General features: G+C 42.6%; 4 protein-coding genes across 17 annotated transcripts; 3 read left to right on the top strand and 1 right to left on the bottom strand.

The window, feature by feature from the left end:
• The first annotated feature begins 42551 nt into the window (after positions 1-42551).
• ACSL1 (acyl-CoA synthetase long chain family member 1) lies at positions 42552-85250 on the top strand. Of its 2 annotated transcripts, none has more exons than XM_080376083.1 (21): positions 42552-42692; positions 51846-52073; positions 60598-60712; positions 61110-61174; positions 62434-62535; positions 66334-66433; positions 66591-66769; positions 69637-69669; positions 69839-69890; positions 70611-70684; positions 71731-71808; positions 74190-74324; positions 75934-76068; positions 76836-76931; positions 77946-78018; positions 78727-78815; positions 82027-82143; positions 82509-82652; positions 83159-83260; positions 83341-83412; positions 83613-85250. In XM_080376083.1, exons 2-21 carry the CDS (start codon positions 51879-51881, stop codon positions 83751-83753), a joined length of 2097 nt encoding a protein of 698 aa, XP_080232209.1. In that variant the 5' UTR covers positions 42552-42692; positions 51846-51878; the 3' UTR covers positions 83754-85250. The 2 variants fall into 2 exon arrangements, with proteins under 2 accessions (XP_080232209.1, XP_080232210.1); XM_080376084.1 differs by lacking the exon at positions 42552-42692 and adding an exon at positions 42822-47059.
• Positions 85251-86752: 1502 nt separating this feature from the next.
• On the top strand, positions 86753-100710 carry CENPU (centromere protein U). 3 transcript variants are annotated; one of them, XM_080375535.1, is made up of 12 exons: positions 86753-87172; positions 87531-87676; positions 89297-89414; positions 90824-90929; positions 91811-91901; positions 92993-93065; positions 94126-94243; positions 94665-94743; positions 96309-96356; positions 97688-97749; positions 98975-99131; positions 100246-100710. In XM_080375535.1, the coding sequence occupies exons 2-12, from the start codon at positions 87626-87628 to the stop codon at positions 100381-100383; spliced, it is 1041 nt and encodes a 346-aa protein (XP_080231661.1). In that variant the 5' UTR covers positions 86753-87172; positions 87531-87625; the 3' UTR covers positions 100384-100710. The 3 variants fall into 3 exon arrangements, with proteins under 3 accessions (XP_080231661.1, XP_080231659.1, XP_080231660.1); XM_080375533.1 differs by having other exon boundaries at positions 86756-87172; positions 92990-93065; XM_080375534.1 differs by lacking the exon at positions 86753-87172 and adding an exon at positions 87206-87356 and having other exon boundaries at positions 92990-93065.
• On the bottom strand, positions 100656-118995 carry PRIMPOL (primase and DNA directed polymerase). 8 transcript variants are annotated; one of them, XM_080375422.1, is made up of 15 exons: positions 118842-118995; positions 117711-117804; positions 116037-116109; positions 115303-115487; positions 114122-114213; positions 113072-113213; positions 111445-111592; positions 107543-107830; positions 105768-105930; positions 104416-104513; positions 103952-104038; positions 103760-103868; positions 102546-102628; positions 102415-102461; positions 100656-101349 (listed from the first exon to the last, which is right to left on the bottom strand). In XM_080375422.1, the coding sequence occupies exons 3-15, from the start codon at positions 116101-116103 to the stop codon at positions 101044-101046; spliced, it is 1815 nt and encodes a 604-aa protein (XP_080231548.1). In that variant the 5' UTR covers positions 116104-116109; positions 117711-117804; positions 118842-118995; the 3' UTR covers positions 100656-101043. The 8 variants fall into 8 exon arrangements, with proteins under 8 accessions (XP_080231548.1, XP_080231543.1, XP_080231544.1 ...); XM_080375417.1 differs by having other exon boundaries at positions 102415-102628; positions 117652-117804; XM_080375418.1 differs by having other exon boundaries at positions 102415-102628.
• Positions 118996-119513: 518 nt separating this feature from the next.
• Positions 119514-134382, top strand: CASP3 (caspase 3). 4 transcript variants are annotated; one of them, XM_080375563.1, is made up of 8 exons: positions 119514-119644; positions 124802-124946; positions 126241-126333; positions 128517-128641; positions 129126-129254; positions 131215-131390; positions 131913-132030; positions 132937-134382. In XM_080375563.1, exons 3-8 carry the CDS (start codon positions 126260-126262, stop codon positions 133161-133163), a joined length of 849 nt encoding a protein of 282 aa, XP_080231689.1. In that variant the 5' UTR covers positions 119514-119644; positions 124802-124946; positions 126241-126259; the 3' UTR covers positions 133164-134382. The 4 variants fall into 4 exon arrangements, with proteins under 4 accessions (XP_080231689.1, XP_080231691.1, XP_080231690.1 ...); XM_080375565.1 differs by lacking the exon at positions 119514-119644 and adding an exon at positions 119680-119701; XM_080375564.1 differs by lacking the exon at positions 119514-119644 and adding an exon at positions 119733-119950.
• Positions 134383-134587: the final 205 nt, after the last annotated feature.

The following is a 134587-nucleotide window of genomic DNA, read 5'->3' as shown; positions in this document are numbered from 1 at the left end:
GGGTGGCCAGCAGCAGCAGTGGCTGTGTTACCCATGGGTGGCCAGCAGTAGCCCCTGGCTGTGTTGGCCATGGGTGGCCAGCAGCAGCAGTGTCCGTGTTGCCCATGGGTGGCCAGCAGCAGCCCCTGGCTGTGTTCCCATAGGTGGCCAGCAGCAGCAGTGGCTGTGTTGCCCACGGGTGGCCAGGAGCAGCCCCTGGCTGTGTTGCCCATGGGTGGCCAGCAGCAGCCCCTGGCTGTGTTGCCCATAGGTGGCCAGCAGCAGCAGTGGCTGTGTTGCCCATAGGTGGCCAGCAGCAGCAGTGGCTGTGTTGCCCATGGGTGGCCAGCAGTAGCCCCTGGCTGTGTTGCCCATGGGTGGCCAGCAGCAGCAGTGGCTGTGTTGCCCATGGGTGGCCAGCAGCAGCCCCTGGCTGTGTTGCCCATGGCCGGTTAGCAGCAGCAGTGGCTGTGTTGCCCATAGGTGGCCAGCAGCAGCAGTGGCTGTGTTGCCCATGGGTGGCCAGCAGCAGCAGTGGCTGTGTTGGCCATGGGTGGCCAGCAGCAGCAGTGGCTGTGTTGCCCATGGGTGGCCAGCAGCAGCAGTGGCTGTGTTGCCCATAGGTGGCCAGCAGCAGCAGTGGCTGTGTTGCCCATGGGTGGCCAGCAGCAGCAGTGGCTGTGTTGCCCATAGGTGGCCAGCAGCAGCAGTGGCTGTGTTGCCCATGGGTGGCCAGCAGCAGCAGTGGCTGTGTTGCCCATAGGTGGCTAGCAGCAGCAGTGGCTGTGTTGGCCATGGGTGGCCAGCAGCAGCAGTGGCTGTGTTGCCCATAGGTGGCCAGCAGCAGCAGTGGCTGTGTTGCCCATGGGTGGCCAGCAGCAGCAGTGGCTGTGTTGCCCATGGGTGGCCAGCAGCAGCCCCTGGCTGTGTTGCCCATGGGTGGCCAGCAGCAGCAGTGGCTGTGTTGCCCATAGGTGGCCAGCAGCAGCCCCTGGCTGTGTTGCCCATGGGTGGCCAGCAGCAGCAGTGGCTGTGTTGCCCACGGGTGGCCAGCAGCAGCAGGGCTGGGGACAGCTGAGCAGCCCTGCTGCCGCGTGGCTGCAGTTCCGAGCTCCCAAAGCAGTGGGCGTGATGATCTAACTGGCGTATGTAATAAGCACACATGGAAAGAGTCATCTTTGCTTTTATCCTGGCAGACTGACGGAGTGGTTACAGCTTGGACTTGTTTCCAGCAGCACAACCGAGTGACATGAGAGCACTTATATTCCCCGCAGTTACACAGGCGGCTCCGGGTTTTGGTTCAGGGACACGAGACCATTACACGTGTGAACAGTGCAGCTTGTTCACTATGTCACGCCTTTTGTGTTCTTGCTTCTAGGGCAACGAGCACTGCTTACCGTCATCTTTACGTGCATCTTTGTATTTCTTCACTCCTCAGAGCTGTGTAGGGCAAAGGTTACAAAAGTTCTTGGCATCTGCCATATGATGTAGGAGGAAATCATCAGCAGCAAAGAGTCTCTTGTGTAAGCTGGTGATACTTTGGGGTAACAAACGATTGCTTTATGCACTGATCAGACTGCTTCCTGTGGAGTGAAAACTGCCAGTTGCAGAAAAACGTCTTTGAGGCAACTTTAGAAAATCAAACCTCACAAAGGCATGAGGATAATTTGCAAAGCCTAGATTGTAGTTTCCTTCTAGACTCAGAAGGAAACGTTCTGGAGCAAATAGAAAGCAAATAATTTATCATGAACATGAGATTGTCAGGGGATAGTGATTCACCATTCAGCTGAGGGAACGGGGAGAGCAAAAAAATATGGGTGGAAAAAATGGTGACCTAGGGGAGAGTGTGCTTCAGATCCTGAATCATTTCTGCATAAGCCATGCTGACAGCTACTCTTTTGCGGATTGTTCTGAATTTAACGTCACTTGTCTTGAAATGATCTGGAATGGTCCTAAAAATAGCTTGGTACTGGAGATGCCAATTTTCCAGTTATTTCCCTAAGATGTCAGCAAAATTATTGGCTATGAGAAGCAATGCTCTACCCTCACCTCCATGGGAAGGTGATGTTTGTCTGCTGCAAAACAGTACTTTAGAAAACTGCATCCTCTCAGTTTCGATGCTTTTCAGTGTGTCCTAGATAGCTTTGAAGATAGGTTATCTCTGTTTATGGCTGACGGCTGCAGAGGCAGGGAGGTCTCGTGTCCCCTAACCTGGCAGCCGGGCCATTCAAAGAGGTGAACAGGGATCTCAGCAGGTGATGTGCCAACAGAGCAGATTTTTCCAGGTAATGGGGTAAAGCAGGAACTTTCAGGTAACTTCAGGATCTCGATAATCTGGCTACACCTGAGTCAGGCTATTTTTTCCCCTGGTCTTCTGACAGCCTCCTTCTCCTGCTGCCGCATGGATCTGTGCAGAAAGAACCTGATAAGAGTTTTCCCCACTCTTATCAGAGTCATACTGATACCAGCAAAACCCAGGAATCTGGGAAAACCCTCTTTCCACTAAAATCGGCCCCAGCAATGCCTTTGATACTAGACAGAGAGAAAACTGTTGGGTATCTTTAGGAGTGCAGCATTTGAAATGGGAATCCTGGTCACCTTGGACAAACTGTTGCTCCAGATGCACCAGTCAGCCTGCAGTATGCATGACAGCTCTGAAAGCAACCAGAAAGTCCACAGGAGAATTGTCCCAAATCCTTGGAAACCTAATAAATGGCAGTTCAAGGAAGCAGTAGAGTCTGCTGCTGCCTGTTGCTTCTGTGGAGAAATTTGCAGATTTTTGGCATACAAGTCAAATGTCCGGGACCAACGTAGTGCACTCCAACAGTGTGTGCTGCCACCTGAAACCACACAGTGGAAGGACAGAAAGAATACGTGTCAGGGAACAGCATCTTGGCAGCTTTCTCCAGTGTTATAACTGGCCTCTTCCTCCCTTTGGAGACGGTGATCTGCAAAGCCCCGCGTTTTTTTCAGGCTGTCTTCAGAGAGCCTTTCCTCTGCCCTGCTCCTGGTTGCCAGTGTGCCCACCTGGGAAGAGCGAACCTGAGAATAGTTAACAAGTGGCAAAAATTAATTTACTTTAATCCTTGCGCGTGAATTGTCACGAGTTATCCCTTCTGCCTAGTTGGACAACTGGCAATCCCATGTGAAGAAAGGCGGTGAGGAAGGAGTCCTGTCGGAGCAGATCTGATTTGCAGGGCTGGGCTGGGTTGCACAAGCTCCTGCTTCGCTGCGGAGCTGCCAGCGGCAAACCCCTCGGCTCCGGTGAGCTGCTCCTCTGCTCGGCTGATGGAATAGCGAGGGAGAAGGGTGATGAGAGCTAGAAATTAAAGCCGGGGGAGTAGTTGGTGTTTAAGTAGTGAAAGTTCTTCTCTCTGCCTACCACGCGCTGGGCTGTGCCTGTAAATGGTCGACTTGCCGCTCTGCCTGGTGGGTGCTAGCTGGTTGCCAGCTTCTCTTAGCACAGCGTCCCAGCCCAAGGAAACTACCAGAACACTGAAGATCAGCAAAGAGGAAAGACTGCATTTTATTAACAAAGCATCCAGGGAAATTTTGACAACCATTTTATACTGATGGAGTAAATCATATGCAGCACTGTTCACAGATACATGGGGTACCCCGTGGCAGCTGTAAAAGGTTAAGAGGTAGACTGGGAAAGGAAGATCATCAAGATTCCCAAGACGACTATTTTCCCAGCATCTTTCTGCTATTTTCTGTTCCCTTTCTGTCCTGTCTTTTGTACTTTGGAATACCTCCTTCCTCCACTTTTTCATGCTTTTACCCGTGGCTGGGATGTACACAAGCAGCCTCCTGCATATTGCTGTTTCCCTCACTAGTGTTTTCATGGAGGTGGAAGTCACAACCCCCTGTTTGTGCTGGACCTGTGATCTATGATAAACCTATAGTAAACACATATTCACTTGACGATTAGAGATGCAGGCTCTCCAAAGATGCTATTGTAGAAATAGGTGGTTAAAAGGTGCAAAATGCACCTTTGCAGGTTGTTTTTACTTAGAGTGTGCCTGTCTGAGAAGAATTTGGTTTGAAATCATAGTGGCAAAACACGTGGCTGTCTGTTGTGCTGGCACAGGACAGTGAATGCACAGTGAAGAGCGCTGGCAGGCAGCACAGACGGTGCTGTGAGAGGTGCATTTCAGTGCACTTGCTGTGTAAGGCAGGAGCACTGCTTGTGGATTCAATTCTGCTCTTAATCCCCATGCCTCAGTATAAAGTCAGCTGCAAAATAAACAGAATTTGACAGAACATCAGAAGGAGCATGTCGACATGTTTTTCCTTTTTGAGATATTTCTGTAGCATGTGTCAGCTGATTTTTCTCATAACACTTCAGCTGAAAGCTAAAAGCATTAATGAAAGTGTAAGTGAAACGAGGAGAGTGCAGGGCTTTTTCCCCCCTTTTGGTGCATCCATCTGTAAGAAAAGTATCTTTATTTAAATTGTCATGTTAGCCAGATGACCTTGCTCTGCAGGATGGGAAGAAGACCGTCAAGAAATATGTTAATAGATTGATGAACACTAACGTGCTATGAAACAGGATTAAATACCTAGGATATTAATTTTATATTACCGTCAAGGAAAAAATATGTGCTGTCCTCTTGACCTTGTGACAGGAGAAGTGGGCCCAGGATGTACATGAGAGGCTGGACGGACACGACTGTGCCTGACAGCACCTGGAATGGGGTTGTTTAATTCTAAATGACAACTGTGCGTTTTTTATTAAGCAGCGACTTTCATCCACAGTGTTGTAAGTCCCTGCATTGTAAGCTCTATTACTTGGATGCTTACCTAGTCTTGGCCCGTGGATATTTCCCTTCTTACATAATAACCACAAATTCCAGCTTTCCCTTGCACCACACGTGTAGACTAAATATACAAACCCCGTCATTCTACTACCCAGGTTGGCACTGCAGCCCTTAGGGGTACCCTGATCATGGCTGAGAGACGTCCTTTACTGTGATCAGCCGTGTCGGCTATTGAAAAGATATTTACTGGGTACCTTTCCAGAAGTACAGACTGGTTCAATACGCATTATGTGCTAGTTTTTATTGGTGGGGGTGACCCTGGTGTTGTCTTTTCAGGCGGGCTTTCTGGTTCTTGATGGTCTTTGTCACTCTTTCTGCATGAGCTGGCGTTGTCACCGCTTGCCTTTCTTTGGGTGCTTCTCAAACTGTTACATATCTGCTATTAGTTAGAATTAATTAACCACATTTGATCAGGAATATAGAGTTATAAGAAATATTTTAGTGGAGCGTGTGTTTGCATAGCAACCGACAGCTACTATGAAATCCTTTGTACAGCCCCGTACCAAGGCTGAAAGAATAGGTCAGAATCACCCTAGTAGGAATGATTAGAACTTAGATAACAGACTTAAGATTCAAGATGATTGGATACAGTGTTTACGTGTAGACTAGGAGAATGCACTGAGATGTCAAAATGCAGAATTAATGGGAACTGGGGAGAGTCGACTGGAACAACTCGTAGTTACCTGCCAAGAAACAAGTAAATGTAGGTAAAAGGTAATTCTGGCAGGGGGTAGTGTGACCACTGACTCATGTACCACCTACCCGAATAATACCCCAGACCCATTTCTAGACCTTTCTAACCTTTACTGCTCAGAATTGGATATGGGAGGAGAGTATGTTAATGATTTTCGGGCAATACTATGTTTATGCATGAATACTTAATGAATATGTAGGGTAAGTCCTATATAAGGTGTATGATTTTGAAACTTAGTGTGCGTGGATCGTGAGATGACTCACTCGCATACCCGGCCGTTAATAAAGAAGTGTCTGCTTATCTGCATCACATTGGTGTTGATAAGTTCTTTATTCTGAGATTTTGGTAACAAAACCGTCCCCAGTCTGTTGCAGAGGTGGTCTTGGGAATCACCCCAGCCATGGCATTCACTTTTATGATATAAATATGTGTGTATATTATTATAATTTTATCATTTTAGAATTTCTCTGAGTGGGGCTGTTGCCTGGGTGCCCCTCTGCTGTCTACAGAGGAGTACCAGGGCTCGGCAGCTGATAGTGCAGGTGCTGACGCAGGGGTGTGGGTGCTGCATGTGCAGGGCAGCGAGCAGGAGGAGGAAAGGGGCCATGGCTGCTGTCACTCTTCATCCTGGGTGGTCTCTTTCAGGGCAAAATTAATATTATTTCACAATCATTCTGCCTTTTAACTCCAAAACAGTCCATGTGAATCTGTTGGAGTCATTCCATTAGCACCAGAGGGCATTAAGTTACATCTCTGATGGCACTGACAGCCTTTGTTTTCACTTGTTGGCAGTTTCAGCCTATTTAATGTTTTTTTTTTACATTTGCATGTTTCGTCTTCCTGATTTTCTAAACCTGGAGTTCAAACACTGAAGTGTCAGCGCAAACTTTGTTAATCGTGATACTGATTTTTGCATTGAATAAATATTTATTTCCAGGAAAAAGGTAACCGTATTTTTTAAGGCAGCTAATGTCTGGAGAAGGCTGTGGGTTTCCAGACACATGTGGAATCAACAGGTTAAATTCACCTCTGCTGTGTTGCTTCAGAACTGAGTGAGTTTACATTAGGGATAAATTTGATCAGATATTTCTGGGCAGCTGTCCATCTGTTCTGGTCTTTAACCTCAGTGTTGCAAAAGCTCTAAAATTGGTCTTGGGGATCTGTTTGGTAACAGAGAGAGATTTCTTTCTTGTTCACAGCTACTAAGTACATAAAAGACTGCTTGAGCTGCAAAAATATCTTCTAATGCCGATGTTCAAGCACAAGCAGTTGCCAGAGAGGTGCCAGAAGGAGAAAGATCCCGAAAGGCTGGGAATGTATGCCATGCAGCAGGGCACGGTGCGGGGAGCCCAGGGCTACACCAGCTGGGATACGTTCTCTGCAGTACCCTACGGAGGTACCAGCTGGTGTCTGGGAAGCTGCAAAGCCTGGTAGCCAGGTTGGGTGTCTTGGTGTCAGGCTATGTGGCACGTTTGGGACACTCTGGGAACACTTAACATGGTGCCACTCGGGGGACAGCAATGCGGAATACCAGCTTGCACTCTTTTGGAGGTGTTATTGCAAATATCCAACTTCTTTTTTTTGGTTTTTGCAAAGCTATGGGAGTCCAGGAAAGAAAAAGAAGCAGCTTTAGTTCGTGACTTCTATACAGACTTTCTTCACTGGAAGTTGTCTCGTTTACCAAACCATGGGACATACCTTCTTTTTCATTCAAACCACTTTTTTATGTGCCCCTGTTGTGATATCAGGCAGTTGGAGAGGGAGCTAAGTGCAGCCCCAGGCAAAACAGGTGAAGGGAGAAGGAGGGAAACATTAAAAGAAAAAAATTTAGGAAGAAAATCAAACTGCATTAGCAGGGTAATTTTTAAACACCCTGAGCAGAAAGCTCAAGGGAGCACTGTAGGGAATTGGCCAACCCTGCTAAAAGGGAGAAGTAAATTGCTTAATAAGCAATTCTCCATTTGTAATCCTTATTAAATTTCACCCTAATCACTGAGCACTAACAGCAGTGGCTGTGGTAACAGAAGTCATACATGCTTTCAGGTCAGACAGTTCTCCCTCTTTTTCTGAGAAATTAATTTTCCAGTACTGTTTTGGGAGTTCGGGTGCCTTTATTTAGCAGTGTAAATTTTAGACTCCAGACACACTGGAGTGTGTTTTGTAATAAGCTTGCCAAAGGCAAGTTGCAGACACCCTGTATCCATGAGACGTATTGTCAGAAAGTTTAAGATTTTTAGAAATTTAAAACCAGATAAGCTCAGGTACTTGTCAAGTGTTTGGCTAAGTAAGACTGCATTTAAGACTGTTTCTTTTCCAGTGGAATTTGTACTTTTGAATCAGTGTGAAAGGTTTCCCAGTGAAGTGCTTAACTTGATAAGCAAATAGCCGGAACAGCTAAATAAGCTGTTACTGAGGGGGGTTTGTTTTCCTGTGGTTCTCGGAAAGAAAAACAAAGTGCATGGAAGGTGATACAATCTGACCTCTAAACATGCCGTGAAGATGAGTAAACAATCCAGGGTATCTCTCCCAAAATGAGAAAAGCTCTCCCAACAGATACAGGCTTGTTGCAGCAATGCTAGGTTTAGCACAAACAGTAGATTTGGGGTTTTCTAGTATTTGGCCTAATTTTTACTGTCTTTTTGGTAGAAAATCATGTTTTCTCTTTTTGGTATTTGTGGGCTGCATTTGAAAGGGAGCTTTGAGCCCCACCCCGGGCGTCCCCCTGGAGAAGCAGAGTCCTGACCCTTCAGTTAATCACAGGGATGCCCTGCACAGTGCTTGAGGTAACTTAACATTCCTCAAAATGGGATGGAGGGTCAAGCTACTTGTAGGCAGCCCTACAACACAGGAGACAGTGGCCACCTTCCATCTGACACGGTGCCTGCTTCCCTTTGGGTAGCTTTTGCTGTGTGTTTCTTTTGTTTTCTTTGCTGGATACATTTGCTTCTACAGCTCCATCAGTGTTGCGTTCCAGCTGAGGCATTTCATCGAGGTTTTTAAAGTTCTGCACCATTGCCACTCATCTTTTCTAATGGACCATCCTAGCAATTAGCCTCCTGGTGCCTTCAGTTGAAACCTGGTTTAATTCTGAGAGTTCTTCTTTAGACCCATAATAAGGCCCCGAAAGGTGCTGGCCAGACCATCCCATGCTGGGAGATTTGATGGCTTTCTTCAAGGTTTGGTTGAGAGCAGTTCATCTGTCAGCTGCAGGTCACCGTCCGTCAGAGACCAGGCAGGCTGGGACTGACATGCCAGCTCACCTCTGGACTTTGCCCTTCACCCGTCTTTCGTTCTGTGTGTTATGGAAGTTTGTGGTCTAAATCACAAACCATCTCTTTGGGGATTAAAAAAGCCGACATTTTTCAAGAATGGGGCGAGAGGGAGGCCCTTTTGGCAAGTTTGACACGCAAAGAGCACCACAATGCTGACATGTGAAGTACAGAAAGAAACTTGGCATTGACCCTCCTTCCAGAATATTCTGATTTCTTGTGGACTTTAGCACTGCTTTCCTTCATGCCTCTCTGATTCACGTCTACATTCATCTGCTACTTTAAATTCTCCTCTGTGTTCACAGTATCAGAGTGCTGCCCTTTGCTGTAAAATTGCTGCGTTAGTGTGATGGGTGTGCCAGCCTTGCTTTGCTTTGTCCCAATTTCATTCTGAATCTGAATTCTAGATGTCTTCGTGTCCCAGATCTGAACTATGTCTCTTGTTAGAGGTTCCCCAAGCTTCTCAAAGGTAGCTCCTTACCTCCCACCAGTCAGAGAGCCTCTTGCTGGTTTCGCTTTCTTTTTGTACTTAACCCCACGCTGCTAACAGGATCTCAATTTTATGAGACACTTTACTCTTCGGTTTTTTGTATAACATTTCTCAGTCGGCTTCATCTGCCTTGGTTAACTGAAAGTTCCTACAAAGTGCTTTTGAGCTGCCTGTTACCAGAAATTAGGCTGATTTCTGATTGTCTTCCTTCTTGCTGGGGCTTGTAGGTAAAACATAGGTTGTCTTCTCCAAGGTGATTCTCCTGGTTTTTTTTCCTGGGTTCAGTAAACACTAAGGGTCCGGGTCTGACAGAGTCTGCATCCTTTGGTGCCTGAGCTCTGCCTGCACAGGACTAGGACCAGTTTTACCGCAGCCTAATACTAACCCAAAATACAGCATAAATGTCTTAGGAATCACTTGAGGTGGGATGCCTAAAAGTACTGCCATTCCTGAATTTTCTGCAGGTGTTTCTTTTGATCTATGCCTTGCCACTAGAGACTCTCCTGGTACGAAAGGGGTGGTGATCTTTACATCCCTTTGTTTGCTTGCCTTTTAAAGTAGCTTTTAATCTAAGAACTTAGCCCTCTGCTGTTACTCAAGAAGCTCTGTCATTGAAATCAGGAGTTTTGGCTGAATACCTATTACCATGATTGAGTCAGTCTGTACTTTGTGGTTTTAGATAAAATAGAAGCATTTTAACCTGAAATTTTCACTAAAAGAATCTCTAAATGTAACAAGGGATTTTAAGAACAAATTGGTATTTTTAAACCTTAAGTGTGCTTAGGAAATAATTGTTTTAAAATGCCATCATGATATAGCACTAGAACAGCTTCAGGGCACCTCTGCCTGCGTACCCTCCTGCAAACGTGTGAGTCTGTTTAATGTGGAATCACAACATTGTTCACAGATTTTTTACAAATAATGTAATACAAATAAGCTTTACAAACAGTAGACCTGGTGTGTGAGATGTATTTCAAGGGGATAACCGAGTCTAAATTGTACAAAGTGATGTGATGGGCATGGTTCTCCTCAGTGGCCCATTGAGAACATTTTGTGGCTGCAGATAAGGGCTGTTAGAAGGGTTCCAGTGGGACCAAAGAGCCACTTCAGCTGCCAGACAGCTGCGGTGCCTCTGACTGCCTTGTGTAAACCCAACCTGATCTGGTTAGTCTTTAGATATACAGGCCCACCTACAAAATATGATATGTATAATTATATTTATGTGGGCCCTGGGCCAGCAGTGAGAAGCATGGGTGAGTGAGTTAGTATGTTGAAATGTGCAGATGTGACAATCAATATGCAAGCAGATTAAGGTTTGTGTGTTTTTAATTAAAAACTGTGCTTGCTGTATTCCCTGGGGGGACCTGAGGCCTTTGTTTGGGGGGGGGGGTGTGTTTTTTGCACGTAGAATCACTTTAAAGGGCTTCCTGCAGCAGGTTGTACCATTATTGTGAAAATGAGAGTCGCTTTTGTAGCCTCCTCCCTTCTTTATTAGGTTATCTCTTGCCTCAGTGATCCTCTCCCCAATAACCTCTAATTATCTGTGCCAATGGCAGCAGAGCAATCCTATTCTGTCCCCTTGGGCCACCTCAGCCCTGAATGGTTAACTCTTTGTGAATGGTTAACTCTGATCTCAGATAACTGGTTGGGTTCTTGCGGGAAGCCCAAGCCGATGACATTATTTTAACCTTTTACCTATATAACTTTGCCCGTAACAGCTACGGTGGTTCCCTCTGCTCTACCTCCCTCGCACGTGGAGCGAAAGGTTGAGGTGTCATCCCAGCAAAAAAAATAACGCTTGCTACATGCAAAGGACATATACCTGTTACCTGCAAAACTCTGCCTTCCCTGACGCATCATTCTGCAGTCTTTGCTGCTTAGGACGCAGCAGAGACAACCGCTTTAAGTAGTTTTGCAGTTTATGGATGGGTACATGTTGCTCCAACATGCGGTGTCACAACGGGGTTGGCAAAGACAGCCTGAAAGAGAGTATGGGCCCGAATTGCTACAGCAGTCTGACGAAATGCTGTGGAAAAAGCAATGTTGCAAGTCAGGCAGAGGTGAGCCGCAGGCACGGAGCTGGGAGCGTGGAGAGGATGAGTCCCCAGACCCCAGGAAACTCAATTTGCCGGAGCCTTAGAGGGCATGAAGGTCGGAACATCTACCTGCAGTGTGGGAAGCCATGCCCTGCCACTCCTGCCCATGGTGCTGGTGACCCCGAGAAAGGAGCCCAGCTCAGCCTAGCTGGGCAGATTTAATGTGATCTGCAAGGTCGGGATGCCCCTTTGATGTCTTTTGCCTGTCAGTGGGTTTAAAATACAACTTGAGCCCACGCCAGGCTTGATGGACCTGACCTCATCTGCTCACAGAAACTATAAGACCTGGTGGATGGTTGTGGGAAGGGCACCTGGAATATCTTGGCTGCTGCACACATAGGCCATAGGGATGTGACCGTTGGGTTTGCAGGGTTTTCCAGGTGGTTTGCAGGCACAGCTTTGTGCAGGAGGGGGTTTTGGGCACATAGCTCAAGCCTGTGCTTTGGTGGAGCGCTGTGCAGCGCACCAAGCTGTGCTTGGAGAGGTGTAGGGCATGAAAAGGTGAAGGGCCATCAGATGGCCCTCAGGAAGCTGCAGTAGGGTTCCTGTGGCAACGGCTCCAGTTGTATTGGTGGAAAAACGATGTTGAAGTCTATCCATTTTTTTGTGGCACTGGAAAGCAAGAGAAGGTGATGTACTGTCCAAGCTAAGGCAGTTGCTTGCAGACTACAGTTGTGCTAATAACATTTTTGGGGGTTGGTGAGAATGGGAAGAAAATGGGAGAGATGGAAGTAATTTTGGCTTCAGGTTTTCTTCTGCAACAGAGATCCCACAAATCCACACTGGCTTGAAAAAAACACTCCTTTTTGCTTTAGGTCTATTTAAAAATTACGTTTCATATAGAAGAGTAGTTTGAAATGACAGGCTGAACTGTGTTGAAAATGTCAAAAGGAAAAAAGAAAACGTAGTGGTGAGTAAATAGTGAGGTGGAGGCCTGAAACTGTTGAAATTGATGCAAATTTATGACTAGTTTTACTGAGCTGCAGGAAAAAACCACAATGACCTACAGATCACGGGTTTGAAATCTCTGTGTACGCCGCCAGGAATTAAAACGGTAATTGTTCAGACAAAATTATTTTCAGCATGAAGGCTGCTGCCTTCAAGGAATACTGCCACTCTGCTTATCCATCTTAAGATTTCCTCTCACTCAGCCTGAGGGCCAGCAAGACAATTGGGTAAAAGGGACACTTAAAAACAAAATAGGAAGGAAATGTCTCCTTATGTAAAGCAGTCAGGCTGTGAAATGTTCTGCCACAGGTGACTGATTTGTTGTTATTAATTAATGTAGCACCTGGAAGGTTGCTCTTGGACCAGAGGTGCTAATAGGTTCTGAGCAAACAAATGTTCCCCCTCTAAGGAGCTCGTTCTGGGTTAAAGGCTTTGGCAGGGTAGAAGGAAACTGAGAAGCTGTAGTACAGCTTGAGAGATGGTGGCCCCAGCAGACCTTTTCTAAAGGTCTTTCTGAAGGCTTTCTTCGTGTAGCAGTGCATTAAGAAAGCGTGGAGATGGAAGGAAGCAGGAAAATACAGAAGCGTCTCAGGAAGGCAGTGACTGAGTGTGGTTGTCAGCAGCTGGGAGAGCCTTTTAGGTCTGCGCTGGGAAGGGAGAGTGGCAGGTTGAGGACCAGGGTGAGGGGATGGGGGCAGGTGTGAGCTACATCTGTCACTCAGGTGGGACAGGGTCATCAGTGCAAGTGAAGAGCTGAGAAAAGAGCAGTGTGGCAGGGAGCAAAGGCTTTTAAGGATGTAGGGGAGCAGCTGGTCCCGTACCAAACAGGTGCTGGGAGTGAGCCCAGGAGCATGATGCCCAGTTGATATAGTGGGCCCCAGTGCAGGAGGAGCAGGTGGGGTTTGAGGCTCCTCTCAGGACTGTTTGCTTGCCCAAGGAAGGGCCCTGCAGGACAGTGGTGTCTGTTTCCCTCTGGATTCTTTTGAGGGAAGTACTGGTGCTTGCTCTGAAAGGATGCTGAGGTATTTTGTTCAGCGATATGAATGCTGTCTTTCCTCTCTTGTTCATGGAATGAGCTTTGGCTGACAGATTTTGTTTGCTTGGTTTTGGGGGGGGTGGTGGTATTGTGATTTTTGTTGTTGTGTTGTAGTAGTGGTGGCGCTTGTCCTAGGCTGGAAGCAAGATCAGCCCCTGTGAAAATGAATGCATTCTGATCTGGTGGCATGGGAGGATAAAAGGAGAGTTGTGGGGAAATGAATATGGTAAAATTTCCTTGGATGAAATCAGCAACTTCTTGTGCAAAGAGAAGTGGTGGAAAGGTGTGATGTTAGAGTCAGGGGCCAAACTGGGGGAAATAGTGTCTCTGGAAGAGAATGCTGTTGTGATAAGGAAGACCATCCTTGCTGCAGGATTTCTCAGAGATGATCTGTAGCATCAATTCAGGAGACAGGTGTTGATGAACTCGTAGGACTGGGCTAGGTGGAGAGAAGTTGAAATGGGAGGGAAAAGGAAAGGAATCAAAAGCAGAATAGGATACAGAACGGTGAGAAATAGCACCATGCTAATGGATAAGAGAAAGTGAAGCCAAGGAGCAAGGTCCAAAGTGTAATTACTGCTTGCAAACCAGATCAGGTCACAGGCTAAAGCAGTGTCAGGAAAAAGCTTAGGGAGCTGGTGGCCAGAAAGCAGCTATACATTAGATCAGGAACTGGAGAGAAACTGTTTGCAAAGGGCATCCTAACTCAACACATTTGGTCTGAATAGGAAAAAAAGGGCTGTGAACTGAATGAAGTTGTGATGACGATAAAACACACAGCTGAAGGATAAGGTGGTTCCTCAAGCAGAAAATGGAATTGCTGTGGATGAGTGTGTCAAATTGAGAGGACAGAGGAAGAAAAGTCATGAATATGAAGGCTGGTGGGAAAGAGCCAGGTGAAGTTCAGATAACACAGCAGAGAAGAGACTGTACCGGGCTACATGAGGACGATGGAGATAGTGGGGATTGCAAGCAGCAGCAATACAGCAGAGATGAACCACCTCCTTAAGTCTGTCCTCCTCCCTTTCTTGGGTTTGATCCAAGATGAGGAGTGTGAGAAAAATTAGATACTGCACTGGATTTTCAGGTCAGGATATATTTGTCTTTGTAAATCTAGCTGCAGTGCTTGAAGGCAGAAGCCTTGAGCGTAATTAAGCATCCTTTTCTTGACTCATTTTCAAATACAGCGATCCTCTTTCAGCCGAAGTGGGTTGGGTTTTTAGCATAGTTTGGAATCACTTCAGATTTAACTGCAAACAAAACAATGTCTGGTTTCTGTTTAGACCTCATGGTCCATAGTGTAGTTTTACTCACTCTCAAGTTTTCCCTGCTGGCTTGTGACTCCTAAACAGAACAGATATTTTCCCTTTGTCTCTCTGAAACCATTCTGTCACGGCTGTCTGGGGAATAAAATAAACATGTAGATGCCACCTGTGAGATAAAATATACCTGTGGGGACATGTGAAAAAGCCTGAGTGTTGAGGATGCATACACTGACATGTTACACTTGGCCTTCTTTGGAACCGAAGTAAACAAATAGGATTATGCAGTGAATTAGAATTAGTTTTGCAAGAATAGCCGTATAACCATTCCATAAACCAACTTAAGAATGCAAAAAAGATGCAGAGAATGATAACAACTTAATACTCCCTTCCCCTTCTCTTTCCCAACCTCTCTTGAGATGAAATCTGATTTAATAAAATAGTATCTGCTAATATATGACAGCTCAACAACCAAATTCCTTTGTGTGAATACTCTGCTATAGGTGTATGATGTCATGCCAGCCTAAGTATTCTTAAATATTTTTACTAATACCCACATAGGAGGGTTGTACAGATTTATCAAATGAAACCAATTTGAAAGCTATTCTAATAAATTTGATTTCTTTGTGGAGACAAACTTTCTGTTTTCATGCAGCGACACATCTGTTTGCACCGTACTATGTTAACATGCTTTGAGGGTGGTAAGTACAAACACGTGTAAACATAAAATTAATGTCATACCCAATCAGCTACAAAGTGAATTAATAAATGGGGAAAGGCGATCCCTTTTGAAGACCAGTGTAAATACACGGTATTTCTGTGGACTCTGGTAAACTGGTAACAGAGTACCTCATCGCTGTTAGGTAGTACCAACCCAGTGGTCTGCAAAGAAGAACTCGGTTGGTACTTGATTTTAGAGAAGAGGAAAATTGAAACCGAGCGTCTTGGTCAGGAGCCCTGAGAGAACCCTGGGTCTAAAGGTCATACCAGAATTTCTGTCCCTTTATAGTATGTTAAACTATCTGGTAGTATCTAAACCTGGCATGAGATGCAAGCAAAGCTGACAGTTGCCCAAGGGTAGACAGACATTGGTGGCAAAATGATGTCCTGAAGAAAGAGCGGGGGGGGGACATAACACACCAAGCTGTTTTTCCCTTCTCTCTTTGCCCCCGGTCAGCAGCAGCACCATGTGTGCGTGTTGTGCAGGTGACGAGGAGGGGAACAAGAGCAGGCTGAATGCTGTAGGCATTTCTGCATGCAAAGAGCTGAGCTGAACTGTTGCCTCCCGCTCCTGGGCTCAGGAAGCTCACTTAGCTGTTGTCAGAGTCCTCCTGCTACCGCTCTTCAGCCGAATTGTGACCCTTCCAAAGGGGAGAGCAAAGCGTGTCGTTCCGCTTCACCCTCAGCGCAAGCGCAGTCCAGCTGTGCCTGGCCTGCCGAGCCGTGCGAGCGCTCGGGGCCACCCCACTGCGACTGGTACAACGGGGCTGCCAGAGCAAAGTCGAATTTCTGCGTCGGTGTAAGAAGGAATCAGAAACCACTCGACTTGCAGTGCTGGACCGGAGCACTGGACGGAGGGGTCACAGGCTACAGGCCCAGGCAGGCAGAAAACCCATGGCTTGGGCAACCTTAGATAGCGGAGCTGGGATTACACCAAGCAATCTTTTAATGAAGTAAATGTTCTAGAACACATGGCTATTACAACACTTGTGGGGAAAGAGTGGCTTACTTGAAATTCAGAGCTAAGGCCCGGTTTAAATTGTCGGCGGTTCCGCGGGAGGCAGAAAGGGAGAGAGGGCCGGATGGGGTGTGAGACAGGCTTGATCGGATTTGGATTCACATCAGAGAGTGGTGGTGGAGCCCCGGTGGCAGTGCCCTGTGTCAGTGACCACGGCTTTCCACGGGGATATTGGGAAGGCACGTGGACCAGTTCAGCGTGGCTGGAGCAGACCAGCGCTGCTGTGCCAGTAACAGCAGAGCACAGATCAGCCCAGGACATGCAGCCACACTTCCATCAGTGCGCTGGAGCAGCTGCCGTGGAGTTCACGGCATCTGTGCGCTCTGGTGCCAGTGTGAAAGAGAAGGGGACAGCATCTAAGCCAGCCCTACATGACAGCGTTAACTTGGCACAGCTTCTTACAGAAATTTTGACTTAGCAAACCTTAAGCTGCCACCATCTGATGCAACGTAATTTTTGATAAAATAGCAGGAGTTGTGAAACTAGATTTATTGTGAAAGCACAATATCTATATAGCCTAATACCTAGGGTGGTGACAAGCTGGTGTTATGAAAACCTTTTAAACGCTTTGTATGGAAATGAAGATGGGATCAGTGCAGAGCAAGTGTTCTTGCAGCTGCTGGAGCTGCTCCTCCACTGCATCCAGCCCTTGCTGGGCACAAAGGGTGGATGCCCAGCTACGTGCAGGCTTGGGTAGGGATGGAAGGTGCTCCTTCGGTGTCCTGGGTGAAGCAAAGCCAGCCAAACACTCTGCTTCAGGGAGTGTTTCACAGCTGTGCAGGCTCTGCTTTTTAATTGCCTATGATTTCCAGGCTTCGAGCCTGGACTGTGTTCTTGCTGACCTCAGTGAGAGCTAACTGCAATGATTCACCAGCAACAGCAGCCCTGGAGAGCTCCCTGTATTATGGCCACAAGAGCAGTACAGCTCTATACGTCATCTGCATCTTAAATATGTATCTGTGCTGTACCGACTGTCCAGAAACCTAGGTGTCCGGTAAGGGTACGTGATGCCTGAAATGCAAGTGCAGATTAAGGCTGCGGTGCATGCACACAGAGGAAAAAGCAGGTGGTAGAGCCTCTTTGTAACACCTGAACTTTGCCTTGAGGAGCCGGAAGGTTTGAATTACATCTGATACAGGCAAATAACTTAATTTTAAAGGATAGTCACCTCTATGACCTGGATTATGTGAGCAAAGCACAGCTCACTTCAGTGGCAAATCAACAGTATAATTTTGCATTAAATGTTGAGTGGCTTTATAAAAAATGAATTCCAAAAGCATGTAAGAGGCACGGAGTATGTGCTATGTGTGGGGTGCACTTGCATGTGTGGGGGTGCCTGTGCTGGGGAGGGAAAGGGGAGCAAGGAGCAGGGAGGGGCAGGCTTGATTGGATGTGAATAATGGGCTTGATTTCCAAGCTTTTCATCACGAAGCCTCTTCCAGACTGAAAACTTTCCTGTTCTTCCTGTCTAAAAGCAGATTTCATGGCAAAACAATTCCAAGACTTTGGCTGTCATCCAAACATACTTGGAGCTGTAGTATTTTAGCTGATCAGCAGGCTCCTTTCATTTTTCTGTCATGCAGCCAAGATCTTGCTGTATAAAGATAATCCCCAGTTCAGCTTTCCCATCTGAAATTACTTTTCCTTAGGAAGGAGTGCTGTAGGAAAAATAGTGTTTGGCCTTAGTGAATCTGGGATTTCTGTAGACTGCTAATGGATATTACAGAAAAGTCTGAATTTATGTTATTTTATGTTATGTTTATGTTTTGTTTTTTTGTTATGTTTATTTTATGTTATTGTTATTTTATGTTATGTTTAAATTATGTTATGTTATTTTTATCAAATTCATGATTGTTCATTAATTATAAATATATAAATAAATGTCAGCTATATATACATGACTTTTAATAGGAGTTCAAAAAGCTGATAATAAGTAAGTTCTGCCTAAAACCAGTGGGTGACTGATATTTGCATGAACTTCTGTTTAGGGAGCCTCTTCCTTGTAAAGGATCAAGTAATTTAAAATCAAATCTTAATTATTATACACCTTCATTGTAGGGAATAATATTGTGGGTTTGTGGGAAGAAAAGTCATGTGATGGCAAGCCATGTGAAATGAAGTTGCACACTGTACTGTCACTACATCACCTTTTTGGTCTAGGCTGCATGTGTCTTGCATTTTTTTCTGTTTAAGGGAAGGATCCAGAAACTCATTCATACAAGTAACCTGACTGTGGGCAACAGGATTGTCTGCAAGGGCAGGATGCACATACCCTGAAATTAAAACAGATTAGTTGGATGGTAATGTATTAGAAAGTACATTTTGAATTTATTTGGGTTATTTGTTTTTTGTTTCATTGAGCTCAGCTCCCTTGTTCTTCATCATTAAAAGCTGGGGAGGAGACAGCATGGTGAGCCCAGCCTTGCAGGGCTGAGTCCTGGGGGCTGCACCTCTGTGCTGTACAGGCTTAGACCAGAAGAATTGCTTCTGCTACTACATCCTGATGGTGCTGGGCAGATGTTACACGCTTGCAGTGAAAACAGAAAATTTCCAGTTGTTTTTTTTCTTTTTTTTTTTGCATGGATGGTGGCAGGAGGGGAGCTCATGTCACTAAAACAAACAATAGTCTAAAAGGATTTGACATCACTTTATGCATGACTTTTTCTGCATGTGGATTTTACCCCCTCCTCTAACTACACCGCTCAGAATCTCAGTCAGCTTTCGTGTCCGATTTGCTTACTGATTATTTTGCAAGACCATGGCCTTTCATTCTCAATGCGTGTTGCTTCCAGAAAGCAATAATAACTGAACAGTTGCAGTGGTCTGGATTACAGGCATCTACAGTAGTCGTCAACACAAGCTAATGCAATGTATGAGTTCCTGTATAGTGTCTGTCCTATTCAATGACTCTGTGGGGATACTGCTTTGCCTTCAACAGGGCAGCGTTATTTTCTGCAAAGAAGAGAAGTTAAAATGTGTCCATGTCCCGAATTCCTTTGCGCTATCGTTTTTATAATCCAAGGATTATTGTATGCTTGCACTAGAGTCTCCTGATAGATTGTACCAAAATGGCCTTATCGGTGACATTCAGAAGATACAGGGGTCCCCATCCCCCCCCCCCCCCCCCCCCCCTTCTGGCCGTGACTGGATCACATTCACAAGAGGATTGCTGGCTTTCCAGTGACAGCAAGGTTCCCTCTGTGCACACTTACCTGGGTGACATTTCTGCACTTAACTTTTAAGCAGTGTTATCACTTTGCAGATTTTTGTAAACAGTAAATATAAAGTACGTGAGGAACCGCCAACAGCTTCATGTAGTAACATGGAGGGATTTTTACCATCCCCCAAAGGATACAGATTTTCAATTCATGATCTTCTCTTGATTCAGTAGGCAGTTTGTGTGTTTTTTAGAAACATAATATTTCCATTCAAATTGGACATGACTCCTATTCTGCTTGTGAGAAAACCAGCTCAGGAAGCAGCGCTGTGTGTATAAACTAACTTTACATTTACTTACTTTTACTTCACATCCTGTAAGGCTGTATTTGGTTTTCTTCCCACTTTTCTGCGTACCCTCCCCCCATATTTTTCGGATAAATCTCAAATCTGACACGTTTTCCCCAGGGTCCTGTTGTTCCTGTGGTGATCCCTGCTGCTCTTCCTGTCTGCAGCCTAATAATAGCTCAAGCTTGCTCCAGCAGTGGGACAACTGTCCAGGGAATGCCATGTAAAAGTCTGGAGAACCTCTCATCACACAGGTGATACCCAAGTTTTTGCCCAAATCTTGCATCTAGTCCTTTTACTACTGTTTCACCTGGGCTTTATATGGTCTCCACTGCATCCTCTTGCAACGCTGTGTTATTTGTAGTGGTTTTTTTTTTAATTAAAGGAAAGTGATGCTGCTTGTTTAAGTCTGCCTCCTTCTGTAATTTACTTGTCCTGAAGCTCCAGAAAGTCTTTGTGCTGACCAAGAGGTTTGTCCATGGTGGATCAGTGTAGGAGGGAGGCTTTACCCAGGAAAAAGACTAATTTGAACAAGTTTCCAGTATGTCTCAGGGTGTTCAAGGGAGCTTAAATTTACTTTAAAAAAGAAAAACTAAAATCAGCACAAGTGGCACCCCTCACCCCCAAGTTTACAAAAAGAAATAATTTATGAAGGACAGAAAATACACGTCACCACCGGAACTCCAGATTTCTGTTCATTGGTTTGAAAAGAGAATAATTCCTGGACCTTGGTGCTGTTACCCTGAGATTTTGTAGTCACTAGTGGGAATCTGAGTCTGAATTCCAAAATTTCATCTCATCCCTCGATGATCATTAAGTCTGGAGAGTTTTTCTGGGTTTATGCCAGTGTATCTGACAGATCCTAACACCAGTTCTTGTTTTTACAATGTGAAGGAGCCGCTGGTCTTCTCTTCCCCGGCGCTGTGCAAAGAGCAGAAAAGAGAGCCCGTCCCCTGCTCAGATGCACTTTGACCTAATTTTGACTGATTCCAGGAAGAGCAAGTGCTGCTGAAAGCTGCTGGGGAGCTTTGAGAGGAAGAGGACACAGAGGAGCTCTGTGTGACAGTCTGCCATAAGTCAAAGCTTAGTCACGTATTAGCTCAACACTGATGACATCGACCGCTCTACATTCAGCTGTAGCTTTGTTCCTTCAGATGCATTATTGTTAGGGAGGGTTTTTTTTGGATGGAGAAAGATCAGCTAAAACATCAGCTTCAACACCTCATTCTGCTTAAAGTAACAAAAAAATCCCCAGAGCACAAACTCCTATCCCAGTCTTCGCTTGCACATGGATACTGTAGACCTTTTTCTTGAGAAAAAAGAGAATCTTTTTTGCTTCCTTTTGTTGTGATCGCATACAGAGGTGAACGAGCACATTTTGTGCTCTGGTTCCAATTGTGCTGTAGGAATCCTGAAAGGTTATGGAGGGCAGAAAGGTCCAAGTATCACTTTAGAAATAAGAGGTCTCAGTGCTGATGCCTTAGTAAGGAGGGAAAGGCCAAGGGTTATGTTGATGACTTTGCCGTGAACTTGACTGTGAGACCTGCTAGCTTAGATGCTGGTTCATCAGTGTGATTCAAGCTATGGTGTCCCTACATCACTTCCAGGAATGTCTGCAAGAAAAGAAATTCAGGAGTTTGTAAATATGTGAGCAATAAGAGAGTAAAAAAAAAAAAAAAAAAATCAGTGTTATGGCTGCAACAGGAAGACTAGGTTTTATTGACTCCTATTGCAAGAATCTTATACATGAGTAATTATACAATGGAAACGGCCAGAGCTGACAAAGTAAACTGGAGTACTGACCTTATTCTGGTTTCAAAATTTTTACCACTTCTTGCGTGAAGCAATATTCTTGCTCTTGGGAAGCGTGTAAAAAAGAATGCACAATGAATGGGTGGTGGAGATTTTTTGGTTTTGTTTTGGTTTTTTTTTTAGCTAGTACTCAAGAAGTGACTTTAGTACTAACGGGAGTTACAAAAATACCAGCTACAGTGGTCTACTGGTGAGTGGAGCAGCACAGCCAGGTATGGGGAAGGACTGTTTTGCCAGGGCACTTACTAACCAGTGCAGACATGGCAAGGCTCCTTATTTTTCTGGGTGAAATAAGCCATGCCAGCTCTTTCAAGTGTTGTTATGTTGACGCTAAGGACCCTTGGCAAACTGTTGATATGGGATTATATCTTTTTCCACCTTTCCCTGAATTACATCAGGGAAGTTTTGCAATGTAGATCTGAACTGTTTAGTTCAAAATAGAAGTAAAGATCCTTGGGTTTTCAGGCTAATTCTCTAATGAGTAGGCACTGGAGTAACAGAACAAATGCATACTTTTATCTTGCCACTTCTCATTGAAATCTTAGTAGTAGGCATAGAGGCAGAAACATTTTGGGATTTTGTTCTTATTTGTGGTATTCGTTTTGCTGTGTGGGCAAATCAGTGCACTTCTCTTTGCCCTTCTTTCTCAATCCGTGACATGGAGACAGCCCTGCTCTGAGATTTGGGATGGCTGGGCAGTGCCACTGCGGGTTAAATCCCAGGGTAGTTTCAGAAATCTAAAAGGGTCAGCATCACTGTGACTTAGTTGGGAACAGTCCTGGTCTGAGTATGCATCAGCAGAAAAATTTACCTCAGGAGGGTAAGTGTGAAACTGCAACTTTTCTGCTAGTGATGATAGCCCTGAAATATGAGGAAAGATCTGCGTTGCCGAAGGAGATGCGCTTTTGATGTAATCAAAGATGCAAAGATGTTGTGGTTGGTTCTGTGGTAGCTGTAGATCTGGAAGGAAATTAGGAAATGTGGTTGTGAAAGAAAAGATGATGTTGACCAGAGCACTAGGAGACGATGACCCTCTTTTCTGTAGGAAAACAGGGATTGACTGTTTTCTTGAATGATTAGAAATAAGATATATTCAACTTCAAAGGGACTTCTTGAAAGGCTGGCTGAGTTATACCGAACACACCAACCTCCCCCCTCCGCAGCCACACTCCAGCTTGCCCTCTGGGCAGCCCTGTGACTGTTGCTCTCGGCTGGTTTGCTGCCCCATCACCTCCCATCTAAGACTCAGAGGAGATGCTGGAAAGATAGCTGTGTCTGCAGGCGGTACTTGCACTGTGGGGAATTGTGTTTCTGTGAGAACAGAGGCTTTCAGGCTCTCCTACTCTTGCTCTCATTCCTCTCTGCTTTGAAGGGAACAAAGTGCATGTGAATGACTCCACTGCAGGTTATATGCAGATTGTATCTTTTTGCAGAACTACCCTGACAGCAAGGAGATATCAGACAAAATCTCTGCAGAAGAGATATAACACGCTGTAGGGCTTTGGTCTAACGTGACGTGACATGTTACCTGAAAAGTGAAATCTCAGAGAGCATTTATTGGAGTGATAGGAGACTGGTGTCCTCGCAAGTGCTAGTTTTTAGCCCTCCGTTCCCCATGCAAGCCCTGCAAGGACTCCGTGCCAGGGCTTTCGCTGCGCAGCTGCTGGCTGGCATAGCTGATATACTCCGTTTCTTTCTGAATGGTGCTTGGGGTAGGAAGGGGTCATCAGACAGCTGATGCATGCAAGGAGTGAAATGACAACTGAAAATTTCCTCCTTTCAGTTTTAAGTCATTGGGATTTGCAGGCTGCCATTGACCACAGCTGGCTGGCCGCGCAGCCCCGGGAAGTTTCTTAACATACGAGAAACTTGTGCTGACACAGAGTGGGTCAGGACTTCCTCTTCTCTCTTGCTGCATCACATGTGTAAGAGGCTGATGATCCGTTGCACCATGCGGTGGAAGCAGGTGGCTTCTGGCAGCTGCTGCTGCTGCACCTCTGTCTCCAGAAGTTAGTCCCAGCGTTGCTCCCGGGTTTTGCCTCTGTGCTGGCCAGAGCTTGCTTTGGTGCAGAGCAGTATGGGCCAGAGCCCATCCCTGTACCTCTCTGACAAGGGGGGAGCAGGAGATGTAACCCTGCAGATGTAAGTCATAGCACAAAGGTGAATTGGCTCCAGGAACGTGCTGCAAGGAGTGTCACGCAGGTGCTCCCACTGTGGCTTCTCCCCACGATGTCCTCAGGGCTTTGACTGGGACATGCTCAGTCCCTGCAAAGCAGAGCCCGGAGCTGCTGCTGGAGAAGTGCATCACATTGATGTTGCCCTTGCTCCCAGAAGTCTGCTGTTCAAATTCTGATCTGAAGAGGGAAGGGAATTAAGGATATTTCTCTTGGGTGTTTATTCTCCCCTCTGTATGTCTGGACTGCTGCTTAGAGCAGGGGGAGAAAGGGCGAGGGCACGTTTGTGGGTCGTCTTCTTGAACCTGGGGTGTGTAAACCGTGCTGATGTTGTGCTTAGGAGGAGAGCTGGGCATGGGAAAGGAGGTTAGGGTACGTGCTGGGGTTAGGTGACTGGAATTTTAGAGGGAGAGCAGGCAGGAAAACTGCTGCCAGGAGAGAGGAAGGGTATGCCTTGGGAATAAAGAACAAGGAAGACGGAACGCTTGCCAAAAGAGGGAGACTGTAACAGGGTGTAGAGATGAAATCTGTGATCACTGATACAACATAGCACCTGGAAGTAAGGGGGCGAAAGACTCTCTGGTGATGGAGAGCCTGCCTGGAAAGACATGTGCAGGCTCAACAGCCTGTGGTTTGTGCTCACAGCCGTGGTGGGTCTGAGGGAAAAGCCAGACTGTTTCTCCGCTGCTGTCTGACCATTGGCCTTACCACGTATTTAAACCAAATAATCAGTTAAGTCAGCAACCAAGTTTTATAGCCTGGGTTTGTGCAGGGGTCTGGTACTGCCCCATCTCCCCGATTCCCGATTGCTGTATTGGGTGTTATTTCTGTTCCTGTTTCAGACCTGTGATCAATACTTTAAGACACAGAGTCTGTGCACTTGTTTTTTCAGGTGTGTCCAAACTGTTCTGACCTTACTGCAGCACATAGGTGCCTTTTGCTTCTTACTCTGTTTGTCTGTCTTTGATGGCATTGGAAGCTTTCTCCCTTCCTCCCACAATTAGCTGAATTTATCTGAGTGCTTGAAGCCTGGGCAGAGCTGTTTGGTTTCAGGATTGCTGTAGCACAACTTGATCCAGTCAGACCTCAGACCCCCGCCTTGCACCACAAGAGCTCTCTGAAGCAGAAGTTCCTCCTTAAAGGCAGTTGCAGTATTAGGATATCTTTGTACCACAGAGGACAGCTCAGGACTCCTTGTTTCTTTGACAAATCCTTGAAGAAACGTGCTGGTGCATGCAGAAACCCGAACACTCTTTCTCCTGCACTTCCGCAGGGAGCGTGGATGAACGTGTGGCTCAAGCCCTCGCTGTATCAGACTGCTCTGGCATGAAGTGCCTCCCAGCAGCATGGCTGTAAAGTGGCAAAGCTATGAAACATCACTGCAGAGCGAGGTAGTGAATTCAGAACTCAGCAGCTTCATCCTTTCTCAAGAGGTGTCAGCTCTACAAACAAACATTTCAGCACTAAGTTCCTCTCTCTGGCCAGGAAAGGCAGGGAATAGCCCACCTGGAAACAGATGTACCCTAAGCCCTCTTCTGCATCCCAACTCACTGACATATAAAATCCTTGAACTGACCCCAGGGCAGATTTTTTTTTTTTTACCCAGAAGAGAGGGCAGGTGCCAAGGGTTCAGTGGACTTTTACCACTGTTGTTGAATTTACGCAGAAATGGTCTGGTTTTGACGGCTGCTATCCGCAGTGCAGAAATGTGAGAGCTGCCTTCGGATGTGTGGGGTTTAGAGCTGGGGGCTAAATCTCTGTCCCTATCGCTATGTGCACCTGTGTTAGGAGAAAGGCAGCAAGAGGTATGTCATTGCCGTACAGTTACAATTAAAAATGGAAAATGATTTCCAACCCATCATCTTTAAATTAATTTGCAAGCCTTGCAGGTTCCCCGGTCCGCTGTCTGTAGGCACCGTGCCTGTGTGATGTGGATGTGAGTGGGTAACCATACAAATTAAACAATCCACACTGAATAAGCTGATAAAGCTATTCCAGGGGAGTAGGAGCTACTTGAATACCTGTCTTTCAATGTATCGCTGTAGCTGGCATTTTGTCTGGGTAGTCACGGAGTTTTTCCTCCTCGCTGGGCTAGTCAGGAGGTAAAAGATGGACTACTGTGTACAGACCCATGTGAGAGGGTAGGTCAGAGCTGTGGTTGCTACCTATAGAGACTAAGTGCTTGCTTGGAGACGTAGTTATGACTGACTTCACTGTCATGCTCTCCTCTCCTGTTGTGCTCTGGCCAACTGCGTGTGAAGGACTGTCACAGCTCTTAAAACATTGCTGCCCATCTCCTTGTGGGTATCCCCTCTCATTTGTTATGGTTCTGAAGAGCTGTGTCCCCAAAGGGATAGTGATGGAGTGCCCTGCCACTGTTGAAATGCAGCTGAAAAGCAGCCTTGCTTTTTACCTTTATCTCACCCAAGCCCCAGGTGCTCTTCTTCCCCTGTGCTTGAGATTTTTGGTTTGTTTTGTTTAAAGTGATAAAGGCTTCATAATAAAATCCAGGCTTGTATTTTAACCCCTTAGCACCTGCCATAGAAAGGAGATCCTACCTAAAAAAAGAAGATAGTTGATGGTTTACTTCACTGTAACACTATCAGGACAGCCCTTTCTATCCGTCCGAAGGTATCTGGGTATCTATCCGTCCGAAGGTATCATGCGCAGCTTAGCACTATATTACCGACTCGTGTCTCGCTGAGGGTTTATAACTGATGCTTGTAAAGTGCTTTGATGGTAAAAGACTGTCTATGTTTGAGATATGGATATCAAAATTATACTCAGAATTCATCCATCACCTATCTGTAGATGCTTTGCATTGCTTATTTCCTAATGAAAATGGAAATGCATTTCCTGGAAAAGGGTAGCATAACTGGTAGAGGAGTAGAAGAGGAATACAGAAGCTTGCCAGCAAGCCTTGTGAGTCCAGGGGTGGTTGAGCCTTGTGTTGTATAATGGAAGTCGATGCTGGTGTTGGATGTGTGACTGAACGTGACCTTCCACAAACAGATGTGAGGAACATAAGGTAGCAAAATATAAATACTCAGATGAGCTAATATTGCAGCATTCCCATCAAAAGAACACTCAGACACTTGGTCTTTCAACAGGTGGTGCGTGCAAGTGGCACATCATGCTTGTGCATGTATGAGGCTTCAAAAATTAAGCTGCTGTGTAAGTGAAGCTAGGTAGGGGGCCAGGGAAGAGTAGTTTGTTACAGCAAAGGGTCAATGTGATTTCATATGACTTTGGAGGCCTGGGGGTGACTGAGCTTCGCTTTGGGCTCAACTCATTATGTAGAACTATGTGTAGAGATCAATTATTGATCCTAATTTCTTCCAGAACGTAAAGGTTAAAGGAGAAGTTTAGTCTGTCTTCACATAAATGAAACTTGCAAGCTTTTTAAGAAGAACACTGCATACTTTCTTGAAGGAACTGGGGAGGAGTCAGATGCACTGACATACAGTATTTGGCATTTGATTATGCCTGAAGGTACTACAAGGTGTGGGATGCTCCAGTGGGTAGACAATGTTGGAAGAATTCCCTGGAGTTGGAGACACCTCTGCTTTTCCCTTCCTGCAGGACAGTAGGGGTAGCACTAATCAACCTCCCACCTTCTAATGGCCACAAATGATAAGAAGAGACCTCTACATCTGTGCAGTGATGCTGCCTTGGAGCCCAAAGCAAAGGCAAGTCTTTGCTCAGTGGCTCATCTGCTGGTCTTCCCTTGCACGTGATCCACACGGAGTCCTGCACAGCCTGGTGTGGAGTCCTAGATCTGCTGTATTGGAGGGCAATAAAGCTAAAGCACAATCTGGGTCTGAAGAGCTGCACCATGCTGTGCTTTGCTGTGATAAGGAGGTAAACAGCCACCAAAGGCTGAGCCTCTCCAGCTCCTAGTGACTGCAGAGAGAGAGCTGTGTTCGTTGCGCTTCTCAGGTCATGCTCCTTCTTTGCAACGATGCTGGATAATCAGCTATTCAAAGCCATCTGAGCTTGTTTGTCTATGTAGAGTATCAGCTCTGGGCTAATCTTGCCCCTTATCTAATCGTCTTGTACCGCTGACAGCACTAGCGCAGCGATGCCTCTGTAGCTCTTAGTCATTTGGGTGGCAGTTTGTACATATGCTTCCTTTATTTTGCTGCACTATGTGAAGATGCACGTGAGCTGCCTGCAGGGCCTGGGCAAACTGGGTGGAAGAGCTCTGGAAGGCTTCACTGGGTTGGGGTTTTGCACCCAAGGTGCAGGGTGAAGGCTTTGTCATGAGAATGATGATTTTCCCCTAGCTTCTGGAAAGGTCCTTGGTTTTCTTTCCTTATAACCTTGCTTAACCCAGCAGCTACTCGTGAGGGTTTTAATTTTTGATTTATCTCTCCTGGCTTGCAGCCATGCTCCTGAGAGCCAAACTGGGAGTGATTCCCAGTCCAGATGTGACAGTAGCTCTCTGGGAGACCCTGCTGCCGAGAGAGAAGTGGAGTATGTGGATGGTTTTAAGTAACCCGATAATGTTGGTCTCCAAAGTCCTTGCTAGCTTGCTCTTTTTATTCGGCCTAGAATTTGGATTACCCAGCAGTGCATCTGTCAGCTCAACCCTGTTACTGGTTACATACCATAGTCCCCTATAGGAGCCTCAGATAAATGTTTTTTGAAACATTGCATCTTTCAACTTGGTCCACAGTTTACCAATATGATATGCAACCTGTGTAAGACCAATAATTTCTAATACTATAGAATAAATGTTCATGCCAAGACTGGCTCGTTGTCCTGGTGTGGGAGATGTGGAAAAACCGTGCTGGGGTAGCAGTGTAGCAGAGGAAAGGGCTCCTGGAAAATGCGGTCATGGTGTGACAACAGCATGCAGACTGTCAATGCACAGGCTCTTGCTGGAACAGAAAAACAAGTTAGGAAGTAATGATTAAGATATTAAAACAAATTTTCATCCAGTAGTGGGTTTACCTTGATAATATCTGCTTCCTATCCACAATCCAAAGATTTTGCTGTTGCTATTGACTTTACCTGGAAAGCACTATGGATATTATCAGGACGTGTAGCCTGATGAAATTTAGGATGAATATAGCATTAGATACCTGGTGCTTTAGTTATGATGTTAAAATACTGATAAGCTGTGTAGTCACTACATCCTGTACTTATTTGGAAGCACATTCAGTCAAAGATACCAATTGCATGCTTCTCAGTTGTGCAGAGATCTTTTGATTAAACATCTCTCCATAATCTTTCTGAATTTCATTCGCACTATGTACTTTCAGGTGCTGTACATATAAGTGAGAATATTCCCCCCTTTGTCAGTCTCTTGACAAACCTGGATGTTGGTTGAACATTTTTTTTTTCTTTCCATTCAACCCAAGTATTCTCGTTCACTTGTGAAGTTTGTAGCAAATCTAATATTATTAAGTACATGTAGTTTTCTGAATAAGTCTACTTCAAATGTATGCACACAAACTGCATATGAATAAAACAGATAAAGAAAAATTAATGCCTACAAGACAGCTTCATGCTGAAAAAGAATGTTCCATAACCATCCTGAAACACAGCATATGAGTTCAAGATTTATTTCGAATACTTGCAAACAGGAAACAGAATTACTAATCCTGACTAATCTACCCCAGGAAAGTGCTCTTCTATGGCCTGAAGGACTGAAATAAAATCCATTTGTTTGTTTGCTTTGGAAATAATCGGGTTTTCTGCGTGGAAGGAAGCAGGGCAGAAATGTGGCTCCTGGGGAAGAAAGGGGAATTTAACCGGGCTGCAAATCCCCCTAGTTCTCCCCAGTGACCACATCTTCTCACTCTTGGCCCTCTTCCCACTTTGCAAGAAAAAAAGGATCCTAATACAAGGTTTTGTAAAAAAAACCCACACTTTCCCTAGCTGAGAAGCTGGAACACTTTTGTGCCAGAAAGTTGCTGAAAGACGGAGCAAATGTACATTGAGCTGAGCAAGGGTGTCTGAGGAAGAACAATGAACTCTTTCTTTTTTTATTTATTAGGGATTTAGGTCTGGATTTGGAGTTGCTGATTCAAAGAGGAAACATGAAGCAAATTGGAGCTGGCCTTCTTTTTAGCAGACCTTACCGTGTGAAAAGCTAGGGGAATCTTGTCCTGGATTATCAGTGGAAGTAGGGCTGAGAGAGTCAGAATAACCTCAGAGTCCCTCAGCACCAAAAGTTAACTTGTTTCTGTTGGACTGGGAGTCATTTGTCAAGAATTTTGATGCCCAAAAATAATTACATAAATCTTAAAATTGGAATGTTATCTGAAAGACACAGTTTCCTATAAATTTGCAACAGTATTTTTGACCTTTCACTTTGAATTTGTTTCATGGTTTTATTTCTTAAGGGTAATCAGCTAATTACTTTTACAGTTGTGGTCTCAAATGAGTGAAAAACAAGACTCTCCATCCAAAAAAACCCGTATCTAGAGTTCTGCTTCCCAAGATTTAGACTGCTCTTCTTCTATCAGGGGTGCTACGCAGTTGCAATTTGGTGAGGAGGCCTTTTTGTATTTGCAGGGAAGTCCCTGCTTGGCAGGAGGGTGCTGCTGCTCTGCCAATGTCCCACATGCTCCATCAGTGGAAATTGGATGGGGTTTTTCTCAAGAATTTTTTTTAATATCATGAAGAGTTCGGATACTCAAAATTTTTGAAATAGTCAGAGACACTTTGGTCAAACCCATTTGCTTTGGTACTGTGAAACTCTGTGGGAAACCTTTATGGATGCTGAAGGGGATGTTTTACTAGCTGGAGAACTTGCATTTGAAGGCATACACATTCTTGAGTTATATGTGTATTTAAAATCTGATCGTACCAAGGGTGGATATGAGCGTGGAAAACCAGTGCCATCTTACTGTAGATAAAAACTCACTAAGCAGCAACAGATCTTCTAGGCAGTACACTGCACCTGCTGTGAATTATTAATATCCTAACCTAGATTCTGTTGAAACTAAGGGAAAGATTTTCATCAACTCCAGAAAAGGCTGAATGAGGCTGTTAGCTGGCCCCAGTGTTCATGTGCGTACGTAATCACACTAAAGGACTGCTAAAAATTGAGTGCTGGCTTATTAATTGCTATAGTGATAAGGTGGAGACCTTCCTGTATATGGCCTGTTTGAACTGGTTGAAAAAGGACTATTTCTGCATTTCCCCCTACCCCTTTGTATTTCCATTTCACAGTTCTTATCAAATTAACCTGTCAGAAATGTCCTTGTCGTTTGCCACCCTATGCTACAGTAGGCGATAACAAATTTCAGGAAACATCTGTTGCCATGCTTTAGCTGGGGAGATTTTCCTGAAGTTTAGGATAATGTAGCTTTTACTTTGTGTTCTGAATGACTGCGTGATGCTGCTGGATGCCGGCACGTTTTTGTGGCATTCTAGGCAAGCTCAGACTGCCTTCTCATGGGAGGGAAAACTCCTGCACGGGACAAAACTGTGCCCTCCGCTGCTTTCTGGGAACATGATAAAGGTGCTTTCATCCCTGTGAAAGCAGGACATCCCATAACTCAGTGTAGTTTGTGACTGTGGCTGCTCCAGGGTTTATAGCCTGGGCTTTGAAAGGGTTTTTCTCCAGTGCTTAGCAGGGTAGGTAACCATCAAGACGAAGCTGCATCCGACCAGCCTTTGAAGGCAAAAAGAGAATATTAAGTGTACTGAAAGAAAATGAATAAACTCATATTTTTACAAAGCTAAAAGATGCCTTTCAGCTTCAGCCCTTACCACAAATGGTTTGGGATGAGTCGGTATTCGGTAAGAGGCACTTGCTGCAGGATGCACCTGGTGTAAAGTTGCTTTCTGCCCAAAGGCAGTGCAGAACATGGGGACCATCTGTGCTCGCCCGCGGGACGCCCTGCAGCCCTGGCCCAGGAGGTCACGGGCCAGCTGAAGGCAAAGCAGAGCCATGCCATTACAGAGGATAAAGCAGTTGCTACGAGAAGAAAAATATCCCGCTTTCTGGGAAGGTTACTAGCTCTTGGATTTTTTTTTTTCCTTTATTTTTTGTGAACAGCTAATTTTAAATTTCAAAATGTACTGATTTGTTACCAGCTGATCTTTAAATTGTTGCCTAAGGGTTACCTCTACTATATATCGCCTGTTAAGGTGCCTTAGTCAAAGAGACCAGAGGGAAGTTTGCATTTGCACTCTTGTAATGTGAAAGAGCCTACACAAGCTGCGCATTTGCAGTGTTGTTGTTTTTTTAATGTCAAAACCTGAAGGGGAAGTATAGGATGCCAAACTTTTTACCACATTTGAAATTTGTTATGCAATTGTGAAGTTCGTGGTTTCGCTCTAAGACTTTGTGGGTTTAGCGAAAAGAGCAGCACCTGTATTTAAGCTTGGAGGTGTGCAGTTAATAACTTAAGCACAAAAATAAGTAAGCGAAAACTTCCTTGTCTGGGCTTATTAGATAATTTTCAGCTTGTCATTAACTCAGTCAAGTCAAGATATCTGTGGCATTGCTCAAGGATTTGTGCAAAATCGTATGTTTTAACCCTTAGTAATTTCAGCTGGAAGTCTATTTTAATCTTGCTTTTTTAAAAAAAAAAAAAAAATGAACTCGACACTAATACCCCTGGGTCCTCATTCTCCATGTAAACTTCAGGCAAATAAAAGTTAAAAAAAAAAACCAAACCTGCCCTAAATATGTGGGGAGTTTCAGTTGTGTTAGCAAACCATTATGTAATGGAAATGGCATGTGTAACTAGAGCGGTACTGGCTGCCACGCAGGTGAGATGGGAATGCGAATGCAGTTTTCATTCTCCGGCCACCGCTGCAGCGGGGAAGCATGGACTCTTCCGTGGCTTTGGGGTGACCATGACCACCTGTTGCCCTTTTTACACAAAAGCAGCCTGTGCCAGCCAGCAAAGGCAAGTGCTGGCATCTCCAGAGAGAACAAACAGAGCCCAGGAGAGCAGCGAAGCACCCTGGCACGGTAGCCTGGTTTAGAGTACATGGAACGCTTGCAGCTGGCACAAGAACCCTGGGCTTCACACGTTGTCACCGAGTGACTCCTTAGTAGTGCCCACTGATGTGCAACCTCCTGTCTCATGTAGGGTAGGAGAAAGGAAGCAACCTTCCATGTGCCTCTGGGCGGGAGCTGGAACACTGGCTAAGGGAGGACAGCTTGCAAGGACAAACGTGCTCCTCTATCCGGCAGATGCTCCTGCGTCCCGTGCCAGGGATCGCTCTGTTCCAGCTAGGCTGTGGTGCTGCGCAAGGTGATGGAGGGTGGCACTCATGGCAGGCCGTGGCTGGAGCCAGAGAAGATCAGGGGTATGATAAAGTGAGGTCTCTGTGGTGGGTAACTGGGGCAGTAGGTGTCCTAAGCATGGTGGTGGGACAGGCTGGGGAAGCACCGGGTCAGAAGTGATGGCTCGACCAGCTTGCGCTGTTCAGGAATGGGATAGGGGACCTTCAGTTCCAAGAAGTACTTGTTGTCCCAACCGTAAAGCTTGCTCGGGTCCCTGCATGACGGCAGAGTGCATGCTAGCCAGTGCAACGGGCAGGGGAAGGGTGCCAACACCCTGTAGCGATTTTGTGTAGACAAATGGACATACGCTCAACATGTAAATTGATAAATGGTGGTTCTCGATAACAGAGATGTGTCCAAAAAATGCTTATTGTCCACTGATTATCGCCACTTTACCAAAGAGAGGCCTGCTCAGCCTGTTTTTCCTGTCTATTCCCGATAAACACAAGTTTGCGCAGGAAGGTTTGTTATTCCCAAGCCAAACCTATTTGTTTTCCTGTGCAGCAACAGCTGAGTGAATCACCCCATCACAGTAGGGAGAGTGGAATTGTTTCCACCCATTTCCAGAGACAATACGGGTGATTTATGATGAAGGGCTTTGACAAGTTGTTCTCTTAATCCCTGGATTGGCTTTTATCCCAAAATGAAGATGTAGTTCACTGACTACCTTGTTGTGGAATACTTTGATGGGGTGTATGTTGGCCACCCTGATGTTATCCAAGTCCTACAAGTCTTTTATTAAAAATATTCCCAGGGCTCATCTTTCCCCACGACATTAACCTGTATGTTGGCTCTAGTTCTCACCCTGTCTAAACACAGCCTTGCACTGAAGCATGAGGGAGTGGGCAACCTCAGTTTTGTAGCCAAGAAGGAGCATTAACCAAAGCCTGAGCTACTCTGGCTGCCAACCTGAACTCCCTGCACTCATCTCCCTTTCCCACAGGAGCCAAGCACTAGCCAAGCACTGGAGCAGGGCTTGCAACACGTGGGTATCCTAATTCCAGAAGCCTGTGCTGCTTCAGTGTCTTTTTTGTGCTCAGTGGCTTACACGGGTGGCTCCTGTGGATCTTCTCCCTCTGTTGAAGCTAGGCAGCTGATAACCTCCAGGGCTGGGTCACCCATCATCTTGGACTGGCATCTGTAGCCTTGCCTTGTTTGGTACTTGATGGGCTTGGGCAGATGAGATGGGGGGCCGTCCTACCAAAAGCAGAGCTCTGCTTACACACATGGTTTAAGTGTTGTGACGTTAGGTGTTATATGAAAATGCAAATGACAGAATGGATGTACGTGTCCCAGTATGCAGATGTGTTTTGTAAGAAATGAGATTCATTGAGGCTTTTTTGAACGCTAGGCACTAATTTAAAGTCAGAGCATTAAAATCACTCTGTACAAGCTCTTTGGCTTTTGGAAAGGGTTGGGTTTTCATTAATTCTTTCTGCGTTCCCTTTCTGACCCCTGTAGGCACTGACATCGAGTTGGAGGAGCCCAAATAAATCCTCACAGTGGTGGAGCATGTTTTTTAGCTGGCAGGTTTGGGGAGGTAAGCATGCTCAACTTAAGGTATCCTTTAAAAGCAGATGTCACCTGCCATGACATCTGGGCTGCTCCTGGGGCTGAATTTGTGCTCGTGCACCACTGCTCGTTAGAAATAGTTGTTAGGAGATGTGGGTATGTGAAGAGTGTGAAAACATTCTGTGCATTTGGAATTCGTGGCGGTTGAGGGATGTTCAGTGTGCTGTAGTCTGGCACCACTTGGGACTCTGCTGTTCAGTTCTGTGTTAAACATGTGCTGGTGAACAGTAAACTCTACCAAATAAAACAACTTACTCCTTTTGTCAGCCAGAAAAATTGTGCTTGGGGTACGTTCCGGCAGAAGAGATGGTATTTTATTTTTTGACCCAGATACTTTGTTTCTTTGTTGGAGTTTAAACATGATAAATATTTAACTACTGAGCTTTCTTGCTCTGATTATCTCGGTGTAATATTTTACTTAATATTCAGTTAAGCAGATGGAACATCATTGTTAGTTTATGTATTTCTGTAATATAGCTTTATACCTTGCAGCTTCTGTTCTCGAGTAGATTTAAGAAGTAAAGCATGTAAACTTTATATTTTTTGTGTGATGCCTTTGACCCTCAAAAAGATAGATATACAGAGGAATGGCGATTGGGGAAAATATTTTACAAGAGGAAAAGTGAACAAGTTGGCTTGTTTGTACTGCACTTGCAGAAACAACCAGCAGAACATCCTAAGTTTGTGGTTTTACTTAAATAACTCTCAGATTTGAAAAGCTTTATGTTCACTGTTTGCGTGAAGCAAGTAGTAAATCTGCTAGTAAACTTGTGCATACATACAGCTTGGAGGAGGAAGGATGCAACCTGTGAATCGAAGTTCAGAGAAAGGAAACGGACTTGTGGCAAATTAACTGGCTTTAGCACAATTTAATCTGTTGTTGTTTTATGCTGGCTTTTCCAGTCCTGTGTCATTACATAGGTACCTTGCCATCGGAGGAAATAACACTTTTGCTAGCCTAACATAAGCAAACTGTATCAGTTGTGGCCAGGTTGTCGTCTTTTTCTGAACAGAATACTATTTCCGTAGGACTTCTTTACCTCCTTCATATCTTCTGGGGTTCAAACTGACTCCCCAGTGCTGTGGGAAGGGCAGTTCCTAGGTGCTGAGGGTGAACTAAACAGAGACTTTGTCAGTTCGTACAGCCGTTGGTCATCAGAAGATCCCAAGCCATAAGCTACATATTTACGTTCAATGGGGTAGAGAGCAGAAGGAGAAATATTTGATAAACAGAGACAGTAACAGAAAGTGAAAGGAATAGTAAGCGAAGCTGAAAAATCCTTCCTGTGTTTTAAAAAACCCACAAAATCCTCAAAACTGAACAAAGTAATTACATGTTTAAAAACATTCGCCTTTTAAGTTCAGGCTAACTAAAATAGGTTGCTTTTAAGTTGGCTTTCTAGTTTTGTTTCTATTTTTTTCCTGAAAAGTCTCCCTATATATTTGTGTATGTATGTGTATATGTATGTCTCCCTTCTGGCATGCAATAGAAGTTTTGCAATTATTTTTTTTCCCTGTGCATTTATACAGAGGATTTCTTAAACATTTTGTTTTCCTGGTTGGTTACCTCAGCGTTCAGAAGACTAATATTTTGTGGAACTCGGTACATTTGTGACTTCCTTACTTCTGTCATTCTAAGTTGAAGAACTATTTAAAGTAACATAATGAGCATGACAGAAGCATGGTTTAGGTTGGCTCTGCGCAGACCTTTATCCAGCTCATACATCAGTATGTTTGAGCTTGTGTTCATTCATGTGTAAGGAAGACAGATGACTGTGGTCTTCAGGAATCTCCCCAAATATATTTTTCTCTCTCACCTAGAGCAGAGTTTCTTACTTCTGGTAGGCTCTTACGTTTGGGGTATTTGCTGTTGTGCCCAATACGATGTATTTCTTAGGTGAAAACGCACCCATATGGGGATAAAAATGGCATAGAAATGACCAGCTTCAGTTGACTTCAACAAACCAGTTCATCTGTTGGAATCCTACAATACCTTATGCTAGTCTCTTCTTCACACAGTACCTTCTTGTCCCAGCTCTAGCTGCCATTTAAGCTCAAGTCCCTCACTTCAAGAGGGATGTAGAGGTGTTGGAGCATGTCCAGAGAAGGGCAACGAAACTGGTGAAGGGTCTGGAGCACAAGTCTTATGAGGAGTGGCTGAGGGAACTGGGGTGGTTTAGTCTGGAGAAGGGGAGACTCAGTGGGGATCCTATCGCTCTCTACAACTAACTGAAAGGAGGCTGTAGGCAGGTGGGGGTGGGTCTCTTCTCCCAGATAACAAGTGACAGGACAAGAGAAAGCAGCCTCAAGTTGCACCAAGAGAGGTTTAGATTGGATATTAGGAATTTTTTTTTCACTGAAATAGTGGTGAAGCACTGGAACAGGCTGCCCAGGGAGGTGGTGGAATCACCGTCCCTGGAGGTATTTAAAAAACACGTAGATGCGGTGCTTGGTTACATGGTTTAGTGATGGACTTGGCAGTCCTGGGTTAAATATGGACTTGATGACCTCAAAGGTCTTTTCCAACCTAAATGACTCTATGATTCTATGAAAGAAACTTAGGTCCCAATGTCGCCACTGTCTTTCATTGTGTGGCAGGAATGTGTGCACTCACATCCCAGAAAGACAACCATACCCTGGGCTGATTCAAAAAAAGTGTGGCCAGCAGGCAGAGGGAGGTGATTCTACCCTCTGCTCCATGCTGGTGAGACCCCACCTGGAGCACTGCGTCCAGTTCTGGAGTCCCCAGCACAGGAAAGACATGGACCTGTTGGAGCAGGTCCAGAGGAGTGCCACAGGAATGATCAGAGGGCTGGAACACCTCTCCTGTGAAGAAAGATTCAGAGAGTTGGAGCTGTTCAGCCTGGAGAAGAGAAGGCTCCAGGGAGACCTTATTGTGGCCTTTCAACACTTAAAAGGAGTCTTACAAGAAAGATGGGGACAGGCTTTTAGCAGAGCCTGTTGCGATAGGACAAGGGGTGATGGTTTTGAACTAAAAGCAGGTAGATTCAGACTAGGTACAAGGAAGAAATTTTTTACAATGAGGGTGGTGAAACACTGGCAGAGGTTGCCCAGAGAGGTGGCAGATGCCCCATCCCTGGGAACGTTCAAGGTCAGTTTGGATGGGGCTCTGAGCAACGTGATCAAGTTGAAGATGTCCCTGCTCATTGCAAGGTAGTTGGACTAGATGGCCTTTCAGTGTCCCTTCCAACCCAGACTCTACAATTCTAGGAATACCCCAGGTGACACGCAACCAGACACATGCCATATATTTCTGTGAGAGTGGGGCCCACTGGTGTCACCTGCCAGGGCCCTGGGGACACCTGTAGACCTTAATGAATGCGGAATGTGGATTCAGACCTGCTGAACGGCAGAGCTCAGAGGGCCGTGATCAGGGGCGCAGAGCCCAGCTGGGGGCCTGTAGCCAGCGGTGCTCCCCAGGGTCAGTGCTGGGTCCAGTCCTGGTCAGCCTGTTCATCAGGGACCTGGATGAAGGGACGGAGTGTCCCCTTAGCCAGTTTGCTGATGATACCAAACTGGGAGGAGCGTCCAGTTCAGCAGAAGGCTGCGCTGCCCTTCAGCGAGCCCTGGACAGGCTGGAGAGCTGGGCAGGGAGGAACCTCGTGAAGTTCAACCAAGGCAAGTGTAAGGCCCTGCACCGAGGGAGGCACAACCCCAGGCACCAGCACAGGCTGGGGCTGACCTGCTGGGGGGCAGCTCTGCGGAGAAGGACCTGGGAGTCCTGGGGGACAGCAGGTTGCCCATGAGCCAGCAGTGTGCCCTGGTGGCCGAGAAGGCCAATGGTACCATCCTGGGGTGCATTTGGAGAGGCATGGCCAGCAGGTCGAGGGAGGGGATCCTCCCCTTCTACTCTGCCCTGGGGAGGTCACACCTGGAGTGCTGTGTCCAGTTCTGGGTTCCCCAGTTCAAGAGAGACAGGGAACTGCTGGAGAGGGGCCAGAGGATGGCTACGAAGGTGATGAGGGGCCTGGAGCTTCTCCCTTATGAGGAGGGGCTGAGAGAGCTGGGCCTGTTTAGCCTGGAGAGGACTGAGAGGGGATCTTACCAGTGTCTACAAATACCTTAAAGGTGAGTGTCAGGAGGACGGGGCCAGGCTCTTTTCAGTGGTGCCCAGTGACAGGACAAGGGGCAACGGGCACCGCCTGCAGCACAGGCAGTTCCTTCTGAATATGAGGAAGAACTTCTTTACCTTGAGGGTGGCAGAGCACTGGGACAGGCTGCCCAGAGGTTGTGGAGTCTCCTGTGGAGATGTTCAAAACCCACCTGGATGCAACTGTGCAACCTGCTCTAGGAGAACCTTCTTTAGCAGCGAGTTGGACTAGATGATCTCCAGAGGTCAGTTCCAACCCCAACCATTCTGTGATTCTGTGATTAATGGTCCTGAGCAGCCTCACCTGGGACCCCCACCCCTGCCCCTGCCCCTGCCCTGTGGTCCAGGGTGCGGTCTGGACTACGCCATACCCAGCCCCATACCCTGCTCTCCCATGTTCTTGTTTTGATTTCCCTGGATGGAGCCTGGACAACATTGCAGGTAGTTGGTGCCCAGCCCCGTCTCCTGGATGGGCCCTAGACATGCGTCCCAGCCTTGTCTCCAGTCCTGGTGCTGGATCCTGCTGTTCTCCACTGGGTCTCTGCACGGACCCCAGCCCTGACTTGTCACCTCAGCTTGCACAGGGCTGTTGGCAAACCCCCGTGGTGCCACCTGCCCAGGTGCCCTGGCACTGCTCCCCCAGGAGAGCATTGCCTCTGCTGAAGTTGCCCTCGGCTCCTTGCTCGCTCCCTGCTATGGAGTGACCCCACTCCCTCTTCCTGCTCCCTGGCTTTTCCTGTCAGGACTTAACGTTCCCTTTCTCAAGTGTATGAAACAATTACAAACACAAAACAAACATTATTCCATTTCCCACTAGGAAGAGGGTTGACAAGACGTAAGTAACTATGCCTGCGCCTCGGTCCCAGTGTGTCATGTTTTTTAATTGCAATATATGCTAGACATTTTGAAGTGCTTATTTACATAACATTTCTTTGGTTTTCTTCTCTTGAGATTCCGTGCAAGTGTTAGCAGATGCAGATACAGTATGGTAGAAGGCTAGGCAGTCTGTTTTGTATAAAAATGATACACGTGGGATAACCTGATTCAGTAGAGTGATGTGCATGCCCTGTAAATCAAAATAAAAACAACACAGCTAAGAGGTTGGTTGTTTTTTTCCTGGCAGACGCTTAACTTACTTTGTCAATGATAGCCAATGCACGTATATAAGAACAGTACTTTGGTATCAATATTGTTGGGAAAAGCAAATACCTGTGCTGAAAAATCTATAATATGCATAGATTGCTGAAATAGAAATGCTCTGTTTTGGGTAATCTATTTACAGGATAATTGCCCTGTTAATGTAATGGTGCTGGAGAGGAGTCCGAGAAAGCTGGTTGTTTTTCTAAAGATTGCCTTCTCCAAGCTCAGCAGCGGTCCATCCCAAAGCGCAGGCAGTCAAGCAGACTTTAGTCATCATTAGGGAAGCCACACCTGGAGCACCGTGTCCAGTCTGTGCTCCCCAGTACGAAAGAGACAGGGACATACTGGAGAGAGCCCAGTTGAAGGGCCATGAATATGGTCAATGGACTGGAGGTTTCATTATACAAGGCGAGGCTGAGCAATGTGGCATTGTTCAGTCTCAAGAAGGGAAAGCTTGGGGGTAGGGGGGATGCTTGTTGGTGTGTATAAATACCTATTTGGGGGGGAAAGAAGAGGGAGGCAGGCCCTTCTCAACAATGCCCAGTGACAGGACAAGAGGCAAAAAAAACCCCAAAAAACAGGGAGTTCCCTTTAAACAAGAAATCCAGAAACTCCTTTTGGATCTCTTTATTTATTATTTCATTTATCTGATATACTTAATGAGAGTGGATTTCCCTAGTGAAATGGGTTTAAAGCCTGTATGCCCTGTACACTGATAAAAAAAGTTGGTGACATCTCAAATATAATTAAAAATGTGTATGTAGTTGCTAAAGGGTCCTAGCCCCCCCCGATCCACAGGAGCTCCAGGTTTGTTACCTCCCCTGTGTAAGATAGACAAAATCTGCAATTACAATATTGGACTATGAGCAGCTCCTACTTCCCTGTTGTCTATATATGTTTTTCTACATAGCTTGGTTGAGACTGAGCCTGTCTCTTCTCTGATAAGCTGGAAAAAAGCCAATTTCAGAGTAACATAGTCCCTGGATGTATAATCTGGTGAGTGTCAAGTAGGAGTAGATACCTGGCACTAGCGAGATGCCTATTTAAAAATTGCGAAGCTGGGACTTTTGCAATTCCATGTTGATGACAGGATTCATGAAAAGGTATGTAGGGGGGAAAGAGAGAGACTTTATAGAAACCCTCTTTCCAGTGAGAGACAAGAGAAACTCAGTTCACTGAAGCTTCCCTGAGAGAGGGCTAAAACATGTGGTTTATGGCCTTTAGAAACCCAGATGTGGGGGAAAATGTGCTAATGAAGGATTAATTAGCATAGTAGAAACAAATCAAAATGAGTTTTGGTGGCTGGCAGATGGAACCTAGAGGGACAAAACATGAAGTCACCAGTGCCTGAGATGGTCTATTTCTGCATCGCTTGATTCCTTCATGCAAAACCCTGGACCCAAGGCAAAAACCACTTGGCAGAGTCTGGCTGTGTCTATGTGAGCATGGCGTGTAGTGTGATAGGAACAAACCACCAGAGCCCAACCGTGGCAGCGCAGCTCATGTCCACGCCGCCTGGCTTTGCTCGGGATAGTTTTAGTGTTGCTACGGACTCCATGCCCGTTAGCAGCTGCAGTCAGGTCAAATGACCTTCTGGATTATGCGTTACCGTTTTCCTTCCCTGAGAAAGGAATTTATTTTGCATTTCCGAGCCTCTCTCCAGCCTCAACCCAAGTGCAGCTAAATGGTGGCTATCAGCAGCTTCGCAAGCGCCGTCTTCCTTTGTGCTAAGCAGTGAGCACGGGCTGGTTCCCTTGCTAAAAACCTCGTTTCGCGGGAACTCCTGTGCCTGGCATAATCCAGTATGAACTGAAGCATCAGGAAACAGCGGTTACCTTTATGTAAAATATAGGTACCACCAATAATTTACAAAATATTTATACATATATTAAAAAAAAATCGGTTATTTCAAGTGTGTGTGTGGGTTAAGGCTATACGTAATATATATATTTTATATATATTGTGTGTATATATTTTATATATGTTGCGTATAGCCTTAACCCCCACACACACTTAAAATAACTCAAGTAATACCTACAAAACACCGGGAAACGATGGCGATGCAGAGCGTGCAGCACAGCGGGCCCAGGAGGCGCGGGCGGATGATTTACAGGCCGAGGGGGCTGAGGCAGCGCAGGGCCAGGCGCGTCCCCTCGGGGCACTGACACCGCGTCCCCTCACACCGCCGGGCACTGCCACCGCCGGGCCCCTCACACCGCCGGGCCCCTCACAGACCAGCTCCAGCGGCGGCCAGCGGGTTACTCCCCGCCCCGCAGCAAGGTCATCGTCCTCTCCCAAACCCCTTCACAGCGCCACACGCGCCCCTGCAGCCCGCTCCCCCCGGGGGCAGAGCCGTAAGAGACGCTCCCCCCGCACCCTGTCATCTGGCCTTGCCGAGGTGTGAGGCGGCGTGAGGCGGCGGCCCCGCCGTGCCCGCGCTCGCCTCGCTGCCCCGGGCCTTCGCTCCGGTTTGTGCCCGCCGCCCCCACCGCGGTTTTGTAGGGGTTATTGTGGCAACCCCAGGCGCGCCGGAGCGCTGCCCTGAGCGGTATGGGGTGGCGGCCGTAGCCCGTCCGCCGGCCCGGGGGCGGGGAGGGAGGCGCGGCGGGGCGGCCGGGGCGGGGGCAGGCCCGGGCCCTAGCGCCCGCCGGGCGGCGCGGGCGGGAGGGCGGGCGGAGGAGGCGGGATCGGCACACGCACACGCCGCTCCCGCCGTGCTCGGCTTAAATAGGGCGGCGTCGGGGGAGCCGCGCACAGCCGTGGTTGTTGTTGCCGCCGCCGCCGGGAGGTGAGCGGGGCGCGGGGGCACCGCCGCTGCCGCCCGGGGCGGGGGACGAGGCTGCGGGCCCGGCCGCGCCGATGGGCGGGCAGGGCTGGGGGCTGTCGGCTGTCAGGGACGCGCCGGCCGCAACCTGCCCGGCCGCCGCCGAGGCGGGCTGGACTCGCCGGGGCCTGCCGGTGCCGCCCGGCTCCGCGGCGCTGGGGCGGCCTGCGCGGCCACTGTCACCTGCGGGGCCGGGCGGTTGGCGGCGAGGGGTGGCGGGTGCCGGCGGGGCCGTCCCGCCGCCGGTCCCCTCAGACTGCCTCCCCGGGGTCGCGGTGTTTTCGCTTCCGCCCCGCGCTGGGATGAGCGCCCCGTGGAGCCGGCTCGGCTTCCCCTCGCACAAAAGCCTTCAGGAAAGCGTAGCCGGCTGCCTCCGGCCTCCCCCGGCGCTGCGGCAGCTCCGGCTGGCAGGGCATTGTTCGGGCTCCAGCGCTGCCCGCTCCCCCGGCACGGCACGGCCCGGCCCGGGATAAACAACCCTGGCCGCGGGGTGGTCGCCGCGGCCGGCGCCGCTGTCGGGGCAGCGAAGCCCGGCGCTGCCCGGGTGCCCAGCCCAGCAGCAGGTAGCAGGCTGGGGAGCGCAGTGCTGCGTGTTGACCTGAGGGCTTTAATGTTTAGTTGCTTGGACCTCGTCCTCAAGTAGGTTGTTCTTACGGGCACGAATGCAGCAGGCACTTGAAGCAGCTTTTATTTTTGTTTTTCGTTTTAAGCGGTTGAGAGCGTGTATGGAAATGTAGCGTAAGGCAAACTGGCCTAAAATGGAAGGTTGAGCGACTTTGACTTTGCAGGCCTCCCCTCTGCTGCTGGGTAGGACTTACAGTGCTACAGCTGGGGATTTAGCCTGGTTACACGGTGCTTTTGTTCTAGGATGCATACATTTCTCGTTCCTGTTGAACAGGAATTGCAACACTTGGAGCCTTCTGAATTTCTAAAGGCCATGTCGGTGAGCTGTCTGGGGTATTACAGACACCCTCTTGGACCTAGTAATCCATCTAAACGTATGCCTTGCTTGGGTGAGGGTCTGAGATATGATGGTCATGTCCTGTGATAGGAAGGAGTGACAGCTAAAGAAACTGCTGTAGAAACCCCATGGTTCTGATTCTGTAGATAGACCACAGCTATTCCACGCAGTATTAGCAGATATTTTTTTTTTTTCATCTACATTGCTTTACAGGGAGCCATAGAGTTTTCTAAGCCTGCTCCGGAGTGTTTGTATTTGCATGTCTGCTTTGGACCATGCTCTCAAACTCACAAGCTGAGATTTCTCAGCTCAAGAGATCTGGATCAGATTTCTTGGGTCAAGAAATTCTGAGTATAAGAAGGCATTATTGAGTTTACTGAAAAAGACTTATTTTACTCTTGCAACAGCAACAATATTACTAATGCAAAAACTGAGTTCTTCATGGAACCACATTGTTGGTACCTGATTCTCTAAACTGCAAGAGTATCTAGCTCACTTGTATTGGAATATGAAAATGACTGATGGGGAAAATCTAAAGCTTGTAATTATAAGTAGCTGTTGTGTGTAGCATATTCAATTCAAGGTCTTGAGCAAAGGGCCTTGGCCTATTCTGTGGACTGCATGATTATAATGGATTTTAAAGGCAGCTTCTAAATCTGGTAGATGCTGGTTTGCAACTACAAATCTGCCAACATGAGGTTGGAAGTAAGTCTTCAGTTCTTGAAAAGCAAACCCCCAAGTAGCCTTTTGCTTCAAGGGCAAGTACAAGGCTGGTATTGATAGAAAAAACAAAGCAAATAATTCAAAATGGAAGGAAAGACAACTTCGAAATGGTTAGCTGGGTAAGTGACTCTCCTATTTCTTGAGTGAAGTCTGTGTAGCTAGCCGATTATCCTACCTCATTGCTCCAGTAGAAATGAATACCACATGAGACTTTTTTTGGAGGAGATAGAGGTTGGTTATACTTTCTCTGTCCTGGGTGTGTTGATCTCCAGTGGGGGAGAGAGTAAATGGTTTCTTCTTTCTTTCCCCTCCAAGAAAACAATGCTTTGACTAACGTGAACAATAGAAAATAGTAGTAGGTTGGTTTTCTGGTTTGTTTTTCTAAGTCCTGATAATACATTTGGTAGAAATAGGTAGACTCAAAAAGGCTACTGGCACAAAATTTTTCAAATGTGCAGTAGAGAGGGGGAGAAAGATATTCTGGCTCAAGGAGGTACATTGCTTGATAAATTTGGCTTCTGGTAGTCTGATGGATAGACTGCCTGCCATATCCTACTTCCCTGCTGTGCTAAATTAGAAGTTTAGATATGTTAAATATTTTAATATGTTAAATATAGCCAGTGGTAACGCCCCAGAAGTCCTCACAATTAAGAGAGGAGACCGTTTGTTCATTGGTTTTGTGTGGGAGCTTACGAAGCCATGTGGCTCAAGGAAGCACTGCTGTACAACATTGACCTTTACAGGCAGTAGGCTGAACCCTGGCTGCAGATGAGGGGCTTGCGTTTCTGCAGATCCTGCCTGGCTCCTGCAACAAGGACACTTAATAACACAAGGCTTCTGCTCTTTTTTGCTACCTTCCATGCTGGGAGTTACTCAGCTACAGAGAGTAAAATATGGTAGTAAAATATTCCCTTTTTTGTTAGGATTTTAATCTTAGTAGTACTGGTAGCTTGTCCAAAACTGACTGAAAACAGCATGCATGGTTTTCTAGAGAGTTAGAGGAAATCTTTTAAACATTTTTTTTGTACTTGGACTCCTTAAGGTTTATAGCAGAAATGCATCATGTTCTGTTTGGAGAAGATTTCTGGCTTTCTGTATGAATTTTTGTTCTTAAACCCAGAACTCTTAAGCTTGTTAGTTTGATACTGCATGTGCCTTGTTTTGAAAACTTGGCCTCCGCAGCTGGGCTGCGTTAATAACCTGGTGAGGATGGATTGGTTTCCTAGGAAAGCTAGAAGAAACTGCTTACTATCACTGACACAGAGGAAACAGGGATATCTTAATATCAGAGGTCAAGAGGTTGCTTTGTAGTCATCTTTCTTGTGATGCTGGTGTTGGGAGGTCACTTGGTGAATCAGTTGCTGCTTCTAAGTTCTTACTGATCTGTCCAGTCTCATAGTGCTAAGGGTTATGTTTGTTTTCTTTTAAGCACCCTTCTGAATGTAAACACTGTCTAGTGTGATGCAATGTGGCTTAGTGTACCTGACCCAGGTTGCCTTCTGCTAGACTTCAGGTGACAGAAGTATGAGTAAGGAAACTCATTCTTGCAGAGTCTTGGGTGAGCGCTTGAAGCATGTGTGAACTTGATGTTGCATACTGGGCTTTCTGAATAAGTAGCCTTTTCCTGGGAGGGAATGAATAATTGGTGTGGTCTACTCAAGCTGTTAATGTCACAAGAAAGCTGCTAGTTTGTAGCAGTTTGCTTCTGTAGGGTGATTTTTTTTATCTAAACTGTATTTAGATTGAGGTTAAATTAACAGAGTAGTGTCATGATGTACTTGCAAATCCGTTGTAGGGGTGCAATTCTAATGAATGGTAACATAGGCTGCAAAGTAGTTACTTGTGACCATCTTCTGTGGCCTTTGAAGATGAGAAACTGATAAGACTGTTTAGTGAGGTATTGTGTATGTATGGGCATGCATCAAAGGAAGCTTAAATTGATCACTGTCTCAAACCAATGCTTCCTACTAAAACCTTTTCCTTAATATACAGGGTTGCCAAGCGCTGCTGGAGGAGGACTGTAGTTGCACAAAAGGCATTGAGCAGGTTCTTGTCATGTGGTTCAGCTCCTGAACTTGAATAAACTCCAGTGACCTCATTGGTGTGCACTCAGATTACTTGTTGGACATCATTAAGAGGCAAGAATCCAGGTGCTGTTCCATTTGCCTGCAGCCAAATGTCTGAGGACAGGGCTGTGACTCCCCTTGTAGATGGAGACAGTGTTGGTGCATCAATATCAGATGTAGTGCTCCTTAAAGGTTGTAGCAAGAGTCTTAACTTCAGTTGCTGTTTATTAGTAATCCCTATGGCCCAGCTGATGGGGCTGAGTCCAGTTTGTAGGCTGCTGCCCTCCAGTCCTGCTTTGTCCCAAGTGCAGGAATAGAAACTGAACCAGCAGAGGCAACCTGAACCACTGCATGATGCCCTGTGGTTGCTCAAAGCCAGACTGGGGGGCTGAAGAGGGGTTGGAGGTGGTGAATATTAAGGACCTGCTGATTCCTCTCTGAATAATGGGATGCGTTCCTCGCTAACAGCTTTTTATTTTAGTTCCTCCCTTTTTACTGTTGCAGGAAAGTTGATCTGTCAGTTGCTGCTTTAAAAGGATTTATAGCTTTGAAGCCTGGCTGGGTGATCTAGGTGATTCTGGGTAAGATGAGATACTTTTTTTTTTTTTTTTTTTTTATGGTGGGGGGTAGGTGGAAGAGGAGATCAGAATAGTGGATTAGGCTGTTCAATAGTACTTGGTTTGCTCAGGGAGGTCCTTAGTGGCTAAGGAGAGACTGTCATGTCCTATATGACATGACAGGCTGCACTACAGGTGACATCTTGCTGTTGCATTTGTGTTACACAAAGCTTAAACGGAGGATCCTCCTTCAGGTTTCAATTACCTATGCTCCTTTGCTGTATCTTGAGGGTGGTTGTGGTTTCCTTACTGGTTAGTTTCGCTCTGTCGTAGATGGTTGCAAGACGGTCAAGTTACTGCCTTGACTGCAGGGCTGGGGAAGAAAGTCCTGGGAGCACCTGCATGCAGGGTTTGGAGTTGCATGTTTTAAGGTGTAATATCACAACAGTCCGTCCCTTTCCCCAGCCATGCTGCCCTCTTTCCTCCTGGGACCTAGTGGCTATCTGGTCATCCAGACAAGAGTTGATCTAGCTGAGGACTAGTATCAGAACTAACCCAGGAAAATGGTCTTTGCTAGACGACCTCCCTAGTGTGACTGTACAACCAGATGAGTGCCTGGCCAGCACAAAGAAGGTTTCAGGAGCGTGTATCTGGCACAGGTTAGACTGACTGAAATTTAAGATGATTGTAAATGTACTTTGAGATGAGGATTATGTATTTTATTCGGACAAAAGAATTTCTCTTGTTAATAGCTTTGTTGCACCTGCTTTTATACTCAATAAAGGGGCTAGAATATGGTTCTGCACTTGCTCTTTCAAAGGATGAGTGAAGAAAGACTTAAGTAAAACAGAGATCTGTGGGAGCTGTGTAGCGTAACTTGTAACAGTAAGAAAACAGCAAACTGCAATGGCAAGTAGCTGTTGGGATAACCCAAAGGTATTATACGGGTGGCTGATCCCCTACTCCAGCATATCCTAGTGAAAACATCTTAGTGCCATGCTACCCATAATAAGAGATGGGCAGCTCGTCTTGCAGCTTTCTCCTGTCTGTAAGAGGCTGCAGAAATAACACAGCCACTTATTTTACACCAGGTAGTGGACCTGCCTTTATGGCAGGCCGCTGCAGTGCTAGTGTGCTGTTCATCTAAATATTAGGATAGAGGAAGAGAGGCCGTTGGTTCTTGGGGTTGTTTTTCTTAGCAATACAGAAGCTGATGGCTGTTCTCTTCCGTTGCACTCGAACGATGTCTGGCTATGGATAGACAATAGGCAGGCTGCTGCCGGCTGTAAATAGCCCATTGTACACTGAGAGTAGGAGCAGCAAAGAACGGCAGAGTCCTGCCAACTTGGGTCGTTGCCTTGAGATACTGGCTCTGCTGTAAAGAATGAGTCTTGGGTGCTGTGGGGGGTGTGTGCGTGTGTGTGAGCAGAGAGTTGGCTTTGTCTCAGCCATACAGAGCTCCTTAACCAAATTGGTATGATGAGTTCAGAGGGATGCTTTCATGGGCTGGATTTTTGGAACTGCTGTTTCTGTGGAGGTGGCCAGGAACAGGTAGTTATCTCTGAAGCAGTTTTGCCCTGTTATTAAAACCGCTTTCCTCTATCTGTCTGGTATTGTTTCTAAACTTGGGAACAAAGATCTACTGGTTGTGTTGAGGAAAGTGCTTTTGACCTCAGACACTGTCCGTTCTGCTCTAAGATTTTTGCTATATGTAGCAACCAGAGTATCACAGACTGGTACTTCTCTTATCAAGGATCTTCTTCCTTTGGGTCTCCAGCTGTGACTTATAATAATCTGCTGTGTCCTGGCTCACGCTGGGTCTGAGCTTCTGAGTCTATTCCTTGTGGTCCAGATCCTGTCTGGATGAGAAGCAATCGCAGGCCCCATGTCTGTGAAGACAGCATGGCTTTTTTGCTTCTCTTGAGTGAACAGACTTAGCTGGGTCCTTCCTTGAGGAAAAGGACTGCAAGCAAGATCCTAGCTCCACCGAGAAGATCTTTGTGTCTCAATCTAAAGGCTTTGAACTGCGCTCCCTGGCCACAGTAAAGACCCTGGATGTCTGATGTGATTGGAGCATGAGCCAAGTAAATACTGAGATGGATCAAGGAAGGATGAGAGGCATTGAAGCCTTCTTTCTTGATGGGGTGTGTTTGGATACATATGTTAAGAATGTGAGTTTATTCTCCCTGTTGCATTTGGCTTTGTCTTAAATCCAGAAAATGGAGAGTTGGTAGGACTTGCAGATGGTGTCAAAGCTAGGAATTGCTTAGTCCGGCAGAAAACTCTGTCCTAACCTTGGTTTTTGTGCTGATGAGGCAGAAGGTATAATAAAAAAATGTTATCCCTCAATATAAACCTAAGCAGTAAAACATACCATTAAGTAACTGATAACTTGTGGTATAACTGCTCAAGAGAGGTTTTATGTTTACAGGCTGCTCTACAAACAACTGGTCAAGGAAATGAAAAGTAGTGGTGGGTGTATCTTTGCTTTTCACCTAGGCTGAAATCATAGCAGCTCCTTGACTACAATGGGACTCTTGCGTGAATAAAATGATCACGTTTACTTCAGTTATTGTTAGCTGTAATAGCACCACAGCCTTTTGAAAGAGTGTATCTCTAATTACATTGCCTTCCTAAATCGTAGTGTGTGCACAGGACACATCATGACTAATGCAGAGAGAAAAGCAAGTGCCTTGTTTTAAGTCAAAGGTGTTTACTGTGAGGCTTGAGGAGGGAAAAGCTAAGCTTGCTTCTAGCCCTTACATACGTTTATAGCCCCCTTTTATCTAGTTTCATGACATGGTGCCTCATATACACAGAATTAACTTGCAAGCCAAGACTTCCTTGCTGGAGTTACTTTTTATTCTTACTGTTCATCTGTGTATGTTAAAACTTGAGGTAGTTTTCATGCCTGCAATGCTAATGGGCATGATGATACATAAAAAGCAAGAGTATGGTAATCCTAACTGTTAAATCGGTAATTCACTTTTTTTTTTAATACTTTTATGCCAAGAGAAGGTGAAGAGTTTCCTTGTTAGCATATTCAGTTCATCTCTACCTTCCATTACTACAGCCTGATGTGTTGTGGGTTTTGAGTATAGCCTGCTGTGTATTACAATGCAAATAGCCAAAAGGCATTTCTGTAGGGCGGCCCTGCACTGCGTATCTAGGTGATGCAGCCCTGTACCCTGAGGCTATGCCACAAGAGGAAAGTGGGTGGGAAAGGGCAGTGCCTGCAGACTGAGAAGCACTCTGTGGGTCTGGGACCCTTCCAGAGGTGGAACTTGATTCTATCCTGACACTGCTCCCATCCATGACTTTACTCCAGCCTGTCCTTCTGCTAACATTGTGAAACCGTGGGCCCTTTGAACCAATTTTTATAGCTTTTTTTGCTGTCTCTAGCAAATCCTTGTCTAAATACTAGTTAGACTTTTTGTGAACTAGACAAGTCTTGTGTTGCCTGGTTGAATAACGGATTGCAGCAGTAAAGATTTCAAGGGCAGACTGTAAACTAGAGATTTTCCCATAGAAATGCAAAACCTTAGCCTGGTATGGTTGGTTTTAAAACTAATAAGCATATAATTCTGCCTGTCTGGATTTTGGTGTCTCCTGCGGTGGTGTGTTGTTACACAGTATGTTCTAACTATTTGACCACGTATCCTGACATTCTTTAGGACATTTGTTTAAATTTATTGTCCATAGGAAATGGCCAGAACTACATTATCTAGGTCAACGCACCTCTGCTGTTCAAGCAAGCAGGAAAGCGTTGCTTCCCCCTGCCCCAGCCAGGGAGCAGCCATTGTCGGCCGGCCCTGGGTGGCATGGCAGGAGGCTGAGGTGGTGACAGGCACCGGTGAGCGCCGCTGCCAGCCGGGCTGGCGGCCGCCCTTCAGCGGGCGGTGGGGTGACCGGGTGCCGGCTGCCATTGGCCACGGGCAGGCTGGCCGCCTGCTGCTTACCTCTCACCCAGTGGGCAGGAGCTGGTGGGTTTGGCATGTGACAAACGTCCCGGGAGACCTTGGCTGTGGAGGAGAGCACCAGCTGAGCTGACTGCAATCCCTTTTTTCCGTGGCTGGTTATTTGCTGTGGAATATCCATGTCAGCGAGTGCTGGCGGGGAGCAGCCTTTTTCAGCTCTTCCTTCTGTGTGAACGTGAGAAATCAAATGTGCTTCCTGTGCTTGATTATATTGCTGTGTACTTCTGCCTTGGGCCTCCTTAGATGCTGCTTTAGGCTGCCTCATGACCAGAGATAAATAGCTGGCATGGTGCTAGGAGAAATAGGCAGCTTGCTAGCACAGAGGAGCTACAGGAGGTTACCAGCTTTGAAGGCAGCTTGTTGAAGTGAGCTTTCTGTGTGTGATTGAAGGGAGAGTAGAAAAGAGAGTTTATTTTACTGGATTTAAGAGATGAAAAATCCTGCTCCTGCTATGCCACCACAGGATTAGGATGCTCTTTGTTGTGTTAATCAAGGCAGGTTAACATTTTAGCCCTGCCCTTCGTCTCCTAGACTTCCCTGTTTGACACTGTTTGAACAGTCTTATAGTACAACTACTTATTTTGCACTTGTGAAATGCTGTCCTTTAACAAAACTTTTGCTTTTTTCTGAAACCTCCTGTCAGCCCCACCTGTTTTTCTGGACTATGAACCAGTAATTGCTTGCTTAATTGCAGCACATAAGCCTAAAGGTATTGCCTGCGTAGTGGCAGATCAAGTTATTTCGTTAGTGGGAAGCCAGTAGGATATATCACTCCCACAACAAGGGGGGTGTGTGTTCAGATTTTTGTGTGTAACTTTCTTTCATATCACCAGATTCCAGCGTTGGGACAGCTGCACTGAACTGCAATGCAAGCACATGAGTTGTTTAGACACCTACGAATGCCAGAACTTGGGGATGTCAGACAGTATGTGCGCACCCTTCCAACAAATACGCTGATGGGCTTCGGTGCTTTCGCAGCTCTCACAACCTACTGGTATGCAACAAGACCAAAAGCACTAAAACCACCATGTGATTTAGCAATGCAGTCTGTGGAAGTAGAGGTAAGTGTCACTTGATGGATTTTGAAGCCTAAAGGTGGCATTCAGAGAGACAAAACACTGATTAACATAAGAGTGTTTCTCAACTTGTAGTGTGTGGGAAATACACTTCGGGGCATGCTTGTGTTTTTTTTCTGAAATGTGGCTTGAACTCTCGGGTTTTTTTGGCTTTTCAAATTTGAAAACCGGATTGAAGTTATAGTGGTAGTAACTAGCACGGGAGAGCAAGTCTTTGTGCTGAGAAAACTGAGCTTCTGATCTGACTGGTGGCAGGAAACCTGTGCCCGTTAGAATTGGCACAGTGTGTTTTCAATTCCTGGCCACGTGTTTAGCTGATGACCTATTAAATTAGGTCTTGGGGTCAGAGTATGTATGCTGCTGTATACTGATTAGGCTAGTACTTTTCTGTTATATATAGCTTATAATAGCTGACAGATGAGACTTTGTATTCGGTTACAAGCATGAAGGTGGTACTAATTGTCCTTAGATGATCTGCGGAATAATATATTAGTCCTGCAAAGAGATCCCAGCCATGGAGTAAGTTGAAATTAAAGCAACCACCTGCTAAACTCTGGGTATGCTTAGTTTTTATCTTGTGCTGTTTAGAGGCAGACAGAGTTGCTATTGGGTGGTGCTTTTTTCATAGTGAAGTCAAATATGGAAACAGTCTGACTGGGAGTAACTGTTGCTTAGAAGCAAATATAGACAACTGATTACATGGCTGGGGTTTCCTGAGCAGCAGCAGTTATATCAATTCCCCTGTTCACTGCAGAGTCAAGATTTTACCGTTACTTTATTCTTTCAAGAGTGCCTCTGTATTTCTTCAGGCTGCACAAGGTGCTTCCTCCTTTTGAAGGAAGGAGACTGCTTTGAAAGGCTGTAATCTTCAAGGGAGATACTTACTAAATGTAGGATTGTAAGGCTGGCAGTATCTTTCATTGATAGTCAGAAACTACCACTGTATATTTTTGCACACATACTTGCAACTAAATTCTCCCTTTATAGCATTCTTCTGTGTGGATATACTGCATCTGGTTGTCCTGTATCAAATGCAATTAAGATGGTTTCTTGTGCTTAAGAGTAACGTGACTACAAACTGATGAAATGAATGTGGCAGAGCAGTTTGGAATCTACAGCATGTAATTTTCATGAAATTTAGCAAAGCAGATTCCTGTCATGGTCTCAAATTAGGCACTTCCTTTGCCATGTTTCATGATACTGAGATTGAAGAATAAAGCATTAGTTGGCCCCTCCATTCAAAAGTTTAGTTAGTGCCATTTATTTTCAGATCATCTTCCCAGTATGGTATCCAGTAAGCTTGCTGACAGGTCATGTTACTATAGCAAGTAATGGTCTGCTGTTAGAAGTACACAAAGGGGAAACAAATATGCTCTGGCAATGTGATAATTGCCAAAAATGCCTCTTGTCAAGTAACACGTGTAGAGTAAGGATCCAGAGGTCAGATTTTGCTTATCTTGGTGATCTTTTCCCATCCTGACAGCAGCCATGTAGTGGATAGAATAATCTTGTAGAGCAGCCTGTTTTGGTGGCTGGAATTACCTAGCAGTGAAAGCTTTCCAGCTGTGGAGGGCCTTACTAGTCAGTATAGACTTCAGCAAATTTGGGGAGCTTTGTATTAGAAGACAGTAAAATAGTGACTCTTAACTGGCCATAAAACCAGTGACAAATTGCTTGCTTATCTGAGATTCTTGACAGCAGTCTCAGTTCATTGCCTTTACCATGAAATAGCTCATCGCTGCTGAATTCTGTGATTGAAATCGTTGTTTGGTAGCATGAGACTTCACTAAACTACTTAATGCATCATTGATCCATGTTGTACTAATTACCATCGTCTCTTTGATCAGAGCAAGATAGGTATAACAGCATTATTTTTCATTGCCTCTTTAGAAAATGCATTTTAATGGGAAGATGGATGAACAGTAGTAAAACTCAAATAAAAACCAGCTGAGCATATTAGCATGTCTTGGAAAGAAGAGCTCAGATTTTGAGAACACATTGGAATGAGCAAGATCTATCCAGCTTTGTTTATTGACAGTGCAGATATAGCCCTTAATGTAATGTTGTAAACTGTACCAAACTAATCAAATGAGAATGTATGTTTTGAAGCAAGTTTCAAGTGCCTGTTAGAACTGATACTCTTATGACAACGGTAATGAGTGTAATACAGCATTTGGGATTCAGTTTCTCACTGCATTTTGTTTAGAATTTCACTTACCTGCATTCTCTTATACATGTGTTCAGCTATGTCACTTATTGTCACTTCTACAGAAGAAAAGTATCAAATATTGCTCTCAAATTATGTCAACGTTGTTTTTTTTCTGGCTTAGCAATACAATATTAAAAGACTTGGGGAGTAAGCAATGTGCCTCAAAAAAGACATGGCAGAAGGTAATTTCCTCTTCTCTACTGTTCTGGTATCTAATCTACCTGTTCATTAATGGTAACAGTTTTGAACTATAAACAAGCTTCTGTTAATTCTTACTTGTGACTTATTTCCTTGGCCTCTAACAAAGTTAGATGAAGTTGGTGACTGGAGTAGGGTTTCTACACGTTCTGGTAATAAATCTTCATAACGTTATATGGGAGGGAAAAGGATCCTATTTATTTCTGTTATACATCACTTCCCATCTCTGGAAAGCTTCGATTTGGTAAGCCAGGACCCAGTGATCCTTTTTAACCATCACTGAATGAATGTAAAGATTGCACACTTAGTTGAATATCGGTATGGAGAGTTACTGAGAGTATCAGCTCTTATAGAGTAGATACCATGATGAAAAGATACGGAGTATGATCTTTAAAGTATACATACTACAGTTAGGTTTCACTGAAAGAAACCCTCTTGTCTTCAGAGCTCCCAACCTGATCTCTCTTCAGGGGATCTTCTCAGAGGTAAGGTGAAAATCTCTCAGGATCCACTTTAATCTTGTCTCCCCTCCTACTGACAAGGGACTAATGAAGAGCAATTCTAAATAAAGTCTGACTAGTGTGAGACTGTATTGCTGAGACTTGTGCTACGTTAATGGTAGAAATAGGGCATTAGTCCTATGCTCCAGACCACTGATCTTCTTTGAAGACCTCTGCTGGCCCCTCTCCAGCAGTTCCCTGTCTCTCTTGAACTGGGGAGCCCAGAACTGGACACAGCACTCCAGGTGTGACCTCCCCAGGGCAGAGTAGAGGGGGAAGATCACCCCCCTCGACCTGCTGGCCATGCCTCTCCAAATGCACCCCAGGATGGTACCATTGGCCTTCTCGGCCACCAGGGCACACTGCTGGCTCATGGGCAACCTGCTGTCCCCCAGGACTCCCAGGTCCTTCTCCGCAGAGCTGCCCCCCAGCAGGTCAGCCCCAGCCTGTGCTGGTGCCTGGGGTTGTTCCTCCCTCGGTGCAGGGCCTTACACTTGCCTTGGTTGAACTTCACGAGGTTCCTCCCTGCCCAGCTCTCCAGCCTGTCCAGGGCTCGCTGAAGGGCAGCGCAGCCTTCTGCTGAACTGGACGCTCCTCCCAGTTTGGTATCATCAGCAAACTGGCTGAGGGGACACTCTGTCCCTTCTTCCAGGTCACTGATGAGTAGACTGACCAGGACTGGACCCAGCACTGACCCTGGGGAGCACCGCTGGCTACAGGCTCCCAGCTGGGCTCTGCGCCCCTGATCACGGCCCTCTGAGCTCTGCCGTTCTGCCAGTTCTCAACGCACCCCACTGTCCCCTCGTCTAACCCACGCTGCCTGAGCTTACCTGTGAGGGTGTTGTGGGAGACAGTGGCAAAAGCCTTGCTGAGGTCAAGGCAGACAACATCCACCGCTCTCCCCTTGTCTACCCAGCCAGTCATTCCATCACAGAAGGCTATCAGGTTGGTCAGGCATGAACTACCCTCGGTGAATCCACTTTGACTGTCCCTGATGACCTTCTTTTCCTCCACATGCTTGGCGATGACCTCCAGGATGACCTGTTCTATCACCTCTCCAGGGACAGAGGTGAGGCTGACGGGCCTGTAGTTTCCTGTGTTGTCCTTGAACTTTTTGAAGACTGGAGTGACACTGGCTTTCCTCCAGTCCTCAGGCACCCCTCCTGTCCTCCATGACCTTTCAGAGATGATGGAGAGTGGCTGGGCAATAGCAGCTGCCAGCTCCCTCAGCACTCAGGGGTGCATCCCATTGGGGCCCATGGATTTGTGGGTGTTGGTTTTGCTCAAGTGATCTGTCGTGTGATCCTCCTCAACCAAGGGAAAGTCTTCCTTTCTCTGGACTCCCTCTCTTGCCCCCAGGGTCTGGGAAACCTGAAGGCCGGCCTGGGCAGTAAAGACTGGAGCAAAGGCAACGTTCAGGAACCCCACCTTCTCTGGGTCCTTTTGTCACCAGGGCACCCACCTCATTCAGCAGTGGGCCCACATTTTCCCTAGTCATCCTTTTGCTATTCATGTACTGTAGTCCTTGATATCCCTTGCCAGATTTAATTCCAAATGGATCTTAGCCTTTCTCATTGCTTCACTGCATGTTCTGATACCATGCCTGTATTCCTCCCAAGTGGCCTGTCCCTTTTCTACATCCTGTAAGCTTCCTTCTGAGGTTTGCCAGAAGGTGTTTGCTCATCCATGCAGGCCTCCTGCCCCTTTTGCTTGATCTTAGTCATAGGAATGCACCTATCTTGAGCTTGTAGGAGGTGATGCTTGAATATTAGCCAGTTGCCTTGAACTCGCCTACTTTCTAAAGCCCTAACCAAGGACCTTCCTGGAGGAATCCTGTGGAAGTGGCCGAAATTAGCTCTTCTGAAGTCAGGGTTGCAGTTCTACTTACTACCCTGCTTCCTTCATGCAGGATCCTGAGCTCCACCATGTCATGGTCACTGCAGCCAAGGCTGCCCCCCAGCCTTCACATCCTCAACCAGTCCTTTGTTTGTGACTACAGTGTCCAGGAACACACATTGCCTTGTTGGTGCTTCTACCACCTGTGTCAAAGTTACCGTCAGTGCTCTGCAGGAGCCTCCTGGACTGCATGTGCCTAACTGTGTTGTCTTTCCAGCAGATATCAGTCTTCCTTGGGAACCAGAGCCTGTGATCATGAAGCTACCTCCAATTGTCTGTAGAAGGCCTCGTTGACTTCCTTATCAGGTGGCCTGTCATAAAGTCCCGCAACAGTGTCCCACATGTTGGCCTGCCCCTTAATCATTACCCATAAGCTCTCAACCTGTTCTGCATCCACCCCCTAGGGTGAGCTGGATGCATTCTGGTTGCTTCCTCACATAAAGAGCGACTCTACCACCTCGGCTTGCTGGCCTGTCTTTCCTAAAAAGTACGTAGTCGTCCATGACAGCATTCCAGTCATGCAATAGCTGAACAGCTTTGGCTATTGATTTGAATGCAAGTGTATGCCTGTCAGATATATTAAATCTTGCTTTAAAAACCCAAATACTTCTGTTTGGCTCCAGTTCTGCTAAAGCATGTAGGAGGATAGGATATAAATAAACACTAGGGTGTCAGCATTTTCTAGTAGTAAGAGTTCGGATTTGTGATGCTGACTTCCCCCCCTCCCGATTAAGTTAGGAATTTTAGCTGTTGTGTGCTTACCTAGGGATCGGCATGCTTAAAATTATTAAATTATATGGCTGGTTTGAAGACTAGTTTGTATTTCTTGCTACTCAGAATATACATGTTGGTGACCTAAGCACCACTTACAGTATACTTTCCATCTTGGGAAAATAGAAATTGGGTCTCTTGCCTCAGAGGCGTGGTGGAACCAATAGTGTGTCTTGACCTTACTGCTAATCCTGAGCAGCCTGTGTCAGCAAGAAGCAAACCCAAGGCTTGAACAAAAGCAACTATCCTGTTATGCGACCCAAACAGGCACTGACAGAGTAATATAAGCCTCTGTAGAATAAATCTGTTTCCTTCAGCTGCTGCTATTCTGAACCAATGCCAAGTTTTTACTTCATGTCCAGCGTTTGTTATGTAGTGGGTCAGTTTCCTGCAACTCACTGAGCTGCTGCAAGGGATGCCTTCCACGTGTAACCAGAGGCTGTTGTGTTAATCAGATTTTATTTCCTGGCTCCTTTAAGAACACTTTGGTAAAACTGGCAACCCTTTTGAGTGCTTACCTTTGTACTGGACAGATCTGTTAGATCCCATTAAAATAACTTTTGTGAAATCAGTGAAACATTCCAGTCCTGAGATTCAGATGTTTGGTGGTTGTAGTGACCAGGGATTTTTAGAAAAGTTTGCAGCAAAGAGACCTTTCCCTGATATTGACCAATATTCTGGATAAGGACCCTTTGGGCATGTTCTTAAAACAGCCATTCTTGCTACTCTCAAGCAAAATGTGGACCGATACTATAGTATTGTCTAGTAGATGAGTTCAAACTGAGAGCATAAGGCGGCATCTAAATGACCTTCAGCATAGTCACTGCATCTCTGAAGAATAACATTGAGCTCATGATGGTCTTAGCCCAGGGAGCTGGGTGTTTTTCAGAAAAAACTCTTACTCTAGGGCTGTTAGAAGTTCACTTAATTCTACTGTGGGGGAAAAAAAGAATTGGGTAAGCAAAACCCCACATTAGTTGTGTTTTCCTTTACTAAAAATCATGAGAACTGATGGGGTCTTTTTAGTAGTAGCCTATTACAGAGTTTTGTGGTTGGTTGTTTTTTTTCAGGACAGTTCAGTCAGTGTTGTATCGAAGCAGTATGCCGTCTGTCTGATAATCCTCATCCTCAAATTTGGTTAGTGCCTTAGGCTCTGCAAAAACTGCTTTTGTGGTGCTGTGTAATAGGGCATGTAAACAAAACAGCAGTAGCTCAGATGAGTCAAACAAGTATTTCTTGACTGTTACCAAGGAATGGCTTAGAATATTATATGTCACTTGAAACATGAATTGTAGCACATCAAACATGGTGCATGTGATACATTGTACTTGTTGACTTTACCTACAACTGTGGTTGCAAACCAGGTTCTGTGATCTTTCTCAGGTTAGCTGCGGAGGTGGTAAAACTGGGAAAATCTAGAGGCTGACCTTGGTTATCAAAGATCTATGAAACCAGTCCAATAAAGCAAGCAGTCTTGTTTTTATTTCCAGGTGGAGGCATGTGCTAGTGATCTGTTAATTTCGTATAGGGTAGATGTTGGTCTGAGTGCAAGTATGCTCTTGAGTTTCTAATGTTACAAACTTTCAGAGGTAAGCCAGTCATTAACTTGTTCTGGGTCACGTTCACAATGTAAGTTTCTGCTCACTGTCAAAGGAGTGGCAAGCACTGCATTAGGCTTGGTGTTTTGCTAAAACAAGTTAGACTTGTTTCAGTGTTGAAATATTTCTTTTCTCTCTGTGCCTTTATAATGTGCTACCTCCTTTCTGTGGATGTGGGCAATATGACATCTTCTGCAGATAAACCGGAGGTTATCTAGCTTCTGCGTGGAACAGGTGTTTTCTGGTCTTCCAGAATAGTTTGAAAACAGGAAAATAAGCCAATGGCTGGGGAGGGCCTATGATTGCATATGAATAGGTTTTTGACATTGTGGATGATGGACAATTCAGGCACAGATTTAGTTAGTCCAGGATTTGACTTGTGAAAGAGCCAGGTGTTGACTACAACCACTGATAAGAGAGGGAATCTTATGCAAAGTTTACCCAAGACCCTTTGTTTAACCACTAGGCCCTCCCTGCGAAGAACTTGCTTGTAGGACCCAATAACTGTGGTCCAATAGTACTTGCATAACTGCAATTTGTGAAACTTGATTGATAGAAAATGAGATTATTTCATCAGTTAATCTAAAAAAGGTGATGTTAAAACTATGAACTACTAAATTCTTGTATCGACTTCCAATTGTAGCCTATATAAATGCTTACCTGCTGAAAAATGGTGATTTTAATCTTCAAGGTAGTACTGTCTTGACTGCCTCTAACTAGAGATCAGGAGGAAACCTTTTTTTGCAAGCTGGAATTAAAAAATTGAGTCCTTTAATCCAATTGAATCTGCAATGGAGTATTTTACTTATGAAAACACTTGTTTAGGGTGTTGTTGGCCACCCTTAAAATCCTTTAGACTTTGAAACCATAGTTTGAAGCGTGATTATGTTTTGTAATCTTAATTGGAAAAGTAGATTAGGATCTTAGCATTAATATTGTATCTAGAGAGCTCTGAGGCTGGAGTGATTTAGAAAGCTTGATGGAATTAATTATGCTATATCCTGCAATAATAGAGTAAAACTTTTCTTAAGAAAACCTGTGTGTCTAGTAAGGGCTGTCAAAGGGTGTTCTGTTGTTCTCATTGGTTCTGCGTATTGTAGGTAGCTGAGGAGTGAGACTTTGCCTGACAGGTTTTTAGTAATGCAGGGAGCAGTCTGATTCTTTCAATGATGTCTTAGGAAACCTTGCAGAGATCTCTCCTCTGGTGGTGAAAAGGAACAGTTGTCTCAAGCAGAATTTGCCAAGGCTCGTAACTAAACTTAGATAAGGTGATTTTATTCCTTCAGGAAATTAATTTATAACCAAATGTGTCTAACCTTCCTAATTGGTTTTCTTAGGGTGGTGAGCATGCTCGAAGGTCATCTCTTCTTAACAGTGATGAACTGTTGGTTTGCTACTACGATGATGTGAGGACAGCTTATGATATCTTCCAAAGGGGTGTGCAAGTATCAAGTAAGTCTAAAATTGAAATCAATATTTTCAAAAATAATGTATAGAACTAAAGGTCTGGGCTCTCTTGAAGTGGAGTTGGGGATAGGGGATGTCTACCTAACAATAAAAATGTATTAAGTGAGCATTCTTGAAGGCAGATTTAACTGTGATCTCTTTGAAGCAGAGTTGTGTGAATGAAGTCAGTGCTGTGCTCCTTAGCCTAAACTAACCTTGTTGCCTCTGTCCTGCCCCAGCTTCCCTCCTTGTCTCCCCTCTAAAAAATAATAATAAAAAAGTTTGCCTTCTGAAGCTGTCTGCAAAAAATCTAGATGCTTAACACTGAGAGTGTGGTTAGTGTGGTGTCAGGACAGAGGAGTCAGGGGTTGAACTTTGATTAACTTTTGGTTATCTTTTTTAGATAATGGTCCATGTCTAGGTGTTAGAAAACCAAACCAGCCGTATGAGTGGATCTCCTATAAAGAAGTAAGTAGTCTGTCTAACTTAATGCTTTTGCTTGCTGAGACCATTGTTACAACGTCCAGTAATGCAATATAACAAATCTTAATCATTTGTAGATGTCTTAAAATAGTAGAAGAATATTGCAGAAAGGTTCTAGTTCCTATTACAGCATCTTAAAGGAACAGCCTCAAATATGTGCAAGGTGGAGAAGAGTATCTCCTTCACTTTGTTTATTAACAGTTTTATTTCAGAATTTTTTGAGTTACCTTGGCAGCTTTCAACACCTCATTGCTGATGTTTAGAGCTTGGACACTGTGGCTGCACCTTTGAAGTAGTATTCAGGGACTCTGACTGCTGCTACTTCAGATGTTTGCTTCTGAAAGTGTCATTTTACACCGGGCAAAGTTCTGTCTACAGATGTTGCTTGTGCTTCTTGACAATGTGTCTCCACAGTGCTGAATGATGGCTGGATAGGGTGTTAGGCTTCTAACTAGCAGCATGCTCCTTCGTGATTGCTAAAAATACTTTATGCAAATGCTTTAACAGCTGTACACTTTCAGGTTGTTCCTGATTTAAGCAGTTATTGTCTTCAAATTTGCATAAACCTCTCCTGCTGCATACTGTTAAGGTCATTAAACGCCTTTTGGGTGTATCAGACCTCACTTTTTTTCAAGGTGATTTTGCTGGGCACATGTAAAGTGCAACCTCTCTTTAATAAAGCTTTGCAGTTTGAATCATGTGGCTAACATGGATTCAGGTCATGTGCTGTATGGAAAGAATTTAGGAAGTTGCCTTCCCAAGCTGTGTTTGTAGAACTAGCTGGGTTTTGCCTTATTATTCTTACACTTTTTGAAGGGAAAAATGCTATTCCCATAGGCACTGAATGAAGCAGAAGGATGGCATATGTAGTACTTGTGACTGAGCAGAAATATAATGACGAATCATTCTAGGGTCACTTCTAGGGTTTAATACAGATAAAACAGCCTTTTCTGTGTATGTGGGCTTAAGACTTAAGCTTACACTTAACACTTTCAAGTCAAGCTGGAATGTCTCTTCTGCTGCGTATTAAGTGTAAGTATAGTACCTACAATCCACGTGGTGTAATTGCACTGCAGTATTCAAGTTATCAAAGTCACAGAGGGCATCCAAAATTGTTTTACTTCATAATAATTATTGGTTTGGGGTTTTTTGTAAGACTTAAAGTAAAATAATGTTGAAGGTTATATACTGATGAGCTTGCTCTCTTTTTGGTTTTTGTCTTCTGTCTTTACTTGCCTCTCTAGGTTTTAGACAGAGCTGAGTGTGTGGGCTCTGCATTGCTCCATCGAGGCTTCAAACCATCTCATGTTCAATATGTAGGAATCTTCTCACAAAACAGACCTGAGGTAATTTAATTGACAGTGTGTATCTTGGTGGCCTAGCTGCTGTAGAAGTGGCCACTCCTATATCTGTTGCTTTTTGGCAGTGTACTGATCTTCGCTACTACGAGTGCATTTGGTGTTGGGAAAAGGTTACAGGCTGGTATTGTAGACTCACAAACCATAGACATGGCATCTTCAGCTAAGAACCAAAACTGATGATTGACACAAGTGTTGGTGTCTTACATTGTTTTTTTGCTCCCAGAGCTGAATGCAGAAGGCTGGAGAGCAAGAAGAGAATCGGGAAATCCAGAAGAACTTAACTAATTCTCTTTCCTTTCCAGTTTATAGAGGATGCCTGTTTAATGGGAAGCTAGTGTGGTACTTGGTGAATGTAATCATCACTTGCTTTATCATAAAAAGTGATGTTAGAGTACAAGGTAATTTAAAGTGGTTGGAAATCACAAGGAGGTGTTTAAACCCTTCAAAACACAAAGAAACACTTAACGATTAAATACTTGGACAAATAGAAAATGGCTAAAGGTGATAGTTCTATCTCTGCCAGAAGCTCTGGGCACAAAGATTCTGGGAAGGAGAACTGCTGATGAAAGCAAAAATTGAAAATTAATTGTAGTTTAATAAAGGGACAGAAAGACTAAAGAAAGTGACATAAAGATGATCACCTGACAAAGCAAAATGATGTTATGAACCTGAGAACTGTGGGGAGATTTAGATTGATTAGCTAGTGTATCCATTTTAACCCAGAAGTTGTTCCAAATTGCTGTTTCTAAAAATGTTATGAAAAAGGAAATATTTTTTCTCTAGACTTGTTTATTAAATCTGTATTATAGGACTGAATTTTTCTAACCTATGTTTATGTGCTTAGTAGCTGAAGCTAGTACTTGCTGCGCTAAGCTAGTTCAATCCAAATCTGTATTAACACAGGAGACTAGTTCTTAAATTTTGTCAAAAATATGCTGTCCCTCTTGATAAATTTCCCAGCTGGATGCCATTATCTGGAGCCATCTACAGTGTTGACAGGGTTATAAGTTGTATCAGTGTCTCGGTCATGCTGGACAACAGCTTGCTGTTGGATTTCTTCTCATTTCAGTTTGTCACTGAGCCTTCTCTGCTGTCATTAAAATGCAAGCTGTGTGACGAGTGACCTTCACCCCATTCCTCCTCTCCCAACCTACACCACAAAAAAAACCCTAACTCTAGCCTTGTACAGATGAAGAAAAATACTTTTTCCAGACTCTTCAGTCTGTAGTAGTTTGCTGCTGGGATTTTCCTGCTGGAATTCCAGTTCTAACAGCTACAGTTTTATTTCTGTAATTAAAAAGGCTGGGATATCTCCAACTAGGAGGTTGTTAAATGACCTGGTATTACAGACTCTGCAGTTCAGTCTCCTGTGCTTGTAACATTAGGAACTGGAAGTAAAAAAGGGAGCCAGGTGTTAGTGTTGTGCCAGTTTGAACTGTTTCTCTATAGACCTATAGTCCTCAACTGCTGGGTCAGTGCGTTTTCTGAAGGAGAGCACGGTAACGTGGTCTGCATTTGGATCACAGAGACAAAATGTGCTTGAGTTGCATTGCTCCAGCAGGCTTTGAGTTGGGTCTGGAATGAGCTGGAAAGACTTGTTTAAACCAGCAATTATAAATCTGGGATTTTCCCTGCTGAAAAGTACTGGATGGGTGTTGTGACATCTCCAACATAATCGCTAATCCAGACAGGAGATTATGTGAAGTTGGTTTTTTTGGGTGTGAAATGATTCACATTTGTCAGTTCAGGGAAAAAATGGGGAAATCCCCTAATGGGGAAAATCCTAGCATGTTACTTGCTTAAATAGTCACTAAAAACCAAGCTTGGATTTAGAAATAAAAATACTACTTTCTGTTTTTGTAACTGGAAAACAGATCATCTCTTCCACAAGCAAGGAAGTTGTTCTGGATTGAGAAAACAGGACACTGAGATAGTGTCCCTTAATTCAAGATCAGAGCCACATCAGAAAGCAAACTGAAGCTTTCAGACTGTTGTCAGTACTAGTTGCTGGCTTGGGCTTTGAGAGAGATCTCGAGTGTCAAGGTTTGATATTGGTATTTAAATACTCTTAACTTTAGGAGCAAAAATGGAAGTAAAATGTCTTTGTAGTCCAGAAAATAAAGTTGTATTGAGAATGGAGGCTGCAACAGAAGCTTTTATCGCTGTATGCAGCTTTTGAAGTCCACTGTAGTAGACCCTCACTCTATTAAAATAACTACTAAACTTCAGGCTGCTGAAGGGCAATACAGGTGCCCCCTTCTTACACTTAGAGGTGGATGCTATCTAGGAAGAAATACTCAGTGGATCCTTTCATGGCTGGTATAGGTGTGCCTGCTTAGACTTACCAGTATGTCTAACATCTTCATGAAAGTCTAGTTACCTGTTATCTGGCCTTGTACTAGCTTTATAAGAAGTCTTTTTGGATAAGAGGCGTACAACTTGCCTATTGCTTAAATACTTTCAGAAAAATTCCCTGCATTTAAGGCTGTCTCAGTCAGTAGAGAACTTTAGGAAACTTGCCCCTTTGTAAAACTGAGGTTTAGCAACTTTAACATAGCTTCTGTGTTAGATACTATATGGAATAACCAGCTGAATGATATTTAAGTTTGTCATCATACGAGGGTGAGGAAACTGGCTAGTGTCCTACAAAAACACTGGAAAGTGTGACAAAGTCTAGGGGTGGGGAAGAGAAACAGGCACTCTTGTTAATGCAACGCTTGTTGAATTGTAAGTTCTGATAATTTTTAAAGACGTTGTTTTGTTCGTGTCACTGGAACTGACTAAATGTACTGTGTCTGAGAATTTTTGTCACTTTTTGATGGGGAAAAACTGAAATGTTCCAGTTATACTGGCCTCTTTGTGTGTCCAGAGGCTCCCCTTTCAGGAGTCGCATGCTACTCTGTATTTTGGTGTAGCTAGTTGTTTACAAACTATACCAAACAAATACTATCCAGAAAGACTTGCATCACTATCTTATCTTAATGGTACTTTGAATGAAATCAGGCTTTCTATAAAGCATTGCCAGCTTGCATCACACAAAATAAGGCTGCAATATCTATTCTATTTGAGTACTGCACTCGTTAGCAGGCAAATCCTACTTATAGCAGTTTGCAGGGATATAATTGTTTTTTTTATAGAAGTCTTCAGATTAAATTCCTTTAAAGAAGAATGGTTAGTCTTGAGAAATGCTGAGGAACTTTCTGGGGCTGGCTTTCTAAAAGACTTCAGTTTAACTGCCTATGTTGCATGTCTGGCCATCAAATGAGATGCAGGTAATGTAGAGTTAAGAATACTCTGTGTAAATAAATTTAATGCGTGGCAAGACATGAGCAAGCCCTTCACTGATTCATATACCATAGTAATACAGAGTATTGAAGGCTTTGGCTACCTCTAACCTAAAACCAAGGAAAAAATACTGTACCCTTACTCAAAGTCTTTCTGTTAATAGGTAAACTAAGGAGACAGTTAATGTTAACTGTTTTTTCAGAAGTGCTTAAAATTACTCCTAGGGGCAGGGCTGAATTTTATTGGATTGGATTCTTTCCCATAGCTCCTTATTTCTTATTTTTTTTTCCTTTCCTCCTTCTACCGATAAAAATTCAGTAGGTCTTCTAAGTAAACAAATTATATAAACTGCCACTTTTTTTTTTTTTTTTTTAGAAAGACTTGCTCAGATGAGCTCTCTCCTGTTAGCTTCCTTGTTAAAATCCAAATATGAGTCTGTCTTGGGTCTGTTATGGTAAGCAAACACATAGTGACTTCCATATTTTCTTTCTTGTGCAGTGGGTTATCATTGAACAGGGATGCTATGCATTCTCCATGGTGGTGGTGCCACTCTATGATACACTGGGAACGGAAGCAATTACATATATTGTGAACAAAGGTAGGCCAGTTTCAGCAGCTGCACGTGTGATGGCAGAGCTGACTGAGGGCGGAACTGTAGCCTTCTTCAGAAGTCTTCCATTACCATCTCCTGAAATATGTATGGATCTAGTCTAAACGTAACTTGTCATATTTATACTGTGCTTCTCTTTCACCAGCTGACCTGTCATTGGTTTTCTGTGACAAACCTGACAAGGCCAAACTTCTGCTAACCAGCGTGGAAAAAGGGGAAACTCCAATACTCAACACCATTGTTATCATGGAGTCTTTTGGCACGGATCTTGTGCAGCGTGGCAAAAAGTGTGGGGTGGAAATCTTCAGCATGAGAGAAATAGAGGTAAGCACACTTAACCCACTTCACTGCTTTCATCCCATTCACTTGTGGAGGAAGAAGACTGTGTCTGTTAGACAGATTTTAGGACTGGGAACAAAATGTGGTGGATTAGTTGCAAAATACTTAGCTATCTCATGGGTTGAAGTTTACTCAAAAAAAGAATTAAAAAAAGAAAAACAACTTGCTAATAGTATTTTGCAATGCTCAAAATGTAAAAGTGTATGTGCCGAGATGGCAGAACGAAAGCTTGTTAACATCGTCCAGACTAAACACCAGATCGGAGTGTTAAGGCTTGCCCATGCGAAGCAATAGCATGATAATTATATACTGTGACTAATACTTCAGAAATACTTATTTCAAAAAGAGCCTGTGTCGGTTTTGGTCTTGCAAAAAAAGGCATTTTCCCCTGTCCAGTGAATCTACAAAAGGTTTTATGAGGGAGGAGGAAAATGGCAGTAAACTGTTCCAGCGTAAGCTTATAGTAATGTAGGGCAGTGAGACTTCCCGGCTTTGGAAGTAGAAACCATTTTGCTTAGCCACCTCATAAATGTTCGAGTCTTGGTTTTGCTTGTAGATACTTTGTGTGCATAGGTCTCTTATGCAAGTTTATTTCATAACTTCACTCATGATTTAGAGAACTCTGTTCCCGGATCAAATTGCATAAAGTACATCTTTACTGTGAGATTATGAAATTTGGTTTAGCCTGGTTCCAGCTGTTCTAGTGAAGACTTGGCTCACTAAGACTTGGGTGTCTCCAAATAAGAGTGTGTGTCTTGTGCAGGTGGCAGTAACTGGTGTGAAATGCTTTGTTTCACTGAACCTGTTTTCACAGCAGTCTTGACTGCTATGTTAACAGGGCCATCTCCTGGTAAAGACACAAAAATGCCAGCATGTCTTTTAAAAGATGATTAACTGTATGGTAGCTAACTAGCCTCAGCAAGACTGCCAGGTTGGCATGGGGCTGAAAACATTACGCAGAGTAAGTGACTTACAGCGCACTGTGAAAGGGTTGAGTTAAACTTGGAAAAAGGTATGTCCGGCTGCAAGCTGGTACACTAAAATCAGTTTCTTTCCTTGAGTTGAACTCCAGTTTTTGGCAGAGGAAGATGCTTTCCACTGCATCTTCTGGCTGCAGAAAAACAAAACCAGGGGGTGAATGTTATCTTTAAGTTAGAAGTTTAGATACTTCAGTGACTTCCAGTAGTACTTTGTAGCTCTTAACAACACTTGATTTTTGGATTAGTGTAGTAATAGGTGCTCCCAGACACTCTTGTCGAAATCTCAGGACTTAGGCAAACTGAAATATTTTTCATAGTGTTTCAGTGAGCCGTAATAAGTTTTTCCTTTCTTTTTTTAAGGGATAGAGGCTTTTAACGACACACAAAGGGCAACTATGAACTCTTTAGGAGCTTAGATTAGAATAGAGTGACTACTTGTAGCTTTCAATACTTGTTTTCTGGATTTTTGGCTTGATCTTATTTCTCAGCTGTGGTTTATAGGTTGTGTGACCCGTCCCTTTCTTTGTGTACCTCCCAGGTGCCATAAGCTTGATTTCTGGTGGCCAATATCTGTATGTTATGCTGTGGTTACTTAGAACTGTGGAGCTGTGAATAAACGGCTTTTCAATAGGAAGAGATGTTGGAGCTCTGTTCTAGGAGATCAAAAGAAGCGTGTGGAGATCTTAGCTGTATGTTCAGCAAGTACCAGATCTTACTCAAAACAGGCTGTAGCGAAGTATTTACCTTCTGGTATGAAATGCAGACACTGCTTTGAGCAGGCAGCTGCATTGTCTTAGTGGCAAATTTTTGCATAATGGTCCTGTTTCAAAAGGGTAAACTTACAAGGATGGGAATGTTACCTGTGTTCTGGACACTCCTTGTTTTTTGTTAAACCTCTTTGGGTACGCTAAAGAGGTACATCATCATGCTAAAGGAAGTCTAGGGCTAGTAAAGAAATGCGTAGTGCCATTGTTGTGTACTTGGAATGTGAAGGCAATGGTGAGGTTGATGTGTCTGCTCTCAAAGGGTGATTCCAAAGCTATACTTTAGAAAAGGTCCATTTTAATTAGGGTTACAAGTTGGACTTGGTGATCTTTTCCAACCTAAATGGCTCTCTGATCCTATTCTACAAGCTCTTAAGCTGGTATTGTTTCTAGTCTTAAATAGGCATGACAGTAATAAACCTTGATTTGAAACTTTAGAGCTCACAGATATTGGACATCAGCTTTCAAGTCTTTCATCTTGATCTTTATGCCCTTGATGATAAAAGGATCCTTTTGATATCCACTCCCTCCTGCCTAAAGAATATCATAATGGGTCAGGCCTGAATAATCGTAAGGAGGGAGAGGGGAAGAAGAGGTTCTAGAGGAGAGGGTCCTGCGCTCTGTCTCCACTCTTCAGTGTGAGAGGAGTACAAATCATCAATGACCCTTCACAGAGAAACTTGTCTTCCTTCTCACAAGCAGTGATGTTGGTGTGGGGTGCTTACTGAGATGAGTCTTGCTCAATCTGTTCAATGGTTGTTAGTGGCATATGTCTTCTACATGATGGATGGACTTGATTGCCTGCTGTGGCTTGCTGTGACACTGCTTAACCTTGAGCTTATCTAGTGAGTGACTTCTGCTTTACTAGCTGGAAACAAAAAATCTGAGTTGTACTACTTCTGTATTTGTAAAATATGGTGGTTACTGAATAACTTTAAAATGTCCTTTAAAGCCTTTGTTACTCTTTTTATAAGCTAAAATGCCTTTACAGGCAGTCTAAATAATGGAATATTATGGTGTTTGGTAATGTTGGTCTGATAAATTTAAAGCAAAAAAGTTACATGCTCATGTCTGTACTGTTTCTCTCCCCTTTCTCTCCTTTCCATAGGAGCTGGGAAGAACACACAGGCAGAAACCTATGGTAAGTATGAAATTAGTTCAAGTGGCAATCTGAAGCTGGATAGCGTTCTGTAGATTAAACTAGCAAATCTCCTATAGCTCAAAAGTAACACTAATATTTCAGTGTTTTGTCCAGGAACATATTTTTCCTTGTTACCTTATTTATGCTAATACTTTCTTAACTCTCATAGCCTCCAAAGCCAGAAGATCTAGCAGTCATCTGTTTCACCAGTGGAACGACAGGTACACCTCATTACATTATGCAGAATTTATAATCCTGTGTGTGCAAAATTAATTCAGAAGCCCTCCTACTTTTTTTTTTTTTTTTTTTTTTTTCAAGACTCTCCCCGGCTGCTGCATCTTTTTGGCAAGTAGTAGCTGGGGAAGTTTTATGGTAAGGCTCCCTTTGGTGTTGTGGTTTTTTTATTATTATTTTTTTTCTCCATTGATCAATACAGAGTTGCAGCATTGGGGGGTGGAAGTGTTACATTTTTGGGCTTAGAAGTAAGTACTGAACCAGTATCTCCATTACAATAAAGGCTCTGCATCAGGCTTCAGACTTTCAATTCTTCCATAGTCTTTTTTTTTTTTTTGTACTGTATTAGCAAAATTTGTTCCTTGGCTCTGAGCAACCTTGCTGTAAGACCAAAACAGACTGTCTAGCTGTCACACTTTACATTTGTGAGTTAATATGCAGCACTGGCAGGGAGCAAAAGGGAAGGGTACAATGGCAAGCTACACTTTTAAAGCAGATGTGAGATCAGATATTAAGTCTGGGTTTGATACTGCATCTTTACCTGCCAGTGTGTTAGCAAGTTCTCTGCCTTTAATTGGTACACGAGAAAGATATTAATGTCAAAGGGACTGATTGACTGAAATGCTATTAGATAAGTTACCAAACAGTGGTAAAATCAGAAGTATCTTAAAATTTCACTGTTGCATCCTGATGTGCTTCTTCCTTAGGAAACCCTAAAGGAGCTATGATCACTCATCAAAACATAGTCAGCAATGCTTCAGCTTTCGTGAAAACTACAGAGGTAAACTGCAAAGGTTAACATTGTGGATTTGTGTAAGGGATATAATCTCAGGAGTAAAACCAACAGTGAAATCTCATTAACTTTGGTCTTAACTTTTAGTAAGATCCAAGTGAAAATATAACTTGACAGCACTCTGCCCATGCTAGGTCAGAAATCAATGTTTCCTGGTTTCTTCTGTCAGGGTCATGGATTTAAAAATTGGTCTGACACAAACCAAACGTTAAAAGATCCCGATGTGGATCTGCATTACATTCTGCCGTGGGCTTACAGTGTTTGTCATTAGTGGAAGTTCTGTATCAACAGGTTTGTGTAGAGGCTAGCCTTTTCCACTAAGGATGGGAAAAGCTATAATGTATTTTAACCCCCCAAAATACTTAAAGCCCTTAAATGAGCAAGCAGCACAACTCTTAAGCATTTTTACTTGATACATTGTTAACTTTTAGTTTACTTGAGACTACTGTAAAGTTCATCTGCAGGTTAGCTAAGAAGACAGTTCTAACACACAGAGATGTAATTAAAAATAGAATTGTACTTATTTTGTCAAGTACTCTACATATAGAATTGATTTTAAGTTAAGCAACTAGTCTCGCAACTAAATCATGTAAGCTACTTTTGATATCAACCTCATGGTAAATTGCATAAGCAAATCTTCTGATCTAAGATGACAGTGTGTGTTTCTTTTTTAAACCCCTGAGGTGTACTACTTTAGCCTTTTTTGTTCCCCCTCCCTCCCAATGTGTATAATAGAACTTTCTGTGGTTTCTATGAGAATTTGTTTCTATTTGTAATCATATGAATGATAAAGTGTAATAATCTGGTCACTGTAGTCAAATCTAACAGATTACCGTTTCTGCAATGTGTGTTACTCATGCTGGTTGTCAGTGCTGTAATTTCCTTAACGAATGAAAGACAATGCAGCTTCATTACTGACAAAACTGAAGTGAGGGCTGTGGTTTAGATTAGATGCTAGGTTTCACTGTTGTGTTTAACTTGGGCAAAATAGAGAATCAATGAGAATTAACTTTAAATTTTACCAACACTTTCAGAAAACATTTATGCCTTCCTCTGATGATGTTCTGATATCATTCCTGCCCTTGGCTCATATGTTTGAGAGAATTGTAGAGGTAAGCATCTGTTTGTACTGAACTATTGAGAAGCTAGCTTTTCTTACAGAATGCCTGTCTCTTGAATCCCAGTGGTTATGAATATGTCCTATTCTTTTTTTTGACTCTTGCACATGTGTATGAAAGCTTGAGGTAAGGTGCAGGGAAACAATATCCCATAGACAATATCCAGTGAGTACTATACAGCTGGTTTTCATGTGGAAATAAAAACATCAACCTTAGAGCTAGGGTTAATAAGAAACTGACCTGCTAGAACATGAGACAATCCCTTAGTACCTGTACGCTGCCTAGAAATTCCCTCTAATATAATCAGTGTACTATTAAAAATCCATGCCATTCTTTAATCTGCAGACTTTAAAGCCTTCTTTTATCATGTGGCATCCTGCTTGCTTACACAAAACTTATTTTAAATCAGTTAAACTTACCGTTGCTTCCAAGAAACTTCAATAAAAAGGGTTTTTGTTTCAGTGGAGTTCTCTTCCAGAAAATGAAAATAGCTTTTAATGCCATTTAAAGACAAATGTTGAAGTTCTCGTGGATCGCTTGTTTTACCAAAACTGGGGCTTAATTTTTGAGGTTGAGGGGACTCAGATTGTCTTAATACTGGAAGACTTAAGGACCTCTGAGCCCATAGTTAGGTGGTACGCATTATTGAAAAGATGCCATTTCCTCAAACTTCTTGTATACAGTAGAGACACAGGAATTTAATTACCATACTTGAAGTTGAATTAATGCCTCTCCCTTAGGTGAGATTGCAAATATGTATGTTGAAGGTAGTCTTGTCCCAATCTGTGCAGGGAAATAACAGCCTCCATGCAAGTGTGAAAAGGCACGTGGAGCCAGAAATTGTCCTGTGATTTCAGTTAGGAATCCTGAGCTATCTACCGTAACTCTGTATATATACACATACAAAAATTTATTGGGGGGGGTGTGTGTATATATATGTTAGGAAGATTGGGAATGTAGCGTAACTGAGGTGTGCAGGTGCCCTTAGGCTTTCAGCACTTTTTTTTTCCCCCTTCCCCCCCCCCCCCCCCCCCCCCCCCGGTGACCTGGATATCTGTTATACTTCAGTGTCTGTTTTATTGATGCCTGTCTTGCATCGGAAGGTACAGACTCTGTAGGTAACAGCTCTGCTCTTGATCATGTAGTAGAAACAGGATTGGACATGTTCTAAAGGATAAAATGAGAAGAGAGTGCTTGGATCTCAGTATTACTCTGCCATTTGAGGTCTTTACAAAGTAGGTGATTACTTGTATTTTTACATAAGGAGATTAAGCAAGAACACCTTCTGGTAAAAAAGGAGAAAACATTTGTTACTGTCTGAGGTAGGTATGAAGACAGGCTCTGTGAAAAGTAGTCTTTAGAGTACTACCCCTGTTGTAAAGTTAATGTTTGCTGATTATTTTTTTTTCTGGCTTCCTTGGGAAGTTAGAAGGGTCAGTGAACTTGACAGGACAAGTGTGTTCTCACCTAGCAAAGGCAGTTGCTGCTCAGTCCATATGAATTGATGCATTTGCTGCTTTTTAGCAGATGGTGGCAAAGCACAAGTGGAAAGGAAAAGTGACATTCTGAATATCTTGTGCAGGAAAGATGAGAATTGATGGCAGGGAAGGCAGAAAAGTATTATGGAGAAAGCAGAAGAAATAAAAATAAGTAGGTGTAGGTTAACAACATCTCTACTCTGCTTGTGTTTATAAATGAAACCCAAACAAAAAGGGGGTATATGGGTGTTGGGGGTGGAGCTTCTAGACTCTTAACAGAGAATATAGAACACAACCGGATTAAGTCTGCCTTCCTTGGAGTAGGTCTGAAGTGATGCAGAAGTAAGCAGTGGCTCTGCTGGAGTCTTCTAAAAAGCATCTTGATCACCTAGCAACAAATCTTCTGTTCCCATCAGTCCTATGAAATGGGAAGGAAAACCAGGGTGCAAGAGAATGGAAATAAAGTAGCATGAGGCAGAAATCCCTGTTGGACCAGTAAATAGGATGTATTGACTTTAAATGCAGAATTTCTTAGTAAATAGCAGGGAACAAACAAAGGTCTCGTATTTTTAAATAAGCTTGTTAAATATTTAAAATAGAGAGGTTCTGCTTTTCACTCTTTTGCTTCTCTGAGAATAGTCTTATTTGGCCAGCTGCCCTTTTTGGATAGCGGCTTTTGTGCTATACAGTCCTTGGCCTGTGTACACTAGGCATGTCTTGCTACTTGGTCTTTCTAGTCCCATTCTGTAGTCTGAGAATGCTGCAGAACTAGTCTAGAAGCTGAGAGGATTTAAGGTGGATCCTGCACAGTCTAATCTGCGTAGGGTTGTTGTACATATACAGCTCGAACACATTATACATCCCGTGTTTTCAGAGTGTTTACCTTTTTCCTAACAGTGTGTGGTTCTGTGCCATGGAGCTCGGATAGGATTCTTTCAAGGGGATATCAGACTACTTATGGATGACCTAAAAACACTGCAGCCAACTGTATTTCCTGTAGTACCCAGATTGTTGAACAGAATGTTTGACAAGGTAAGTCTACAGGCATGACCTGTGCAGAGTTTGAAGATACTTTGTGAAGTTTGTGCTGTCAGGTTAGGAGTAACTGTTGTGCTCTGGGATGTTAAAATGGCATGCAAAAACTTATGTATCTCTTGCTAAAAGATAGCTGAAAGTGCAGGAAATAGTATTGCTTGTATTAAAATACTTTCAGGCAGCAAATACTAGTGTTGAAAAGCCTGACTGACTGGGGGACTTGGTTCTCTAGCTTGATTAATGGCTTACTGTTCTGCTCTGAGCAAGTTATTTAGGTCCAGTCTACAACGAGAACATGAGGCTTAGCATCTGCATGCCATGCTTTTAGTGTCTGACTCATGGAGTGGAATTTGCAAACCAAGGTCAGGTGTTGGCCTACGTTTGCGTGGACGCATACAAGTTTCCTACGCAGCAGCCAGCATGTTCTAGCAGGCAGAATTATAAACCAGCCAGTCAGGAGTGCTGGGGAGAGGGTGTGTCAGCAGCCCCAGTCTCTTCTGTATGTACTGCTTGCCTGCTCAGGGTCATCCGAGATGGAAATTCAAGAAGTAGATTCTCTTTCTTGGACTTGAGATTTTAAATCATCCTTTTTGCATATGGGTGACTGACTCTTCTTAGTATATAGCTGGAGGAAGTGAAGGATATAACAAGACGTCCTGTAACTGCTAAAGAAATGGCAGAGCTGCCTAGGCTGTCTTAGCCAGAACAGTGCTAATCAGGAGACTAGAGGAATGGCAAGTAATACAAGATTCTGTTTGGCCCCAGGAACAAATGGTGCAACTTGGATCCATTTGGAGGGGAGGAAACACTGAGACCAGCCTGTAGTGCTTAAAACATAGCCCCTCATTCTGCTCACTCGTTCTGTACTGGAATTTGAGAAGCAGAGCCAAAGCTTGGGACTCTCTTCTCCTATCGTGATGCCCTCTTGCTTCTTAACTCTGGTACCCTGAGGCTTTCATACTTCTATGACAGTGTTTCAACCTCACTCAGCCTTGCAGTGACCTAGCGCGTGAAGTTAAGAAGTGGGAAATTGGGGTGGCAGGGGGGCCACAATGATGAAGAGCTGCTGAGTCTTTCTCTTTCCAAGTGAGTATACTCATCTGTGGTCTGCTGTTGAGACTGCTACTGTGGCTTCCTGAGAACAACCAGCAGGAGCCTTTGGAAAGTCATCCAAAAAGCAAGTTTATATCTGCAAGACAGATCTCCATTTGGCATTTCTGAAGAGACCTGCATCTCCTCAGAAAACCCAGTGTTACTTTACGTATTGTGATGGTATGCTTTTCAGAATATGCTGAGGATTATACTCAATTTGAATTTTGATCATACTGGAATAGAAAAGTATAACATTCATTTTGATGAAGAAACTATGCACTGGAACAGCATCATGCAGCTTGAGAAGAGGCGCCAATTTTGGCGAACATCTCTGGAACAGAGGTGGAGGCCAAAATCAAAATTCACAAGTATTTTTTACTGGAATTCAGGTGCTTACCAATAAAGATTGTTTAATTTACTTTCTTTTCACTGTTAAAAATCTCTATGCATGCTGCTGTAAGAAAAAAGGAATGGCAGTCTGAGAGTTCTAACCACAGATTATCTATCTTAATAGATTTTTGGACAGGCAGATACTTCATTAAAGAGGTGGATGCTGGATTTTGCTTCCAAGAGGAAAGAAGCAGAACTCAGAAGTGGTATAGTTAGGAACAACAGTTTCTGGGATAAAGTCATCTTCCGCAAAATACAGGTATGCTTGGAAGTCTCTGAGTCTAAAGTTTGCAATTGCTGAATTCCGTATGAATGGTTATAATCTGGTATGGCTTTCATCACTGTTTAAAGACTACCTGGCTACTCAGAATAAAAATCAAAGCTGTCTTTTTATTTCCAACTTCATTTTTTCAGTTCCCTTTGTGCTAATAGTATCAGCTAACTGTATTAGGGAAGTTACTCTCAAACAGTGTGGCGCTTCTCTCTTGGGCCACTTTGAAAGCAAAAGCAAACGCTGTCCTTCTGAAGGAGGAATGCTAAGTGTGGCACAGTGCCACCTTTAGTCCCTACTGTCTCCTCACTGTTGGTCACTAGTAAGTTACGCCTGCTATTATATCTGGCACTCACTTGCTGTGGCTTTAACCTTGATTGTACAACATGCCCATGTGTCTGCTTTTTATAGCATTCGGGATGTATGAGAAGCTGATATAAGGCAGTTAAAAATAAAGTCATTGCTCTAAGTCCATGACTTAAGCTCTTTAGACTTTTGGCACAGTCTGCGTTGCAGCGACACCACAGTATAGTCTATGTAGATACTGTATGTTTGAGATACTGTTTCTTCCAGCCATTAATGAGATTAAAAACTCTGCAAGAAAGACAGCTTGCAAATAGGAGGCTAAACTTTAATCTTTCAGCACTAGTGGGTGGTACTGTAGGTGAATAGTGGCTGAGGGTAGGATGGAAAAAAGACACTGGAAATCTCTCTGAAATGGTTTTCGTGTCCACAGTATCTTGTGTCTGTTGTAGGCAAGTTTGGGAGGAAAAGTAAGGCTGATGGTTACAGGAGCAGCACCTGTATCTGCAAGTGTACTGACCTTCCTGAGAACAGCTCTTGGCTGTCAGGTGAGTTTCCTGGCTTTAATCTTAAAACAAAGATTTTAATACCTGGTTCCAGCTTTGTTAGAGCATTTCTAGTAGTCTGTACATTATATATATATAAAAAACTCTATCTGGCGTTCTTCTTGAAGACTATAAAAGTGCATACTCCTTTCCAGAGTTTATTTCTGTCCCCTGATATTTCTGTGCTCATCCCAAAGTCTTTATTATAACTGAAGTAACCAGCTGAACTCGCTTAAGGTAAAGGTTTTGGAGGGGGGCTGCTGTAAGCAGTAATTACTGTTCTTGGATTTTAAGTTTCTGGGCTTGCCTTGCTTACAGAATTATTCATAACTACTTTAGAGAATCTAATCTACGTGATGATATTGTAGTGTTCTTGCTTTGAAGACAAGACTGAGAACCAGATTGCACATGTTGCATTTATCTTCAGAGTATGGTGTTTTTAGGTAAAATCTGAATAACAGTGGCACAGGATAGAATAAACGTGTCGGGGGAAAAAAACCAAGCAGAGAAAACACGAAAAAACTCTAAAATGTGAGGCTTTTGTGACTTCTTGAAGTGCTTCAGTAGTGTGCCGGTGTAGCAATGAGTTCTGCACAGAAAAGGGAAGCCTGCCTTGTGTATAATAATCACAGGGCTGTAATAGTGTGTAGGGATTCCATTCCTGGCTGTCTTGGAAAACCTGCCCTTAAATGATGTGGATGAAGTCATTGCTAGTGCTGCTGTTCTTGGTTTCTTCTTCTTGCACCCTTTGCTTTCTGTTTTGATCTAGACAGGTGTCACATAGCATGTGAAACAGAGTAAATATTGGAACTGAAGGTGGAATATTAGCACTTAAAATATTGTGTATTGTGATAAAACTCTTAACACAGTGATATTCTTTTCAGAAGATGCTGGGGATTTTGCTAAACTCTAATTTAATAGACTAGTAAAAGAAGCAAAATATTAATTTCATTTTAGTGAAGAAATCCTATGTTGAAAAATGAGAATCTTAAATAATTCTTTGGTTTCATGTCCTAGTTCTATGAAGGTTATGGACAGACTGAATGCACAGCTGGATGCTCACTGTCACTGCCTGGTGACTGGACAGCAGGTATGGTGTTTAGTGGTCTGCCTGTCTGTTAAGTTTCGGGACACTATACAGGTCCCTCGTCACATTTAGTCTTCAGTACACCTATCATGAAGCATAAGATTCTGTCTTTCTTCATGTGAAGTAAAAAAGTTTTGAAGGGATTTCCTGAAGTTTCTACCCCTAAATAGTTGGAAATATTAAGTAATCCAAACTTTTAATAGGCTTTGTCCAAGCTGAAGTGGATTTAGGAAAGCGGAGGTCATAGTATCAGCCCTTGTAACTTTTGCACAATAGGAATCTGCTGTATGTAAGCACTGTGTTAGAAATGTAAATAGCATTTTTTGGTGTTAGAATGAACAGTCTGCATTTGTCAGTAGTTACCTCTCTAGCTTTGTAACTGAAACAATACCATATTTAAATAATATTAATAATTATTATTATTAATTAAACCCATAGTAGGACATTTGCTACTTAATTGTATGCATAGGTCATGATTATAAGAAAAAACAAGCTTGAGCGCATGGGTCAGCTTGTAAAATTCTAGGGATATCTGAGAATTTAATGTTTCAGTCCCAGCAAATTTTAATCTATTACTGTACTGTTGCCGGTGTAGTGTATTACCAGAAATCGGTTTTCCATCTTTTTTTACTTTAGCATGTAACCAGCTTATTGTTTTAAGAACCTGACTAAAAAGCCGTTCAGGCTATTGAAGTGTACTCTATTTGATAGGTCATGTTGGAGCACCCATGCCATGCAGTATCATCAAGCTTGTTGATGTACAAGAAATGAATTACTTGGCTGCCAAAGGAGAGGGTGAGGTCAGTAATTTCAAAAGGTCAATACGAGCCTCTTATGAAATCTTGGAAAATGTTTTTTGTTCCTGAAATAACAACTAACTGTCTTAGTTTACTAAAACTGCTCCCTAAAATCAAAGACCCCTGCCTTGCCTGCATGCAGTGTTGGCTAACGATTCACAGAAGCAAAACAAACTAGTGTATCAAAAGAGAGAAAGCATGTGGGGTAACAGATTACTGTGTATTGATGGTTGTATGACCAAATATGCTACCCTGCAGCTGTGACATAGTTGAGAAGCTAGCTATCCTTCAGTAAAACACTAGCGGAGGGCTTCCCCCTGCTATTGCCAAGCGCTAGAGAACAGCTGATGCATATAGTTTGTTACCCAGCTTGTGACGTGTGAAATGAGGTGATTTAATGTGTCTGGAACACTGTTAAGAGAAATGGACATAAAATGCAATGAGGGCTGCTAATAATTTGTGACAACTGCCTATGTGTTCTTCTGAACATCTTCCTGCAACCTGTACTGTACAAATTGAACATGTATATTTTACAAATTGCACTTTGAGGATTCAGCTTTGTGTGTAAAACTATATGCTGTCTTTCAAATTTTTTCCAAGTAAGAGATATAAAACTTTGTGTACATACTTCGAACAGATGTCCATGTAGTAATTTATTTTCCCCAAGCCCTGAAAGAAAATTAACTGTGGTATCTTTCATATGCTTTTCAGAGGCCTTGGGGGCAGTTGGAGTGAGAAATGGATAAATAAAAAGTAGCTTAAGTGGATAACTAATTTGTGACTGCAAACAATACACAATCTTTGTTTCAGTTGTAACTTGTGTGAGACTAGAGGCAAATCATTGGGCTTTAATTCTCAGAAATACTTCAGGATTTAGTTGGGTGTAATGGTGGGAAAACATTTTCAAGTGGAAAGCACTGTCAAAATTCTTTACTGTTTTCCATATGACCCCATGTTTAGTCTTCATCAGGAATTTTTGCTTTACTTTAAGTTTTTAAAGCTTGATGTGCTAGAGGAACTGAGTATGAATTCTCATAATAAGAAACAGTTAAGTAGTGGATTATTTTTTTTTTTTAAAAACACCTTCTGAGAAAGTTTTGCTTGCACTTACTGTGAATGTTTGCTGTGTTAGGAGTTACTTTGGACTTGAATAAATAAATGTGGTAGCCCCTTAATATATCGGGTACCATCTTGATCTTTCAGTCCTAACTTCCTCGGTGTGACCTGTTCTGAATTCAACAAATAAGTGTTGTAACTTGTTTCGCAAAACTAAAGCCCATAGCTATAGAGTTGGTTCTCATTATCCTTTGCCTAAAATAAATCTTCCTCCTTATTTATTGCCTATCTGCTCTTCAGCTGGATTAAACACTCCTAGTCCTCTTTTCCAAGTAAGCTTTCTGTCTTCTCCATTCTGTCAGCCTTGCTTTTCACTTTTGTCAGCTACCTATGTTCAAGAAGGATAAATTTGTGAATGGAATTATAAATGCTTATATGCAGATGAGGTCTTAGTGCCAGGTAGCAGGATACAGATAAATGGTTTGCTGTCTCCACCGGGAAAAGCTGTCACCTGGGGTTGTAGGAGCCATGCAAAATGACATGTTTGATCAGTCAGCTTTTGACTTGACTGGGATGCGTAGAGTTCTCCTCTACTCCTATCCTTCCACACAGGCTCTGTTTTGTAGCAGAAATGACTTGGGTCTTAAAAACCTATGACCTTGGTGATGAGTTTGGTATGGTCTCTATAAGGTCTCTATAAGGTCGTCAGAACCCTCACTGACATTCTGATCTCCTTCCTGTTGACATCTCCTGTCCATTGTACTGTCATTCACCAGCATGCCATATTTTATGCTGAGGTAAGCACTGGAAATACGTGGGTTGAGTTTTTCAAGAATTGGTCTCTGAACTATACTTCAGTAACTTCTTGTAGTCTGAGAATTGATCCTAGTGCCTGAAGATGCTTTAGCCAGTTCCTTGCCCATTTTATTACTCCTTGTCCATTAATAGTTGGCCTTGTATTTTATCAGCCCCTATTGATTTATTATCCATTTGGCCTTAACTTAAAACTGGATTTTCTATCCTATTCTTCCAGGTCTGTTCTAAAGTCCTGATAGTATTGCCCAGACCAGACCCTTCTTACTGTCTCTTGTCACCCTCGTGTGCCAAGCCACTCCCAAGTGGATGTGGCGGTTTGAATCCTTTTGTTGCTTCTGAGGACTCTTCTGTAGAGCTTTCAGGGGTTTTGGACTCCTGATTCCCCAACAGTTGTGAGCAGTTGAGCATCTTGAAGTTTTGCCTCCATACTGTTTATCTTGCCTATCTCTCTGTCCTCATTTCTAAGGAGGTATTTTATACTCCTGCTGATCCTCAAGTAACAACAGTCCTATCCTGTGTGTGTCCCTCTCCACCAAAGTAAATTTACACAACCTTGGGTGTTACATTGGGAAGAAATTACTTAAATTTGGGATCATCTCTGAATATTTCAGGCTTTGTTCCATGCTCCTGACTAGTTGCTGTACTTTAGTATTCTCTTACTGACAGATTGTTTTAATTTAGCTTGTAAGGGTCTGTCCTGATTCTCTGGCAACCTTTTCACCTATAAACCTTTAATCTTGTTGAAGCTTTTCTCATACCTTATAAGCACGTTTCTGATCCTAATAATGCTCACACATCCAGGGTATATCCAGAGAAGCTGTTCTTCATTTTCTACTGAGTATATAAATCCAGACAACCTTCAATTTAAAGAAATTGCAGGTTTTCTTTATTGAGAAGTCTTGGTCACATTTGGACAAACATATACCTTGCTTGATATACAGCTTTTTCATCACTAGTTTTAGCACAATGCCCTTGCTGCTTACCAGAACTGAAACAAATACATTGCCAGGCTGAGAGGTAATATTTCTGGATCCAGCAGAATTTCTTCACGTAAATAAAAATAAATTTCCTCTGATAAATTCAGATTATTCTTATAGTAGGTAGGAACACTGCTGCTAGGCTAGGAGAGAACAGATGCTTCCAATTGCTTCTTATTATAGCGTATACCAATCGAAAATGTTAGGTCTCCAAAAACCATGAGTAAAGATTTCTGTACTAATGCAGAAACTTCATCTTGTCTTTTTAGTGGGGGTTGTTGAGAACCATTGGAGAAAATTCATTGCAAACAGTGTTTGTCAACTTCCCTTCATAGCAGCATACACTAACAAATGGCTGTTTTCAGGTGTGTGTAAAAGGGCCGAATGTATTTCGTGGCTATTTGAAAGATCCCGAAAAAACAGCAGAAGCTCTGGACAAAGATGGCTGGCTTCATACGGGAGATATTGGGAAGTGGCTACCGGTAAGTGAACTTATATAGCTGAAATGTACTTCTGTAGTTATTAGCAGTAATTTAACAAATAAAATAGAAAATATTTGGTATTGAACACGATGAATTAAGTGAAACACGAGTAATTTTAGGAGGAGGAAAACTACTGTTGTAGATAAATCTGTGTGTCTGGGGTTAAAAAAGTATTAGCAGCGTCAGTCCTGAAGCTTTCCCTAGTTTGTTAGGTGGGTGGGGAGCCTGGTTTCTTACAACGTCAGTCTGACAGTGCTCTGGCTGTAGCACTGTTGCAACTGTTACTAGTGTGGCATGCTTAAGCTGCGTAGATTGGTTTTTCAGTTGAAGTGCCTCTTCTGAGGGGAAGTTATTTCTGTCAACAGAATGGTACATTGAAGATCATTGACCGGAAAAAACACATATTTAAATTAGCCCAGGGAGAGTACATAGCACCAGAGAAAATAGAAAATGTGTATCTGAGATGTGAAGCACTTGCTCAGGTGTTTGTCCATGGAGAAAGCTTGCAGGTAAGCATTCTTCAGGTAATTTAAAAAATGCAGAAAAGAGTCTTCCTTTCCTCCCTCCCCCTACCCAAAACTTTGGGACTGAAATCTTGGGGAAAAAAAAAAAAAAAATTAGCCTTATACATTTTGGTTCTAAATGTACTTTTGACTCCAGCAGTTACATAGCATGTTTCTGGATTTAGTTTCAGATGGGATAGTGGAGCTGGATTAATTTAATTGAGTATTAATGGCTGTGTAAGTTGCTAACAGTGTACAGGGAAAATAATTTAAAAAAAAACCAACCACAAACCCAAGATGTCCAGGTTGCAAGTGTAAATTACAAGGTGGGTCTCGACAAGAATAATTCTTTTTTAAGTGCAAGCTGCTCTCCTGTGTTCAAGTAGCAGAAAAGTGGCGACTTCACAGCAGGATCAGAAATGCTGTCCAGAACCTAACACTGACTAGTAAGAAAAGCGCAGGAACTAAAAGTGACTTTAAAAGAAAAGAGCTTGACAAAAATTCCTTTTTAGGCCTTCCTAGTAGCTATTGTGGTACCTGATCCTGAGACTTTGCGCAACTGGGCCAAGAAAAGAGGATTTGAAGGCTCATATGAAGAGTTATGCAAGAACAAGGTGAGTAATATCTAGCTGAACCGTTAGCAGTTCTGCATCAGCTTTTTCAAGCTATATACAATGTGTTCCTGTGTTCACAGGATGTCAAAAAACACATTCTGGAAGACATGGTGAGGATTGGGAAAGAATCTGGTTTGAAGTCATTTGAACAGGTAAGATGCTTGAGAGAACTGAACACCTAAGTCTTTAAACTCGTTAACACCAATATAATCTGACTCTCCAGAAACCGCTTTTAATTTGCATCTGGAAAATTTTTAAAGTGGTGGGCTTTGTTATGTTGTCTGGGTCGTTTTTTTAATAGCCTTGTCTGTTTCAAGGAATGTGGCTTGGCTAGTAACTGTTTACTTTCCAGGTCAAAGACATTGTCATGCACACTGAAATGTTTTCTATTGAAAACGGCCTGCTGACACCAACGCTGAAGGCGAAGAGACCAGAACTGCGAAAATATTTTCAGTCACAGATAGATGAACTCTATGCTAATGCCAAAATGTAACTGAGAATGGAATGAGGAAAGTGGCACACGTCTGATGTCTACTTTGGCCTTCAAATCTGTAATTTGACTACAGCAAACATAGGGAAGGAAACTGTGCAATCATTAACTTGTACAAAAATGGGTACTTGCCATAGAAGCATTGAAGAAATGGAACACTGCCTTACTGTCGAGTTGTGTTGCATACTGTTTTTATGGTGACCTACAATTTCCAAAAAGAGCCTTAACTATAAATGGTAACTATATGTAAGTTATTTAAGACGTCCTTGGCCAAAAATGGGACTCTTTCACCAAGGAGCTAAGGTTTTCTTATTGCCAGCATGTTTTGCTGTCTGCAGTGTATTTTTTTCAGTTGTCAATTCCACAAAGGATTTGGCAGGTTTGAAAATGTCTCTTAAGTATCTTGCATCCTCAGAAGGATTACTTAATTGGTTCAAAAAAACCCAACCACCCCACCACCAAAACAACACCTTTACAGTTGTATAGCTGGTATCATATCTTGCATTAATCCTACTATTAACTGGGGCAAGGCATCTGAGTTTCTTTTCTCCCTTTTGTATCTGCAGCCAGTTCTGAGATGTACTTTTATAAGGTAGAAGTCAGAACTCCATACAAAGGAGACCAATGAACACAAGTTCCTCAGTAAGTCTGTATGTGCTGGTTCTTCACTGAAAGTGGGGATGCAGTTAATTCAGCAAGCCTAGGCTTGGCTATGTTGACACAATGCCGGAGTGGTGCCAGCCCGGTAAATGAAGAGAATCCTAACTCTGGCAACAACACTGGAGACCTAAACACAAAACCATTCAGGAGGCTGGGCTATGCTAATGGTCAGGTAAACATTGCACCTGTACTAGCCACCCATTTCCCTGTAACGAACATGTATTTAAAATGCATATTTTAAAATGTGCCAGGTCCTCTATAAGCAGAAGAGCTTCTGACATAACCTCTCAGTTTTCTGTGCTTTATATATGAGCCACTGAGTATTCTTCACTGAATAGCAAAATAGGTCAGGTAGAATGTTTTTGCCTGATGCTTTGCAGCAATTGGAAATATTTATATATGCCAACAGAAGTGTGTGTTGGCACAGGATAGGTATTTGTTCAGGGATAAGAACCTAATTCCCAGATAAATTACAAAATAACTATTACCTTTTGTTTGAGAGATCAGCCTTATTACAGCATAAGTCTTTTGCTATCCTTAACAGAGTTGGTTTTGCATTAGCATTCATTGCTGTTTTTTTGAAAACATGGATATATGTAAAATACAAGCACAACAAGGTTTGCACTAAGATTTGTGTGTGATTGTAATGCACTACTCTGTAGCATAATTTCATACTTGTGTGCAGTTAAGGTACACAAATCTGAGTCAACTGTTAGAGCAGTAGTTTGTTACATTGGAATTCAAATGTTTGCTTAGTGTTGGCTATTTCTATGTTTTATAAAACCAAAACAATTTTCAAAACCAATGAAGGAAACCAAAATAAATATTTCTGCATTTCAACTCGGTGAAGTGTTTGTTTATCAAGGGAAGATGCTGCTGACTAATGAGCCCAGGTGTTACTTGGTAACTGTGACAAGCTGTAAAACTCCACTGATACAAACACACTAAATGAAGGATAAATGCTGGTTGTTGACGCTTTACTTGTGGAAGGTAACTTTCTGCTTTGGTCTGGTATTTATGTGTAAGGTTTTGGCTAGTATCTGTAAGAAAGGGATGCTGTTGTATGTAACTTGCTCCATCGGTATTCTTAAATGAACAAACAAATCTTTCTTTTTTTGTCTGAAGTATGGTTTCTGACGGGTGGTGTTCTTACCATCATAAACAACTTTTAAGTGAAATCTGAGGATTTCTTAAATCTTACGCTCCTTCTGTGTGGTAGTGGTTGTCATCATTCCTCCCCTTCCCCCTTTATACTGTGCATCTGGCTTTAATCAGGGGCGTGGAATGGAAGATTTCATGGACAGATTTATCAGAACAGGCTCGATGAAGCATCACCAGCAAAACACTGTCTAGAGCTCGGTATTAACGCTCTGAAATAATAAGCACACCTATGTTACTAGCTGTGGTAGACCTTCTCCTTTTGAGTAGTATCTCCTTTATACATTTCTTTCCTACTGAAGAAAACCTAAACTACGCTTTTTGTCACTTGTTTGAGTATGGCATTGAGTATGTGTGTATGCTGCTCGGAAAGAGAGTGAAGTGTCACCACACCTCTCCTAACAGAGATGGTTGGCAGCTGGATCTAAGGGTTTTGTTCTTAACACGTCCTATCAAAGAAAGCTTTCTTGAAAAGCCATTTTTATCCCACAGAAACAAAGCTGTGCGGTATGTAGTCTGTACCACTGCTCGTTACCCCTTCAGTTCATGGACTGCTAAATGGGGCTGGGTGCTATAACCAGCAAATTAGAACTATAAAGAGAACTCGCCACTGTTAATCCTAAAAGTGCTGTTTCACAGTGGCTTAGCTTATTTGGTTGGACAAAGGGGGTTGGGGGTGGGTGGGCAGCAGCAGGTGACACTTGAAAGAACACTCTTCCTTACCTATGGATGAAGAAATATGGCATGAAAAGCATCCCTCCAACTAGTAAGACTTCTGACAAATTGCTGAATCTCCTGTTAACAATTTAATTGCTGAGTAACTTAAATGTCAGAGCTGGAACGACAAGTTTCCAGTCTGAATCCTACTTTTTTTGCCACACGTGTTTTTTGTATGTCTTGATTAATTTTCTGAACTGCTGCAAGGTTTTTTTTTTTTACCTTAGATTTCAGGTAATCTTTATAGAAATCACCTAAATGCACTTGTTTTAGATAGGAAGTGGAGCCTTGGCCTACTCATACGTGCAGCACCAGCCCAGGGCATGGGGGTCGGAGAGGAGAAAACGGGGGTGGTGGCTTGGGGGAGATTTTTGTGGGTTTTTTTCGGTTTTTGTTTGGTGTTTGTTGTTTTTTTTTTTTTTTTTTTTTTTTTTTTTTTTGGGGGGGGGGGGGCGGGTCGTGTGGATGGGTTGTTATCTGTATTGGTTTTCTCAATGTAGTCAGATTAGTTGGTAGAAAAAAGTCGGAGCGATGGCTAGGTGAATTCTGGAAGAGTGGATCCAGAACGTGCTGAGCATCGTGGGTGCGCTCGGGCACTTAAAAAAAAAAATATCTTGGTATGTGGGACGGGGAAACGGTCTCTTCCCAGGTGGAGGGGGGAAGCGCCCGGCGATGCCGCGGGACCGTAACTTGGTGGTCCGCTGTGGAGCGACCCGTGAGCACCGGCGTCCCCAGCCGGGCCGCCTTCCCGCCTCCTGCCGCCCTTCCGCGCCGCCGGGGCCCGGCCCCCTCACGGCGGCCGCCGTCCCGCTTCCCCTTCCGGCGCCGCGCCGCCTCCCCGCGCCTGCCCTGCGGTTTGAATCGCGGCGGGAAGGCGCTGCCGGCGGGTGAGTCCCTGCGGGGGGCGGGCCCAGGGGCGCCGGTGGCCGCGGGGACCCCGGGGAGAGCGGGGGGCCGCCGCCCGCCTTCCCGCCTTCCGGGCCGCGGGGCTCCTGGCGCTGGGCCGCGGCCGCTGCTGCCGGGCCGGGGCCTCCCGCCTGAGGGGAGCGGCGGCCGGGAAGCGGAGTGAAGGTGTCGGTGGCGTTCCGCGCCGTCTTGCTTTGTGTTTTTAATGTTAATGTCTCGTTACGAACTTAGGCGTGCTGTGGCGGGCGGCGGGCCCGTCTGACAGAGCGAGCTTCGCTCCTTTTGAAGCGGGTTACGCGTCGTGTGTGGAATTAACAAAGATTTCCCGTTCTGCCCCAGGTGCTGAGCCGGAGAGAGCAGGTTCGTGTTGGGGACAATTTTTTCAGTAATTTCATCCTCGGTTATATATTTAGGAGCATATACCGGACAGTGAAATGTCCACAAAGAAGAAAAGGAAGATAAATCATTCTAGCCGTAAATCCAAGGTGAGTTTTGCTGGGCTGAGCAGGATTATAGCAGCGGTGCCGGGGCCCTGGTGCGGGGCTGTTTGGCAGGGGTGCGGGGAGCTGCGCTGCGCACTCCCTGCTGGTGCACCTGTGGGGGAGTCTGGGGGGTTCTTACCTTTTATTTTTTTTCTTTTAGGAAAAAAATCACCAGGCAAAAGTTTGAAAATGGTCTTGTAAAATTCGAAAGAGGACAGGGCACAAGGGCACCTAGGGATGGGCCAAGGGGTAACTGCTTTAAACTGAAAGAGGGTAGATCTAGATTAGATACTGGGAAGAAATTCTTTGCTGTGAGGGTGGTGAGGCACTGGCCCAGGCTGCCCAGAGCAGCTGTGGGTGCCCCATCCCTGGCAGTGTTCCAAACCAGTCTGGATGGGGCTGGGAGCAACCTGGTCTGGTGGAAGGTGTCCCTGCGCATGGTAGGGGGTTGGAACTAGACGATCTTGAAGGTCCCTTCCAACCTAAACAATTAAACTACTCCCTGAACAGGAACAGCTGGACACAGCACATATTTGTCTTCGTGATCTAGCGTTGTAACAGTAAAAGGAACCACTAGCATTAGCTAACAGAATGTACTTAGGGTGTAAAAGGGCTACAAATGGCAGGGGGTTGGAACTAGATGATCTTGAAGGTCCCTTCCAACCTAAACCTTTCTATCATTCTGTCAACAGCTTATAGAGGAAATTGTTGATGTGTCTATATTTGGTACCATAACAAAACTTGGGAGGCACTGTAAGTGCTGGTAAAATTAAAAGCTCGGGAAGTCAGTGTTTTCTGGGACATAATTCTTGTTTCCATGCATACATGCAAATTGGTGGGGAAATTCACTCCCATGCTTAATGGCGTGAATGACACATTTATAAATATTTTGTAGGGGAGGTTTAGATTGGATATTGGGAAAAATTCCTTCGCTTTAAAGGGTTAAGCATTGGAACAGGCTGCTCAGGGAGGTGGGAATCACCATTTGTGTAAATGCAGTGCTTAGGGACATGGTTTAGTGGTGGACTTGGCAGACACTTAGACTTGATGATCTCAAAGGTCTTTTTCCAACCTAAACGATTCGGTGATTCTATAAAGTAGCACCATTCTCTTCTACCCTTCTGCTTTATGGAAGTGTCTGTGTAATCCTTGATTTATAAATTCTGCTTTTTGTAAGAAGTTACACTATAGCTTTTACATTTTTTAAAGTGAACATAAATAAATTGAAAAAAGTTGGAAAATTGTGTAGGACAAAGATGAAAGAAGAAGTATTTTAAGGCCTGAAAAGAAAAAGCCCACAGATCATAGAAAACAGGTATTAGGCTGTTACAATATTTTTTGCCTTATACACTTAGTTTTATAAAATAAGATAAAGCTTGCACTACAGTCTAGTATCAAACAGCAGAATATATCAGTTTTATACCATCAGTTCTTTTAGGGGAAAAAAACCTAGCCTGAGGAAAAAAAAATATGCTTCAAATACTTTTTATCATAGCTGAGTAATTGATACGGTCCTGGTTAAATGTATTTCTAGTCCAATGTTCTTGAAAGTCATTGTCATATTTAATCTGTTTTACACTCGAAAAGCTGGATGAACTAGCTGTTAATTTCGTACCCATCCAGGAACACAAAGCTAAGTCCCACCCTCCGTGGAAAGTACTTCCACTTGAGGAACCAGATGTCTCAAGGATACTGAAGGTAGCAGAAGACAATCAACTTGAGGACCTTAACGATTCATTTGGTTAGTATTAACTTGAATGTCACTTAATGTGTGATTTTCACGAACAAACCACATGGGCAAAAAATTTCAATGCTTACCTAGGGAAAAGTGTTGTTTCTTTGCCAGAGAAAGATACGGGCAGGAGAGACAGCAGGGGTTTTTTTAAGAGCGATGTTATTTTCTGTCGTTTAGGCAGTAACAAGAATAATACTGTAACGTAAAAGTCCATGGAAAGGTACTGACTATTCACACAATATAACATTGCGATTGTGTAGGGGTTTACATTTAAATATGGAAGTTTGAGTCTTAAGTTACTCTATATTGTTACACAAATTACGCAGTGAGATTTTTGCTGTTGTAGGAGTATTCATGGCAGCAAACCTAAGATATTCACGATTTATTCTGCCACTTTCGAATGTTACTCTAAAAAGTAACATAAACACATACTATTTTTGGTGAAACATTAAAGCCACTTTCACGCTCTGTATGGGACTTGTGTAATGAGGCCTCAGTATACTGGAAGAGAATCAACTTAGAATAGGTGCCCCTGTGTGAAGTCCTCTGTTCTTAAATATGCCAATACTGGTGAGAAAAATGTTTGAAAAAACATATAATTAGAAACTGTAGAAAAAAGGTTGAACAGTTTCCCAGCTGTAATAGTTACTACTCTAAGAAAATGATGGAAATACACATGCAACTGCTAGAAACAGCATTGAAAATGAGGTATAAAGAACAATATAGCAAAAAGGGTTGTCATAAGGAAAAGACTGGAAAATGAAAAGCTCTTCCTCACTTCTGTGGTATGTATTAAAGCTATAAAAACGATGCCCGCTAACACTGATGTAAGCTAACACTGAATTTTTGTGTCAGTGTGCTTGAAAAAAGAAACCTGTACTATGGAAGGCATACTAAAACCTTATAGTTCTCAGAGTCCTTATCTATTTTGGTAGCTACCTTCAGGAATTCAGCACTTTACAAACATGCTGTAGCAGCTGTAACTGCTGCCTCATAGCATCCAATAAAGCAGCCAAAAATCCATATATAAAAAAAAAAAAGGTATAGTTTAGAAAGTAGTTGTTTAAATGTGTAGAAGATTAGTGTATGCTATAGCAAAGAGAGACTTCAAATAAACTTCAAACAGAATGTTTTGCTTGCTATATGCCGTATGTATGTGCTGAGCTTTCCTGCACCTTTGGTTTCAGTTTGTAAAGAAATAGCAGGCGGATGAGTACAGAAACTATGAAGCTTTTCACTATATATATTTTTCCTAATGCTCAAATAATACTTTTAACAAGACTTCCTTTGCATCAGTGAGCAAACCACAAATATTTTAACTAACTGCTTAATGGCAGGCAGTGCTTGCATGTCCATGCTCTTTGCCTGAACAGATGGGAACAGTTTTCATCCAGCTTATTTCCTGTTCTTTATAGATCACCCTTTGCACAGTACTGCTGTGGATGCTTATGGAGAAGAGTGTTCACAAAACAAGTCACTTGGTCATGTTTCATCACAGCAAAGGAAAAAACCAGAAAGAAGGTCTGGTGAAAAAAATAATTGCCGGCATTTAATTTAATCGTTAGATTTTTAGATTAAATAGGAAGAATCTTCTGTTTGTCAGTTTTCCCTAGATGCTTATTAAACAGATGCTTTAACTCAAAATTTCCCAGATGAGAAACCAAAAAAAGTAAGTAAGGTTGCGGAATGTAGGAGAAAAAAAAGAAGAAATTAAGAGTCTGCCTTCTGTAAGCAATACATTGATTTAAGTACTTACTGAATTTTTCTAATACAGAAGGATTTAAAAATACCTCTGTGAGGTATTGATTAGTTCTCTAAATGCTGGTGATTAAAGTTAAAAGATGAAAAATTGAAAAATACGTAGAAGCCAGTTAAATTATATGTAACAAAGAAAAATATTTTTAAAATCTGTTAATGCAAATTTTTGTATATTTCCCATTTGTTAAATCAAATTTGGTTTAAATCTGAAATAGTTCTTATTTGAATGAAATAGCAAGACAGCAATAGTGCTTGTATGATAGTATGTATTTTTTTATGTTTTTTGAGTTCCAGCCCTGCCCCTCACCAAGTAAGCCTTCTCCATTCCTGCTAAAGTATCCTCAATAATAATAATTTTGTCTTTGTTTCAAAGTTTCTGCTCAAAACAACATGGCTATCCCAGTGGTCAGTTAGTAATAGATTTCTAAATTGTCATAAGGGTTGCTGTTGAGGGATAAAGATTCTGTTCCCTTTACGTGCTATTTGCATTTTTTTATGCAATCTATTTAGGAAACACAAACTACATAGTTTACATAGCAGTACAAAATGTTCCCCAAAACACAAGATTTTGTTGTGTGTAGGACTGAAGATCAGTCTTTCTTAGTGTGTAGTGGGTTTACGTGTGGATATTTTAATTTTCCTAGGAAAAAAATGCATCGCTCAAAACCATCTGATAGTGATGTTCAGAAATTCAGCTCATCTGATCCTGAAGATGAACCCCCCAAGGATAATGTGGTACAGAAAAAGTTGCATGAAATAAATCAGTCAATTTAGTTTTAGCTTGCTTAATGCCATGCCTGCGTTAGAGGCAGGGGAGAGGAAGACCTTTCCTTTGTTACTTAGTACTTAATTGTATCTGAAATAATTAATCCTCAAAGTATTCCTGTGAGATGGCCAAGTGAAATGCTTAAAGCTACAGTCATCATGTCAATAGGGAATATAATAGCCAAATGTTCCTAGGTCCTGTAGCCCATTCTCTTACTCATTTGGGAATGTGTTCTTTTTTTCTTTCAAATGTCTTATTCGTATCTGGAATATATGTTCTTAAATAATGGCATACTAAATGAAATATAAATCCTTTGTACTTGTTCAGTATTGAAGTAAAACGTATTTAGGAGAGAACTCAATTTTTTATTGATAAAATTACTTTTGAATGTATATTAGAATTAAACAAAACCCACTCGGTTTTGAATGAGTGGTTTTCCACACTTCGACCACACCTAGTGTAAAAAGCCCACTTAGCTTCCAGGCATACAGAGGAAGTTAACTGTCTGCAGACTTGAGAAAGCAGACCTGTGATAAAAAAAGCTGTGCAGTAGTTTGCATAGAAGTTTTTTACATATTGAAACATGCTGGAATTGTTGAAAATCGTGTCATAAAATTCAGTAGAGTGTTAGTCTTTCATCAGTAAACTGCGTGTATGCATCAGTCGTGTGGAAAGTGCTGCTGGTGTTACAAAGTAGGGAAAGAATTGGGACAGAATGTGAGTGAAGAGGAAGGCGAGCGGGTGCTGTTGATCAGAGATGTGAATCCTGGGCGATGACTATGCTGGACCGAGGGCCCGTGGGCTCCTTAAAATGTTCTGCTCTGGCTACACGGCCAGTGGCTGACGTATCAGTTGGTCGTTGTAGTCAGGCAGCTGCTGTCCCTCAGCAGCGTGATCGCTGTGCTGTGATTCTGACAAAATAGGCCTAAGTAAACATTACTGATGCTTCAGTCAGGAAATGCTTTCCTGCATTCTGCCTAATTGCCATCTCTCAGGATTTTAAATGAGTAAACCTAGGGTGGTTTTTTTTGAAGTTAATCTGCTTTTTGTATCACAGAAGGCTCTGAACACTACTCAACTCCAGGCGAAAAAAAAGCGACAACCTTCAGAGGACAGCACATCCGATCTTTCTGGTAAAGTACTTTTCAAACTCCCATTTAGCTTTTCCTCATTTAAGACGAATGCTTTTTCCTAACTTCGTGGGTTTCGTTTCCAGTATGTAGCAACATACCGCTTCTAGAAATGGGTGATTTTAGTTTGTTTTAGTATAGACACTCATTAGCAATTGTTAAATTGAGGGGCTTGGGTGCCACACAGCTCTGATCCCTGTGGTTTGCATCCCCGGACTGGCCTATTGCTCCCTTGAGGAGGTAAAGCACAACTGTGCGTTATCCCTCGCACACAGCCTGGCTCCTTGTGGAGGAAAGCTTGGATCCATGGGCATGGAGCTGTAAGACATTTCAGTACATGCCTTGGTCTGGAAGCCTGGAGCACCAGCTGTGGGGCAGAACTTGGAGTGCCTCTGACTTACAGCATAGGCACAGCTGTTAGTTTAAAGATCTTTGAGACAGGGAGCTTCAAGACAGTGGAATTTCTTGTACATAGAAACTGTTTCTCAGGTGTCATCTTGCTTCCTTTGAATGGTACCCTGTCACTTTCAAGTACTAGATTTACATTTGGGAGTCTGTGAAGAACCAGGGTTTAACTTTTTGTGGAATTAGTTAATAATGCTATTGCAAAGTTTTAAGAAACGTATTTGTATATAGCTTTTTTTTGAAGCATATATAGTATTAATATACAAAATGTTTACAGGTATAACAATTCATGATTCTTTGAGTAATGCAGGTTGTCCAAACTCAGGCTGACAGTTTTACAGCATGGCTATATCTACACTACACTCTGTAGTTATCAGTTAGTTTACGTAAGTGCTCCTGGACTTGCTTGAAATGATGAAGAACAAGTAGTAAGTTTTATACGACTGGTCATCCAAATTCTAAAGTGTTCCCAGATAAATCTGTCAATGTTGCTCCGCCAAAACCAGATGAAATAATTCATATATCCCCTTCTCAAGTTTCATATTAAAATGTTCATGACTTTTTGGTGGTTATTTTAATGGTGGGCACAATAACTTTTCTATTATTTTAGAATATGTACCTGACTTGTGCAATGCTTGTCTTCATTCTGTTGTTTCAGAGGATGGCCCATGTTCTGTACAGCTTTGGTGTCCCAAAGAGCTGAAGAGATCTTCTAGAGATATTACAGAACTGGATGTTGTTCTGGCTGAATTTGAGAAGATAACAGCAAATTACAAGTAAATATTCTGATTTCCTATGGCTGAATACTCAGTTTTTAAAACAAATTACCTATGTCTTTGCTAATGGGCTGCCCTTTAGGGAAAAGCAGTATTGCACGGTTACATTCTGATGTTATTTTAATGATTATTATTAGGTTTGTGTGATCCAAATATTTTTTCATGTGTGATCCTCCAGGATCCACCACATAAGTTGCCTCCAGGGATTTGATATTTTCCCAGACATAAGAACATGACATCTCAGCTGATGGGTTTTTAATGTAGAAATTAAGCTATTACAAATACATGAAAGATCTGCGGTTGCTTCTGTTACTAGCTGCTTAACATTGGGTTTTATTCGTTACTCAAAGGAATGTTTTTGGATGAGACTTCTCCTTTACTAAATCAAATGGGTTGTGTTTTCTCCCTCTGACTTCTCCAGACCAAGCATAGAATCTAACATTTGCAGAAAAGCTATCAATGGCTTCTGTTCTGCTTTCAAGGACCAGATCGCCGATCTTGTGAGTACAGCATAAATAAAATCAGTTTTGTGATAGTGATTATAGAGCTGTATATTACATTGTAATCAAAATGCTCTGGTTTTTTATTGTTCTTTCCACAATTATTTTATGATACTTCGAATTTGCTAATCTCTTGTCAAGATAAATAACACGAGAACAGTTTGTTGTGTGCAGGTTATGATTTGCTGCCTCTGTGCTGGCTTTCATGAGAATTGCCTTTAGACACAGCACTGCTGTCATGCAAGTATGTTGCAAAATTGTCAGCTTTGAGAATAGGGAAGCATCTAATAATTCTGAAGTCTTTGTTATATTGTTGTGGTTTAACACCTGACAGCAACTAAGTACCACACAACTGCTCACTCACTTCTCCCTGCCCCTGCCTTGGAATGGGGAGGAGAATTGGAAAAAGGTAAAAATTATAGTTGGGAAAAGAACAGTTTAGTAATTGAAATAAAGTAATAATAATAATAATGAAGAGGAGAGGGAGGAATAAAACCCAAGGGGAAAAAAACCCCCAAGTGATGCACAATGCAGTTGCTCACCACCCGCTGACCGATGGCCAGCCAGGCCCCCAGCAGGAATTGGCAGCTCCCAGCCAGCTTACCCCAGTTTATATACGTTCTATGGTACAGAATATCCCTTTGGCTAGTTTGGGTCAGCTGTCCTGGCTGTGCTCTTTTCTGGCTTCTTGTGTACATCTTCTTTGACAGAGTATGGGAAACTTGGGAAGTCCTTGATTTTGGACTAAGCACTGCTTAGCAACAATGAAAACATCAGTGTGTTATCAACATTCTCATTCTAAATCCAAAACACAGCACTGTACCAGCTGCTAAGTAGAAAATTAACTATCCCAGCTGAAACTAGGACCCTTACCTAGAGCATTATGTAGTAAACCTGGAGAGCTGCATAATTTGAATGAGCAAACACTTATGACAAACACGGGACTAAAAAGCTCACAGACTAGAATTTGAAGAGGTTGATGATTTAGTCTTTGTACTGTGTCTCAGTGACTCGTGCAGAGGCACCTGGCTAAGGCCTTTAACGTAGTTCAGTGAAAATCATCCTTTTTTAATGAACAGTTTGAACCTAACTGTAAAAAGCTCATTAGTTTGGAAGACTTAAGATTTTTTTCTTACTAATCACAGCATGTAAAATAAACTCAGAACGTTGTAGGAGTTGTGATAAGTACAATGGACAAGTACTAAAAGTAAAACATAGTCCTAGTGATTCACTAGAGTGAGTAAGTTTTAAAATGACTAGATTTATAATTTTTATGTAAAGTTAAAGAAAAATTAAGCTGGCTAGTATCACGCTACTTGGTACAAGGAGTATTACTTGCACTGACTCATGCAAGATGACTAATTTTGTGCAACAGTCTTCCTCTGGGAGGGTGAGGAGGGAGGAAAGAATTGATAGACAACTGATACACCTGTAGCCTTCCTTTGAATCGGTGTTGGTATTTTTAAATAGCTTTTTATGTTATTCCAAAGTAATTCTTGCACCCATGTTTTTAGGAGGGTAGTGGTGAAATCAAGATCCATAATCTATATTTTTTTTCCCTCTAGATAGTAGAAGCCCAGCAATTAAAGGATATAAAGAAAAAAAATGCTAAGGTAAATACATATATATCACTAGATTGTACCGCATATAGAGGTTGGCAGTGAAATTTCAAGAAATTGACTAGAAGAAATAAAATAATTCACAGAAAAGTGTGTACTGTACTACAGAATCAACTGCACAAATAGAGGATAGGGAACTACCAGAGATTTTTTGGAAAAGATCTCAGTAAACACAGTGGATTGCAAACTCCCATCGGCTGTATACTGCCGTTCTGGTGTAAAAAGAAGGAATGTGCATTAGAATGTGTAGGTATCTGTGCATGTGAATTTTTTGTTTGGTTTTTTTTTTAAATGAACACTGGTGAGGCATCTGGAGAGAGCTAACCTTCAAGCATAGATTAATATGGAATCTAGGAGAGCAGCGGAGATAGTGACCTGTGAGGACAGAATTGATTTGTTTAGTTTAAAGGAGAGAAGTCTAAGGGACATAAATGTATATGCAAAATTTCTGTTCAGAGGAAGGCAGTTCCTCTGTTCGTTCAGAGTGTGTAGTAATTGACTGAAAATGCAACAGGGGAATGTCGACAGGAGGAGGAACTAGTGTAAGAGCAGAAAACATTGCAGTGGTTTCATCGGGAGAGAGGTGAATGCACTACAGCAGAGATATATAAGAGCAGGTTGGGCACTGTCTGACAGAGGTTTTCTGCCCAGATTAACATCTTCCACAAACTTTGATGACAAAATAGCTTTTAACAAGTAAAGTCAACAGAAAGCTTAGCCTGGGAGGTAGCAGTTAATGTGCTAAAGTCGTCTTAATTGGAGGTGATATGATAAGCTACTCTGCATGTAAAAATTAAAAGTTTAATACACATCTAGCATTTACAGCCGCTCAGCCTTTTTCTGCCTCATGCTTTTGTTTAAAATGAGATTTGTAGTTGCTAAATTTAAATTTATGATTAATTTTGGGGTTTTTTTAATTGGACATATTAAAGCTTAATTATGCTTAGTTTCTTAGTTATGGCACTCATACTTGAACATATATTTGTATTAGACTGCATTTTTAAAACAGAAACCATCAAAAACCTGCTGGAGTTGGTCATGTTTGAATTCAAAATGTCATAAATTCCTTTTGTATGCTTGTAAATCTGGTGTTCCTTAAGAGACATTTTGGATGGGGAGGTGAGAGTTTGACATTGTAAAGAGCTTTAAAGTATAAAATACAAACGTAAAATATGGCAGTATATAAGGTCTGGTATCATGGAATCTTCCACACCCAGCATCAGGGTGTGATAAAACCTCAAAGAAAAAAAGCCAATGAAATTTGAGTTGTTTGCCTTTGAAGTTACAGAAACCATTTCAAAGACTTGCCTCACTCTTTGTTTCAGATAGTAAAAGACATCAGTAAGAAAAGCCAGCAACTGTTGCAACTCAGAGAAGGGCTCATTAGGTATGTTTCTAATGATGCACAATAATAGCCTGAAGAACTCATGGAGTCTGGCATTTTGTAACTCAGAAGTGAAAGTAACCTTTTTTTGTTCTTTAATTTCACTTGATGAAACTCTACTGTTCTGTATTCCTTTCTGTTTTTGCAAAAGCTCAGGATAGCCTCTCCTTTCCGTATTTCAGTTGCCTAGATAGTAATTCTCGCAAGTTCTCTTAGCTAACTAGCTACTGGAATGGTATTTCAGACCATATGTTCATGAGAAGAATGCCAATGTTACAATGGGAATTGAAAAAACAAGGAATCGCAAATTTACAAAGATAATACAGGGGGCTTTTTTGGTTTTGAGGTGGGAGAATGTATTTCATCTCTGCAGTCTGGCCGGGATGCCTCAGAGTACACGGTTTGCTTCCATCTCATGGGGCCAGACAATTCACATTCTCTAATTTAGATACACAGCACAAAAATTATGTTCTTTAGAAGAACCATGAGACTTCCCCAAGCCCAGCTGGTTACTAGTGACAAGCTTTACACTGAAGCTGCATATAACGTGCGTGCTGTAAGTTAACCCCGTAGGGAGCCACGGGCTTGGATCCACAAAGGCAGACTAAAAGCCCTTTCTCTACAGCCATTGTGGACAAACTTCGCTCAACTAATTAAAGGCATCTCTCGATACGGGTTTGAACCCCCTCACAGGTTGAAAGCTTTCTTCACATTTTTTATTTGTTGGTTTTAATCCTTTGCTCATCTTAAGAAAGCTTTTTTTGCTGCAACGCTGTTAAATGAAAGTGGCTGTTGGTGTTCAGGTTTTGGAGTGCGATGTTAATGGGTTGAGCCCTCCGGTTTATTTAGACGGGGTGTACATAGTTTGCAGATCCTGAATATGCTTCAGCGTAAGCACTGAACACTGCAGCCTGCGAGCAGGTGTGTACAGAAACAGAGCACCAGGTACTTCAGAAACTTTACTTGGAAAAACTGAAGTGCTTGAGAGATTGGCTATATTGTCAGACTCAAAAGATGAGATGCGGAAAAAAATCTAGGGTTTTTTTTTGTAGGGCTTTGGACCCATGGTCCTGTTTAAATAACATGCTAGTTGTTCCAATTAAACAGTGTGTTATAGTAATCTGTGTTTTGTATTTCTGACCAACCTTTCCCTTAAGTCTTCTTCGGAGGAAATGTTACTCATGAATAAATACCCAGATATAGTTGGCAAAGCCTTGATCTTTTTCAGAGCTGAACCACAACTGATACAACTAAAAAGAAAGTATGCTGAGATGCAGGAAAGGACATCTGCCTTGAGACAAGCAACTGAATTTGTTACTGGTTTAAAGGAGCTACAACAAGACTATTTGGAGTATAGAGAAGAAAACCCAAAAGAAAAAGAGATAGTAAGTACATATTTTTCCATGTGTTTCTGAACTGTTAGGGATCAGTCCCCCAGTCCTTTATTTTTTCCTGGACAGATGGGCATTTCTGTTAATGTTTAACTTATATTAAATAGCAATACTTTGTTAATTGTCTTTGTGGAAGCAACTTGAGAACCGTTGTTGTAACTGTACTGTAGTATCTCACTGTCACGACTCAAAAGGAGTCGTCTGGGACGACCTCCCTCCCCTTGGGACCAATGACCCGTGTCTGTGATACCCTTGCACTGAATTAAGGTGAAACAACAGCAACCAGTTTAATGATTTATTAATACAAAATACAAGGCATGTTGTTAGATATGGTAGCTCAGTGGTGATGACTTTAACTGGATAAGCAAGTCCCATGCCACAGGTTTTTACTTAATCCGGTCACTATTCAATGAAGAGAGGAGAGGAGAAGAGAGAGTGAGGGCGGGGAGAGAGATAAAAAGAGATCACCACCCATGGATCCAGCAGCATCCTGTTGGTCCTCCACCCTGAGTCTCAGTGGTGGTGTTCCCACCCAAGCTTTCATCGTTGGGTTTTACGCTCTCGAGAGGACACATCCTCATCGGGGGGTCCTCATGGGTGGTTGTGAGGGGTGAGCGCCCCCAAAAGCTTTGGACAGCCCCTGCCGTGCGTATGAGCAGTTGCCTTCTGTTCCTACAGGAGTTTCTTCCAGGAAGCACTAGCTAGATCTCACCTTTGCCAGACCTAAAGCCATTACAGGCCTGTGGTTGTAGTTACCAAGTTAGACAGCAGCAGCTCACTTTGCAGCAACAGTTCATTTCAGTTCCTCTCCAATTTGTGAGAACAAATTGTATTTCAGCTCCAGTGTAACTTCTCCTGTAGCGTTAGAACTCCTTCCCCCCTGACTGTGGTTCCTGACCTGGTGTGGTGTTCCCTGCAGACAATGCTGCACGCCTGCCCTGTGTAAGGGAAATGCTGCCATTTCAGAAGACTCTAGTGTTGGCTTGTTCTTCATTTTTGAAAATCATGTTGCACCACTTCAGACAGAGAAAAAAAGAAATGCAGATATTTCGGTGATTTTTCCAAGAGTTAAAAATGTTGCCTTGTCATTTTATTTCCTTAACAACAGTATGGACTTTCCAGCCTCCCTGCTCTTCTGGTGGAGTCGCGGAGAATTCTAGGAGCAGAAGGACACTTTCAGAATATTAATAGGAAACTGGAAGAGGCTCTGGCTGTACAAAGAGGGAAGTTATCAGAGAAACATTAAGTGTTTTTTAATAGACCTTCTGATGTTCATTAGGAACAATTATTGTTTAATCATCGTTGCTCTATTTTGCTTCAATGTTTAAAAGAAGTCAGTGACTTAATCAGAGATCGTATCTTTCTATTGTCAAATAGTTTGTGGGAGAACTTGGTGAAATTAATAAAATTGCAATTCTAGTTAAAGCAGTAAATTTTCTGTGCTCTGTGAGCAATGCTGAATTTTAAGCTTGAGCTATTAAAGTAATGCAATATGTACTTTTAAAAAAGGACACAGACTTTGGTTTGATAGACAAATTTTTTATTAAATTTCTATTTGAACAGTTTCCTCCCATTTCTGGAAGTGAAGAAATCTATTTTACTTCGCTTGTCAGTAAAACTTGGACATACTACTAAGAAAACAGAAACCACACAACGTGTTAAAAGTGCTAAAGTCAGAGCAGCACTCATGATGAATTTTCAGTCCAGTACTCTTCAGCCCCCACGTAATCCTCCATGAGCTCCTTGTGCCATCCGGTTGTTGAGGATACTTGTTTGTTAGCAGTTACTTGTTTCTTTCTTACCAGTCTGGAAGAGCACTCTTGCACTACATCGGAGTATCTTTCACAGAAAGCGTAGGATAAGCAAGCTTTGTTGCTGGCCGTCAGTTTGCTAGCCAGGTCTGTGGTTAGCTGCCGCCTTTACTGCAAGTGTCCTGTTTCCTTAAAGTTTCCAGAAGAACTTCATCAGGAATTTCTTCGGTGGCATAATTCAAACTATCATTTACAGCTTCAGCTAGCTCCACATCTTCAGTAGCTTCCAGGAAACAGGAATCATCGCTCGTGTTGTCCCACTCGCTGTCTGACAGCAGGAAGTCTCGAGACAAGCTTTTTTCTAGAGATACTGAGCTTTTAGACGAGTCTGGCACGTCAGAATGCGGTTTTACTTTTTCTTCTGTGTTCCCCCTTTCATCCATTAGAGTATACTCTTCTTCCTTTTAGAGATAAGAATATTACTTATTCCATATGAAAATGGTCTTCAAACCTTTCAGATCAGTTAAAAGTTTGAAACTCATCCTGTCACATCTAATGGGTACTACAGAAAGCTGGCCAACAAGACAGATTTTCCAGCATGTTCATTTATAGCCACGTTAACCTATGGAAGCCCATTTTAATAGGAGAAGAAATTTTCTGTTTTTCTAGCAAACTACAAGTATTCTGTTGTGTACAGCTTCTTAAAATAATACCAGGTTAAAACTAATTTTAGTGTCTGCTTAAAGATACTGACAGGATCTGAAAATGTATTTAAATTACACTTCCTATGAAATAACACTAACAGCTATTGATGATCTGCTTAAGTAGAGCTTAATGTGCCATGCTGCTTTATGAAATTTAAAAGTGCAATGTGTAAACTTAGAAGTTGCAAAGATGTCAATTCTTATGGCCTACTCGGTGGAAAAACTATTATCTTCAGGGCTTAGAATCCGGGTGCAGTATCAGGTTGGTTTAAATATTCTCCCTATCTCTGTGGGTAAACATCAGTGCTTTAACACACTGAAACGGAGCTAAGTGAACTTCACCTTTGAGGGTCACTGACTTAAATTTGACTTTGACTCAAGTGTTCCAGGAACATTTTTATTTCGGCTGGCCCAGCACGAAGTCAAACACGCACAGCAGAGCTTAACTGGGGCAGTTTTTCCATGCTGCACCTGCAGCGGTCTTGTGGTTCATGCCCTGGGGACCGCTGCTCAGAACAGACCAGACCAAAGGCTCGAGTCCTGCTGCAGTTAGGCTGTTCTAGTGACTTGATATCATCTCTGCTGACAGGCTTTGAACTTAAGAATGAGCAGATGGAGCTACCACTCCAGCCCAGCTGCTCTGGGGGAGCTATTCTATACCTGTGTAATGTGTATGTACTGTATGGAGAGAGAGATATCTCCGTATATATGTATAACGTACTGTCTGGAGCTCATCAGACTGCATTAGTGGGCATTTTCAATCACTTCCAAAGACAGCTTTACTCACAAGAACTTTAGTGTACCGACAGGACAAAAACATACCTCTTTAAAAAGAAACGGGAGACATATCGTAGGTGGTAGTGGAAAACCTAAATCAAATATACGGCATTTATTAAAGTTAACATTCCCAAAAGTATTAACTCTTAATTGCTTTGAAATCACAGAATACTTACTTTGTGATCTGAAGTTCTTTTCTCTGCAGACTGGATCGTGACACTTTTGATACCAGACTTCCTTCTTTAGATCTACTAGAATCCTAAGAATGAAATAATTCAGTTTTTAGTAACAGTTCATAAAAGAGGTGAATGCATACAGTAGGAAACAGACACTAAATGAACAGGCTTTGTTTGTCTGCTTCTATGAGTATCGCCTTCATACTCTTTACATACTTACTACTTACTTGTTTTGTATAGTCTATTTGTTTCAATAAACTTAAGGCTTCTTAAGTTAAAAATACATTCCTGTTAAGACTAACATTTGAAAGTGCAATGTAGTCAACTTCATTACGTTCAGCTTGGAAGAAAGAGTCATTAAAGTAAGATTAGTATATGGGAGCTAACTGTGAGATCAGATTTGTTGCTGCTGCTGTTACAGATAATTTCATTATAAAAGCCAGATAAAATCACTATTTCCTGTCAACTGTAGACCACCCAGCTTTTTCAGCTGCGCTTTAGAAACACCAAGTTCATCTAGCATGGTGGCTGCGGGGGGGGGGTCATACCCTTGTTTCTCAAAATCATTCCTTATCTTTCAGTTATTTTAAGTGTTACATAGAGTTATTTTGAAGTTAAACATTTTCTACTAATGATATACTGCAATTCTAAGGTAATCTAAAAAACCTGACTTTTCAACACTTATTCTGCCAAAACTAAGAAGTCTGAGTCCTTGTCGAGTCATTAGCAAAAGTCATCTTGACTGAGTGGTGGCAGGAGTAACTTTTGTCATTTTAGTGTATGTAATTTAAGAATTAATGTAATTTAAGAAGCACTGTAAGTGAATTTAGAAGTGGTCTGTTTTCTTCACCTTATTTCTGATTGTTCAGATTCCTAGCTAAGAAGCATCAAAGCATGGTACTACTTAACAGCTTTAACAATCTGACTTGTATATTAGCAACTTTAGGCACGCATTTTAAATAGTATCAAGATTACTTCACAGAAATATTAGCAATACAGGTTCATTTGGCGGGGGAGGGGGAAGTTGTGGGACGTTTTTTTTCTTTAAAAGTAGTATTGTGTCCCCACAAAGTAAGAGAGCAGAAATTGTAGCAGGTGCTGATTCTACCTGTAGGATAGAATCTATCTATCCTTTTTTTCAGCATTTTTACAGAGTAACAGTTAAGCAGGCAAATAAATAAAGCTGTTTTAAAGCGAACAGTTACAGAACACACATGATGTTGTTACTTTTGTGAGCTCTTCCAATATTTTCACACCAACGGTAACCAGAAATATCGTACACAAGTTTTTCTTCCTGAGAGAAGTAACGCCATTGCCGTATCCCTGGGGAAGAAAAAAAAATTGAGTAAGTTCTTTAAAAATAATGCTGCAGAATAGTGATTTGTAAATAGCAAAGTGGTCTTTACCTCCTTGTACCCCATCTTTATTAACCAGAGAGCGAACAAAATAATCAATTTCTGGATACGGTGAACCCTGATAACCTTCCATGGAATCTGTTAAAACAAATGCCAAGTATACGTACCATTACTGGCTTTGCCGTTGTAATACGTGACACTGTTACACATGATAGACTGTAGGCAGAAAGCGTACCTGAATCGCACCACATCCTTACACAAAACTGGAGCTAAATTCACTGTTACCTTCCTGTAGGTCTTTCAAGTGCTACCCCTGCCGCCCCCCTGCAGCGCGGAGGGACTGGGACAAAGTGTGACAGCTACAGGAGGGCAAGTGGCATTCAGGTGCTGCAGGACGCTGCCTCCTGCAGAGCGAGCTGAACAAAAGCCCTCTGAGAGGTCACCAGTGTGTAAGTCACTGTACAACTAATTTAAGAGTACTGTTTTTTCTGTACAGTAGAAAAGGCTTGAGGTACCTCTACTGTTCCTGGTAGTTCTACTGTTTGAAAAGGACGACATTTTTCTCTCCTCCTTTGAAAAGCCACATGACAGAACTTTTGTGTCATCCCTTACTCTGAAGAATAGAGAGGATACAAAGGAAAACACATGATTCTTACAGCATAACACACACATACTGTAACATATCATATTATGGCATAACATAACATAGTCCTGGGCCACCAGCTCACGGGGTTGGCGCAGAGTCCTCCAGAGGACCCTGCTAACCTCCGCCAGTCTGCGATTTGGCTCGGTACGCTGCCTTCCCTACCTTTTGCTATCCCCCTAGCACTTTTTCTTGTCTTTCGGACCATTTCCTCTGACTTGCACCGGCAGAGGGCATGGGTTCCTCCTCCAGAACAGCACAACTTGGTTCCTGGCAAAAATCCCAGGACCCAGCCATATTAAGCACTGCCGGACCACACTCTTCCAGCAGGGTTTGCTCTAGATGTAATATTTATGCACATATATCCCTTGAAAGGCTTCCTTTTTCTCCCCTCTCCCTCTACAATGAACTGCTTTTCCTTGCCGTGTTACTAGCTGGAAGCCAGATGATCACTGAAGACTAAATTCGACACAGCAGAATTTCTCATCCGTGTTTATGGCTGACTCAGCTGATTCCTGTGGTCTGAATACACCACACTGTTGATGCTACGGGGCTGCTGGCAGCGGTTCAGGGTAGTGACTATTTCAGGATATAAAAATCAAAGTCACAAATACATGTTTTTATAAAAATATTATACATAATACCATACAGATGGCTGTACCACTTGAACCTTGCCTGCAGCAGTAACGATTAGGATCATCTCAAGACAGAGTCAGTGCAGGGTTTAGACAGATACAGAGAACTCTGATTATCGTACGTACCAGTATCCAGCCTAAGAAGGGATCTGCACCAAATGGGAAATCTGCTGACAGGCAAGTAAACATGTACAAAACCTCTTTTTCTTTTAATCATACTTCAGAAACTATTTAGACTCTTTGTATTTAATTGACTGGAAAGCTGTAATTTTTCCTTTCAGAACTATACACAATCTGACCAAATATAATAATTGTTACATTTCGGCATTTTGAGTGAGGCAAGAGTATGGAGAAACGAGGCACAACTCAGAAGCCGTACCACGCGTTCTGTGTTCTTTAAACACCTGAAAAGTAGTCCCAAGGAATTTGTTACTCAAATCCAATTAATTCTGTGGGAAATGCCTAAGTTACACTGTAACAACGATAACAGAATAACTGCCCATTGACTGGAGTTAATCATAACTGCTGCAGGAAAAAAATAAGTATTTTAAAATACGCATTTTAAACTCCACCAGAATTAAACAATTACCTAACATTGCAGATCAAAGAGGAAAGAAAATATGCTTCTTCCAAGGAGACATCCTCTTCACAGTTAGGAACAAACTTATTATCCTCCGATATCTTCAGAATCACATTTTTTCCTGCTTTTGATGATTTATACATCCGGAAATTTCTATTCTTTGTATAAACTCCTACAGGAAAACATGTATTACTTAACATAACAACACTGGGTCAGATTTAAGGTACTCCATACTCATAAATTAAACAATTTTCCTTAGGCCCAGCTACGGGTCTAAGGAACGGACAAAACCTATTAGTGACTTCAGCTCACACCCCATAGAAGAAATGCAATCAAGCAAGATGATGCACACACGTACATTTTTATGTTACAGAAGCATTAAGACAAACACCCAACACCTCTACTTAGGCATTTTAATCATTCTGACATGATCATCACCAGAAATTTCCCTTCAGCCTAAGAAACAGGTGCTTTCACATGAACTTTGTGAAATACAACTGACCCCAAAAAGCTGCACAATTATTTTAACCAGAAGGGCCTTCATCAAGCTTTCTCCTTTCTGTGAACCACACATCACTTGTCTGAAGCATGTATCAGGAAAATTTAATTCCAATCTCAAAAACAAACAAAAAAAATGAACAGGCATCTTAAACATGGCCTAATTAAGAATTTATTGAGGATGTGACGAGTATGTCACATAGCTTTCTATCACTGCAGCCTCATGACAGTAATTCAGTATTCCAGTTATTTTGATTTGAGCTTATCAGTTTTGAGGTAAAGTGTGTAACATAAATATTGAGGATGGTTAATTTTGGGGGACTACCATCAGATTCTTAAAAGGTGAGGCAGTAAATGATTTGCTTTTCTTTAACTTCTGTCCGTGAATATGCTCGAAGGATTTTTGAACAGTAGGTGCAAAGTAATCCTTCTGAAGAAGCAATGGAGAAGCCTTCCATAGTGCCAAATTTGGGATTATGTTTTAACAGATCAGATATACTGAAGTGGCCAGCAATAAAAGCGACGCTGAATTCCATGAGAAGAATTTGAAGGAACGGGGGTTCATCAGAGAAGGCTGAGAAAAACCCAAGATAAAGTCAGCAGCATACTCCATACATAACAGACTGCTGTACAAAAGCAAGCCAAGCTATTTTCGTTTCACTCAGACAAGGCACAAAGCAGTGAAACCAGACATGGGGATGGAGAAGGGTGGAACTTTCAAACTTTACTTTGACTATGGGTGTTGTGCTCCTGGAGATTTTTAACCTTTTAATACCGTGGGTAGGCTAAGACCAGCTGGGCCATGAAGTGCCCAACCCAAAAATTCTATTATTCTGTCATTAAAACCTAACAAATGCCATTCCAAACAGGGGAGGAAGGCTCAATTCATGCATATAGAACAATGCAGAAGGCCACGCCTGTAAGACATGTTCCATAACTGAGCAGCTTTAATTCAACTGAAATGACAAAAATGCAATATATGCTATTCTTTTCTAATCCAAATAGAAGCACTAAGTCCTTAGGAACAAAATTAGATTCTTGTGTGGCAAGAGTTTCTTCAAATAATTAAATCTAGTAATATAAGAAGTTTCGTGGATCAAGAATCTAAGGGTCCTTTGAAGTACAGCATTTATAATTGCGTTTTCAGCATGTATTGTATTTGGTTTAAATTCTGACCATAGGAACAACAATAAGAACACTGTTGTTCTTATTATCTGTAATCAAATATTAAGAAACGTCTCATTTCTCAACCTTTGCTGCATCCCAAAAAGCACTCTTATATTTACCTAGATCCACAAAAAGTTGCTTGTTGCCTTCTTTATCATTTACCATTAGAAAAGAAAAATCCAGATTTTGTCCCTGGTGTGATGTTTCCGTATCCTTCGTTTTGTGAGCAATGGCTGGCCAGCCTCTGGAAGCATCTTCAACAGCTGCGAGGTTTGTAAGAGAACCACCTAATCCAACTGCTTCTGTGGAACACTGGAAAACACAACCTGCTCCTTCTGGAATCACAGCAGCAGCTTTACTCTCCATTAACGTTATGGCTGGCTGCAAAATGGTTCTCACAAAGTTACCTTAAAAACAAACAAAAAAACCCCAAGAGCAGCTAACGTCATTTATGAGTCACAAAAGAACAATTCCTGTACAAACATTTTTCAAAACAGCCAAGAGGGAAGTGGTTAGTGTTCAGGTTTGGGTTTTTTTTTTTTCCACTTCTGGATTTTTTAAAAATATCTTTTGACCAGCCCAGTACAAAATGGTTCTAGTTAGTAACTAAGAATTTCTTGCTTGGCAAAAAATTTTACTAAACTATTTCTTGCTTGGCAAGAAATTTTACTAAACTATGTATTTTTTTTAACAAAACTGGAGAAAATAAACACTTGTGCATATATTAATTGTATCACACAGCCACAACCTTCCTCTTTGCAATTTTACTACTGAGAACAGAGAGAACTGAAAAGCAAGATGGCTGAGCAATGACCTCTGTAGAAATACAGACAACATAATGAAACTGAAGTGCATAGGCTGTCACTAGAATTTCCCAAACTAAATTCAAAGTCCCAGATGAAAGGGCAAAATTGAAATAGAAATCTTCAGTATCTTTCAAAAGAATTTCTCCTAGCCATCACACCACCTGTGCCACTGCAGTTATTAAAGCTTTTGACAGACTACATCTCAAGCTGCTGCGATGCATGGATGATCCTGACTTAATGATTAATATGAGGAAGAATTTTGCGCTGAAATTTCTGTGAACCTGAGTTTTCCACTAGAATGTCAGAAACTTAACAAGTTCAGTTTCAGCCTTCAGGCTAGCTTAGCAGGAGCATTTCTGCAGATGAACTAGGCTGTTAATAGTAAGGCTTACTCAAATGCTTAATGTAGGAACACTTGGTTAATGACAGTAGCATCAAGAACGAAGTAGTCGAGGTCCCTTGTAAAATGTAGTTTGATTTAATATTTCAAGTACCACTGAGTGAAACTCTTCGATACACAAGTAACGCATTCCTACAGCTTTGCTATTACACAGCTTATTTTTTTATCCTATCATAGGTAGTTTTTAATCATTTAGCTGAGTATTTTTGCAGTAGTTAATGACAGCATGTGATGACATTAATGAACTCAGATTTAGAATTCTGAAGAGCTTGTGATTGTCTGTTTCGCTGCTGCCTTACCTAATTTCACTTTCAGAATGATTGAAAAGGTTTACTTGCAGCTTCACAGTGTATTAACTGATTTAAGAGTTTGACCAGGGCTTACTCAAACAACAAATTACTTTTAAAAAAGTATTTAGTAATGGCTTCTCAAGCTCCCAGTATTGTAATTCAACTCCCACTGTACCTCCAGGCACTGCTAGATGGTAACCAAAGACAGACAGACAAAACCCATAGCCAAATTACACAGGACACTTAACTAATGAGCTAGAATAAGCAGTGGAAGCTTCTACTGAAAGAACGGACTAATGCGATTTAGTTATCAAGATCACAGGCTAAAATTGCTGTCATACCAAATTATTTATCATCCACGTGTTACTTAAAGAGTTTTATACTGGCAGAGGAGTTAAAGGCCATACTTCTGAACTACAAATTGCAGTAATCCCATTTAAGTCTTTGGGGTTTGCAGCCGTTACCGCAGTGTCACATAAGTGACTGCTCTGTGTCATGCTTGGGGCTGTCAGCCAATATTAAAAGCACTTGCTTATAACTTTGACAATCTGCTTAGCTTGCCATGTGAGCTACTACTCATAAAGTTTAGGGACACAGATTCCACTGCTCCTAAGAATGATGGGTAGTTCTTTTAGTGTTAAAAAAAACTGAAAAAAAGATTGGTTCTGAGAAACTGTATTGCCTCTCTGCGTTGGAGTAAGGATCTGAATTCTGGCTTGAAGTGATGTTTAGGCCATGGACCACATACATATATTAAAAATATCTGGGGGAATAAATTCTGTACATGCAGACAGGCCTACAAGACCTCTCCTTACAGTTTGCTCTACTTCTCCAGGTGTTCACGCTGACAAAACCTTTCACAGATGGTTGGTTCCTCAGAAGAGCACAAAACATGTTTCAACCCTACGCAACTTTGATCCAACAGCACATGTGTTCTTCCCATGAAATAAGCAGACAATTCAGAAAGAAAATCAGATTTTCTCTAATGCCATATGGGGCTAGAAAGAAGCCCAGCACCATGTCATTAATGATAGCATCACTGTGCTGTCATTAATTATGAAAAGCAAAGAGCCCATCTTCCTTGTGCTCTATACAATCCCCTACTAGGCCATACACAGTGCACCGTTAAGAAGCTACGTAGGAAATACTACATTTCTTTTTTTATACCACCTGTGTAAGCTTTACTCAAGACTGGAATGAGGGGAGCTGCAGAGCTAGAAAAAGAGGTAAGGATGAGAAAGGAAAAGGAAGACTGGGAACAAAGACAGTCAGACAGATAGTGACCAAGCTGACAGCAGAATGAAAGCAGGAACCTGAGTGGGACCAAAATTACGAACCAAACATCCTCAACTTTTCCTATTCTACTGCCAATGAAAACCCAGTAACAAAGAACACGATCTCTTGTAATCCTGCTGCTGTTGTCACAGTTACTCCTGAACACAAACAGTAGAGCTAAATGTCACAAAGCCAAATTTCATCCCTTCTAATAACGCCTGAGATTATTAATAGGGTACTATATAACTGCATTTCTGCTTCCGCTTCCGCACCCTGCGTGTTTGTTTTAAACAAAACCAGTCAGAAACAAAGGCTACAAAATCAAACAATCAAATATTAAGAACTTACAGAACCAAGGCTGCAGGTGCAATGTTAAATAACCCAAAGTTCTGCATTTGTAGGTTGATACAGATTTTAATTCCACCACTGGGGAAGCTGTTTTCCATCAGTTCCTGCTTCACTCAGACAAAACTCAGCTGATATTTTCTTGTGCCCTCATTGTTTCACGTATGTCTATAAGCCTGCTCTACTGCACACCATTCAGAATATATATAAAAGAAGAAATCATTAATTTCAACATTAACTTTTCTTAATGCTCACCACTAGTAACTCAGTGCTTCACAAACAGTATTTTAAAAGTATCTCAAAATACTTCTGTGAAGTGAGGAGATTATTAATACACTTATTTTAAAAATGGAGTCAAAATAACTCTGAACTGGCAATTCTTTGTGTTGGAGTTCCCCTATCCCATGAAATCCCAGCTTACATCAACAACTAAAATTGCTTTCAGCTTTCTCTTAATCATGTTTATGCACAGGTGGCTTGAAAACATCTTCGTCCTGCCTTTCTGACCCTCTGCTGAGCACAAACCAACTGTATTTAGAACCAATTATTGTAGCTGTAACTGTTAAGGCTAACACTAACTTGAAAATTAAGGCGTCATAGTCACTCTAAAAAAAATGTCGCATCAAAAGCTAGTCTTGGCAGTAGTGTTGTAAATAAAGCATACAGGCACAAAAAAAGTTACATTTTTGCAGACATAAATGCTAGTTATAGAAAAAGGAAGCAGAAGATGAGTTGAGAAATAACGAAGCTTAATGAAACAGAAACAGGTAGCCATTTCTGCTGGGAATACTTACTTGTTTCCACATATAATTCCATTAAAACAAAAATTCAAATGTGAGATGGCACTGTACAAAGTCAAAACCTCACATTTGTTTTCTAGATGTAAGAGAAAAGAACAGACTTACCAGCATTAATATTATCCTTAAATACAGCCTTTTGGAGTAGAAATATTAAGTGTCGACTAAATTTTTCATCAGTACTGGAATCTAAATCCAAGACATCTTTGGCTGAACAATTTACATCATAAAGTTCTTTTAATTTTTGGCTGACAAGCTGAAATTATAAACATTAAAAATGCTAGAGAAAACAGCACAATTAACAGTGGTATCTATAAAACCTATCACAAACGCACAGTCTACATATTTTTTTCTGATTTTTCTCATTTTGAGCATACAATTAATTAAATTCAAACTAATTCATAAGATAGCAAATTTTAACCAAATTTGACATAGACTTTATTTCCTGAAATAAGCAAGTCACTGAATACACTTAACAGTGATAAGCTGAGCAGCTTTTCAGTTTTTAAAGTTGAATTCTAATTTAGTAGCTTTATCTTCTGGGTTTTTTCCACCACAAAACAGTTGACACTGTGAAAATGTTTGCACTGCAGGCTTAACTAGAATGGAAGATAGAGGCTGTCATGATGTAAAGGGCTGGTATGCTAATTCACTGTTATGATTTAGCTAATTCATTGGTATGACCCAATGAACACTAACTAAGCAGAAAATATAAGATGTCTGGCTCTAAAATAGCTCTAAAAACCTTCCATAAGCTAAGCTTGTGATTACCCATGTTGAGACTGGGGCTTGGAACCTAAGGGTCTGGAAGCTTAGGGGGTTTTAGCATCTCAGATCCTCCACTCAGGAAATCCACAGTTCTCTTCTTAACCTGAAGAATCTAGTTTTCAGAACTGATCCGGCACTGCAGAAAATCCCTCCAGATTCTATATCAATTCTATATCAATGAAGGGTTCTTTACAAAGGAAGGAACACAATCACCTTTTTCTTTCTTTCCTTTCTAGCTAGGAACATTTAAGTGTCACAAGTCTCACAAATAAATGGCCACTCACAAAGAGATTCTATTGGAATAGAAGATATTCTTCTAAAAACCTGCTTTACTGCCCACCTCTGTCATACTGAATTTGCAGTGGAGCTCATTTTCCAACAAAATTTGCAATAAAAGGGAAATGTGCACTATTTAAGAAAATTGATAATTACCAAAGATATTTAACTGTAGGTACCAAATTGATATGTGCAGTCACCTGATGTTCTCTACATCATCATTTAACTCAACTATAATGAACTACCGTCTGAAAAGACCTCAAGTCAGGAGGGATCTGTCTAAGCCTTGATATACGATTGTGCCAGCTGGCAAAGGAAATTAACTGAGTAATGTCCGAATGGAACTTTTATTGATGCTACTATGAAGACTACTTAAACATTCCTTCAGTTTTACAGCTTTGAAATGGCACAGCACATAAAACAATCAGCAAGAGCAAACATTGTATCAGTAAACCTACAGTGGATATAAGCATTCCAACAACCATCACTCTCTATATTTCCATTTCACTTAAAGAAAACCTTTGCTTTAACTAAAACAATACTTTTTACTTCATTAGAAATAACCACTAGGTATACAATTATTTTTCATTTTACTACAGAATAATCAAGATGAAGTGGTAAATACTTTGCTTTCATATTAAATCATCAACAAATTCATATTAATCTACAACATGACTTTGCTCCAGTTTACCTCAATTAACTTTGCAACCATACTCTTGCCATCTGCATCAGGATTTGCTGGTTTGTAGAACTCCAAATCGAAATACAGTTTGCAAGCATCTTTTTCAGGAATTACTTCATAGCAATGCATAAGACTTGTTTTATAACCTTTACTAAAGAAAAACAAAAACAATTCACATCTCATGATAAACGTTATTCATACTTATCAGCTGCAAACAAGGATCCCACAAGTCCTAAATATTTTTCAATCACCCATATTAAAAAAGTAGCAGCCCTATAATGCTTTGAAAACTCTGTAACTAGTTTCAGCATCAAAACTAAAGTATTCTCCTCACGCCCCCACAAGTCTTACAATACATACTGTCAACAGAAATGCTATTGAGAATTTAAGGAGCAATGGAAACTACAGTAAAAAACTTAGTAAGTTATTGTTTATATGTCTTAAGCACTGAAAATGAGATTACGTAGACTTTTTTCCAACTAAACCAAAAATTAATCTCATTTTCAAATTAGGAAAAAAAAAAATCAAGCTTACTTTTCATATAAAAATCGGACCTTAAGTTTTCTTATACTTCATAACCAAATGTTTTATTATAAAAGAAAACATTGGGGAAAAGGGTTCAGCATATGATCAAATTGTCAATACTTGAAGCTACATTATGCAAATACAAAACCAGACATTTATACTAATGCCCATTTAAATTGATATATGACTAATAGAAATATGTTTGTGTCACTTGTTGGTATGATCTGCTGAGGAAAGCTGACAGCAAAAGTGAACCTACTGCTATTAGATTTAAGTAGACAGGTTTCTTAATCCACAGGGAGTAATGGCAGTCTGCAGCTCCAAAGAAAGCAGAAACCCACAACAGAATAGATTGGTTTGTCCTTAGGAAGATTTTCCCCATTGCCAAGATGAAACCTCAGGCAACCCATTACAGCTCTGTGCTAGTCAGAGCAGCACATGGCTGCTGAGAATAGCTCTCCGGTAAGAGCTACTACTAGATATAGCACACTGCTATCTTATGGTAAAATATAGGGTACCTTTTCAAATACTCACGTGTAATAAAACCAAAGTTCCTTATATGATGTCACAAGGTAAAACCTCTGTGCACTTTGTATGTCCTTTTCCAAGGCAAATACATGAACATCCTTTTTAAAATAAAAACATTGAAGTTTTTTAATTCAAAGAACCAGTTAAAGTCTTCAGAAGTTCCTATTTGACATTAATTTCTTTGGTCAAAGGTTAGTAAATACTAGAAAACTACTAGTAGATCACTTATCCCTTTTCAAGCTAAGTAGCATCTGTTTTTAATTAAGAGCAGTGTTCTGATTTCAGTTACACAAGTAAAAATTTGAAGCTTTTCTTTGCTGCGCATTAAAGTAAACTCTGTTTTCTCTGTAAAGGCTTCGTTCTTCTGATCAGTGGCAAGTGCACCTAACCAGAAGAGGAACAATGTCCTGAACGGAATAGCCTCATGGGCATGGTGGCAGCATATGGCTTTATAGCAAATATTTCGACTTTATATTGTTTATCCAGAAATGGAAATCTGAAAAGAAAACACAGAAATATCTACTGCTAAGCCAGCATGAGTGCACTTTGGAAAACAGACTGTCAGGATTACTTAAACACCTAAAACAGCATGAAGAAAAACACAGTACTTTCTTTAAAAACAACAATCAATCTGGAAAGTATTAAACTGAAACCAGAGGATACATTTTGCATAACATTTGGTTCATCACTTCTTATCATCTGAACTTGCTGCTCTGCTGCCATTGGAGAGTTATATTGTTATATTTTGTCTCTGCCTCCTGTTTATCTTCTTTATGTTCCTCAATCTTTTCCTTCTCTTTCTTCCTACTCAACTCTCACTACCTTCCCATTCTCCTGCCAACCCTGACAGCTTGCCCATCTGCAGAATAAGTAAATCTATCACTACAGTGTTACCAAAAAGCACTTTTACTGTTGGAGGTTAATATCACGTATCAATTCCTATGTTAGAACTAGTATTTCTTAAAGCTACCTCCAGTATAGCATGATCTCCTACAAAGACGAAAAATAAAATATCAAAACAACTTGCTGTTTCAGGATTGGGTAGAAAGAGTTTAAAAAAAAAAAAAAAGAAGAAGAAAAAAACCCTTGCAATCTGATAAAGATTTTACTGTCAACCAATCTTTTAAATGAAGTTCAACCTTGAAAGTACCTAACGAGCAGAAACATTCACCTAACAAATAATTTACCTCTTCGCAGGTTTTTGCATACTGGAAAGCTTCAGCCTGCCGACAAAATATTTTCCAAACAGAGGATGGCTCAGAAGGTTTGGACAGTTTTGGTCTATAAACTGGAGGAAGAGGGTTCCTTTCATAGTGAGATGCTAGTTCTTCCACTTTCTTCAGCCTTTCTTCCCATTTTCTCTTAATTTGTCCTAAAGCAATTACAAGTAGTCAAATCAATATCAATTTCTGTTTGTGACTGAATTGCAATATATCCTGTACTCATCACTGGTCTTGTTTTGTTGAGCGTACTTTATTTATTAACCGCGTGTAGCCAATATTCCAAATCAACACCCAACCTTGCTATGATACTGATTTTAACATTAAATCTTTCTACACAGTTTTGGAAGTAAATATCTTCATAGTCATTTTGGGTCTGGCCGAGCCCCGCAGCAGCCCTCAGTGCTGTGCTGGTGGCTAGAAAGGCGGTGACAACACAGCAGCGTTGCGATGCCGCTGAGCAGCGCTGGCACAGCATCACGGCTCTCTCCAACCTGCCCCCGCCTCACCTGTAGGCTGGGGGTGGGCAAGGTCTTGGCAGGGGACACAGCCAGGGCAGCTGACCCAGACTGACCGGTGGCATGTTCCATACCGTATGGCATCTGCTCAGATAGAGAAGCTGAGAGAAAGGAGAAGGAAGGGGGGGGGGGGGGGGGGGGGGTGGGGGGGGGTGGGGGGGGTGGGTGGCATTTGTTATTTACCACGTTGGTCTTCCAGAGCAACCGCTACGGGTACTGAAGGCCTGCTTCCCGGGAAGTGGCTAAACATCACCTGCTGACGGGAAGTAGAAAATAACATCTTTTGGTTTCTTTCGCTTCCCTGTGTGCAGCTTTTGCTATTGCTTCATTAAACTGCCTGTATCCTGACCCACATTTTTTTTTTCACCCATCTTATTTTCTCCCCCCTGTTCTGCTGAGAAGGGGAGTGATAGAGCTGCTTGGTGGACACCTACTGACCAGCCAAGGTCAACCCACCACAATAGTAATACTATCAAACTTAGTACTACCAAATATAAACACAACAGAATAGACACAATAAGGGAAGGCCTAGAAAGTTTCATTTTTGTTTACAGAATGATATTACATTCCTTCTCAAAAAGCATACAAACTGTGTTAACCGGCCAAACAATATCTGCAAGGAGTGTGAAAAAATACCCCTGTTATTTCTGCTTTATGGTTGGAGAGACAAACGAGATAATTCATTTGTATGGGTGCTTGACTTCCCGAGAAAAATTGAGATTTCAGTGACTCTAGTTCTAAGCTCTGTATCTGAAAGTAAAAGAACTCCACCGTTGACCTTTGCTATTGATCAGTAATACTTTCACCTGCTTTAAAATCTCCTGTACTTTCTTGCAAACTTAAGACAACAGTCTTATCTCTGTTCAAGAAACAGCACGTGATGCAGTAATGCTCGCTATCTTGCAACCTGTAAACTAGTTACATAAAGTAATCTGAATACTACAACGCAATGTAGTAAAGCATGAACACACATTAACACATGTATAATTATTTCTAAGTATAATTAACCTTTTTTCTGGGAAAATGCATTGTCCCCCTGAACACTGGCAAAATAGTAAAGAGCACTGCTAAGAAACTGTGAAACAGAGGAAGACGAGCAAGAAGTAACAAAGATGAAAGTGCATTATTTTTTTTCTGCCTGGTATAACCACTTTGTACTCCTAACCACCTCCCAATTGCAATGAAAGATGAAAGTTGAACTAACTATACTCAACAGTATTCAAATCTTTAACAAGCTGGATCTATAAGGTGAGTTTGAGTGTATTTAAATATTCTTGTGGGCCCCAAAGCCCGAATTTTGGATCCTCTGAATCCTCCTCCAAGTTTTCCACAGTAAAGGCTCCTGGACACTTGCATTTCTGCCCACGTACATCTGAGCCTGCCTTTGTTTCGACAGTTTAATGCCTTTGTCAATTCTAAATAACAATGTTTTTTCTCTTACAGGGTTCAAACATATTAACTTGGCAGTCTCCAGACCTGTGAATTTCCTCCACTCCCTTTCTTTTCATGCAATTAAGTTTCTTATTTAGGAATGAAAAATGAAAATACAGACAGCAATCAGCATTTCTCAGAAGTGCTAGCAGAACCCTCAGTTTCATTTTGATGCTGTTGTAAATTAATTGATACTGTAAAAATTGTAAAATAAGTTCATTTGGCTCTGTTGTAAATTAATTGGGTGCAAAAGACATTCCCTACGTGAGCACATTTTTACAAGCTGGCCATTAAAAAGGAGGGAAGTAAAGGAAAATTCCCACAGGTATCTACAAATTTTAAACTTCCTGCTTAGACCAGGACATACTTTTGCAGAAACACAGCTGGGAGGATATCTGAGCCTGGGAGAAGGCTGATGACCCTTACTTTAAACTGAAATCTATCACTGTTCTTGCAGCCCGCACACTCTTGGATTCTCAGCAGCCCAACACACCAGGTCTTTTCAAGGTAACTTCAGTTCCTGTATCAAATATACCAACACAACACATCTATTTAGAGCAGGTACAATTTACACTTACATACTAGGTGTAACTACAGACTAGCTTTCTGAGTTTACTGGGAAATTCCCACTTCATTTTCCTCCTTTCCGCCCCACCAGAAGTAAGAGGAGTACTTGGTTTTATTTTACTTGCCAGAAAGTGATTTTGTTACCAACATGTTTGCACTTGGGTGTTTTTGACTCAGCAGTATGAGCATGTGAAGACCCAGGGGGAAATACACTTCCTGGGAGATGACTTAAAGAACTTGCTATTTCATTTCCCCTTTTGATGGAAGACTACCTTTTTAGTGATGAGGACAGTGAAAATCTTGTAATTTTGTACCTTTGATGCCGAGGTTGGGGTTTTTTTGTTTGTTTTGTTTGTTGGTATTTGTTTGCATTATTGTTTGGTATTTGTATTACATATGTCCTTATATTTTAGTAAGCAAATAAACAAAAAGACCGCATGCTCAAAAATCTAGAACAATGACAACAAAACACACTACCTGCACCTACTGAAAAATGAAGCTTAGACATGTAAATCAATCGCTACTCCAAATAACACTACTACATTGGTTTCCTGGCTGGTGCGTATCATGTAGCATAGCTCCATGGCAGAATTCATGCTCCTCAACACTACTAAATTCATGACATTTTCTCCCAGCTATCGACTCAGCCTTAGAAGAACATATTAAATAACGATGCTAAATTTCTTAACATCAGTAAAAGTTAGCGCGGTTATCCTTATTTTGAGCTGAACCGTGGCATACCAACAAGCACTACTCACCTTCCCTCAACAATAACAATGAGCACCAAATTTTCATCTTGTGCTCCTAACAGAAGTAGCTTCTACGCTTAAGTTCTGAGGAATTTCATGCAACAGGCAGGATATTAGACCTGGTGATAAGACCTCAAAAAGCAGGCCCGTTGTGAGAAGCTGGAAAATGCAGTTTCTAATGTTAATCTTCGCTCTGCCTCTCGTTACCAAAGGTCGATAGACAAATGTGAAACTAACTGACCTGAAAGTTAATGATGGAGCCAAAAACAGGCCCAGCTGCAGCAAGGGGTTGTGCAAGGCGGGATGGCGGGGCGGCGGGATGGCGGGGCGGCAGCAGGCTGGTACGTTCAGGTTCAGACTGCACTTGCCCACCAGCTGTACCATTCCCAGGCTTTCACCTCACAGCGGCAGGAGATAAATCCCACCGTAAGTGGAAGGTTCTGCTCCAATACAGTCAGGCACATCCGTGCTTATCCAAGCTGGCTGGAAAAGGAAAGACAGCCTGTCATTTGACAATGACCCTCAGAAATCACAGAAAATAGCAAATATCTTCAGGAAGCACCATTCCCTCAAGAAAGCGGTTGTGCTTCCAGCCCGCGGAGGAAGAAAAAGGCCCACACCAAGAGGGTTTGGGCCAAGCCAAGCACAGCAGCGCTAAGCACAGTGGGACGGGCCGCTGCGGGCTCGGCTCCAGCCCGGTGACACGTTTCCCCCGTGGGACAAAGCACGGCCAGGGGCCGGCCCGGGCTAAGCCCCGCGCTGGGCAGAGCGGGCCCGGCGGCCGTAGCGACACGGGGAAGGCCACGGGCGGCGGAGGGGAGGCGGCCGCCCCGCAGGCCCCCTCAGGCGCAGCGCTGGGTCCGGCCGCCCGCCGCCTCCCCTCAGGGCCGCCGCGGAGCAGGCGAAGGCGCCAAAGCGACTCCCCGCCACGGCCCGCGTGCCCCGGGGCGGGCTGCCCCGCCCGGCGCGGGGCGGAGCCAGAGCGGGCGCGCGGCGGTGGCGCGCCGAGCAGAGCCGAGCTGAGCCGAGCCGAGCGGGACGCAGGTGGGAGCGCGGCGCCGGCGGTGCGGGCGGGCCGGCGGGCCGAACAAAGCGGTGGCGGTAGGGCAGGCCGGCTGGCGGCCGCCCGGGCCCAGGCTGCGGGTCCGCGGCGCCTCGGGAGTCGGCTGAGGGGAGCGGGAGCGTCCCCGCTGCCGGGCCGGGAGCGCGGCCGCGCTCTCCCGGGGCGGGCTGGGCTCAGCGCGCCGCCGCGGGCGGATGTTTTGCCCCCTCGGGGGCGCGGCCGCGGTCCCGTCCCGGTGCTCGCCCGGAGGGAGGGCGCGGGGGCTCGGTTAGCAGCTGCCCAGCAGCGTAAGGCAGATCGTTTCCTCCCTTAAGCGCGTGTTTGTGGAGAAGCTGCCTAAACAAAAGGAGGGGCGGGGTGTGGGGGGGTGAGCTTTAATTTTAAACTGCTCTCTGGCGGCGGCCTTCCGATGGGTGGTGGGTAAACTGGAAACGCGGGGTGAGAAGCTGCCTTTGGATCTACCGAGATAAAGCGTCGGAGGCAGCGGGTTACCCTCGGCCTAGCGAGCGCCCTGCAGCGGCCCGGCCGCTAACGGGGGGTGCGATAGCTGAGGGGCAGCGGCCCGGGGGGGCTCGCCCCCCAGCCCCCGTGCTTGAGGCCCTCACACACACAGTGAGTGACTTTTTATAGCACGTAGGAAACCCTGTCCGGGGTGTGTTGTGTCCTGTCGCCAGCTGGGTTGGAGGACAGCGCCGGTAATCCCATCTGTTTACCCTCCAACCCCCTTAGTTCTCGCCTTTTTAACTGTCTGCTTCTGGTGGGTTTGAAGATAACACGCTCTCTCCTTAGCATCAAGGAGCCTGGCAAGGCTAGTATCTGTTGCAGTGGTGGTGTGGTTAATAGTTATAGGTGAATTAATAAGCAAGGGTCCCATCTAATCTCAGAGTAATTTCAGGTCTTGCTGATGTTGCAGGTCAGCGCTGACTAACTAAAAATCCGTTCGCTTTTGAAAGACCAGAGTGCTGGCCCGATGGCAGTGTTTTCCGACAACCACATCCAGACCAGAAGCAATGTGAAGGGCTGTTAGGGTATTGGCGTGCTTCCATCACTGTTAATAGTGCTTAATTGGGGGATAATGTTACGGAGAAAATGTAACAGTATATTTCAAGTATTTTTAGTTTTTTCATACAGTCAGCTTCTGTATTTTCTTTCCATTATTAGGTAGATAAGTATTGGTTATCATACATCGTAGAAACAAAAATTCTTAATCTGCATGTCTGCATTAGTATTGCAATGTGGCGTGTATATATTTATGTACATAAAATAGCTTCTTTGAATGGTTGACATTTTTTCTTGCAGTCATGTGAGTCGGAAAACTGCCCTCTTCTAATCTTTAAGGACATGTTTTATGATACTGGTTTCTGTTTTGGACGTGTATTTTCATACTGCTACAATGGTTGCTCTGTAGCAGCTGACATATACTGAACACATCTTGTCTGTGGTTTGCATATTTCAAGATACAGTTGGTAACTAGAGACAATTCAGTTATTTGTTTCCTTCCCTGTCTGAGCAGCTTTGGTATTATTTTTATCACTATCATTAGTTTCTCTCGTTGGTTCACAATTCAAATAAATGCTGCTTTAAAAAGAAACCTAATGGTTTTTATGGCAGTAGTGATATATGATAATGTGAATTTATTTTCATTAGGTCCAAGCAGAATAAGTAAATCCAGGCTGGAATGGAGTAAGGACATTGTTTTGTTTATAATTTTCTTACCAAAAGAAAAGCATCGGAACAACTGCATTTGTATAAGGCAAAAATATATTTTTTGCTTTTGTTGCTGTACAGAGAGACTTTCATCATTTTTGGTAGCTTGTCAAGCATAGTTTTGGATGCTTTTGAACCACTTTATTTTTTTTACTACTGAGTACCTGTAAAGATCACTGTAGCGTCATCTTTATATTCACTATCTCTGTCTCACAGGATTTAAAAAAAAACTTCATATTTTTTCAGATAAAATATTGTAAAATAAGCTTCCTAAAAAATACAGAACATGTTCTGCTAGATTAGAAAAATACTGTTGCTCCTTTCACCTACTTGTTTTTTAAGTTTCCTTACAGTTGAAAGCTCGTCTTATCTAAGCTTTCAGACAAAAGAATATCAAGGAGCAGAATAACATTTTTTTTTATTATATTCTTTATGCCTTGTCCTGCTTTCCCCCCCCTCCCCCTATTCCTAATGGTGTGAGATCACCCTCTATAGGGGAATGTCTATTCTGCTTTTCAGAACATGACATCATTGCATTACCTAAACCAAGATGAGGCAATTCTTAGTAGCCTTAGAATCAGCACTGTCCTCCAGAGTGTTGCTGTTGCCCTGACCAGTGCTTTAGAGCAGAAAACATACTACTGGTTAAAACGTGCATTTCGGAGCCTAGCAACAAAACAGGCATGTCTTTGTGGGTGTCTTTTGTTCTTTAAAGAAGTGCAGATGACTCGATGGGTTAAGGTGCTGAGAAACTGATGGATATTAAAGGTGAGTTACAGATTCTATTTGGAGGATAAAGCACGTGTATTTTAAATACCTAACATTTATACATGGTTTCTCTTTACTATCTCTAGTGTATGTAAAGATTCTTAGACAAGCTGCAGTCACGATGCAGTAGAATGCAGTAAGTTCTAACACTTCATTAAACAGTTGTAGCTGTAGGCTGTGAGCTAGGCTTGCAAAGTCTTTACTAAGAAATATTTTTATTATATGGTATTACAAAATGTGGTTTACATTTTTCAGAAACGAAGTACTGTAGTTCATTGTAACTGTAGGTTTTGCTAGCTACTTCTTCAAATTTACTGGTTTCTTTGACATTGAATCAAGGAGAGCAGTTTCAGACTTTCAAGGTTGCAAAAGGGTCAAGGAGATGAGTAATAATTTAAGGTCACTTAAAGGTTGAAGATCTTTCTTACTGTTTGCAGCATAATTTAACATTTGTGTTATAGATGCATTCAGGGGTCCCAGTCTGTTAGGTCTCTAATTAGCCTACTGACGTCTGCTGCTCTTCACCAGTGTTATTCCCACCAGCTTACTAAAACCAGTCCTAAATGGAACGCAGCATTGGTTAGAGCACACCTGATGTGAACCTGAGGCAGCCTAATGATCAGTTTACCCTCCCTAATGATTCCAAAGTCTCACCTGTTTGCCAGAGAGTTTGTTAGCTTTCCCTATACTTTAGCTGAGTCTTTCTCTCAGTAGTTACTGGTAGCCCAGGTTGGCTCATGTGGTAGACAGGAGGTGTCTGCAGTTTCTCTAGGCGCATATTGACTAGTTCGGGCTAGCTGGTTGGTGTACTTACAGCGCTGGCACTGCAGGTCTTCATGGTGCCAGACAGCTGGGGTAAACACCTGGGCCTTTGGCAGAAGTTCAGTTCCATGCTGACACGGCTGCACTGCTGTCAGCGCACACATGGGCTGCTTTCGATAATGCGGTTGGTGTGTGATACTGTGCTCTTTTTATATGGTGTGGGTTTTCGTTGCTGTTGGCAGACAAAGAACAAACAAGAAGGATGTTAACCTTATCATAGAACGGTTTGGATCAGAAGGGACTTTAAAGATCATCTAGTTCTGTTACCGAAATCTCGGAATGAAGAACTTAACGACACCAATGTGATGTAGATAAGCAGACACTTCTTTATTGACGGCCGGGTGCGTGAGTGAGTCCTCTCACGATCAACGCACACCAAGTCTCAAAATCAGACACCATATATAATACTTATCATACATATTCATTAAGTATTCATGCATAATCATAACATTTCCCAGAAATCATTAACATATTCTCCTCCCATATCCGATTCTGCGCAATAAAGCTTAGAAAGATCCAGAAATGGGTCTGGGGTACGATTTGGGTAGGTGGTATATGAGTCGGTGGTCGCGATCTCCCCCTGCCGGAATTACCTTTTACTAAAGTTCGTGGTTTCTTGGCAGGTAACTACAAGCTGTTTCAGTCGACTCTCCCCAGTTCCCATTAATCCTACATTCTGACATCTCAATATACTTTCTATATACAAAAGACTAGTTAGATACAAAGGAACCTTTCAACCCTAGAGTTATTACCTATGTTTTAACAATAGTTCCAGGCCCTTCTTCTAGCCTTGATACAGGACATACAGAAGATCTCATAGCAGCTTTTACTGTGCAACTATAAGTTTCATTAAAAATATTTCTTATCCTCCTATATTTCTATTCTATAAAATAACTCTATAAAATCAGATAATCAAACCAATAAAATCAATTGATCTCAACTCTTTAACAAATCGACAACAGTTCTGACCCGCCTGCCATGGGCACCTTCCACTAGACCAGGCTGCTCCCAGCCCCATCCAGCCTGGCCTTGAGCACTGCCAGGGATGGGGCATCCACAGCTGCTCTGTGTCTTTTCTCAAAATCTGTGCGATTGCCAGTGCCTCATCACCCTCACAGTGAAGAACCACCTTTTCCCTGTCTCTCCTGTTAATCCCAGACACAGTGAAAGGTTTGGGTTGTGCTTCTTCACACGGTGCATCTCCTGAAGGAACAGCATGAGTTGCATCGGAGTCGTGGGTCAGTCTGGTTGGATATTTTCCTATGAAATAGGTTTTGTTCGGAAGTGTCAGACTGAGAACTCAGGAAAGCTGGGAGCCAAAGCCACGATGATTGCAGGTAGGGACAGGGTTGAAAGAGGCATAGAAAATCCTGGAAGCTGGGCTCTGCTGGAGCAGAGGAACTTCTAGTGTTCTCGTGAATGAAAGCCATTCTTTCCATTCCCAGGGATCAGAAGCTCTGCTTTCCAGTTACAGCTGGGTCGACACACCAGTTGTCACTCTAGACTAGACTTTCTTGTCAATGCTAATGCTCCCTGCCCAATGATAAGACATAAGAGTTGGATCACTGTCATCGTGCCACGGGTCTTGGATATTTAAATTACCCTTGGAAAGTGCTTGTCTGTTTTCACATAGGGAACTTTTAAGGAATTAAACTTTGAAGTTAGGATGAATGAATCCAGATCGTGGTGCTAGGCAGGCAAGTTCAGCATCGTAGATGTAGTTCCTGCCCCGTGATACTGTTTTAAAGTGAATTTCTAAAATATAAAGCAATAACGCATTTCGGAGATTGTATGCCTAAAATAATCAAGCTTATCTGATGCTTTTGTAATTCGGTTTTCAGGAAATTTCCTGTGTGCTGCTAATTCATATTCTGAAGTCTGGAATAATTTTGTGAGCAAGAAGATTTCTTAATTATATTGGTGCTTCAGGATACAAAGAAATAGTATTCAGAGTAACCTTGAAGATCTTCTGAAGTAACTAAAAATGTAAGTAAATGTATTTTAAGAAATAAGGAAAAAAGAGGGTTATACATACCCAGGTTAGTGCTTCTGATGAATCAGTAATTGTTGCCACAAAATGGATGTTCATGGTGTACTAGCTGGAGTATAAATACAAAGTTAAGAGCCTTAATATAGTAACAATAATAATATGATGGTGTAAGATGGCAAATATAGTTTGCCACCAAAGAACCTAATCCTTAAATAAGAATCTTCATTTTATCTGACCAGCAAATCTTACTACTTGTTCTGGTTATTTATACATCCCTATTCACCATAAATATATCTGCTAACTAAATTTCTTTAAAATACTTGCCTTGTAGTGCCTTGTTTATTTCTTGATGTCTAAGCACTTATTTCACTCCTAAACATTTCTGATTTTGTCCTACCTGACAGTTTAACTTTATGATGATTCATCTTTTTCTGAATCCTGAATTAAAGGTAACTTGTGGTAATGTGTTCCATGAGCACACACGGAGTAACTAGAAGGGCGATTTAGTGTGTTTAAATTGATTTCTGGATTGGTATCAATCATCATTTCTTGTCCTGTGTTCTGATCAAAAGTAAATAGCAGCCTGTATCATGGAGTGCATTTCATCAGCTGTTTACAGTTATATTGTTGTGGTTTTATGTTCTTTATATTGCAATTGTCTTCACATACACTGATTAGCATTGGATGCAGTGATGTTTCGTTTGAAATGGACTGCATAGAAATTATTTATTTCTCAGAATACTATGACCCAAAACCTAATCTTCTATGTTAGTCTTTGCACACACCTGATAACTTGTATTGCTTGGTTTTGGATCTCAATTTCCGTCTTACTGAGACGGAAGGATTCATATATGACATTATTCATGATACTAAAATGCTACTAACCGTGTAGGGACATTACAATACTTCAAAGATTGTTTTCAGTTTGTTGGTCTCTTATCCTACGTTTTGTAGGCATTTTCAATTATTTGGTCACAGGGATCTGCAGACTATTTTTCCCTTGGTTTAGAATGCAGTAATTTAGAAAAACAGTTCATGTTCTTCTTTCAAATGAAAGATATGTCAGGATTATTTAGAAATGCTATTTTTTGCCTATCAATACTAACAGTCCTAGGCTAAAGTTATTCTGTATGAATATCTCCCTTTAACATTCCTGTTTTCTCTATACTTCTAAAAAATTGCTCTCTAATAGTGTAAGGCTTTAAGGAAACTGAACAAAAATTAAGCAATCTGAAGGTATTTCATATGAAAATTAGCTGTCATATGTTTCTACTTTCTTATGTTTTCAAGCTGATACTTGAGAGTCATAATGGCAGACACAGGAGATGGACCACATTTGGGGGAAGATCTGACAGATGCAAAATCTATTCCTGGTTCCAAAGGGTAAGTGAGGTACTTTTGGTTGAAGTCTTCAATTTAAGTCTTGAGGAATCCTGTGCCGTAACAGAAGGGGAAAGCCATAGAAGAAATAGCGCTAAAGGGAAAATTTTCAATTATGGTAAATTACAGTTGTCATAAGCAACTATTAGAGTTGTTGTACTGGCTTTGAAAATACAGGCCACGTGTATGCGAAAGGAGCTAAAAAGCAAAAAAACGTGAGGTGCAGTTAGACTTGGCTTAACAGTATTACCAAGCAGTTAGCTGTTGTTGAAAAGGCACTTCCCTGTCTCAGCCTCGGCTAAATGTTCAGCCTGTTCCTTGAACCGCTTCTAGCGCTCAGCTGAACCTGTGGCAGGCAGTTCAGCTGCTTGAGCTGACCTGCTGTAGGGTTGTATGTGTGGAAGCAGAAGTGCAAAGGGGAACTTACAGGAGTGGGAGAGGGGAAACACAGGTCTGTTCCTCCTGGTACCAGCTAGTTGTTAGGCTGGGGTAGCACCGTCTGTCAGATCATGCTCTCTTTGGGAACTTAATTTGTTTCTGACATCGTTCTTTTTAGTACTTCAATGAAAATTGGATTTAAGAGCGTTACAGGCTTTTTATTTGTGAAATAAAATATGACAGTGGGCCCCAATCTTGTAACCACTTGCCCGTGTGATTATATGAGAAAATCCATACCGACTTCAGTATATATGAACTGAGCAAAATTGAAAGCCGTTGCAGAGTCATCAGTGGTGGTGTAGTCAGCGTGCTCATTAAGGCAGAATTAAGCTGCGTATAGTGTCTTGGTCTTTCTAGGTTTTGAATGTTTACTTGTGAAAATCCAATGGTAATATGACTTTTGGTTAGAATTCAGAATAGATTTACAATCTCAGAGCTGATCTTGCCTCCAGGTAGGTATGTAGCTTTCAAAAGATAATATTAGAAAAACCTATCTTGTTGATACAAGAATTGGTTTCCTTAAACTAATTCTTCATAATCTCCTGTGCAGAGCCATTACCATTTTAGACACATGTATGCGCACATTTTACTGCACTTGAAACAAATGTTATTTGGGACCATAACTGTAGAAAGTAGTTTTATTTATTTTAACCTCTGGACAAGTACAGTTTTCGCTAGTCCTAGATCTACCCATTTATTTCACAGACATAACTTAGAATCATGGAATGGTTTGGGCTGGAAGGGACCTTCAAGATCATCTAGTTCCAACCCCCTGCCATGGGCAGGGACACCTTCCACCAGACCAGGCTGCTCCCAGCCCCATCCAGCCTGGCCCTGAACACTGCCAGGGATGGGGCATCCACAGCTGATCTGGGCAGCCTGGGCCAGTGTCTCGGCACCCTCACAGTGAAGGATTTCTTCCTTATATGTAGTCTAAATTTGCCCTCTTTCAGTTTAAAGCCATTACCCTTTGTCCTATCACTACACTCCCTAGTAAAGAGTCCTTCCCCATCTTTCCAGTAGGTCCCCTTTAAGTACTGGAAGATCGCTACAAGGTCCCCCCAGAGCCGCCTTTTCTCTAGGCTGAACAACCTCAACTCTCCCAGCCTGTACTCACAGGAGAGGTGCTCCAGGTCCCTGATCGTCTTTGTGGCCGTCCTACGGACCTGCTTGAGCAGGTCCGTGTCTTTCTTATGCTGGGGCCCCAAAGTTGAACACACTACTCCCAGTGGGGTCTCATGAGAATGGGGTAGTGGGGGAGGATCGCTTCCCTGGACCTGCTAGCCACACTTCTTTTGATGCAGCCCAGGACGCAATTGGCTTTCTGGGCTCCTAGTGCAGATTGCCAGCTCATATCCAGTTTTTCATCCACCAATACCTCAAGTCCTCCTGCATAGGGCTGTTGGCATTCCACTTACCGCCCAGCCTGTATCCATGTTTGGGATTGCCCCAACCCAGGTGCAGGACCTTATACTTGGCCTTGTTGAACTTGATGATGTGCGTACGGGTCCACCTCTCTAGCCCGTCAAGTTCCCTCTGGATGACATCCCTTCCCTCTAGGGTATCAACCACACCACTCAGCTTGGTGTCCTTGGCGAACTCATTGAGGGAACTTCTAGGGAACAAGTAGCAAACCCTTACAAGTTTCGTTGGTTTTGATAAAATGACCTTAATTTATTATTATTATTTTGAAACTAGAAAAGAAAGTTAAGAAATTAACACCTGAAGTTTGTCTGATTCCTATACAGAAAGAACCTGCCTGCTAGCAAGTTGATGGACTCTGGAATTCTGCCAGACTACAGTTACAGAATGGATTATCCAGAGATGGGAGAATGTGTAATAATAAACAATAAGAACTTCCACAGAGACACTGGTACCACTTTAAATTTTTTATGTTTTCCGTAACTTAGATAAGTTAGTGGCATTAGTCTTCAAAATATGCAGACCAGTTTTGACTGCAATCTAAAATGAAGTGGTGTGAATGGGTGTGATTCATTTCAGTGCATTCTTGCAAGCGTGTATAGGGGGAACACATTAGGGTATAGTAGTAACCGAGAGAAAAATTGATCGACAGTTCAAACCCATCTTACCTTTACTGTTTTACAAATTAAATTATTTTTTATGTCTTTGTATAGATAGGTAAATATAAAAATAAGGAGTAGATAAATCTACAATATAGGTACAAAGAGTGGGAGATGGTGTATGTGTAACAGTGCAATGCTTTTTCTGTTAGACTGGATCTGAAATAATGGAATAATAATCCAGACTGATACAGGTATAAGCGAGAGAAGAATTTGGCTCAATCAGACTATGCCATCTATATCATATGAAAAATAATACATTTCTCTTACGTATAGGGCTGTTGCCCCGTTTGGGTACAGATGCGGATGCTGCAAGTGTCAGAGAAGTTTTTATGAAGTTGGGATATAAAGTAAAGGTCAACAATGATCTTTCATGCAATGACATTTCTAAACTACTGAAAAACGGTAGGTCATAATACATTCAGCGTGTGTATTAAATCAACCACTGTTTCCAAATATATCTCTAGCCCTCACATGTCTTCTTCCATGGTTCTTTTAGATGATATTTCACACCTACCGGTGGTTTATTGCTAAGGATGGCATGTACGTCATAGTTTCTATGTTTATTCACCTTTGCTGTGTCTCCATCTTTTGTGCCTTGACTGTTCTCTCCGTATCCTTTCTCATCTTCTAAAGAAGGCTGGAAAAAAGGCTGAAACTTAAATGCAGACTGATTTATATTCTGACCCTGGGACCACTGAAGCTCTGTGAGTTGGAAAGAAACCTGCTTAATCGGGTTCTGTGCTATATGCCTGGTGGTGTGGCCCGAGAGGTGTCCTGATCCAGGGGTGGGGTTCTGATTGAGGGACCAGAACAGCAAGCGTGCAAACTCAATTACTCTTCTAGTGAAACAGCTCATGTTTTGTTTGACTTGTGAAACAAAACACCCTTGTGTCAAGTGAGAGCTTTATACTGCTGTTGCTGTTAGTCTTGCTTTGTTTGGACTTGGCTACATCCAGACCAGCGAATTAAACGGTGCCTGGAGGTACCTGTAGCCCTGGGACACAGTCGATTCTAGTTAACTGTTAGAGGGTTCTCTGGTGTGACTGTGGCTCATGCCTACAAGCACTCTCCCAGACTGTGCCTGTTGCAGGTCACAGTTCCCCAGTAAAAGCGTTTCAGGGATTATTCCCAACAGCCAGTTAGCCGGCTGCCATCCTGTTTGGGTGGTGGTGGGGGGGTTGTTTGGTTGGTGTTCAGTTTGGTTTTGTTTTTAATGTGTTTGCTAACATAGATGTAGGTTCTTTAGTGCCAGTTACTGTTTATGCCAGAGAATGCTCCCAGGCATGGTTAATTAGTATAGGTGCAGCCCGTCTGTTGACGGTAGCTGACGGTGGAAAGCCCTCTGCCTTACCTGTGGTACCAGGCCTCCTAACAGGCAGTGTAAACCACGGACTGCAGCCTAACTAGAGATTCCCAAAAAACCAGCCTTTCCTGACTCTTCTAGGTGCTTGTCCATAGATTGTAGAAATGCCTGGGTGCGCGTTGCTTGAGAAAAAAAATCTGATTTTTTCCAGAATGGAAATTCAGTTTGTTGGCAAGCTCTGAACAGATGACTTCAGCTTTTGGGACTGTTACACTTTTCATCTACAAACTCTTGCATCTTCTTACGTTTCCCCACTCGGAATTCCTTTGGGATCCTTTCTTTTAAACCATGTTTGTATCTTTTCATACATTTAAAGGAATCATCTTGGTCCTCAAGTACAATCCCCACAAAGTCAGGCAATGAAAGACATCAGAGAATATCTGCTCTGTGCTCTTTGCATACCATAAGATGGAAAAAAGTACCTACAAACACCTCGTATCAAGCTTAAATGCTTTAAGTACAAAATTTAGAGGCCTGAAAAGTCTTTTTAGACCTTGCTACAGGGAGGAGGGGTGTGTGTAATGCTGGTACCTAGGTCCCTGCAGCAGCAACTTTCATATTCCATTCAGTTCCCATGTAATCCAAGTAGTCGAAGCATCTCTTGATTGGAAAGAGAGGTAAGATTTCCCCATCCTTTCTCAGAACTTCCCATCAGTCCAGTCCCAGATCACGAGCCTGACCATTACTGCATGAGTGAGGTGTACCATTCACACTCTGGGACACTGTGGGGGCACCCTCTTTGCTTCCTGACAGTGTTCCTGGCCTAATTCTGTGGCCGTGTCTTAGAATGGGTAGTGTCGGCCTTTAGTTCAGAGTTTTCTGTGTCCAGCCTCCTGAAGTGAAGTAGGCCGGCTTCTTTTGTTCGAAGTGAAAACTGGTTGGAAGTTTCTAAACATGGGAATTAGTTCTTAAAGATTTCCGTCACATAGGAAGCATCAAATGTTCAAAGCTTTTAGGGAATGCAGGAAGTTAAGATAATTCTCTTTTTTTCTTTCCAAGTTTCTGAAGAAGATCACAGCAAGCGAAGCAGTTTTGTTTGTGTGTTGCTAAGCCACGGTGAGGAAGGATTCATCTATGGTACAGATGGTCTTCTTGAACTGAGAGCGCTAACAAGACTTTTCAGAGGTGACAGGTGCAGAAGTTTAGCTGGAAAACCCAAGCTCTTTTTCATTCAGGTGACGTACAGCTGAATAATGATCATCAAATCAGCTGGATACTTTAAAAAAATACATTGTTTTTCATTAATTACTAGTATGAAAAAGTTCATCGCTTCTAGAATTGATTTAAATGGACTTACTTTTAGAATAAAATTATCTTCAGGTCTAAAAGTGGCACAGTCTGCCCTATTAGGTAGGCAGTATTTGTAATAGCTGAGGTTGCTTTACCTTAAGTCTATGAATTAAGTAAAATCTGTCTGAACAGTAGGCAATATTTTAGTGAGTCTCTGAGTGCACTTTTAAATTAATATCCATCTTAACCAAATTGTGTAGCTGACTGAAATAAATACCAGTTACTTTTCTCCTGAGTCTAATGGAAATGTGCCATACAAATTCTTGTTATTTTTGCAGTTTTTTTTTTTAATTGGGATATTATAGTCTTTAAAACAGGAAAAGAAGATTAGTGTTATGATCATGATCACTGCCTTGATTTCTTTGGGGTTTTTTATTTTATGTTCCATTCTTCTTTCCACCTAATAGGCTTGTAGAGGGACAGAATTGGATTCTGGTATTTTCGCAGACAGTGGATCAGAAGAAACAGTGTGTCAAAAAATACCTGTAGAAGCAGATTTTGTGTATGCATATTCTACAGCTCCAGGTGAGAGACGTGCAAAGAAATTTTTGTTCCTGAAGTTGTATCTATATATCAGCTTGTATTGATACTGTAGATGACAACTGGCAGTTGTATCCAGTCAGTAGGTGACTACTTCATTTGTTCTTTTTCATGAAAATATGATTTTTCTTCCCTTGATAGTTTTTTCTCCCCTGATCTGATTTTGAGGTATTTGCTATTCTCAGTTCTTAGCAAAAATCCCAACCACCAAACCCTGAATATGTATCTTTCTCACTAGCAAACTCTCAAGTGTTCATCTGCTATAAATTCAGTTAACGTGAGTTGTTCGAATAGTGTACAGCAGGACATCAAAGGCACTATTAATTCGAAGAGAACAAAACAAGGGGATATCTGTAGATGTATATGCAGAAGTGGGTGATAGGCCCATAACATGTTGGTGTTTTTCGACTCTATTTTCATTGCATCCTTAAGCAAAATTAGTGGTGGCAGAGCCCTTAGTATGCCCTTTGCATTATCAGTTAGGTTCCAGTCTTTAATTCATGCACGTAGTACTGAAGACGGCGACACTGAAATCCATTTTGCACCTTGGCTCCGTCTGTACATTCACATCTTTTTAGTGATGAGTACTCTGTGAGGCAGTTGTTAGCGGTTAATGGTTGAGACTGTTGCAGCAGAAGATAGTTTCCTGCCTTTTGATTTTCTACCTGCTGAAAGTTTTCTTAGATGAGAAAAGATGAGAGGATTAGAAAAATCTTTCGAGTGACAATTTGGGGAGATTATCAAATCTAAGTTTTGTTGGTTAGTGGTTTTGAGGTTTTATTTTAAAACATTGATTGCTGTTGGAAACAAGGCATTGTTCCCGTAATTGCTATCCTGCCCTGTATCGGCGGCTGCTACGCCTGATCAATGTGATATCTCTCTCTTCTGCAGGCTATTACTCCTGGAGGAATTCAGCTGAAGGCTCCTGGTTTATTCAGTCAGTGTGTGAAGTGCTGAAGGAACATGGAAGGAAACTTGAACTCATGCAGATTCTAACTCGTGTAAATCGCCGAGTGGCAGATTATGTGTCCTGCTCAACTCGGCAAGATTTTAATGCAAAGAAACAGATTCCATGCATTGTCTCTACACTCACCAAAGAATTTTACTTCCCTTGTTAAGAGAATTTCACTTTGTAATTTTTCAGTTCCTGTTATCTCTAGTATATATGCAATGTTAGCATGGAATACCACTTTCAAACCTGAATTACTGTTCACTATTGAGTGTGGCATAATGAACTGTGTCATAGTTAGGTATGTCCATTATTAGAAGCAAAACATAGCATGGCTGTGTTAGAAATGCAAACTTGAATAGCTGAAGCACAGGCAAATTTGGAAGTAATGCTCTGAGTATCTAAAAATTAGGAAAAGAAGACTGAAGAAAGATCAGATCACTTACGAGATCTATTTGGTGCTACATTTCACTTCGCTGAAGGGGCAGGGAAAAACGGTTCTTGTAAATAGTTCGGTTTCGTATCTTTGCCAATAGGAAGAAGATTCAGAATGTGGTATGTTTACTAATGATGGTAGTATAATAGTAGTGTTGTCCTACATTTCTTCCTAACTCAAGTTCTTGAAGTTCAGGTTATAAACTAACCTAAACAGTTCTTATAACTTAGGGCATGAACTGTGGAAAACAGCCATTTCATCTTTTACTTACAATTAGGAAGCATATTTAGAACACAGTCAATTTTTTCCTGATCATTTTATAACTTTTTGTATGGAGTTCTAGGTAAAATAATTGTATCAACATGGTAGCTGTTTCAAATTAATTTTGTATTCTGACCTTGAAGCTGAGTGACTAAGGGACCAGTCTTCCCAAATTTCTGCAGCTCTCTTAAGGAAGGAGATGTTGGGGCATATTTTGGGCTATAAGAATGAGTGCAAAAGGAAGTCTGCTCTGAACAGTTTGCTTTCCTCTTTCTGGCCATAAATAAGAGTGGGTTTGCTTTGTGCTATGTGTGTACCACATTTAATCAGTGTGGAAACCTAGATTTGTGGTACTGGAGAAATTTCGCTTCTTAATTCTAATATTGATTAGGGTTAATTACAAGACTTTAGCTAAAATATGCTAACAAATAGTAAATTTATATCTCTTTGACTGAATTTTGTGGAAGAGGCTTTTACAAAATTTTAAAACGTTTTTGTTGATGTTTCAGCTTGTGGCAGTCTCTTTAAGATCAGAGAAAGAATGGTAAATTGACTGTAAGAGTGCTTGCAGAACAAGACTTAAAACTCTTAAATGTAGCATAAACAGTGTTGGCAAATTGCTGTTCACTTCCAGAGGCATTTGTGGTTTTGGTTTTTTTAACTTAAATAAAATACTGTTTTCTAAACTGTATCATGCTTTTTTCTGTGTATGATTTGTTTAGGATCCGGTAGCTTCTGCAGATCTGTTTTAACTTTAATGATGTTGCTTTTTCTGAAAATACTCCTTCGCTTTTTCTTCCCCATCTGCCTTACCCCATGAAGTGGAAAAGCAGCTGCTTCAAAGCATTGTGTACTTGTGTAGCCAGGGAATAAGAGCAGTGGTTGAGACATGGGAA

This window comes from Falco punctatus, assembly GCF_963210335.1.
Source record: "Falco punctatus genome assembly, chromosome: 1".
NCBI classification, from domain to species: Eukaryota; Metazoa; Chordata; class Aves; order Falconiformes; family Falconidae; genus Falco; species Falco punctatus.
This window is presented reverse-complemented; position numbering and strand designations above follow the sequence as displayed.

What these genes read in the sequence shown, in the direction of transcription:
- ACSL1 (XM_080376083.1), top strand. Translation starts at nt 51,879, where the DNA reads ATGCAAGCACATGAGTTGTTTAGACACCTACGAATGCCAGAACTTGGG. An exon ending in TTTCACCAGTGGAACGACAG is followed by an intron (nt 69,891 to 70,610) that starts GTACACCTCATT and finishes CTTCTTCCTTAG; the next exon opens with GAAACCCTAAAGGAGCTATG. An exon ending in AAGAGTTATGCAAGAACAAG is followed by an intron (nt 83,261 to 83,340) that starts GTGAGTAATATC and finishes CTGTGTTCACAG; the next exon opens with GATGTCAAAAAACACATTCT.
- CENPU (XM_080375533.1), top strand. Translation starts at nt 87,626, where the DNA reads ATGTCCACAAAGAAGAAAAGGAAGATAAATCATTCTAGCCGTAAATCC. An exon ending in CAGCACATCCGATCTTTCTG is followed by an intron (nt 93,066 to 94,125) that starts GTAAAGTACTTT and finishes CTGTTGTTTCAG; the next exon opens with AGGATGGCCCATGTTCTGTA. An exon ending in TAAAGAAAAAAAATGCTAAG is followed by an intron (nt 96,357 to 97,687) that starts GTAAATACATAT and finishes TCTTTGTTTCAG; the next exon opens with ATAGTAAAAGACATCAGTAA.
- PRIMPOL (XM_080375417.1), bottom strand. Translation starts at nt 116,103, where the DNA reads ATGTTTAGCCACTTCCCGGGAAGCAGGCCTTCAGTACCCGTAGCGGTT. An exon ending in AACTACCAGGAACAGTAGAG is followed by an intron (nt 104,039 to 104,415) that starts GTACCTCAAGCC and finishes TTGTTTTAACAG; the next exon opens with ATTCCATGGAAGGTTATCAG. An exon ending in TCCCGTTTCTTTTTAAAGAG is followed by an intron (nt 101,350 to 102,414) that starts GTATGTTTTTGT and finishes TATCTCTAAAAG; the next exon opens with GAAGAAGAGTATACTCTAAT.
- CASP3 (XM_080375563.1), top strand. Translation starts at nt 126,260, where the DNA reads ATGGCAGACACAGGAGATGGACCACATTTGGGGGAAGATCTGACAGAT. An exon ending in GAACTTCCACAGAGACACTG is followed by an intron (nt 128,642 to 129,125) that starts GTACCACTTTAA and finishes TCTTACGTATAG; the next exon opens with GGCTGTTGCCCCGTTTGGGT. An exon ending in CCAAGCTCTTTTTCATTCAG is followed by an intron (nt 131,391 to 131,912) that starts GTGACGTACAGC and finishes TCCACCTAATAG; the next exon opens with GCTTGTAGAGGGACAGAATT.